The 144,179-nt window shown below is 42.7% G+C and overlaps 2 protein-coding genes across 2 annotated transcripts; one reads left to right on the forward strand and one right to left on the reverse strand.

Annotated features, from left to right (window-relative positions):
* Positions 1-18,913: 18,913 nt before the first annotated feature.
* On the reverse strand, positions 18,914-29,879 carry supt4h1 (SPT4 homolog, DSIF elongation factor subunit). Its single transcript, XM_078225954.1, has 5 exons — positions 29,726-29,879; positions 26,766-26,872; positions 24,191-24,246; positions 22,363-22,416; positions 18,914-19,309 (listed from the first exon to the last, which is right to left on the reverse strand). The coding sequence occupies exons 1-5, from the start codon at positions 29,795-29,797 to the stop codon at positions 19,242-19,244; spliced, it is 357 nt and encodes a 118-aa protein (XP_078082080.1). The 5' UTR covers positions 29,798-29,879; the 3' UTR covers positions 18,914-19,241.
* A 3,176-nt stretch (positions 29,880-33,055) lies between these two features.
* Positions 33,056-113,224, forward strand: hsf5 (heat shock transcription factor family member 5). Its single transcript, XM_078225924.1, has 7 exons — positions 33,056-33,581; positions 63,601-63,786; positions 64,826-65,239; positions 74,871-74,968; positions 102,433-102,975; positions 110,116-110,308; positions 113,055-113,224. Exons 1-7 carry the CDS (start codon positions 33,056-33,058, stop codon positions 113,222-113,224), a joined length of 2,130 nt encoding a protein of 709 aa, XP_078082050.1.
* Positions 113,225-144,179: the final 30,955 nt, after the last annotated feature.

The following is a 144,179-nucleotide window of genomic DNA, read 5'->3' on the forward strand; positions in this document are numbered from 1 at the left end:
TTACTCTTGCAGAAAAGAGAAGGTCATTCACCCATTTTTGACATTACAGCCAGGTCCTCCAGATGACTCCATGGCTACTGATCTTCTCTGCCACCTTCATCCAGGCTTACCTCATGGTCTGATAGGGATGTCTCCTCTTCCTATCCTGTGGCATGAGAAACTCCTGCCTTTCAGTCACAGCCTGCAGGAGGAAATGGAGGAAGTCATCATCAACAGGGGGGGGGGGGGGGGAATGTGACATTTCAGCCCCTCCATTTCCACTGGGATCACTCTGATCAATGGGGAGGTGCCGTGGAGGAGCGATTGTTACCCACATTTTTATTATCTAGGGGTGGCAGCTGCCACAGGAGGTGACAAACCAAAGCCAGATATAAAGCCCAATAAATTGAGGCTCCCCCTTCCCTCTCTCCCTGCAACATTGCCTTTTCTCTGAACTGACATGCAACCAAAAGGCAGGGGTAACCCCACAATGCTGTGTATCGCTGGAACCCCCTAGTTCGAAGCTTAGCTTAGGCCATAAATTTGCCAGCACTCCCACCAGTCAGCCACTAATTGGCCAGCCAGTGCTCAATGGCGGTGGGAACACAGAGATTGGCAGGAGCAGGCCACACACTTCTGGTATCATTGCTATAAACCCTTGCAATCTGTAAAGTTCAGCCCAATAGATTTGTTGAGGCATAGAAGGAAGTCATTTGCTCCATTGAACCCACATTGGCTTCTCATGTCTGTCCCATTCCCCTTCTCGATCCCTGTAGCTTTACAAGTTTATTACCCTCAAATGCCCATCCAATTCCCTTTTGAAATCATTGATTCTTTCTGCTTCCAGCACCCTCATAGGAAGTGAGGTCCAGGTCATTATCACCTGCTGTGTAAAAATATTCTTCCTCACATCCTTCCTGCATCTCTGCCCAAAACCTTACATTTATGTACATTGTTCCTTATACCATTCGCTAAGTGGCGCAGCCTATCTTTGACTACCTTATCTAAACCTGTCATAATCCTGGACACCTCCATTAAATCTCTCCTCAATGTCTTTTGCTCCAAGGAGAACAACACCAGCTTCTCCATTATAATCTAATGGCTAGAATCCTTCATCCTTGTCTGAACCCACTCAAGGACCTTTACATCCTTCCTAAAGTGTGTTAACCAGAAGTGGACCCAATTATAAAGATTCAGCATAATTATCCTGCTCTTGTACCACATAGCTCTATTTATGAAGCCTGAGTTTCCATCTGCTTTGCTAACTATACTCTCTGAATATGTCCCACCGCCTTTAAGGATCTATGCACATGTACTCCCAGGTCCCACTAAGTAGGGATGCATCTGAGAAACAGGGGTCAGCCTTCCCTTATTCTCTCTGACGAGTACCCAGATATCTCTCATAACACTTGTAGAATTCTTCCATTCCAACCCTGGCAGAGTCCCTTTAAATGGTGAAGCTTGAACAGTCAGGTGGAGTTTGTCTGCATTAGTCGGTCTGAGAACTAGGAAGTAAGATACTAACACTGTGGTTCAGTTAAGAAGTCACTTAAAAACCCTCTGCTCAAACTTCTGAGTTCTTGACACACTGCCAGTTTCACCCACTGCGAATGGGTTGCAAAGTTACAATTCATCCTATAGGTCTCCTGTTAGGTTCTTCTGCCATTGAATAGTTTTCTTTTAAATATATTTTATTTATAAAATTTGTTAAAGTATATTGCATAACAGTTCAAATCTAACAGTGTATAAAGTGAAATACAGATTAGTTTATTTCAATATAATACAAAGTGCCTCACTACATTTACCATTCAATGTACATTCACAACATGTCAAACATTCTCCGGTGCACACAGCCCGAGGCGTTTGAAATGGTTTCCAGCTCCTCGGTATATTATGACAGGAGGACCTTAGACCATGGCCATTCCTCGATGAATCTTTCCAGCACCTGCCCAAACTATGTGTCCCATAGAACATAGTCCTGGTCCTCGGAATGTACAAGTCTGCAACACTCGGTCATCAATAACTCTTTGCAGTTTTGGGCAAAGATCATCTTTCACTGAGTTGATGCTCCTCAAGCAGCGGTTGATGTTTATCTCAGTGTGCATCCCTGAGAAAAGGTGATAGAGCCCAGATTCTTGCATTACAGAGCTGCTCAACAATCTCAGAACTTTAAGAAAAGCCTCTGCATCACTTTCCAGACCTGCTTTGCAAATGCACATTCCAAAAGGAAATCAATGGTAATCTTATCCCCACTCCTCCTACCTCGAAGGCAGCATTTGGAATCAATGAGGAAGTTGACAGGAAGGCCTCTTCTTATCATCAGCCAAGCTATCTTGGTGCTTGTTTGCATTGAGACCCTTGCGAGCACTGCACTAAGCTGTGTCACTCACCTCCGAGTTCCCTTCAAAGTTCAGGTTGCCATGTGCACACCTTTCAAATATAAATCATGTTGGTGTGGGACTTAAATTTGACATGGGGGGATGATTTTAGCATATGGTCACAAAAATGAGTTGCAAATTTATTAAAATAAAGTTCCCGATGTTCAAAGGCAGGAAATGCAGCCAGCCATTGATGGGAGAGGGGACAATTGCTTCCTGGATTTACATAATCAGGAAACACACCTAGGACCTTCTCATGAGATTTCCAATCTCGCCACTGAACATGCCCACTCCGATTAGGCGTGGCAACTCCCAGCCACAAACTCCAACATTCTTACCTTGATAAAGAAAGGGAGACTTGCATTTATATAGCACCTTACACAACCACCGGAAGTCTCAAAGCACTTTATGGCCAATGAAGTACTGTTAAAGTGTAATGATTGTTGTAATGTAGGAATGGCAGTCAGTTTGCACACAGCAAACTCCCACAAACAGCAATGTGATAACGATCAGGTAATCCTTCTTGGTGGTGTTGATTGAGGGATAGATATTAGCCAGAACACTGCAGATCCCCTGCTCTTCTTCAAAATAGTGACATAGGATCTTTTATAACCACACAACCAAATGGAATCTTGGTTTATCAGTCATCTAAAAGACACCTCCTCCAACAGTCCATCTGTCAGCCTTGGTTTTTGTGCTTAAGCTTTGGAGTGAAGTTCATGCCTAAAATCTTGTGACTCTGAGCCAAGATGCTGCCAAATGAACCACAGCTGACTCACTGAGGTACTTACTGATTCCACTCTTTGGGAGTGTGACGGCTGCAAACTGAATGAGTTTTGTCTATTTGCCTTTCTGTTACTACATAGTTCCATACTCTGTCAGGCGAGCGCTCACAAATAAGCAGAATCTGTTGGTGCTGACTCCTCTAATAATCGTGGTTATGCTTTTGCCATAATATGCTGTGCTGTTTATTCTTGAACTTCTGTAAAGAGCAATTCAGAAAGGATCATCCATCTTCATAAGCACACCAGGCATAAAATTACTTTAACTTACTGACAGGGAACGAATGCATCAAATAACTACTGCATTCTACATTGTTTATAGAATTTCAGCACTGGAGAAAACCATGATTCAGGATAGAATTAGTAGTAACATGGAAAAATGGAGAGAGGAAAAGGCTAAAACGAGATTTGACAGAGATGTTCAAAATCATGAGGGGGCTGGACAGTGTAGATAGAGAGAAACTGTTCCCATTCATAAAAAAGATCGAGAATGAGAGGGCACAAACTTAAAGTGATTTGCAATAGAAGAAAACGTGATGTGGGAAAAAAAAATTCACACAAGTGGCTTGGATCTGGAATGCACTGTTTAGCAGTGTGGTGAAGGTAGCTTCAGTTAAGTCATTCAAGAGGGCATTCCATATTATTTGAATAGAAACAACATGCAAGACAGGGAAAAGACAGGAGAATGGCGCTGTCATAATGCTTATTTGGAGGGCTGGTACAGAGACAATGGGCTGAATGGCCTCCTTCTGTGCTGTAACAATTCTGTGATTTGACCCATTGTGCCTGTCTTTATACTAGTCCCGTATTGCAGTTAACTACTTTAATTTCATTTATTTGCCCTTTCTTCATGACATTTCAATATTTTTTCTCAAGTGCTTATTTAACTTTTTCTTAAATGTTGTGCTTATCTGTGGTAATGGATCTCATTTTCTTGTGTGTGAAAATATTTCTGCTAGCCTTTGCTTCTGCTATTAATCCCTTTATTACCAATGCACTGCTGGCCAATGGGAGTCATAATTGGCTACTTAGCCTGCTAAACACTACCACAATTTTAAAATTTTAAATACTTCTCATAGAATCATAGAACCCCTACAAGTGCAGAAGAGGTCTTCGGCCCAGAGTTTGCACCGATTCTCTGACAGAGTATCTTACCCAAGCCCTCTGACATCCCCCCCACCCCCCCACCCCAGTCCTTCTTTGGACATTAAAGGGCAATTTAGCCCTTCTGTTAGATCTTTCTTAGTCTTTTCTGTTCTAGTGAATACTACCTAGTTTTTCCCCATTATCACTCTCATGAACCCAAGTTTTATGCGATTCTAATGCTCTTCTTTAATATAGTGTTCGAAACTGTACACTGTACTAAACTGTGGTTTAACCAATATCTTAGAAAGATTCATTAGAGTAGGTTTCCATGTTACTATGTACTACCAGCTCTGGAAAGTTTGGTTTTGTCATATATTGTACAGGAGGTAGATCGAAAGAAACCTAGTCTTAGTTGGAGATTCTACAACTTTTGCTGGTTGAAGAAATATGCACTCTCATTTTAGGTTCTGAGAAATATTTCTGCATCCAGATCGTTCATTTGCTGCTCTTCTTTTGTGGTATTTGGAAGCAATGCATACTCCAGATTGTACTCTTGCGTACACCTTCCAATGCCCGACAGCTCCTTCTCAGGTATCCTCTTTTTATGAGAATTTTGTTGAATCTCACATTCTGTGCATGACTATTGCTTCCCACTGCAGGTCTACAGTTTGCAAATTTGAATTTGATTACATTGGTTTTCCTCCACTCATCGCTGGCATTGCTCTTCTGGAGTGGCCCCATTTAGGAGCTGAGACAGGCCTTGTCTTCCTGCAACTTAGTACTTAAGAGTGACTATTATTGATGCTCAGGGATTAGATAGCTTAATTTATTGCTCTAAGTATAAAACTGTGCTGTAACCGGTGCTCAATATTCACTGAACATGCTGACCCTCCAGTTATTGCCTGATAAGCCTAAATGCTATGCATAGTTGTTGCCATCTGTTTTATTTGAATTAAATGTGTTTCTTAATAGTAATTAGGCAGTGATGTATTATCCTGGCTGCTCAGTATAGTGTTTACTGTACATTTGCAAGATGAGAATGTTCATATAGGACCAGAACTCAATCCCCACTGAGGAACTGGAGGAACACACCTCCCTCCACACTGCACACTGACTGACTGTATCTTGTCTATGTCTGAGCCCTCCCCTCATTTTGTCATCAGCATCATTCAATACAGTCACCAACAAATCTTGTAGCCATGGAAAACAGGAAGGAACAGACAATCTGAGCAGAGAAACACTGAAACAGGGGTAGATCAGCTAACAACAAGGATAGATAAATAGGGCAGGTATATAGGCTAACAGCAGGAAAAATTTAACCCCATGTAGATAGGTGGAAAGAAAGGTAAGTATGGCGAACAGACAAGCTGAGAGAGAGGTAGTTAAAAATAATCAACATAGCAACAGGTAGACAATTAGACAAGCAAAGATGTGTACACAAAACATTAACCTGACTTTTCTCTGAACAGATGATTACTGACTTGCTAGGTGTTTCAGAATGTTCTGAATTTACAGCAGAGAAACAGACAGTGGGGTTTGTAAAGATAACTAACAAGCAGACAAATGGACAATCAGAGCAATAGGCAAGCAGTGCAGTATATACACCAGATACAGAGGCAGATTGCAGAAAGAGAAAAATTGTTATTTTTATACTGATCAAAGTGAGGAGTGTCAGTGTTGGGGAATGGGATACTGGTACCTGGTGTTAGTACCAAATATTCCAGGCCAGGTTTAGCAGAAGCTCTTTGTAATCTGACCCAACAATGTACCTCATCCCAACCTTCTGAGAAACAAACCCTAATTCAGCAACATAACATTTTCAACATCTCCCACTCTATGATCTTATTGAAATTATCAATCACTATCAAATCAGGGACAGGTTGTGTTATGGGCCAGTACGCACTATGAACTGGATTGAATAAGTGTATAGCCAGTAGCCGGAGGAGACTTTCATATCACCAGTCTGCATTGAATTGGAAGCCAGGTCTCAGAGGTAAAAGGTTAGTAAAAAGTTCCCCAGTGGAAAATATTTAAATGAAATAAAGAAATAAAAACATGCACAGTCTCAGAATCCTATCGAAGTTAGTTGAAAATTACTTACAAGTGTTTGAAAAGAGATGGGAGCTCTGTAGAAAATTGGAATGTTGATGGAACAAGAAGAGCTAACAGATCATTCTCAGCGATATATATGTGGAAAGTGGTGATTTTAGGGACCAGGTATGTCTTTAATAGAGGGCAAATGTACCTGAAAATGTTCATCAAGGTGATAAATTTGAATAATTTCCAATTATGCCACATTACAAGAATCAGTTTTAAGAAGCAGTGATTTTTTTTCTTTTGAGTACAGAATAGTACAAAGAAAGCTTTTCCAATAGTCTAGGTTAACCCTGTTCAACGCTCTCCCAGCTGGAATCCCATCCCATAAATTCAACTTATCCAAAGCTTAATTACGCATATCCAATCCCTACAACAAGTCATGTTCACCCTTCACACGTGTCCTTGCTGACCTCTATTGGCTTTCAAACCCCAATGCCTCATATTTGGTTCTGGTGTTAAATCCTTCCATAACCTCATCCCTAAGTAACTCTGTAGCCTTCTGTGGCCCTACAGGTCACCCCGCCCCCACCACCACATCACTGCCACCAGCACCCCCCTCCATAACTCTTCCTCCCCCAGCTCCCACGACCCCCGTACCACCACCCGACTTATCTCCTTTGGTTTATTATCTATTTCTCTTCTTCCCACTGTGAAGCTTCTAGGGATTATTGTGTTAAAGGTGCTATAATCATGCAAGTTGTTGTTTCTGGAAATTTAATACTGTTATCTTTGAGAGTCAAGCCTCTTTCTTTACACCCAAAGAGAAAATGCTGGAAAATCTCAGCAGGTCTGGCAGCATCTGTAAGGAGAAAAGACTGATGTTTTGAGTACAGATGACCCTTAAAAAGGTCTTTAAAAGGATCATCTGGACTTGAAACGTCAGCTTTTTTCTCTCCTTACAGATGTGGCCAGGCCTGCTGAGATTTTCCAGCATTTTCTCTTTTTGTTTCAGATTCCAGCACCCACAGTAATTTGCTTTTATCCTCCTTCTTTACATTTCTTCAAACAGCCATCTTACATTTTAAAATGTTATGCCACAGGCTCAGAATGAGCTTTTTAGAATAATGGTGTCCTGCAGTGGATGGAAAGTAAATAAACTACAGCCCCTTTTACAACAGAAATCCCAAATCTAAACAGCAATTCTAACTGGCCATGGAGCCAACCCAGTCTTAAAATTCTGCTTTTTCTTATTTAAATGGTTTGACGACAGTTTCTGTAAATGGAACTGAAACTTTTGTCGTTATGCTTTGCTACGTTTGAGTTCACACATCACAGGTTTAGTAATTAACCTTAATTACATTAAATTGTTGACTGAAAAAGATGAAAAATACGCACTACGTATCAATCTGAGCAGAGGAATATGTTATTCTTTAAGCAGATTTAATTATTTTAGGTTAATTTACAAACAAAATATTACAGAATCAAAAGCAATTAGGCCAAATGTTAAGCAGCACAAGACAACTGTAATCAAGCCAAAATGTGTTTGTATATCCTTGATAGACACTGTGTTTTTGCACCTTCTCAGAATGGAGCAATTCCTTTAGATGAATCACTCTACCTTTCTCTTTCTACTCTGCATTTTGAAATATATCTTTTTTGTGAAAATCCACATGATATTGAAGAATGGCTGAAGGCATTGGCTGCAGCAAAGGCTATGGTCCTGACTACATCTTGGCTGTAATACAAAAGACTTGCGCTCCAGAAATAGCCGCACACCTAGCCAAGTTATTCCAGTGCAGCTACAACACTGGCATTTACAATGTGGGAAATTACCCAGGGATGTCCTGCCTACAAAAGCAAAACAAATCCAATGCAACCAATTACCACCTCAACTCTCCACTCTCAATCTTCAACAAAGTGATAGAAGGTTTTGATGATAATGCTATTAAGCTGCACTTACTCAGCAACAATCTGCTCACCAATGCTCAGGGTCACTCACTCCAGAACTTACCACAGTCTTGGTCAAAACCTAATTAAAAGAGCCAAATTCTAGCGGTGAATTGAGGCTAGCTGCCCTTGACATTAAGATAGCATTTGAATGTGGCATCAAGGGAACCTAGCAAAATTGAAGTCAATTGGAATCAAGTAGAAAACTCTCCACTGGGTTATGGTTGTTGGAGACCAACCATCTCAGATGTGTGTGATTGATGGCTCTATTACTCCCCCTAGAGCCTAACCATAGATTGCTCACTTGTTGTCATCAAGTTCTGTTCTTGAACATGATCAGAGCTTTACCAATCTGCCAACAACATTAAGATAATTAAAATCCGAATTTACTTTGAAGTCTCATAACTCAATTAGTTACTCCACCTTCCGTGGAGTTGCAGAATCAGAGTCCCACACTGCTCCCAGTTTCTTAACTCAACATATTTTTTGATCCCTTCTAGCCCAACCTTCTAACTCAGGCCAGGCAAGAACTGTGTACCACAGCGCACTCCTGAGGCCTTCTGATGAGGGCAACAGAGTCAGATGCAAGGAGATCACGCCCCTTTTTAATGGCACCAGCTGCAATGAATGAAGCAAGTTAAAAGGCCCAGCCACTTTCAAGCCAGGGAGAAAGTACATTTGTTAAGGTAAGCGAGTAGGATTTTTAGTGGTCGGGAGTGGAGGGGAGAGGTTTGAGCATTCCGGGGATAATGCAGTTGGTAGGAGGTGAGCTGTATAGTTGTTGGGGAGGTAGGGGGGGAGAAGAATTAGGCACTCAGGGAAGAGTGACCAGTGAGGTGCAGTTGGGTACAGATTGTGGAGATGGTGATGTAGGGTAACGAGGAGACCTGTGGGGTGTCAGGGGAGGTCAGTACAATAATTACCCAGAAGCTGGAAGTGGTTTTAATTCTTCTAAAGTTTTCTGGATAACTATTGCTGTATGACAATTGGAATAATCTGAAGTTTAATTTGCATTTTTGATTTGATTTTTTTGTCACAAGTATTGGGATAGTGAAATGCGTCGTTTCTTACACACTATTCAGACAAAACATACTGTTAATAGAGTACATTGGGGAGAAGGAAAGGAGAGTGTAGAATATATTGGTGCAGTTACAGATAGGGTGAAGAGAAAGGTTAACTTAATATATGATAGGACCATTCAAAAGTCTGATGGCAGCAGGGAAGAGCTATTCTTGAGTCAGTTGGTATGTGAACTCAGACTTTTGTATCTTTTCCCCGACGGAAGAAAAAGAGTATGTCCAGGGTGGCATGAGGTCCTTGATTATGCTGGCTGCTTTTCCGAGACAATGGGAAGTGAAGACAGAGTCAATGGTTGGGAGGCTGGTTTGTGTGATGGACTGGGCTATATTCACAACCCTTTGTAGTTTCTTGCGGTCTTGGTCAGAGCAGAAGCCATACCAAGCTGCGATACACCCAGAAAGAATGCTTTCTATGGTGCATGTGTAAAAATTGGTCAGTCATTCCAGACATGCCGAATTTCCTTAGCCTTCTGAGGAAGAAGGATGGTTCCCAGTGAGGAAGTTCGAGGTCCCGGGCAGTTTTTGTGCAATCCTTACCTGGGGCAAGGGGTTGTTCCCAATGCACCTTTGTCCTGGAGCTTATGGTTTAATGTTTTCTTTTCGCTTGTCCACAGAATAGGAGCAATACTCTCACCTCGAGCTTGAAGATTGAGAGTTCATTACCCGTTCCAATAACCTGAGCACTGACATTCTAGTCTTAGTCGTCGGAGATTGTTTCGGTGCAGGAGTTACCTACGTTTGGATTGAAGTTAAGACAAAGTTCTTCTTGGTCTCTTAAATAGATGTAAAAAAATTCTGTGACACTATTTTGAAGAATTGGTAAGTTTTCCACAACAACTGATCGGTATTCATCTCTCGACCATCATTATTAGAACAGACTTTCTGGTCATTATCCCAATATTGCTAGTGGGTCTTTGCTGTATGTAAAATAACTGCCCCATTTCCAGTATTCTAACAGTCACTGCAGCTCAAAGGTACATTGGCTTTGAGGATGTGAGGCACTTTTAAAATATTTATAATTCAAACCATTAATTAATCAAAGGCTTGAATCTAGTGGATTACTTTTGTCTTCGGGACCAAAAAAAATTTCAATTTCAATCTCTGCCCCCACTTTGTTGCATTTTCGTTGCCGGTTTGTTTATTTCCCCCCTCTCGCTCCTCTTTTTCTTCCTTTTCTTTAGTAGCTGTTCAAGACTTCCTCTAGACAAGTCTTCTATTTTTATTTGTCCTGTTACCACTCTACTGATCTTGCATTATGAAACCTTTTGTGATTTCATTACTCCTGACCTCCTCGCTGTCACAGACCTTCCCTTTTGTTCTTTTTGCCATCCTATCCCCTTTCAATTGCTCAAAACCTTTCACATCTAACTTTTCCCAGTTCTGATGAAACGTCACAAAGAAGTTAACTGGGTTTACACACGTAGTGCCAGTCCTGAGTATCTTCAGAATTTTCCAGGTTTTATTTCAGTGTTACATTCCGATTGACGCCCCAATCTTTCTTCCTCTGCACACTTGTGGTGCACAATCCGGCATTCCCAATAAGCACCTGTCCAAAAATGAGCTCAGTAAGAAGTCTCACAACACCAGGTTAAAGTCCAATAGGTTTATTTGGCAGCACAAGCTTTCAGAGTCTCACTCTTTCATCAGGTGAGGGACGAGATTCCGAAAGCTTGTGCTGCCAAATAAACGTGTTGGACTTTAACCTGGTGTTGTGAGACTTCTTGCTGTGCTTATCCCAGTCCAACGCCAGCATCTCCAAATCAAAATTGAGCTGCGCAGAGCAGTTATCGAATTGGGCCCCAAAGGCACCCATCACATTGAAAATACAGGTGCTATCCAAATTCAATTGAATTGAGGCCTGTATAAAACACTGATGCCACTCTATGCATTGGCATGATTCTGCTAGGAATGCAAGCATATCAATCCAAATTTTAAAAAAACACTTCAGCTATGATACCTCATGATCCTCTTGATCTTAAAAAAGGAAATCAACAAATTAAGGCAAGTAATATGAAGTGGAAGGTATATTGTCAAAGAAGGAGCCAGAAAATTATTGAGAGATACATTGCTTCTATGAACAGTTCCTTAATCCTTACTGTTTCCTACTTTTGTTGCATTCTTTCCCTTGATCCCTAAATGAATAAATCTTACCTTTTCTCATACAATCAACAGGTTTTTAAAACCCTAACTTGATGTCACTTAATCACTCATCTAGTCTTTTGCTCTGCACTTTTTCAGCCTTGATGTTGCGCACCCTTTACCCAAGATTATCAACTTTATAAAAGTTTGCATATTTTTGTATTGAAGTTGCTGAGGGCAGTGAACCAAAATCCATTTATCTATCAGTTGTGGTAGAGGTCTAGAGCAATATCTACTGTTCAGAAATCACTCTAGAAGAGCAAAAGAAACTTGCAACCCAAGCTATGTAGAGTGAACATAGTGGCCCAAGCAAGCCAGGAAACTTCAAGTCTACAAGGAACAGCACGACATGAAGAATCCTGTGAAGTCTGTATGGGCCTCCTTACGGAACTACTCACCTGTTCTCAACACTGACAAGGAATCTCTACTGGTGGACAGGACATCTCTCCTGACAGACAGGCCAGTCATCAAAGAACACTGGGCTGAACACATTAGGGGCATGCTTAACCATCGAGCCACCTCAATGAGGCAGATATAGACAAGCTTCCAGACTGGTTCAAATGTGAAAACTGAAATAGCAAATCATTTGTTGTAGATGTTAACAGATCTCAGGAAAAATTTATAAATCTGGGACCCCAGCTAGCCATCAAACTCACATAATTACATTGCAGAATGTGGAATCAACAAACTATTCCTTAGGAATTTGAGGATGCCACAGTTGTTCACTTGTACAATGGGAAAGGATAAAAATTTGTGAGAGACAACCAGAGGAATCTTGCTGCGTGTGATAGCTGGTAAGATTCCAGCAAAAGTTCTACTCAACCAACTAGTAAATTACATAGCAGGACATGCACTTTCAGAAAGTAAAAGCAAGTTCAGGAAAGGCAGAGGCACTTGTGACATGATCTTCACCTTTCAGCAAATGCAAGAGAAAGATAGAACATAGAACATAACAGCTCAGTACAGGCCCTTCGGCCCTCAATGTTGCGCCGACCAGTGGTACCAATCTAAAGCCCCTCTAATCTACACTATTCCAATATCATCCATATGTTTATCCAATAACCACTTGAACGCTCTCAACGTTGACGAGTCCACCACTGTTGCAGGCAGGGCATTCCACGCCCTTACTACTCTCTGAGTAAAGAACCTACCTCTAACATCTGTCCTATATCTCTCACCCCTCAATTTAAAGCTATGTCCCCTCGTGCTAGCCAACACCATCCGAGGAAAAAGGCTCTCACTATCCACGCTATCTAATCCTCTGATCATCTTGTATGCCTCTATTAAGTCACCTCTTAACCTTCTTCTCTCTAACGAAAACAACCTCAAGCCCCTCAGCCTTTCCTCATACGATTTTCCCACCATACCAGGCAACATCCTGGTAAATCTCCTCTGCACCCTTTCCAACACTTCCACATCTTTCCTATAATACGGCGACCAGAACTGTACGCAATACTCCAAATGCGGCCGCACCAGAGTTTTGTACAGTTGCAGCATGACCTCCTGGCTCCGAAACTCAATCCCTCTACCAATAAAAGCTAACACACTGTACGCCTTCTTAACAACCCTATCAACCTGGGTGCCAACTTTCAGGGATCTATGCACATGGACACCCAGATCCCTCTGTTCATCCACACTACCAAGTATCTTACCATTAGCCCAGTACTCTGTATTCCTGTTACTCCTTCCAAAGTGAATCACCTCGCACTTTTCCGCATTAAACTCCATTTGCCACCTCTCAGCCCAGCTCTGCAGCTTATCTATGTCCCTCTGTAACCTGCCACTTCCCTCCGCACTGTCTACAACTCCACCGACTTTAGTGTCATCCGCAAATTTACTAATCCATCCTTCCACGCCCTCATCCAGGTCATTAATAAAAATGACAAACAGCAGTGGCCCCAAAACAGATCCTTGCGGTACACCACTAGTAACTGAACTCCAGGATGAATATTTCCCATCAACCACCACCCTTTGTTTTCTTACAGCTAGCCAATTCCTGATCCAAACCACTAAATCACCCTCAATCCCATGTGTCCGTATTTTCTGCAAAAGCTTACCATGGGGAACCTTATCAAACGCTTTGCTGAAATCCATATACACCACATCAACTGCTTTACCCTCATCCACCTCTTTGGTCACCTTCTCAAAGAACTCAATAAGGTTTGTGAGGCACGACCTACCCTTCACAAAACCGTGCTGACTATCCCTAATCAAATTATTCCTTTCTAGGTGATTATAAATCCTATCTCTTATAATCCTTTCCAATACTTTGCCCACAACAGAAGTAAGGCTCACCGGTCTATGATTACCAGGGTTGTCCCTACTCCCCTTCTTGAACAAGGGGACAACATTTGCTATCCTCCAGTCTTCTGGCACTGTTCCTGTAGACAATGACGACATAAAGATCAAAGCCAAAGGCTCTCTAGCCTCCCAGAGAATCCTAGGATAAATCCCATCCGGCCCAGGGGACTTATCTACTTTTACCCTTTCCAGAATTGCTAACACCTCCTCCTTATGAACATCAATCCCATCCAGTCCAACAGCCTGCATCTCAATACTCCCCTCAACAACACTGTCCCTCTCCAGTGTGAATACCGACGAAAAATATTCATTTAGTGCCTCTCCTATCTCTTCAGACTCCACGCACAACTTCCCACTCCTGTCCTTGACTGGCCCTAATCTTACCCTAGTCATTCTTTTACTCCTGACATACCGATAGAAAGCTTTAGGGTTTTCCTTGATCCTACCTGCCAAAGACTTCTCATGTCCCCTCCTGGCTCTTCTTAACTCTTTCTTTAGGTCCTTCCTGGCTAACTTGTAACTCTCAAGCGCCCTAACTGAGCCTTCATGTCTCATCTTAACATAAGTCTCCTTCTTCCTCTTCACAAGAGATTCAACCTCCTTAGTAAACCACGGTTCCCTCACACGTCTGCTTCCTCCCTGTCTGACAGGTACATATTTATCAAGGACGGCACGGTAGCACAGTGGTTAGCACTGCTGCTTCACAGCTCCAGGGTCCCGGGTTCGATTCCCGGCTTGGGTCACTGTCTGTGTGGAGTTTGCACATTCTCCTCGTGTCTGCGTGGGTTTCCTCCGGGTGCTCCGGTTTCCTCCCACAGTCCAAAGATGTGCGGGTTAAGTTGATTGGCCAGGTTAAAAAAATTGCCCCTTAGAGTCCTGGGATGCGTAGGTTAGAGGGATTAGCGGGTAAATTATGTGGGGGTAGGGCCTGGATGGGATTGTGGTCGGTGCAGACTCGATGGGCCGAATGGCCTCCTTCTGCACTGTAGGGTTTCTATGATTCTATGACGCGTAGTAGCTGTTCCTCGAACAAGTTCCACATTACAATTGTGCCCATCCCCTGCAGTTTCCTTCCCCAACCTATGCCAGCTAAAGCTCGCCTAATCGCATCATAATTTCCTTTCCCCCAGCTATATCTCTTGCCCTTTGGTATATACCAATCCTTTTCCATTGCTAAAGTAAACGTAATCGAATTGTGGTCACTGTCACCAAAGTGCTCACCTACCTCCAAATCTAACACCTGGCCTGGTTCATTACCCAGTACCAAATCCAATGTGGCCTCGCCTCTTGTTGGTCTATCTACATACTGCGTCAGAAAGCCTTCCTGCACACACTGGACAAAAACCGACCCCTCTAAAGTACTCGAACTATAGCTTTTCCAGTCAATATTTGTAAAGTTAAAGTCCCCCAGTACAACTACCCTGTTACTTTCGCTCCTATCCAGAATCATCTTTGCAATCTTTTCCTCTACATCTCTGGAACTTTTCGGAGGTCTATAAAAAACTCCCAACAGGGTGACCTCTCCTTTCCTGTTTCTAACCTCAGTCCAAACTACCTCAGTAGACGAGTCCTCATCAAATGTCCTTTCTGCCACCGTAATACTGTCCTTGACTAACAATGCCACACCTCCCCCTCTTTTGCCACCTTCCCTGCACTTACTGAAACATCTAAACCCCGGAACCTGCAACAACCATTCCTGTCCCTGCTCTATCCATGTCTCCGAGATGGCCACAACATCGAAATCCCAGGTACCAACCTATGCTGCAAGCTCACCCACCTTATTCCGGATGCTCCTGGCGTTGAAGCATACACAATTCAAACCGCCTTCCTGCCTGCCAGTATACTCCTGCGACTCTGAAACCTCATCCATGACCTCACTACTCTCAACCTCCTGTAGACCGGAGCTACAATTCAGGTACCCACCCCCCTGCTGAATTAGTTTAAACCCTCCCAAAGAGCATTAGCAAATTTTCCCCCAAGAGATTGGTACCCCTCTGGTTCAAGTGCAGACCATCCTGTTTGTAGAGGTCCCACCTACCCCAGAAAGAGCCCCAATTGTCCAGGTATCTGAATCCCTCCCTCCTGCATCATCCCTGTAACCACGTGTTCAACTGCTCTCTCTCCTCACTATCACGTGGCACGGGTAACAAACCAGAGATAACAACTTTGTTTGTTCTAGCCCTAAGCTTCCACCCTAACTCCCTGAATTTCTGCCTTACATCCCCATCCCTTTTCCTACCTATGTCTTGAGTGCCTATGTGAACGACAACTTGGGGCTGGTCCCCCTCCCCCTTAAGGATATCGAAAACACGATCTGAGACATCGCGGACTCTGGCTCCTGGGAGGCAACACACCAACCGCGAGTCTCTCTCGTTCCCGCAAAATCTCCTATCCGTCCCTTTAACTATGGAGTCCCCAATGACTAATCCTCTACTCCTCTCCCCCCTTCCCTTCTGAGCCACAAGGACAGACTCTGAGCCAGTGACCTGTACACCATGGCTTACCCCTGCTAAGTTCCCCCCCCAACAGCATCCAAAAGTGTACTATCCCCAATTTCTACGACATTTTTTGTTTCTCCCCCCACTTGGATAGCCCCCTGTACCATGGTGCGGTGGTCAGTTTGCTCATCCTCCCTTTCCCTCCCCTTCTGAGCTGCCGGGCCGGACTCTGCGCCGGAGGCACGGCCACTGTTGCTTCCCCCAGGTAGGCTGCTCCCCCCAACAGTACTTAAACAGGAGTACTTATTTTTAAGGGGCACAGCCACTGGCGTACTCTCTAGTACCTGACCTTTCCCCTTCCCCTTCCTAACCGTGACCCACTTGTCTGTCTCCTGTGGCCCCGGTGTGACCACCTGCCTGTAACTCCTATCTATCACCTCCTCATTCTCCCTAACCAGACGAAGGTCATTGAGCTGCAGTTCCAGTTCCCCAACGCGGTCCCTTAAGAGCTGCAGCTCGACGCACCTGGCGCAGATATGGACGTCCAGGAGGCTAGCTGACTCCAGGACCTCCCACATCAGACACTGAGAACAACAAACTGGCCTCACAATCATAATTCCCCCTTTCTTCCAATGACACAGAAAAAAAAACTGTCTAAACCTACCCCACCTCTGCCTCAAATAACAGATGGGACTCTACTGTATGTTTGTTGACCAGATGAAGACCTTTGACAGAGTAAATAGAAAGGCCTTGTGCAAAGTCGTAGCTAAGTAGGAAATCCTGATAAGAGTTATAAATCTGATGCAGTAGTTTCACGATGTAATGAGGACCAGTTGCTGACTGGGGTGAATACAATGACTCCTTTGATGTAATAAATGGTGTGAAGCAGGGGTGTGCATCATGGCCCCTGTGCTCCTTAGCATATTCTGACTGCAATGCTTTCTGGGGCATTTGGTGGAAATATTGGTGGAATATACATCTAATTCAGAGCAGATGATAACTGCTTCAACGTGGGACAACTGAAATCCTCAACAAAGATATCAGAAATTATGATTTGGAAATTGCTGATGACTATGCTCCCATGTCATACTGAGAGTTTGACCTATGGGCTAGCCATCATCTTAAGGAAAACAGAGATACTCCACTAATCACCACCAAATTCTGACTATACCGCAGCTTCGGTAACTATCATAAGAACATAAGAAATAGGAGGAGTAGGCCATCTAGCCCCTCGAGCGTGCCCCGCCATTCAATATCTTGGCTGATCTGAAGTGGATCAGTTCCACTTACCCGCCTGATCCCTATAACCCCTAATTCCCTCACCGATCAGGAATCCATCTATCCGTGATTTAAACATATTCAACGAGGTAGCCTCCACCACTTCAGTGGGCAGAGAATTCCAGAGATTCACCACCCTCAGAGAAGAAGTTCCTCCTCAACTCTGTCCTAAACTGACCCCCCTTTATTTTGAGGCTGTGCCCTCTAGTTCTAGTTTCCTTTCTAAGTGGAAAGAATCTCTCCATCTCTACCCTATCCAGCCCCTTCATTATCTTATAGGTCTCTATAAGATACCCCCTCAGCCTTCTAAATTCCAATGATATTTCAATGATACAACCCTGAAGGCAATCGATAGCTTCACCTATCTCAGAAGCTGAATCTCCAAAAACGTCTGCATCGACACAGGGGTCGCAAATAGAATTGCCAGGGCAAGCTCAGCATTTACCCAAGAGACTGTGGAGGAAACAAGGTGTCAAACTTGCAAATTGCTGTGTACCTCCTATATGCCTGTGAAACATGGACTACATACGCCAGACATATTAAGACAGGTTCCACATTTTTGGAAAACCAAAAGGAAAAAAAATATCCAAGGCTGAGATATTTCAACGGGTAGAAATGTGTGGAATTGAAGCCCTCAACAGAGCCCAGCTCAGATGGAGTGGACAGTTACTATAGATGACTTACAATAAAATCCCCGAGGCAGTTACGTACTCACAGTTTAGACATTACCTAAGAGACCGGCCAAGATTAAGATTAAAGTACTCCTTTGCCACAGACTTGGGAAAAATGGGAATGAAAAACTACCTGGGGAACGATCTCAAGTAATGGTGCTTTTTTTTTCCAAATAGCAAAGAATATAAGTAGCTAAGAACAAGAGACAAACTAGAAAGACCAAGCACTCCCAACAAAATCAGACAATTTATCTTTGCCTACGCTGTTGAAAGTCTACAATCAGTCACCACAGACACATTACAACACACAACAGATGACTATGCATACAAGAAGCAAGCGTCTCCAACGTTGTATGGAAACCAACTACAGCGCATGGCAGGGGTCTAGAGTAGGGAAAAGATTGATCTGACTGGAAACCTGGAATGCTGCAATCCACAGAATTCAACAACTCTTAAAATCCCTGTATTTCCACGTCAAGGAAAGGGCATTGAGAATCTGCGCAAAAAAAAAAATCAATTTAGCTATAGTTTGGCAAGGTTTTATTCCATGACTGAAGTGAAAAGGGACTTAAATCATTCTCTTATATTTAATAAATTGGTTAACTTTAATTAGAAGGTGCAGTCTTTTCCAGACTGGCAAAAGGTTTCTTTAAAGTTTTCTCTAGTTCAAGTATCCAAAAGTGCACGGAAAGCAACTACAACAACTTCATTTGGGGCCCTTTATGTTCAGATCAGATTTTAAGCCAAGGTGGATGTCAGTAATCCCAAGGAAATATTCAATCAATACGGTGCTGATACTACATTTGTAAACAACAGAACTTTTATTGTCATTGACATTAAACAGTCACACAAACTCTTCCTCATTTCTTAAACAATAATTGGCTTTACCATTTGGTAAACAAGCATTTCTTCCAGTCTGGGGGGTAAAGTAAGTTTGCAGAATAAAGTATAATGTACTGGACTCTCCACTTATTTTTTTGGAAGAATACACAACACTTCACTGATATTAGATGCAACTTCTGGATGCTTCATTACACAAATACATATGTGTATCTTACAAATAGGAGAAGGTGAATCCTAGTTGAAAAGAATCATTAGTAATAATTTTGGTGATAAGATGGAGCCATTAAGATTTGATAGCAGTGTCTCTGGATTTGTAGATCACACCTCGACTCTTCAGTTCCCTTACAATACCTGGAAAACAAACAGATGAGACTAAATTGCAAACAACAAACAGTCAGCACAAACAGTCAACAAACAGCACAAGTCAGGTCACCAGAAAGAGCTAGGCTTACTCTGATATATTGCACCAGATGATGGTGTCTTCAAGCAGATTCAGATCTACTCCAGATAGAGTTATCAAAATACAGCTTCAAAGGCACTAACAGATTCAAGCATACTGGGAAAATGGTGGCATAGTGGTAATGTCACTTGTCTAATAATTCAAAGGTCCAGACTAATGTTCTGAGGAGATGGGTTCAAGTTCCACCATGACATCTGGAGGAAGTTAAATTCAATGAATCAATAAATTCAATAATGGAATTGAAAGCTAGTCTCAGAAATGGATGAGTGGGTGTGAGTGCCAGACGGCCTAATATTGATCACTGCAGAAAGGACAAAGTCCCAGAAAACTGAGGCAGGTTGTTCTTCAGGCCCGCCTCAACATTCAGCAGCCTCTATATCCACCCAGAGCTGTTTCTGGGGATAGTGGACCCAACTGCATACCATAGCCATCTCCCCACAACAAAGGTCCTACAATTTGTGGCACTTATTCTCCTGAGGTGGGTGCATTGAGCCACAATATTGGCATAACTCAGAGCCTGCTCTTTCTCCTATATTCTCTCTTTAAACTCTGGTCAGAGCATCAGGAATTACATTATTTTTCCCATAATCTTTTCACAGGCAACCAAATGTATTCAAGGTACACGGAAGCTTTCTTTACAAGCATCTTAACCAGCTTATATTCCTGTTTTGTGCCATGGTTTTTTAGCCTCTATGACGGAAATACAAACCAATACTTTGGCAGCCTCCCACTCTTCACACATGGATGCATATTAGTCACACCATATGATATAAATGGCTTTTGCGTAGGTTTCCCAACATTAATACAGAAAAGCACGAGGGTTTTCTTACACTTCTCCTCTGTTGATGGAAACATGCCTTTTAGCTTGTTAAAGAAAACGTGCATCTCTGATTGACAACCAGCTTCAAAATAATCTTCCTCAATCGCTTCATTCCAGAACAAATCTTGCCATTTTATGTTTGGTCAACACCAGACGAGTAAATCTGCGAGGAAATTTTGCTCCCTTTATTCATCATTTGTTTAACTGAAAGATGTGCCATTGCATTCAGTGCATGTTTATATCCTAGCTGCTGAAGCTTCAAAAAGTAGAACCATCATCTCTTAACAATTTCATTCAAATATGTTTACTTTCTTATTTTCCAATTCTTTCCTGACTTTACAACCTTTTAATTCAGGGCAGAAACTGATTCATTCTGGTTAAGTTCAGTTGACTTTGTTTCGGTGTCATCAACAGAACCCTTATACAAGTTTGACAACTTCACATGAGCATTTGTTCATTTTGGAATTTTTCTTCCATGGTTGTTGACTGCTCCTTAGACGCTCAATTTACTCATTATATCCTCAATCAGTTTCTTAAGTTTTTTGTTAGCTGCTTTTAAATTCTGGATCTGCTCCTCCATCCCACACATCTCATTCTTTTTGCTCACCAGATTGCATTTGAGTTCAAGAATTTCATTGTTCCTTTCATGGCGAAGTTCCAATAGTCAGTCACTCTTGGTTAATTCTGCATTCAACCAATTGTTCTGATGTATTAGCAATGCCTTCCCCAGTCAAGGCATTTTTCATGATACTTAGAAACTTCTGATACTTGAAGTTTATCAAGTTCTAATTGAAGATCTAACTTCATTGAATTGGTTTCTACAAGTTTATTATTTAGACTTCAAATCTTCATTCAAGTGTTTACTTCCTGTGACTGACACTCAAACAGTTCTTGCTTTTCATCATCTAACTCATCTTTTATGCCTGAAAGTTTGTTCTGTACACTGATCGGTTTTTCCTTTAGTTGCTCTTTATTGACAATAAGCTTCTTGAGTTTGACCATAATAATTTTGGGGAGCTTGGCAAGTTCCGCATGATAGAATAACTGGTGCAATACAGTCTTCACTTTGTTTCAGTCTTCCCTGCCTAAATCATTACCCAGTATAAAAACCACCTCTTCCACAGGTAACTAGGAATAATTCCTACAGTATCAATTCTGTTTACTAAGTCGCTTCATAAATTAACTTTGCACAAGGGAACACATTCATAAATCTCATGAGTACCTCCATTAATACACTTTCTTTCATTCAACCATCTGGAACACAAATTGTATCAGCAGCATAATTACCCCAGCATCTCTCTAAATATTAATTTGTTTACCTGGTTTGAAGGACTTAAAGAATACATCTCCATTAGATAGAAAACCTCTATAACCTGACATATCAGCATCTAGGGAAGAATCTACTTGAACATCCCGAGACATATCCTGAGGGATCACATGTCAATTCACACCATCACACAGGCCCTAACCCTGTTCAAAAGAACACCATAAACTGAGCGTGCACAGCCTGTCTCTCGTATCAGTCAGCCCTCATCTTCATGGCAATGCACCACGGAAGCGTTGACAATAGGAGACTTTGTTGGTCCCATTCCACTCTGTGCATGAGCTAGAGTCCTGAGAATACAGATTTCCACCCAATACCCAAACATACAACCATGTGCCATGCAGTGAAGAGCACATTTCCTCCTGCCATCTCCTAGTTGAATGTCTTCTGAAAATGCTGGAATTAGTTAGTAAGTTACTAACGTCCCAAATTGTTATGGATAACTGCTAAAGTTAATTTAGCTACTTATATTTAATTATGCAATTGCTACATTTTAGTTATAATCTGTGAGAATTCAAACAATTCTTATTTGAAAAGAAGAGCTCACTTTAAAAATAATTCACATGGAATTGTATAGCTTTTACAGCACAGAAACAGACCATTGAAAAAACTAGGAGGAAACAAACTGCACACTGATGTTAATGCCTGGCCCTCAGAACACAAATCAAAATGTGCCCACAGAATTATGATGCGGCTATAGGCTGTACCCATCTTTTATTTCCCAACTTGCATTTTGTAGATTTGATATTATTGTTTGTGACTATCCAAAGCATGGAAGAGAAAGCTGTCTAAGCTCTTACCTGGAGGTAACCGTCCTGTCACTGATACTGCATAGATGCCTGGCTTGAAGTTACCTGAAAAACAGGACATAATATTAAGTATAAGATGCAGGCCATCATATACCAATTCAGGCAAACATAGATCATAAAGGACTGACTTGTGTGAAAGAATTATCAGACTTTGTGAATATTATACATGAAGAATCTTTATTGCCGAAGCATTGCCATTAAGTTAGATTGTAATCACTAATCTGACGTGTAATATTTTAGTCTAAGAACATAATCATTACATTTAAAAATCAATGAATTTCTACTACTACATGCCCTAGTGCAAACCAACTCACACTTCAAACGAACAGTACTTTGAAAGCCATGTGTTAGGGCTTCAGCTCAGAATGGGGCTCAGATCTAAGCCAGGCTATTCAGCAAATGTGATGAGCAGAGACATGGTACTTGTCACAGGGAAGGAAATCTGAAGCCAGTAGCTCCTATATTGATAAACTTCAATTGTCAGTTCGCTTGTCCCTTGTGCATTATGAGGCTATACATCATGCCAGCTATTGCAACGATTCTCCATCCACCAAATCATACCTGTGTATGACTGCAGCAGTTCAATAAGGCAGCTTACCACCACCTTCTCAAGAGCAATTAGGGATGGGCAATAAATGCTGGCCTAGCCAGTGACATCCAAATGAATAAAAAAATACATGTACACGTATACCCCACATGAATAATGGTTACTTCAGCAGGCTACTACATGCCAGTAGGATGTCAACGCTTTAGCAGAGAGGAGAGGATAGGAGAGAATTGGTGAGAAAAGACAGACACTCCTTTTGAAGACTGGTATTGTTCTCCTTGCACGTCATTACTGCCATCTAAAGCGTGAAACAGGTATTTATCAACGAGGGTGCAAAAACTTGGAAGAATAAGGATAAAAGAAGCTCAGTCTCACCGGGACCTAAAGTTTGTGGGATTTGAACTTTTTAAAAAATAATTACGGAACACTTACTAATGTAGGTAATTATTTGTTCAGTCATTTCCTACAAAGGTCTTGGACCTGAAACAGTAACTCTGTTTCTCTCTCCACAGATACTGCCTGAGCTGCTGGGCATTTCCAGCATTGTCTGCTTTTATTTCAGATTTCCAGAATTCACACGATTCTGTTTTTAAATCATTTATTCAAATTATACATATTCTGCAATACTGAAAGTAAGTTTCTGAGGACTTTTTTAAAAAAAGATGCGTGTGGAGCAACTACATCAAAACATGCACTATGTTCAACTGATAAGTCAAGGCTGCTTAATAAAAACATACTTACAATCATCCGATTGAAACAGGCATTATTAATACACTTTCACTGCACAAAATGATGATATAGAAACATAGAAAAACTACAGCACAATACAGGCCCTTCTGCCCTCAAAGTTGTGCCAAACATGTCCTTACCTTAGCGATTACTAGGCTTACCTATAACCCTCTATCTTACTAAGTACCATGTACTTATCTAAAAGTCTCTTAAAAGACCCTATCGAATCCGCCTCCACCACCGTTGCTGGCAGCCCATTCCACGCGCCCACCACCCTCTGAGTGAAAAACTTACCCCTGACATCTCCTCTGTACCTATTCCCCAGCACCTTAAACCTGTGCCCTCTTGTGGCAACCATTTCAGCCCTGGGAAAAAGCCTCTGACTATCCACTCGATCAATACCTCTCAACATCTCATATTATATGATATATTAAGGGAACTGTGCACAATCTGCTACACAGATAATTCTCCTTCCTCTGTCCAAAGTAATGCCTAAATATATACTTGAAAGAGAGAAATATTGCAAAGTCATTCTAAACTTACTTATCCGTTGCCACTTGGAGACCCAACTGTCTTCAGGACTCATCATTGCAATAATCCTGAAATAAAAATAGTAACTATTTGAGCAGCTACATCCTGCATAACATCTACAAACAAATTTCTCCACTGCATCAAGAGTTAAAAACTATCAGAAAAAAAGGTATGCTTTAGATTCACAGCACCATGACATGCAAACAGCAAAGAGCTGAAAAAGCAGGAATGCACCATTGGATAATTAGCATATTTTGAGCTGGCTTTTCTGGTCTGCTTTCTAAGTGTGGGTAGCATTCTGCAGGTATGGAGTTGGGTGACTGGTGGGCAGGGTGGGGGAAGAAAAGGAGGGAAATGCAATATTACTTGTGAAGAAAATCTTTACAAAATCATATTTGGTAGCATTGCATTACAGAGATCAAATGGCACCAAGCTCATTTCTAGTCTTCACTTAGCTGATCTCAATCAGGGATAGTACTTAGAGCACTACCACCTACCTGCATCAGGATTCTCTGTTGAGGGAAAGGGGGAAATATCAGCCAAGGTTACAACTTTTATCTCACTACCTGTTTCAATGGCCAGAAACAAGACACACATTACCTTACATCATATCATTTCTGGGAAGTAAAAAGGGCACCCGGTTTATTCAACTGGGGGAATAAAAAAAGAGGCATGCTGATTTATAATGAAATACCAATCAGTAATACAACGTATCCTTAGGCAAAAAAACCCTCCTTTTAGGAGGAATTTATTTTCAGTTACAGGTAAAGGGTAAAGTATATGCACCCATGATACCGTAGTGACGTCAGTTGCAGAGATCTTCCATAGAATCTCTACAGTGCAGAAGGAGGCCATTCGGCCCAATGAGTCTGCACCAGCCAGAACCTCACCCAGGCCCTAATCCGTAACCCTACATATTTACCGTGCTAATCCCCCTGACACTAGGGTCAATTTAGCATGGCCAATAAACCTAACCTGCACATCTTTGGACTGTGGGAGGAAACAGGAGCACCCGGAGGAAATCCACGCAGAACCGAAGAGAATGTGCAAACTCCACACAGACAGTGACCGAGACCAGAATTGAACCCAGGTGCCTGGCACTGTGAGGCAGCAGTGTGCTTTAGTTGTTTAAAAACCACTGTGCCACCATGCCGCCCAGTAGCAAATCAATTGCAAACAACTGAGAAGGGACTACAAATCTCAATTTCAGATTGCAGTGTGCTTTAGTTGTTTAAAAACAGTCAGTAGCTCCAGAGCAGTTCAGGAAGGATGAAAGTTACATCCTTGCTTTTTTCTAAGGGAACATTTACTACATTCTAATTCCTTCACCCACCTCCAGGACTCAACTGGATCATAAAATAGTGCATTGCACTCACCCCCTCAGCCCTGTACCAATGCTCTCGCTAAAACGTAGCTGTTGTACACAGCCTGTTCCTTTAAATTTTGCACCATATTTATCCCTGACGAGGGACTGCGCAATAACTTTCAGGATGCTGTACAGCCATGCACAGCTTAGCAGGATCATTCGTCCACACTATCATTTTCAAGAGCAATCCCGTTAATCCCATTTCCCAACTATTCCCCAATATCCGCATTCTTTTTTTCTTCAGGGATTCATCCAAATTCCATTTGAAAGCTACCTTTGAATCTGTATACAGAACCCATTAGGCAATGCATTACAAATCCTAACCACTTGTTGCATCAAAAATTCCTACCTCATGTCACCTCTGGTTCTTTTAGCAATTAACTTAAATCCGTGCCCGGAGGTTTCGACACATTGGAAACTTTCTTTTTATTTACTCTATCTAAACCCTTCATGATTTTAAACACCTCTAACAAATCTCCTAGCCTTTTCTGCTCTAAAGAGCAACTTAAAAGTTCTCAAGTATCTTCCACTAACGGCAATTCCTCATCCCTGGAACAATTCTAGTAAATCTCTTAAGAATATTTCTTTTTTAAAAATGTCATTTGACCCTTTGGGCAAGTTCTGTCTGCCATTCAATCACGGCTGATCGCCCATCTTAACTTCACCTTCCCACACTATCCCGACAAATGTTAATTTCCAAACATTTAGCAATTTCTGTCTGAATACTCTAAATAACTGAGCATTCACAGCCCTCTGGAGCACAGAACACAAATATCCATAATGTTTGAGTGTAGAAGTTTCTCCTCATTTCAGTCCTAAATGTCTGACTACATATTCTGAGACTGTGAGCCCTAATTCTAGACTCTCCAGCCAGGGAAAACATTCTGTAGCCCTGCCAAAGCCTTCATATTCTTTGTAAATTGCACTGCTCAGAATGTGTGCGCAATTCTCCAGCTGGGGCCAAACTAATATTTTTTATAGGTTTAACATAACTGTCTGGCATGTGTATTTTGAGCTTCTATCTATAAAGCCCAGGATTCCATGTGCTTTAACTGTGTTATTAATGTGTCCTACCACCTTCAGAAATTTAGAATATCCCATTAATTAATGCAAGCAGAAGAGCTGATTAGAAAAAAGGCACCTCAAATATATTAAATAAAAGAAACTCACAGCACTATGAACCATTGTTTTGTTCTGACATATAATTATAAATTAACTCACCCATCAAAAGAAGAACTGGTGCAGTCATATACCATCTCTCGATTCCCCTTCATTTGCAGATAGGAGTCACAGTTATCACAACCATCATACTCAAACTGATCTATAGTCTACAAAGGGGAGTAAAAAGACAAACAGTATCTCAGTCAGGCTTTGAAATTGAAAATTGTTTTGTTAAAGGCTTGTGACTGTTTTTCAAAGTAAAATTAAAACATATTTATCAGGATCATAGTTTCAGATGCCAATGTGTGTCCTCCCCACATCCCAATTATTTTCAGCTGTAAAACAGCTAATTTCAAGGCCACCATTGCAAATGGAGGCTGTAAAAAATGGACATTGGCACTAAAGTGAACAGTTGGCAACTGGGAATAAAATTGGAGAGTTGGAAATAACTGCAGCTGAAGTCAAGACAAGCTCACATCCATTGCAATTACTTTTCAAATCATAGAACTTTGACAGTGTAGCCGGAAGCCCCATTCGACCCATTGAACATGCACCGACAACAATCCCATCCAGGCCCTATCCCCATAACCCCACATATTTACCCCGCTAGTCCCCCTGACACTAAGGGGCAATTTAGCATGGCCAATCAACCTAGCCTACACATTTTTGCATTGTGGGAGGAGACCAGAGCACCCAGAGGAAACCCACACAGACAGCTGGAGAACCTGCAAACTCTACCCAAGGTCTGAATTAAATGTAGTTTATACGAGGCCAGTGGCTATACGTTTTCAGAGTATCACCCTGAGTTTCAAAATTTGATTGCAAACATTAAGTGAATAAACATTACCTTGAAGCAATGGACTTAGTTATGATTTTATTCAAGATCATTTTTCATTTGCACATTGTTATTAGAGCTAAATGGTTGGTTAGTTGCATCAAACAACCCTAGAGAGTTGTTTTTCAAACTGGAGGCCTATAACCAGCGGTGTGCCTCGGGGATCAGTGTTGGGTCCACTGTTATTTGTCATTTATATTAATGATTTGGTTGAGAATTAAGGAGGCATGGTTAGTAAGTTTGCAGATGACACCAAGATTGGTGGCATAGTGGACAGTGAAGAAGGTTGTCTCAGATTGCAACAGGATCTTGATCAATTGGGCCAGTGGGCTGATGAATGGCAGATGGAGTTTAATTTAGATAAATGCGAGGTGATGCATTTTGGTAGATCGAAACAGGGCAGGACTTACTCAGTTAATGGTATGGCATTGGGGAGAGTTATAGAACAAAAAGATCTAGAAGTACATGTTATAGCTAATTGAAAATGGAGACACGGGTGGACAGAGTGGTGAAGAAGGCATTCGGCATGCTTGGTTTCATTGTTCAGAACATCGAATACAGGAGTTGGGACGTCTTGTTGGAAGTTGTACAAGACATTGGTAAGGCCACACTTGGAATACTGTGTACAGGCCTGGTCACTCTATTATAGAAAGGATATTATTAAACTAGAATGAGTGCAGAAAAAATTTACTAGGATGCTAGCAGGACTTGATGGTTTGAGTTATAAGGAGAGGCTGGATAAACTAGGACTTTTTTCTCTAGAGCTTAGAAGGCTTAGGAGTGATCTCAAAGAAGTCTATAAAATAATGAGGGGCATAGATCAGCTCGATAGTCAATATCTTTTCCCAAAGGTACGGGAGTCTAAAACTAGAAGACATGGGTTTAACCTGAGAGGGGAAGAGATATAAAAGGGTGCAGAGGGGCAATTTTTCACACAGAGGGTGGTGAGTGTCTGGAACAAGCTGCCAGAGGTCGTAGTAGAGGCGGGTACAATTTTGTCTTTTAAAAAGCATTTAGACAGTTACATGAGTAAGATGGCTATCGAAGGATATGGGCCAAGTGCGGCAATTGGGACTAGCTTAGTCATTTTAAAAAAAGGGCAGCATAGACAAGTTGGGACAAAGGGCCTTTTGCCATGCTGTAAACTTCTATGACTCTAATTGCTTTGAAATTACAATAAAAGTGGTTGAAAAAGTTGATAATTATGGAAGAGTACAAAACTCTGGTGTGGCCGCATTTGGAGTATTGCATACAGTTCTGGTCACCGTATTATAGGAAAGATGTGGAAGTGTTGGAAAGGGTGTAGAGGAGATTTACGAGGATGTTGCCTGGCATGGTGGGAAAATCGTATGAGGAAAAGCTGAGGAGCTTGAGGTTGTTTTCATTAGAGAGAAGGTTAAGAGGTGACTTAATAGAGGCATACAAGATGATCAGAGGATTAGAGAGGGTGGATAGTGAGAGCCTTTTTCCTCGGATGGTGATGGCTAGCACGAGGGGACATAGCTTTAAATTGAGGGGTGAGAGATATAGGACAGATGTTAGAGGTAGGTTCTTTACTCAGAGAGTAGTAAGGGCGTGGAATGCCCTGCCTGCAGCAGTAGTGGACTCGTCAACATTAAGAGCATTCAAATGGTTATTGGATAAACATATGAATGAGATTGGAATAGTGTAGATTAGAGGGGCTTTAGATTGGTTCCACTGGTCGGTGCAACATCGAGGGCCGAAGGGCCTGTACTGCACTGTAATGTTCTATGTTTTATGTGTGCATTGGATAACAAAGGATGAAGAAGTGCTGCAAAAGTAGATGCTTTGGAGAAAGTCAGAAAACATAGCAACCATATATTATTGTCTTTAAGATGCTGCCGAACTCCTTCAGTGTTTGCTATTCAATTTCAACAAGTAATGTAAATATTTCAACATAGATTTAGATTAACTCGGAAATTACTACCAAGAAAATTGTGAAGTTTTAATTTACTAGAGATGTTGCCCCATATATAAATTTAAATTATCGGGTGGAGTGGACTCTTGCATTATTTCATCCATAGTGAAAGCTGAAAGGAAAAGACTTCAGATTCGGAGAGAGGTTAAACATCTTCGTCCTCACTGAACACCCAAATTCAAGCCCGAGCCAAACAGAACAGCAGCCATCACAATCTACTTGGTGACATCTCCTATCCAGGCTTACCTTGACCAAGGAGCACAGCAAACAAGCTCGCAAATGCCGTAAATCCTTTGGTACTGTCTCCAATGCTGCCATTATTGACGTAGAAATCAAGCAATTTCCTGCCTGAAGCAAAACTACCGGCTCCGCATGAAACTAGCGTCACTTCCGTCGGTTCGGTGTGAGGTGGTGTGTAATACCGGAACCGGCCACAATAGAAAGGAACGGCGCTGTTGTTAGCCGACTACGTTGACTAATCCACAATATGGTCAATGCAGCATTGCTGATCAGAAAAAATAAATACATTATAACAACCTCTTATTTATACATCCCATTTCCTCGATTCACAGTATACCATCCTTACGGTTTAAAACATGATGTATTAAATATATACTAGAAGAGACCCGCAAAATAATTGCCACGAAATGTTTGTCGTTATTGCATAAGTACCTCTTAAATCCCCATCCCATGCTATTCCATGCTGCCTATGCAATACTCACATCCCATTCCTTTCTTTCCTCCCATGTTATCCCCATCCCACTCCTTCTCCAATCTCCATACCCAATTCCATCCTTCCAATATTATCCCATCATCATCCCCATTGCAAACTTTCCATGCAGTCCTTCCTCACATATCATTCTATCAGCTTGTCGTACTCCCCAGTCTGACCTTTACTATCTCCCCAACTTTCACGCAGTTGCCACTACACATGCTGGCCCCCTCCTATGCCCTACTTTGTGCTCTGTCACCCCTCATGCCTTCCTCTGCAACCTCCCGTGCCTTCCAACCCATGTCATTCAGCCCACCTCCCTTGCAGTCCCCTTATCAGCCATTTCCAAACTGTACACTCCCTCCCATAACGCCCTACCCCCTCCCATGCTATCTGTCTCTAATTGCCCTCCTCCCATATCATTGTTGCCTCATGCTGCTCCCTGTCCCATGTCAGCCCTCACATGCTATGCCTCTCCATCCACCCGCCTTTCCCATGATGCAGACCCGTTCCCTCTCATGCCATCCTTTCCATTTCTATCAAACCCCAACGCCATCCCAGTCTTTCTTCTCCCTTGCCTCCTCCCATATTATATCCCTCTCGCAAGCCACTCCCCACCCTCCTCCCTCCAGCTAGAATAACTTTATTATTGGGCTCTGCTTACATTCTACTGTTTTTGTTCTCCATGAACATCCCACTGCCACTGCTGCCGTCACCACCAATTATTGGCAGTCACACGTGCATCACATGCTTTAGTGCTCAAAGCGAGCTGCATGCCTCTCTGTGTGCTCGACTCCTTCCGGTAAGTCAACCAATCAATCCAACAAAAAAGCGCGGAGAGATTATTATGAATTAAAAGAATAGTATAACAGCGATGCGACTATCATCATAATTTTGCTGTACAACAATAAATTAAACTTCTTGATAGCTAAGTTAATAACGTGATAGCAACTCTAATAACGGATAATCAATTGCATGCAAGTTACATACTCATGGAGTGTTTCTCCAAATTGCCTGTGATTCTAAACTGTTGTGAGTTCCTTCATCTGAAAATTCTTAAGATGATTGCTTCATCTTTTCTTGAAGAAAGTGTCAATTCATCTCACTATTTCATGAAAACATCCAATTGCCAACTACTATTTCTGGAAGGGTTTTTGTTAACAAGGAGGTAAGTCGATAGAAATGTTCCAGTGATTTGAATAGGAAGTCTCACAGATTCAACAAGAGGCTGTACCAATCAGATATCTGTCTATAATTGAAAACTGAGTGGTTGAGATCCACCTAAACTTATTGTAGAGATGACGCCATTTGCACTACTGTATCAAATGACTGGCGTTGGGAATTTCCCAATTAACCATTGTTGGTGGATGATTGGCAGAAATTCCAAATTGATCTGCCACCAGGCTGCTAATGGGGATTATAAAATATAATAACCGGAGTAGGTTTGTTCTGTTATTCAATTAATTCATGACTGATCTGTATATCAAACCTAATTTTCCACTTTTAGCCAAATCAGAGATAGATTTTGGGACACTAAAGAATCAAGTATTGTGGAGCTAGGAAGATATTCAACCACGATCTTACTAAATGAAGTTCACGGAGCAGTATGTCCTACTCCTGTGTGTCCTTGTTTGATTCTTATATGTAACAGAAGTTACGGATCTCAGTCATGAATGATTGAATTTAAACACTTCCACAGCTTTTGGGAGGGAGAAAGTCTCGGATTTATATTCAGATGTGCGTGAGGAAATGTACCCTGATTTCACTCCTGAGTGGCCAGGCTCTAATATTAAGATTGTGCCTTCCCGCTTGGGATACCCGCACTAGACAACATATAGATTTTCATCACAGACAGTACCCTCTTTATCATTTTAAACATCTCAATTAGATCTTCAAGGAATTCCTGTGCAATACTTCCAGCTATTTGGAACTTCCAGCACAAGTGAGATTTGGAGTTACAATTCTAGAGAATATTTTTCTGCTCCATAAATCAGAGGGTTGTCAGGCAAGGTATGACTCTTCAGAATCGGTTATTTCTTGTGAAGTTATTGCTACCAGCTCCCCATCTTTAAACTACCCACCAGAATAGACATTCTGTCGTCTACCTGTTGTTATTATTGACAAATATAATGACTGGGATGCTGGTGGAAGAACCTGGAGGCAGTAGGTTGGAGAGAGGCAGAGCGCCTCCTTCACCGCCTGGCGCACGCGCTCCACCGGTTACTTGGATGGTCGAGGCAGAGGAAAAGGCTCCCAGGCGCATGCGCTCTGGTGGGAGCGGAAGCTCGGGAATTCTCAGTCTCTCAATGGCGGCGCCGGCTTGCCGCCAGGCGCATGCGCTCTGGCGGGAGAGGAGGCCGGGGAACCCAGAGCCTCCCAGTGGCGGCGCCGGCTTGCCGCCAGGCGCATGCGTTCTGGCGGGAGATGAGGCCGGGGAACCCAGAGCCTCCCAGTGGCGGCGCCGGCTTGCCGCCAGGCGCATGCGTTCTGGCGGGAGATGAGGCCGGGGAACCCAGAGCCTCCCAGTGGCGGCGCCGGCTTGCCGCGAGGTGCATGCGCGCTGGGAGCGGCCGGCGTGGCGGGCCCTCCCGCGAGCGGGTGCCGCGTGCCGCGGTCAGGGGGCTGCGCGCGTGCGGCGGGCGTTTGGTGGAGGGGCGCGAGCTCGGAAAGTGATTGGCCGGATTGGAATTTAAACGGCGGTTCGGGAACGCGCACCAACGGTTCCATGGAAGAGGTCGCTCGACGGCGGAACCCGACTGAGTAAGTGGGAGTGCTCGGTTCCCGCCAGCCCCTCCCTGCTCCGATTTATGCTTCACCAGCCACTTGGATCGATCCCCCCGATGAGCCCCGTCGTGAGCCATGAAATGGAGGAGTTCCTGCTCTCCACCCCCATCAACCCCAACAACTTCCCGGCCAAGCTGTGGAGGATCGTCAACAGCCCCCGGTACCGCTCGATCCGCTGGGACCCCCGCGGCGAGGGGCTCATCGTCGACCAGCAGCTCTTCGAATCCGAGCTGCTCACCCCCATCAAGAACGTCAGCAATGGTGCCAACCCGGAGCCCGACACCGACCTGCTCTTCAAGACCACCAACTTCACCAGCTTCATCCGCCAGCTCAACCTCTACGGCTTCCGAAAGATGGGCCAGGGCAGCGGCGAGCACCCGGTGCCGGGCGAGCTGGGGGCGGGAGACGGGCTGCTCCATCACTTCCACAACCCCAGCTTCAAGCAGGATCACCCGGAGCTTCTGATCAACATGAAAAGGCTGACCAGCGCCAACAAAGCCAAGCTGGCAGCTGGGCTCCAGGTCAACACCAGACCGCCCAACCGCTTCCAGAGGTATTTCACCAACTCCATGGACTCCATTGGCCAGACTAAAGGGGACCGACATGGTAGGGGTGGAGTTACTGCTTATATATATACTCTGATGATTGAAGGAGGAGGGGTTGGGGGGATTAATATCAACAACAACAATTTGTATTTGTTTAATGTCTTCAAAAAAGGAGGGGTTGGGGTGGGGGGGGGGGGGTGGGATTAATACCAACAACAGCAATTTGTATATGTTTAATGTCTTCAAAAAATGCCCCAAGGAGCTTCACAGGGGAGTGAATAAAACAAAATGTGATGCCACGTAGAATATATTGGGTGACCAAAAAGCTAATTCAGAGAGACACGTTTTAAGGAGTGTTTTAAAGGATGAAAGCTAAATAACTAAGTGGGGAGGTTGTGGAAGGGAATTCCACTGCTTAGGTTCCAGGCAGCTGAAGGCACTGCTAGCAGTGGTGGAGTGATTAAAAAGAACACTCAACACATCAAGGTTAGAGGAGCGCAGCAATCTCAAAAATCTTTTGCCTAAAGGAGATTACAGAGGTAGAGAAGAGCAAGGTCATGAGGAATTTGAAAACTAATTTGAGGATTTTAACATGGAGCCATTGCTTAGCCAGAAGCCAGTAAGCTTTCACTAAAGGAAAGGGCAATGGACGAAGGGGTGGTGTCAAGTTCACCAAGTGTAGACCATGGGAGTTTGGTCAGGAGTGCATTAGGAGAGTCAAACTTAGAGCTATTATTGTTTCACAGCATTTGAGATGAGGTGGGAGAGGAATCAGGAGATATTATGGAGGTGCTAATAGACAGTCTTAGTGATGGCATTGATATGTGGTTGGAAGCTCATCTCAGGATCAAATATAATATAAATATACCAACAGTTTGGTTCAGCCTCAGACAGTTGTAAAGCAGAGGGATGGAGGCAATAACTAGGGGGCAGAGTTTATGGTTGGGGGGGCCAAGTACAGTCTTCAGTCTTTCCAATATTTATTTGGAGATATTTCTGTTTGCACAGTATAGATATCACATTGGCACTTAGGGATAGTGGAGGGGGTCAAAAGAGATGGTAGTGCTGTAGAGTTGGCTATTGTTCAGATGATGTTGCAGAAGTGCAGCATATAGATGAGAAATTGGAAGGGACCAAGGAATAATCATTGAGGGGCACCAGGCAGGGTTGTGCAGGAGTGGAAAGAGAAGCCATTGTAGATGATTTTTCTTTGGCTCTGCTTAGATGGATAAGAGTGGAACCAGGAGAATGCAGTACCGCCAGCTGAATGACACTAGAGAGCAGTTAAACGAGGATGATTTGATCAATCATGTCAAAGATTGCAGGCAGATCAAGAAGTCTGAGATGGGATTGTTTACCTTTGTTACAGACCAATAGGATGCCATTTGTAACTTTGATTAGTTGTGGCAGGGCAGAAAACTGATCAGAATAATTCAAAAATGAATTTTCTGGGATGATGGCACTAATGAGGACTTTGGAGAGGAAAGGGAGATTGGAGATTGGCCGTAGCTTGTAAAGATGATAGGGTCAAGAGAAGGCTCTTGAGGAAATTGATGATTACAGCATATTTGAGGGAGATAGAGACAGTATCTGAGGAGAGAGATAACGGCTGACAAGCAGGATTGGTAGACTTGTCAGACTTTTGTAGGGAATGGGGTCCAGAGAGCAAGATGTGGGACTCATGGACAACCTGAACTCAGGGAGGGCATGAAGGGACAGAGCAGAGAAACTAAAGAAAGATGCAAGTTCAGGGCCAGAGCACATGGAAATTATAAAGATGTTTAATCTGATGGACCATGGGAAGGGAAGGAAAAACCAAAGGCGGTTGATTGGCTGGTCTCAATATTAGTGGCATTTTTCTTTGACAAGTAAGTCTACCAGCTGCTCAGACATGTTGTTGGAAGAGCTGAGGCCAGAGGCTAAATGGGAGCAAAAGTACGCCATTTATGATATTTAGGGAGCGATTTTACCAAAAAAAACCTAAGTGCTGAATTTGCAGGAAAAATGGTATAAATCACGATTGATTTTTCAGTGGGAGTTCAGACTCGAATCTCCCACACTCTGTGCATTGCAGATGTCACAATCGTAAATATCATTAAAAGCTCGGGGGCGGGGCTTATTCATGCCAGGGTCTGACAGTTCCAGGCCTCTGTGCATGCGCAGTAGCCCCAAACTGTCAGCCTACAGTTTGCTGGCCAGCTCAATCGCTGGCCAGCCCGGGACCCCTGCAGTGCTGGCCCTCTAGCACCCCCCCCCCCCCCCACCTCCCCACCCCAGGCCTGATCGTAACCCAGTCGCGGCCCCCTGAAGCATTCCCAGGCCAGCCCCGATTCCACCCCCCCCCCCATCTCAGAGTGCCCCAATCTCCAGCCCCTCCCCCCCCCAGCAGTGATGGTCCTCCCTATCTCCCTGCAGCTGGGAGGCAGACCCTCCCTCACCAAAGGAGGTAGACCCTAGTGGCAGACCCCCACCCACCCAGCCCACCATGATCACTGGCTTCCCTCCAGTCCCAACTGGATCCCAAGGCAGATGGCAGCAAGACCCCTCACCCCCACCGATCGCCTCCTAGGTCCTGTCCCCATCAAGCCCCACCCCAATCGGCCCCACATCCTTGGCACTGCCCGATGCCTGATGGGCAGTGACAAGGTGCCCCTGCGCATGGGCACTTTGCTCCTTGAGAAGTGCCAGAGAGCACTGGCTGGCACTGCCAGGGTTCCCACCCCCCCCCCCCACCACCTGACCCCCATGGGGGGGCCCCATTTTCCCCCCTTCACTCCAGTGGAGTCTCCCGCAAGTTCCCCAAAAGTGGGAAGCTACTCTAAACCCCGCCAGAGTGAATAACATTTGGAAGTCTAAGTGTTTCCATTGGTAACTACTTCCGAAGACCAGTTGCAATACTAAGAAAGCATCTGAAAAGGAAATGGTTATTAAAACTGTAGCCGTGGTGCAGGTGAAACATGTTCTTTCAAAATCAATGAAAAAGGTGGATAGGTCTCAAGTTAGTTCAAATAATTATTTGAGTACTGGTGAAGGAAGTCTGGATGTTTTGTTTCAAAGGGAAAAGTTTTCCCTTACTCGTCTAACGAAATAGCTAAAATTAAAATTTTAAGAAATACAGTCGCAAATCAATCATTGATGGTAGTTGATAGGAAAAAGTATTAGTAAGAGATATTAATGGAAGGGATGAACCTGTTTCTTTTGGTAAAGTTAATTTAAGGAGTAGTTTTGTGAATGGAATTTGTATGGTGGTAATTATTCCTATTTTAACTTTTGGAGGAATGATAGGTAATGATTTGGCTTGTGAGGACAGTAATGTGATGACAACTGTATTGCAACAGGAAGTTGATCATGATTATCTTAAACTTTTGAAAACTACTGTGGAGAAAAATGAAACACTTATTGCAGATAACAAGCAATTGAAGGAAAACCTGATTAATGCAGAAAATCAATTTTCACATATGAAAGAGGGGTTTGCGAATGAAAAAAGAGAATTGATGAGAATCAGTCAGGAAACGTGGAACACTTGACTGAGGACTTAAACTGTTTAAAGGATAAACTTGAAAAAGCAAACTTGGTAAGGGATGATCTTCAGTTAAAACTTGGTGAACTTCAAGCATCAGATGTATTTTTGAAGTATTGTGGGAAATGCTTTGAACAAGTAAAGGAGGTTCAGGTCAGTCAGAATAATTGGTTGAATGCAGAATGAAAAAGCAAAACTAACAAACTGTTAGAACTACATCGTGAACTTCAAAGCACAATGGAGAAAATGAAGGAGAAGATGTATAGTATGGAGTGTCACAATTTGAAAGTTGTCCTTGTGAATAAAAACTCATTATTGAATAGTGATCGAGTTGAACAAAGTAGTGATCCAAGTAATATTACTGATATATCAAAGTAAGTAATGGACAATTAAAAAAAACTTAAGTACCTGCAAATTTGGAAATTGCAAATTGTCAACCAGAAGTGCTGACATTACAAAATTATCCTTCTGAGTCAATGACCAGAAATACTGATTTAAAAATGCTTGTCTGTGATTCTACACAAGATGTAGTAGTTGGAAGAAAGGCAAATGAACAGTTTGCCAAGACAATTCAAACTCTGAAAACTGGATGGGATAGTTCAGAAATTGTGCAAAAAGATTGAGGGGGTTCGAACAAACTATTAAACTTGAGATGGAGGAAGTGATTGAAATGGTTCAAACAGAATTGAAAACAACTCATTTGAAATGGAACTAGGAAAAACAACAAGATCACAAAAAGTTCAAAGAACAAACAAAGCAAGAGTACAATACTATTTTGAGTGATCATAAGAAGTGTCTTAACATTCTTGAAATTGCTAAAATAGATTTTGACAAGTGAAGAAAAGAGATGTTAATACATAAAAATTACATTTTGATTGAGTTAAATCAAAATACAAATTTACCACGTATATTTGGAAAGTGGACTTGAGAATGGTACTATGTCTACAAGTAATGAAAAGGATAATTGCACTCTAGACTTAAATGAAACATTTCTCTGAGTTGAAAACTGGAAATCGGAAGAAAAAGAAACACAAGACTTGAGTTATGATGTTATCAAGTATTGATTCTGATGATGCTGTTGTCTTTAGTTTGGTTAAATCATTGTAATTGTATAAAATGTAATTGTGAACTAAGAAAACTATAATTGTGTGATGCAATAAGTTCTATGTGGTTAGATATTTATCATGCTATTTGTGTCATGTGGATATAACACCCAGTATAAAGAAATGTTCATGATTATGAGGGAGAGGTGTTAGTAAAAATAAAGGTAGCTTTAAGGGATTTATATTTGTATTGGCAAACATTAGAAATAATGTATAATTTTAAATGGGTTTAATTTAATGTTTCTGTGCCTAGAAGAATAAAACCGATCGTTAGATTAATGATGGACAAAGGTGTTTGTATGTGTGGGGGTTGGTTTTAATTCCAACTATGATTCCGTTGTGCTTAGAGAGGGCTGCACTGTGAAGAGTAAATAAACCAGTGGTGGTTACTTAGCAAATGGTGCCTTGTTAAGTAGAGGAGCTTTTAAATTTTAGTTGAACTAATTTGATCATAGTTGGAGATAGGTAGTGAGTGGGAAGGCAGATCTCACAATCCTGATCGAAGCTTTAGAAGGCTGAAGAGGGAACATTTTTGTCAAACTTGCTAGAAGAAAAGCCATACTATGGAGTAATGCTTAAGAAAACAGGTGCCAGAAACAAAGTCCAGCTAACTAAGGAAATTAGAAAAATGAAGAAAAGTTTCCAAGAAGTCTGGAACAGGGAGCCAGAACAGATCAGTGTTCAGTAAAGTCACAGTGAATTGAAAAGGCATTGGATCATGAGAAACCAGAAAGATATCTGCAGCAGTGCTAAGGTTTATGAGAAATGATGACAGTTTGGGAGACATTATTTGAAATAATTGTAGAAATCGGTGACTGGACCTCAGCATTTGCCTTTAACACAAAGGAAACCCGAAGCAAGAGGTATAAAACCTAAAATCTTGATGGAAACAGCTGAGAGTAAGCATTATTTAAAAGAAAATTTGAAAGTATGACTATTGAAAGCAGAATTTGAAATCACACATGGATTTCAGTGAGACAAGCCGACTCATGATATAAGGGGGGATTTTGAGTAGAAATCCACAGATATTCACTTGGGTTCAGAAAGGAGCATGTCTTACCACAATTACCTTGTGTGCTCAAAAGGGACTTTGTGTGTTAATGAGACCAATGTAGCTTAAGATGTACTTTATAGTCTGTGTTGATCCTAAAATGTTTGTGTATTGTTAAGCTAAGGGGGGAGTAAAGGAATATTGTTTCATAATCCAATTTTTTCATATTTAATAAATGTTTTTTTTCTTGTTAAAATTAATTAATAGTCCTGTGACTCTGATCCTCCATGTTTCTTAAAAAAGGAAAAGTTATGGTCTTTTGAGCCAGGGTTTCATTCTGGGATCTTCCTGTCCAGTTATAACACCAACTGGAATTGTAACAGTGTATTTTAGAAATAAATTTACAAGAAATTGTCAACAATTTGGTGCTAGCAACATTAAGAACTTCTAATTCCACATTTCCTTCATCTGACCCATAGCACAAGCTAGAAGCAAGGAAGAAATTATGAAGAATGAGAAGAAGTTATGTTCTTTTAAGATGCTTTGATTTTCACAATGTGAAGTTTCCTCAGCAGTATTTTAGAACCATAAAAGTTTCCAGCAGTAAATGAGGCATTTACCACATGGTGTCTAGCTAGCTGTTTGCAAAAATAATCCAAAACTAACATAGAACATAGAACATAGAACATAGAACATTACAGCGCAGAACAGGCCCTTCGGCCCACGATGTTGCACCGACCAGTTAAAAAAAAAAACTGTGACCCTCCAACCTAAACCAATTTCTTTTCGTCCATGAACCTATCTACGGATCTCTTAAACGCCCCCAAACTAGGCGCATTTACTACTGATGCTGGCAGGGCATTCCAATCCCTCACCACCCTCTGGGTAAAGAACCTACCCCTGACATCGGTTCTATAACTACCCCCCCTCAATTTAAAGCCATGCCCCCTCGTGCTGGATTTCTCCATCAGAGGAAAAAGGCTATCACTATCCACCCTATCTAAACCTCTAATCATCTTATATGTTTCAATAAGATCCCCTCTTAGCCGCCGCCTTTCCAGCGAAAACAATCCCAAATCCCTCAGCCTCTCCTCATAGGATCTCCCCTCCATACCAGGCAACATCCTGGTAAACCTCCTCTGCACCCTTTCCAAAGCCTCCACATCCTTCCTGTAATGTGGGGACCAGAACTGCACACAGTACTCCAAGTGCGGCCGCACCAGAGTTGTGTACAGTTGCAACATAACGCTACGACTCCTAAATTCAATCCCCCTACCAATAAACGCCAAGACACCATATGCCTTCTTAACAACCTTATCTACTTGATTCCCAACTTTCAGGGATCTATGCACACATACACCTAGATCCCTCTGCTCCTCCACACTATTCAAAGTCCTCCCGTTAGCCCTATACTCAACACATCTGTTATTCCTACCAAAGTGAATTACCTCACACTTCTCCGCATTAAACTCCATCCGCCACCTCTCGGCCCAACTTTGCAACCTGTCTAAGTCTTCCTGCAAACTACGACACCCTTCCTCACTGTCTACCACACCACCGACTTTGGTGTCATCAGCAAATTTGCTAATCCACCCAACTATACCCTCATCCAGATCATTAATAAATATTACAAACAGCAGTGGCCCCAAAACAGATCCCTGAGGTACACCACTTGTAACCGCACTCCATGATGAATATTTACTATCAACCACCACCCTCTGTTTCCTATCCGCTAGCCAATTCCTGATCCAATTTCCTAGATCACCCCCAATCCCATACATCTGCATTTTCTGCAGAAGCCTACCATGGTGAACCTTATCAAACGCCTTACTAAAATCCATATATACCACGTCCACTGCCTTGCCCCCATCCACCTCCTTGGTCACTTTCTCAAAAAACTCAATAAGGTTAGTAAGGCACGACCTACCTGCCACAAAACCATGCTATCACCTATCAATTCATTACTCTCCAAATAACTATAAATCCTATCCCTTATAATTTTTTCCAACATCTTGCCGACAACAGAAGTGAGACTCACCGGTCTATAATTCCCGGGGAAGTCTCTGTTCCCCTTCTTAAACAATGGGACAACATTCGCTAACCTCCAATCTTCTGGTACTATACCAGAGGACAAAACCATGCTGACTATCACCTATCAATTCATTACTCTCCAAATAACTATAAATCCTATCCCTTATAATTTTTTCCAACATCTTGCCGACAACAGAAGTGAGACTCACCGGTCTATAATTCCCGGGGAAGTCTCTGTTCCCCTTCTTAAACAATGGGACAACATTCGCTAACCTCCAATCTTCTGGTACTATAACCCATAGCTCTACTGCCTCCCCATGCCTCTTTACCTTTCTATCTCACTGGACATAAGTAAGTGGCTTGCAGTTGGAATCTCCATTCCAATTGAAACACTTAATTCTTCAAAACTTCTTAAAATATCTATGGGGGAGTGTGCCCAGATACAAACAATGCATCAAATATTGTTCCACATTTATGTTGTTCACTGGTCACAAAGAATATCTCCATTGGTTTTTGTTTTAGCCACCGCTTGATTTCATTTGATATCTGTTTGACATTTACATCATTAAAGTGATTGCACTAGACCACTTTCTAGAAAGAAATTGGTACTAATGATGCACTCAGTTCTTCATGTCACTTGTCACTGAACATCAATTTAATTCTTCAGTTAAACCATTCCTACAAAATTACTTGAGATTCATTGACAAGTTATCCAAAAACCAAAAATAATGGTTATGCTGGCTAGTAGCAAGTGATCTCCATATAGGCTTGGTACAGATTAACTTCGGTCATTTATATCCTTAGAGTATTTTCAATTCCTCCTGGTACCAGGATATCATTTGAAGTATGACTATTGAAAGCAGAATTTGAAATCACACATGGATTTCAGTGAGACAAGCCGACTCATGATATAAGGGGGGATTTTGAGTAGAAATCCACAGATATTCACTTGGGTTCAGAAAGGAGCATGTCTTACCACAATTACCTTGTGTGCTCAAAAGGGACTTTGTGTGTTAATGAGACCAATGTAGCTTAAGATGTTTAAGAAAGGGAATAGAAATGACCCTGGTAATTATAGACCGGTTAGTCTTACTTCGGTGGTTGGTAAATTGATGGAAAGGGTCCTTAGGGATGGGATTTACGACCATTTAGAAAGATGCGGATTAATCCGAGATAGTCAGCACGGATTTGTGAAGGGCAAGTCGTGCCTCACAAATTTGATAGAATTTTTTGAGGAGGTAACTAAGTGTGTTGATGAAGGTAGGGCAGTTGATGTCATATACATGGATTTTAGTAAGGCGTTTGATAAGGTCCCCCATGGTCGGCTTATGATGAAAGTGAGGAGGTGTGGGATAGAGGGAAAGTTGGCCGATTGGATAGGTAACTGGCTGTCTGACCGAAGACAGAGGGTGGTGGTCGATGGAAAATTTTCGGATTGGAGGCAGGTTGCTAGCGGTGTGCCGCAGGGATCAGTGCTTGGTCCTCTGCTCTTTGTGATTTTTATTAATGACTTAGAGGAGGGGGCTGAAGGGTGGATCAGTAAATTTGCTGATGACACCAAGATTGGTGGAGTAGTGGATGAGGTGGAGGGCTGTTGTAGGCTGCAAAGAGACATAGATAGGATGCAAAGCTGGGTTGAAAAATGGCAAATGGAGTTTAACCCTGATAAATGTGAGGTGATTCATTTTGGTAGGACAAATTTAAATGTGGATTACAGGGTCAAAGGTAGGGTTCTGAAGACTGTGGAGGAACAGAGAGATCTTGGGGTCCATATCCACAGATCTCTAAAGGTTGCCAGTCAAGTGGATAGAGCTGTGAAGAAGGCCTATAGTGTGTTAGCTTTTATTAACAGGGGGTTGGAGTTTAAGAGCCGTGGGGTTATGCTGCAACTGTACAGGACCTTGGTGAGACCACATTTGGAATATTGTGTGCAGTTCTGGTCATCTCACTATAAGAAGGATGTGGAAGCGCTGGAAAGAGTGCAGAGGAGATTTACCAGGATGCTGCCTGGTTTGGAGGGTAGGTCATATGAGGAAAGGTTGAGGGAGCTAGGGCTGTTCTCTCTGGAGCGGAGGAGGCTGAGGGGAGACTTAATAGAGGTGTATAAAATGATGAAGGGGATAGATAGAGTGAACGTTCAAAGACTATTTCCTCGGGTGGATGGAGCTATTACAAGGGGGCATAACTATAGGGTTCGTGGTGGGAGATACAGGACGGATATCAGAGGTAGGTTCTTTACGCAGAGAGTGGTTGGGGTGTGGAATGGACTGCCTGCAGTGATAGTGGAGTCAGACACTTTAGAAACATTTAAGCGGTTATTGGATAGGCACATGGAGCACACCAGGATGATAGGGAGTGGGATAGCTTGATCTTGGTTTCAGATAAAGCTCGGCACAACATCGTGGGCCGAAGGGCCTGTTCTGTGCTGTACTGTTCTATGTTCTAGCTTGTATTTTCAGCAAGAGATGCCACAAGTGGCCACGAAGACAGTGATTCCTTCTTCTTGGTTACTTCAGAGCTCCCTCTTCCCCAAATGTATGCTTTGTGTGGATATTAATGCTGATAGAGATCCCAAACTTCTAATGCTGACCTACAAATAAACATACAAATAATTTGATTTCTCATCAGGTCCTGAATTGTAAGAGGCCAAAGCCAAAGAGTTCTCATCGGTCAGCAGTTTCATCCAGGATCTGTGAAGGAATATCACTCATTCTTTCAATCCTCCCCAATGATGGAACTTGAGAGATATAAATTCTAGGGATGGAGCTAACATTTCAGATCTCAAAACAGTTAATTTCCTCAGTATTTATAACTTTCATCCTTTTCTCATTCCCTTTAAACCACAGCTGAGATATTAGGCATGCTATATTTTATTAGAGTTCCTATATGCACACCATACATTGACAACAATACACAAATCATTGGACAGTGAGTCTTTCTTACCTGTACTGGATGACATCATGCAGATTGGTTCACTATAGCAACAATATGCAGTTTGAGTCTTGATACACGTGGATGACATACTGCTTTATTGGAAACTTTGGTGAGATTTTTTGATAATCCAGCTCAGGATTTGCTGAAAAACCATAGAAACTGTGATTGTAGATATTCTGTCAGTGGAATCAACTCTCAGTGAACTTGCCATGCAGTTCAGTTATGGCTGAGCAATAATACAAGTAGCTTGTTAAAGAACCCAAGTTTCCATATCAAGGCTCAAACCAATAAGGGGCTATGAAAGTTTTCCTTATCTGGTGGATCCATTCAAATACCCAGTTGTGATCCCTCCCCTCAGAGTACACAGGCTAAGCAGGGAGATTCCAAGATTTGCAGCCAGGTTGGAAGTGACCTCCAGAGTGTTTTCATTTTCATCACAATTCAGAGTATAACAGAGTGTTCTTAGGTTTTAATTTTCTAGGAAAAGAAACTAATAGGGCATTTGCTCTATCCTCAATGTTAGAATAGCCAGAAAAATGTCAGAGGAAGAGGAATACATCACTTAGCACTCCATGCCTGTTCCATTATTCAAAACTCATGCTGATCAGGGACCTAACTGCCTGTGTTTCTCTGAGTCTTACTCAGAGAAACAGCAGGCAGCGTGGGATTGCTAATCAGAGAGTGTCTGGTGGACTGAAGTGCATTTGTTTCAATGCGTGAAGTGTAACAGGTAAGGCAGATGAACTTAGAGCTTAGATTAGTACTGGGAACTACGATGTTGTTGTCATTACAGAGACTTGGTTAAGGGAAGGACAGGATTGGCAGCTTAACATTCCAGGATACAGATATTTCAGGCGGGATAGAGGGGGATGTAAAAGGGGTGGGGGAATTGCACTACTGGTTAAGGAGAATATCACAGCTGTACTCCGGGAGGACACCATGGAAGGCTCATACAGCGAGGCAACATGGGTAGAGCTCAGGAATAGGAAAGGTGTAGTCACAGTGTTGGAGGTTTACTATAGGCCACCCAACTGCCAGCGGGAGATTGAGGAACAGATATGTAGGCAGATTTTGGCAAGGTGTAAAAGTAACAGGGTTGTTGTGGTGGGAGATTTTAATTTACCCTATATTGACTGGGACTCGCTTAGTGCTAGGGGCGTGGATGGGGCAGAGTTTGTAAGGAGCATCCAGGAGGGCTTCCTGAAACAGTATGTAGATAGTCCAACTAGGGAAGGGGCCATACTGGACCTGGTATTGGGGAATGAGCCCGGCCAGGTGGCCGATGTTTCAGTAGGGGAGCAGTTCGGGAACAGTGACCACAATTCAGTAAGCTTTAAGATACTGATGGATAAGGATGTGTAGTCCTCAAGTTAAGGTGCTAAATTGGGGGAAGGCTAATTACAACAATATTAGGCAGGAACTGAAGAATGTAGATTGGGGGCAGATGTTTGAGGGCAAATCAACATCTGGCATGTGGGAGGCTTTCAAGTGTAACTTGATAGGGATTCAGGACTGGCACATTCCTGTAAAGATGAAGGATAAGTATGGCAAGTTTTGGGAACCTTGGAAACGAGAGATATTGTGAGCCTAGTCAAAGAGAAAAAGGAAGCATTTGTCAAAGCTAGGAGGCCGGGAACACACGAAGCAAGTATGGAATACAAGGAAAGTAGAAAGAAACTTAAGCAAGGAGTAAGAAGGGCTAAAAGCGGTCATGAAAAAGTATTGGCTAGCAGGATTAAGGAAAATCCCAAGGCTTTTTATACATATATAAAGAGCAAGAGGATAGCCAGGGAGAGGGTTGGCCCACTCAAGGACAAGGGAGGAAATCTATGCGTGGAGCCAGAGGAAATGGGTGAGGTATTAAATGAGTACTTTGCGTCAATATTCACCAAAGAGGACTTGGTGGATGATGAGTCTGGGAAAGGATGTGTAGATAGTTTGAGTCATCTTGAGATCAAAAAGGAGGAGGTATTGGGATTCTTGAGAAACATTAAGGTAGACAAGTCCCCAGGACCTGATGGGATATACCCCAGAATACTGGGAGAGGGAAGGGAGGAAATTGCTGGGGCCTTGAGAGAAATCTTTGTATTCTCACTAGCTACAGGGGAGGTCCCAGAAGATTGAAGAATAGCCAATGTTGTTCCTCTGTTTAAGAAGGGTCGTAAGAATAATCCAGGTAATTACAGGCCGGGTGAGCCTTACTTCAGTGTTAGGGAAATTATTGGAGAGGATTCTTCGAGACAGGATTTATTCCCACTTGGAAATAAGTGGATGTATTAGTGAGAGGCAACATGGTTTTGTGAAGGGGAGTTGTGTCTCAGGAACTTGATCGAGTTTTTCGAGGAAATGATGAAGATGATTGATGAGGGTAGGGCAGTGGATGTTGTCTACATGGACTTCAGTAAGGCCTTTGACAAGGTCCCTCATGGCAGACTGGTGCAGAAGGTGAAGTCACATGGGATCAGAGGTGAGCTGGCAAGGTGGATACAAAACTGGCTCAGGCAAAGAAAGCAGAGGGTAGCAGTGGAAGGGTGCGTTTCTGATTGGAGGGTGTGACAAGTGGTGTTCCTCAGGGATCAGGGTTTAATCTCAGTTGTTTGGGTTTAATATCAGGTGTTTAGGTTTAATCTCAGTTGTTTTGGGTTTAATCTCAGTTGTTTGGGTTTAATATCAGTTGTTCTGGGTTCATTCTCAGTTGTTCTGGGTTTAATATCAGTTGTTTAGGTTTAATCTCAGTTGTTTGGGTTTAATCTCAGTTGTTTGGATTTAATCTCAGTTGTTTGGGTTTAATATCAGTTGTTTGGGTTTAATATCAGTTGTTCTGGGTTTAATCTCAGTTGTTTGGGTTTAATATCAGTTGTTTAGGTTTAATCTCAGTTGTTTTGGGTTTAATCTCAGTTGTTTGGGTTTAATATCAGTTGTTCTGGGTTTAATCTCAGTTGTTCTGGGTTTAATATCAGTTGTTTGGGTTTAATCTCAGTTGTTTGGGTTTAATCTCAGTTGTTTGGGTTTAATATCAGTTGTTAATATCAGGGATTTGTTCCCAGGAGCAGGCTGAGGGTAAGAGAGTGGGTTTTCTGACTTTAATTAATTATTTATTTTTTCAGTTAATTTTGGGTTTAAAATCGGAGGTTTTTTTCAAAACCGGAAGTCGGGCCAGGAGAGGCCTGGGGAAGTTTTTGGAGGGTTTAAAAGCGCACCAAAGTATACAGCGGGCAGCATCGTAGCGGGCAGCAGAGTGAGTGGGAAGTTGAGTGAGCTGTCAGGGCTTTGGCTCACAGGGCTTGGACGAGCAGGGGTGAGTTTTTGTTTCCTTACACTCTTATTAACTTTTCACTGTCTTACTTGACATAAAGTGTCCAGTATGAGTGTGAAACCAGTGTGTTGTTCCCAGTGTAGGATGTGGGAGGTCCTGGAGGCATCTGGCCTCCCGGACATCCACATCTGTGAGGGGTGTGTCGAGCTGCGGTTCCTGAGGGACCGTGTTAGGGAGCTGGAACTGCAGCTCGAGGATCTTAGGCTGATGAGGGAGAATGAGGAGGTGATAGACAAGAGCTATCATCAGGTGGTCACACCAGGGCAACGGGAGGAGGCCAAGTGGGTGATGGCCAGGAAGGGTAAGGCTAGGGTGGTTGAGAGCACCCCAGTGGATTTGCCCCTGCACAACAAGCACTCCTGCTTGAGTACTGCTGGGGGGGACAGCCCGCCTGGGGGAAGCAGCAGTGGCCGTGTCTCCGCAGTGGAGTCCAGCCCTGTAACTCAGAGGGCTAAGGAAAAGAGGAGGAAGGCGGTATTAATCGGGGACTCGATGGTGAAGGGGACAGACAGGCGTTTCTGCGGAGGTAGGCGGGATTCTCGCATGGTGGTCTGCCTCCCTGGGGCCGGGATCCAGGATGTCGCTAGTCGCGTCCCGGAAATCCTGAGGTGGGAGGGAGAGGAGCCTGAGGTAGCGGTACATATTGGTACCGCTGATGTGTGTAGGAAGGGAGAAGGGGTCATGAAAAGGGAGTACAGGGAATTAGGGAGACAGCTGAGAAAGAGGAAAGCAAAGGTAGTAATCTCAGGATTACTGCCTGTGCCACGGGAAGGTGAGGGCAGGAATGGAGTGAGGTGGAAGATGAATGTGTGGCTGAGGGACTGGTGCAGGGGGCAGGGATTCAGGTTCCTGGACCATTGGGACCTCTTTAGGGGCAGGGGTGATCTGTATACAAAAAACGGGTGGAACTTGAATCACACGGGGACCAATATCCTGGCCGGTAGGTTGGCTAAGGTTACTGGGGAGAATTTAAACTAGATAGGTTGGGGGGAGGGGAGCTAGAAGAGTTGACTAGGATCAAGGAACTAATTGATGGGGTGGAGGATGCAGGGGTAAGGGGAATTACAAAATTAATGGTAGAGGAGAGGGTGCAAGTGAATGAAGGCGGTAATTTAGATAAGGGAGTAGAGGGAGAGGGTGTTCGCGACTCATCAAAGCGGGTCCAGATAAAAGCTGGAATAAGGACACTTTGCCTGAATGCACGAAGCATTCGGAACAAGGTAAATGAGTTGATGGTGCAAATCAGCACGAGTGGGTACGATCTAGTGGCCATTACAGAAACGTGGCTGAAAGGTGACCAGGACTGGGAGATGAATATCCGGGGGTATCAGGCGTTTAGGAAGAATAGACAGGAAGGAAAAGGTGGTGGGGTCGCGCTATTAATAAGAGATAATATCAGGGTAGTACTGAGGGATGACATAGGCTCTGAGGAACAAAACGTGGAATCATTATGGGTAGAGATGAGGAATAGTAGAGGGAGAAAGACACTAGTAGGTGTGGTATATAGGCCCCCAAATAATAATGTTGAGGTAGGGAGGGCTATAAACAAGCAGATAAGGGATGCGTGTAAAAACGGAACGGCAATAATCATGGGGGACTTCAACATGCACATTGACTGGCAGACTCAAGTCGGTAAGGGTGGAATGGAGGAAGAGTTCTTAGAATGCTGTCGGGATAGTTTCCTTGAACAGCATGTTACGGAACCGACGAGGGAACGAGCTATTTTGGATCTGGTATTGTGTAACGAGGTAGGTAGAATTAAGGATCTTATTGTGAAGGACCCTCTTGGGTCTAGTGACCACAATATGGTTGAATTTCTGATTCAGATGGAAGAGGAGAAAGTTTGGTCCCAAACCAGTGTCCTCTGTTTGAACAGAGGGAAATATGATAGGATGAGGGATGAATTGGCTAAGGTAGACTGGGAGAGCAGGCTGGCAGGTAGGATAGCTGAGGAACAGTGGAGGATTTTTAAGGAGATCCTTTTCAGTTCTCAGCAAAAATATATTCCAGCAAAAAACAAGGATTGTAAGAAAAGGGAGAACCAGCCGTGAATAACGAAGGAAATAAAGGAGAGTATTAAAATAAAAACAGCTGCGTACAGAGTGGCCAAAAATAGTGGAGAAACAAGTGATTGGGAAAAATTTAAGAAACAACAAAGAGAGACTAAGAAAGCGATAAAGAAAGGAAGGATAGACTATGAAGCTAGGCTAGCAATTAATATAAAAAATGATAGTAAAAGTTTTTATAAATATATAAAAAGGAATAGAGTGGCTAGAGTGAATGTTGGACCCTTGGAGGACGAGAGGGGGGAGTTAATAGTGGGAAATGAGGATATGGCTGAGTCTTTAAATAAGTTTTTTGTGTCGGTCTTCACGGTGGAGGACACAAATAGTTTGCCAAATATTAACGATAGAGGGTTGGCAGCAGGAGAAATACTTAATACAATTAATGTTACCAGAGAGGCAGTGCTGGGTAGACTAATGGGACTGAAGGTGGATAAGTCCCCGGGTCCGGATGGAATGCATCCCAGGGTATTGAAAGAAATGTCAGAGGTAATAGTGGATGCGTTAGTGATTATTTATCAAAACTCGTTGCATTCTGGGGTAGTGCCGGTTGATTGGAAAACGGCTAATGTTACGCCGCTGTTTAAAAAAGGAAGGAGACAAAAGGCGGGTAACTATAGGCCGGTCAGCTTAACGTCTGTAGTAGGGAAAATGCTGGAATCCATTATTAAAGAGGAGATAGCAGGGCATCTGGATAGAAATGGTTCGATCAATCAGACGCAGCATGGATTCATGAGGGGAAAGTCGTGCTTGACGAACATGTTGGATTTTTATGAAGATGTGACTAGGGCGGTTGATGGAGGAGAACCGGTGGATGCGGTGTTTTTGGATTTCCAAAAGGCGTTTGATAAGGTGCCCCATAAAAGGCTACTGAAGAAGATTAGGGCACACGGAGTTGGGGGTAGTGTGTTAAAGTGGATTGGGGACTGGCTATCCGACAGGAAGCAAAGAGTCGGAATAAATGGGTGTTTTTCCGGTTGGAGGAAGGTAACTAGTGGCGTGCCGCAGGGATCGGTACTCGGGCCGCAACTGTTTACCATTTATATAGATGATCTGGAGGAGGGGACGGAGTGTAGGGTAACGAAGTTTGCAGACGACACAAAGATAAGTGGAAAAGTGAATCGTGTGGAGGACGGAGAAGATCTGCAGAGAGATTTGGACAGGCTGAGTGAGTGGGCGAGGATATGGCAAATGGAGTATAACGTTGAGAAATGCGAGGTTATACACTTTGGAGGAAATAATAACAAATGGGATTACTATCTCAATGGAAACAAATTAAAACATGCTACCGTGCAAAGGGACCTGGGGGTCCTTGTGCATGAGACGCAAAAGCCCAGTCTGCAGGTACAACAGGTGATCAAGAAGGCAAATGGGATGTTGGCCTATATTGCGAAGGGGATAGAATATAAAAGCAGGGATGTCTTGATGCACCTGTACAGGGCATTGGTGAGGCCGCAGCTGGAATACTGTGTGCAGTATTGGTCCCCTTATATGAGGAAGGATATATTGGCATTGGAGGGAGTGCAGAGAAGGTTCACCAGGTTGATACCGGAGATGAGGGGTTTGGATTATGAGGAGAGGCTGAGGAGATTGGGTTTGTACTCGTTGGAGTTTAGAAGGATGAGGGGGGATCTTATGGAGACTTATAAGATAATGCGGGGGCTGGATAGGGTGGAGGCGGAGAGATTCTTTCCACTTAGTAAGGAAGTTAAAACTAGAAGACACAGCCTCAAAATAAAGGGGGGTCGGTTTAAGACAGAGTTGAGGAGGAACTTCTTCTCCCAGAGGGTGGTGAATCTCTGGAATTCTCTGCCCACTGAGGTGGTGGAGGCTACCTCGCTGAATATGTTTAAAGCGCGGATGGATGGATTCCTGATCGGTAAGGGAATTAAGGGTTATGGGGATCAGGCGGGTAAGTGGTACTGATCCACGTCAGATCAGCCATGATCTTATTGAATGGCGGGGCAGGCTCGAGGGGCTAGATGGCCTACTCCTGCTCCTATTTCTTATGTTCTTATCAGTGCTGGGACCTTTGCTGTTTGTAATATATATAAATGATTTGGAGGAAAATGTAACTGGATTGATTAGTAAGTTTGCGGACGACACAAAGGTTGGTGGATTTGCAGATAGCGATGAGGACCATCAGAGGATACAGCAGGATATAGATCAGTTGGAGACTTGGGCGGAGAGATGGCAGATGGAGTTTAATCCGGACAAATGTGAGGTAATGCATTTTGGAAGGTCTAATACAGATAGGAAATATATAGTAAATGGCAGAACCCTTCAGAGTATTGATAGGCAAAGGGCTCTGGGTGTACACGTACACAGGTCACTGAAAGTGGCAACGCAGGTGGAGAAGGTAGTCAAGAAGGCATATGGCATGCTGCCTTCATCAGCCGGGGTATTGAGTTTAAAAATTGGCAAGTCATGTTGCAGCTTTATAGAACCTTAGTTAGGCCACACTTGGAATATAGTGTTCAATTCTGGTCGCCATACTACCAGAAGGATGTGGAGGCTTTGGGAGAGGGTACAGAAAAGATTGACCAGGATGTTGCCTGGTATGGAGGGCATTAGCTATGAGGAGAGGTTGGAGAAACTTGGTTTGTTCTCACTGGAGCGATGGAGGTTGAGGGGAGACCTGATAGAAGTCTACAAGATTATGAGAGGCATGGACTAAGTGGATAGTCAGAAGCTTTTTCCCAGGGCGGAAGAATCAATTACCAGGGGGTATAGGTTTAAGGTGCGAGGGGCAAGGTATGAGGCAGATTTTTTACACAGAGATTAGTGGGTGCCTGGAACACCTTGCCGGGGGAGGTAGTGGAAGCGGATACAGTAGTGACTTTTAAGGGGCATCTTGACAAGTACATGAATAGGATAGGGATAGAGGGCTATGGTCCCCGGAAGGATAGGGGGTTTTAGTTAAGTTGGGCAGCATGGTCGGTGCAGACTTGGAGGGCCGAAGGGCCTGTTCCTGTGCTGTAATTTTCTTTGTTCTTTGTTCTAACTTCACATACCTACATGTTGCCCGTTGTTGCTTTGATATATTTTATTAACAGAAATATCTCAATCTTAGATTTAAAACTAACATTAATTGCCCTTCATATGTGGAAGTGTTCCCTACTTTCACTTTTGAAAGGCCTGACTCAAATCTTTAGATTATGTCCCCATTTCTTGACTTCACAAACATCGGAAATAATTTATCCCAATCTGCCCTATCTGTTCCCTTAATATTTTAAAAATAGCAATCAAATTACCTCTTAACTTTCTATGTTCCAAGATATAGAACTGTAGTTTCTGTACTCCTTAAAATGTAATTCTGGCAATCCAGCTTTCATTTTGATAAATCTACAATAGGGGGAGGTGGTGACATAGTGGTAATGTCACTGAGCTAGATTAGGAGGCCTGTGGCACATGATAATTCCTGCACCTCTGGATCAGACATTCCAAGTTCAAGTCTTATGCCAAGATTTGTTGGCTATAGAAGGAGTGTTCATGCACTAACAATCACTGTGCATGTAAAACTGCATAGACCATGTGGCATTACTGGAAATGATAAAGGCACACCAACTCTGTCGACTCAGACCTCAGGCCTTCTCCTGAGGTCCTTACTAACATCCAGGGGTTTGTGCCAAAATTGGGAGTACTGTCCCAGAGATGAGTCAAACAACAGTCTGACATGGCCATACTCAACAAATCAAACCTTACAGTCTATGTTCCAGCCACCTCCTTGTATGTCCTATCCCACTGGCAGCCCAGACCCACCAGAGGTGTTGTTGGCACAATGGTATTCAATTGGAGGAGGGCTGCCCTGGGTGTGCTCAACAGTAACTCAGGACTCAAAGTCTCATGGCATCAGGTCAAAGATGGGCAAGAAAACCTACTGCTGATTACCACCCAACACTCTTCCTGTCTCCTTCCCTCATTCTGCTAAATAATCAGCACCCTTCATGTTGAACACTGAGGATGGCAAGGTACAGAATGTACTCTGAGTGAGGGACTTCAATGTCCATCACCAAAAATGGCTTTGTAGTACCGCTAGTGACTGAGCTAACCAAGTACTGAAGGAAATAGCATGTAGTAGGTGGTGATGGAACAGACAAGAGGGAAAAACATACTTGACTTTATATTCATCAGTCTACCTGGCACAGATCCTTCTGTCCATGACAGTATTCGTAGGAATGCCCAGTGCCTGGTCCTTGTGCAGATTTCAAATTGAGAATGCCCTCCATTATGTTGTGTAACATTAATCCACTATACTAAATAGGCAAGATTTAGTATCTATCTAGCAATCCTAAATTGTGCATCCATGAGACACTGTGGGCCATCGGCAGCAGAGGAATAGTATTCGACCAATTGTAATCACATGGCCTGGTCTATCCCTCTATCATTACCATCAGGCCAGTGGGTGGGGGTTAACCTTGGTTCAATGGAGAGTGTAAAAAAGCATGCCAGCAGCAGCACATTTAAACACAGGATGTCAAACAGTGGACATAGCATGCAATAGATAAGACTAAATGGTTGCACAACCAACGAAGAGGTTCACAGCTTTGCAGCCCTGACATATACAGTTGTTGATGGTTGTGGACAGTTAAAAAACTAACTGGAGGAGGAGGCTCCACAAAACGCCTCAACCTCAATGATGGAGCCTAAAACATCAGTGCAAAAGACAAGACAACAAAGATGAAGAAACTTTTGTAACGGTCTTCAGCTAGAAGCGCCGAGTGGAAACATCGCGGCTTCTTCCTGAGGTCCTCACCATCATAGACGCCAGTCTTCAGCCAATTCGATTCACTCCACATGACTTCAAGAAATGGCTGAAGGCAGTGGATATTGCAAAGACTATGGGCCCTGATAACTTTCCAGCAGTAGTACTGAAGACTTGTGCTCCAGAACTAACCATTCCTCTAGCTAAACAGTTTCAGTACAACTACAAAATTGGAAAATTGCCCAGGTATGTCCTGTCCACAAAAAGAGAGATAAATCCAACCTGGCAATTACTACCCTTAGTCTACTGTTGATCATCAGCAAACTATTGGATTGGCAGTGTTATCAAAAGCATATACACAGTAATAACATGCTCACTGATGCTCAGTTTGGATTCCGCCAGGATGTCTCAGCTCCTGACTTCATTACAGCCTTAGTTCAAACATGGAGAGAGGTGACATGAGAGTGACTGTCCCTGATGTCAAGGAAGCATTTAACTGGAGTGTGTCATCAAGGAGTGCTAACAAAACTGACATCAGTGGGAATCAGAGGAAAGACTCTCCATGATTGGAGTCATAACCAGCACAAAGGAAGATGGTTGTGGTTGTTGGAAGTCAGCTATCTAAGTCTCAGGACACACTGCAGGAGCTCTTATGATGTCCCACATAAAACACGCTGCTTCATCAATGACCTTCCCTCCATCAAAAAGTCAGAAGTGGAACTGCTCAAATACTGAAGCAGACGGCATCCATATGAAGCAAGACCTGGACAACATATAGGCTTGAGCTGATAAGTGGCAAGTCATAATCATGCCACACAAGTGCCAGGAAATGACTATCTCCAACAAGAGAGAATCTAAGCATCCCCCCATGACATTCATTGGCATTACCATCACTGAATTCAACATCCTGGAAACTAGCACTGACCAAAACCTTAACTGAGCCAGTGAAATAAATACTGTGGCTACAAAAGCAGGTCAGAGACTGGGAAAACAGCAGTGAGTAATTCACCTCCTGACTCCCCAAAGCATGCCCACCATCTACAAGACACAAGTCAGAAATCTGATGGAATATGCTCGAGATGTGCAGGAATGTACCCATGGGCTGGAACAATCCAAGACAAGGTCTTGTAACAAAACAGCTTTAAATGGCTGTAAATATTATCTCCATTGACGTGTGAAGCATTAAATTTCAACCTTGGATTACGTTGTCAAGGTCAAAGCTTGCCATCGATTCCTGCAGTAGTTTGAAATATTACACCTCAACTCCACAGATAATGTTCACAATTGTAGTCCTGTTCCCCCAGCCTTACTTTCTGCTGTGGGAAGGCAACTTCACCATCTCCAAAGTTAGGGAGGTGATGGTCACATCATAGCAAACAAAATATACAAAAATGCCCTGCTCTGGGTAATAACTGTGTACTTGTTGGCCCAAAACAGCTGGCAGCTCGCTTTGTTGCTGGCAACATCCAGGCAGATCATTCTAGCCAGTGACTTCAGCTGCATTATTGATGCAGCTGCATGATCAGGCACAGTCAACAGCAAACTGGACCAGAACCTTGATGAAATGGCTAAAATTGTCAAGCTGGACGACATCTTTAACAACCAGGCAGATGGAATGACACACAGATATACCTGGTCGAGGCCATTCTAGTCTGTCCATTCCAGGATAGACTTCCTGTTTGTGTCCTGAACATCCAGAATCAGATCCACAGATGTCAAGCCAGTGTCCTTCTTTGACAATGCCTCCTATGTGGACTGTCGCTTAAAGGAAAACCATAGGCCTGGAAGAATGACATGGAGTTGAACGTAAAATCGTTGACCCAGAAAACAGCGAGGAACTTAAAGGCTTTTATCAAGGCAGACATCAAAGGGTTCTTCATCTTCAAAGGTGTCCAAAAGTCAAGAGAGGAAGACAGAGGGAAATGTCCCAAATCCAGAAAAGCATGCAGAATCTGCTCCTACTGCAGTCGAGGGGGTCAATGTCAAGGAGAATTTCTAAGAGGTGAAGGCTTAATTCTCTGTTCCGGAGACCTCAAATATCATTTTCTGGTCTAGAGTCCATTTGCTGGAGCAGGATGAAACATGCTTGCTTTTCTTTTTCCAAAAGATTCATAGGGAGAACTCTGTGATCAGCAGCCTGAGGGAAGAAGAGGGCACGGTAATGTCATCACAGCCCTAAAATACTTCAACAAATCCTTTCATATCAGACATGAAGCCCAAAGACAGCATGGTCTCTCAGATCTCACTGCCCTCTATCATGCAGGTCTGAAATGACAGTATGTGGAAGAGTTGGGACAAACTGGCTGATGTTGCGTTTTTTAATTCATTCATGGGTGTGGGCAGTACAGGCTAGACCAATATTTACTGCCATCTCTCATCACTATTGAGAAGGTGATGCTGGGCTGCCCTCTTGAACTGCTGCAGTCCATGTGGCCCAGATGATATAGGTACGTCCATGGTGCTGTTAGGGAGTTCCACAATTTTAACCCAGCAACAATGAAGGAACGGCGATATATTTCGAAGTCAGGATGCTGAGTGGTTTGGAGGGGAACATCCAGGTGGTGGTGTTCCCATATAGCTGCTGTCCTAATGTCACTATGTGATAAGGATCTATCTATTGTTGGTGTTACGAAGGGATGGATCTGACCCTGGAACGCTCCATTCACTTGGACTATGCTGACCACATATCCCTCATGAAAATGCTTATGCAGAAAAATACCCTTGATCACAAGTCTGTCAGGTAGTGGTCCACATATAACATCCTTGAGACCCTACAAGAAAAGAAGATGATGGATCCTGTTGAATGTTTCCCTGAGCAGACCATCAAAGTAATTTAACAGGATGCTTCATCACTAGAACTTTCAAACAAGTACCAAAATGTGACTGAGCTTGTGGTGGCAAATCCTTCTTATGCTCTTAGAGTCTCACCACCAACCCCCCCCCCCCCCCCCCCCCCCTTCCCATACATGTCATCTTGGGGAAGTCTGTGGTGGGAGGAGACCATTGTCCACCTCCTTCTGTAATGTGCTTTTGCAGAGAACATCAGGAAAAAGATGGAGTGGTTTCTGTTGAGGTTTAACCCGAGCAGTTCTGTGATGCAGGACTCTGCTCTACTGGATATTCCCAAGGATGTGCACCAAGAAACATATCTACAGCAACTGGAAGACCATCAGCTCGGTGGCACAGTGCCACAGTGCTGCCTCACAGCACCAGGGACCCGGGTTCAATTCCGGCCTTGGGGCACTGTGTGTGTGGAGTCTGCATATTCTCCCCATATCTGCGTGGGTTTCCTCCAGGTGCTCCGGTTTCCTCCCACAGTCTAAAGATGTGCAGGTTAGGTTGATTGGTTGTGCTAAATTGACCCTGGTGTCAGGGGGATTAGCAGGGTAAATATGAGGGGTTATGGGAATAGAGCCTGGGTGGGATTGTGGTCGGTGCAGACCCGATGGGCCGAATGGCCTCCTTCTGCACTGTAGGAATTCTATGGGATTCTATGAAAGACACTCTTTGGTCTGGCCAAAATGTGCTGCTCTTCCAGTGCAAAGTAATGTCCATGACCAAGTGTTGCAGAATGGCACATTGCAAGGTCCAGACTATGTATCGAGGGACTCACTAAAGCTTGGTGCAGCCACCACAGAGGTGCAATGGGTAAGGCCATTTTTCTAAGGTCTTTCAGACATAGCGGTACACATAGGGTCTGGAAATTGGGTAAAATTCCCTCGGCCTGTATGTTTGACATGTAATGAATATTGTAAATATTATCTGTAGTTGTAAATGTAGTGAGTCATATACAGTTTTGGAAGAAACAGATTTGTTTTACACCTTTTGCAATGTCAAATTTGAACAATTATGTAAGGTATTTTTATATATTTTATGGAAAATGTATATTTTTGGCGAAAAAAGCAACAAGCAGTGCATTATTGCTATGCCTGTTTGCTTGGCAGTAATCATGATGCTTCTATCCTGCACTAGCTTCTGTTCAGGACTGTGTGGAGACAAGTGAAATACTTCTTCCTGTCAATGGAAGATTAAGCCTCCTGCTGAAACATAAAAGGCATCATTGGAGATTGCCCAGAAGCAGAAGTGTGGTACCACACTCATGAATCATCTTAGCTCCTGACTTTGCCTTCTCACACCTACTCCCAACACAGTACTCTTCAAACCCCAGTTGCCTTGGAGCTTTATTTCTACTTCCTCGCAGCTCCATTTATAGAACATAGAACATAGAAAAACTACAGCACAAACAGGCCCTTCGGCCCACAAGTTGTGCCGAACACATCAACCCCACCAACCTTCGTGTCGTCGGCAAACTTACCAACCCATCCCTCCGCTTCCTCATCCAGGTCATTTATGAAAATGACAAACAGCAAGGGTCCCAGAACAGATCCCTGGGGCACACCACTGGTGACCGACCTCCATTTAGAAAAAGACCCATCTATACCCACTCTCTGCCTCCTTTGGGCAAGCCAGTTCTGGATCCATTCACTACACCCATTTACCTCACTCTGCAATCATCATGCAATGTCATATCTTTCCCTCATCCTTACCATATGCATCTTTGTATGAATACATGTGGTTACATTTACTCATGCATCTCCTTCATTCCTTGCAGAAGAGAGCACAGAACACTAGATAGAAGGAGATAACTGGAGGGACCTCAATAGATCATGCAACTGACAACTACAGAGAAGGAGCCATTGAAGATCAAAGGACTTTTGGGTGCCTGTCTATCAGAGATGAGAAGCTCTCAGTTACTTGATGACACAATTAAATAAAAGCCACTCACATCTCATATGGCGTTCAACCATACTGACTTGGTTGCAATAGCAAGTGGAATATATGATAATATTTATCTTAATAACTTGTAACACTCCTACCATGCCATGGCTAATTCATGTCTTTTTATTTTCCAAACGGCCTTTGCACATGCAACTGGGGTTGGTGGATGTAATGGGCAATGAGATTTCAGAGCCTGAGCACATCTGAAGGTGCACTAATACAGAATTCAAGCAAACTATGTACCAGTTCAAACATACACACTTTGGTGAAACCAATAACTCAGATAGTTAGGTTTTCACATTTTACAAGTGAGTAGGAGCAATGAAGACAATGAAGATCCACACTGGCAGGGTCAACTCGATACAGATTCTGTACCTTGGGGGCTATCAATGAAGTATAGCAGCATCATTGAGCATCAACAATGTGTGGTGTACCTCAAAACAGGTTTGACTCTGACAATACTTTAGGCAGCAGACCAGTGTAACCCTCAGGAACATAGCAGACAGCTGGTTATATCTGGTTATACCATGCTGCGTTGTTTCAGGAACATCCTCAAAAACATGCAAGAGATGGGAGCAAAAGTGGATAGTCCCCAAAAGTAGACACCAGGATCATGATGTGCGATTAACACACACTATTCCTTCTGTTGCAGGCTCCTTCATGCTGCTTGCTTGTTTACATAATGTCTGTACTCATCCCATTGCTAACAATGCCATTGAATAACCGCAAGCCTCAGCAAGAGATCCAAGTTCATTTGATACTCACACGATTTAAAGTTAGACTGCATTACTTAAAGCCAATCTGCAACTCTTAAAGAGAGATCCACTCTGACATAAGCAGCTGCTGAAAATGGCTGAGGATGATATTCAAAGCAGGGAGAAGAGTGACTCATGGTGCAAGAAGGAAGAGAATATGCTCCAAGGTTCTCAGATGCAGCACTGTGGGTGGAATTTTACCGGCTTGCTCCACCCATCGATGGGCGGAGCAAGCCGGTAAAATCGTGCAAGAGCCAAGAAATGAAGATCACGCCTGATTTCTCAGCTCTCGCGATTTTACGAGAGCCGGATTTCGGGCAAGGTCAGCCTCTCAGCAGAAGTGGGCAAGAGGCTGAGTCATTTATTCAAATGTACTTAAATGAGGATTTACATGTGTTTAATGAGACCGGCACTCAATTTCCAGGAGCATTTGCCTTTATGGCCTCGCCAGGAGAGGTTCTCTCCGGTGAGGAAAACATCTGTTCCCCACGAAAGGGAAACAGTCCTATTGGCCTTGCCGGTGGAACCAGAGGCCATTATGGCCCCTTCGGGAGGCCAGGGCAAGGGGAGCGCCCCTTGGGCAGTGCCAGCTTGGCAGTGCTAGCCTGGCACCTGGGCACTGCCCACCAAACATTTCAATTCAGCCTCTACTTTGGCATGTAGGGCATAGGGGACCGGTTGTGCTTTGAAGTATTTATAAGTCAGGCCGCTAGTCTTCCCAAAGCCTCCTTGGAACACTTTGGGATACTTCAAATGACATTGTATTGATTGCCAGTACCCATTTTAAAGATCTGTCACCAATTCAGGTGGATTTTCTGTAGCTAGTCCCTTCCCAAAAGGCTACACTACATGATCGATGAACAGCCTGGTAAAGTCCAGATGAAGGAATTAGCACGTAGTTATTTTTTGTGGCTGGGTCTGAATGCTCAGATTGAAGAAAATGTGGGACTATGTCAATCCTGTGCACAAATAACAAATACACTATACACCCTTTGGAGTGGCCTAAAATACCATGGCAATGATTACATGCAAGTTTTGCTGTACATTTGAGAGTTACATGGTCTTAGTCATAATTGATGCATACTCAAAGTGGCCAAAAGTTATGAGATCTACCACATCTGAACAAACCATTGAAAACCTAATGAAATGTTTGCAAGATTTGATAAACCGAACAGATTTTTAGCGATAATGGATCACAATTTGCTTCACAAGTGTTTGTGGATTATCTCAAAGTAAATAATATTCAGCAAATTAAAATCACAACTTATCCATCAACCAATAGATTAGCTGAAAGATTTGTACAATCCTTGAAACAGTATTTAGAAGTTTTGAAAGAACAAGGTTTGTTATCATGTCCGAAGAATAGCTTTTTGGCTTCTTCCAGAAACACTACTCATGCACCTATCCAAAGTTCACCTGCATTACTAGTCTTAAAAGAGAAAGCTGAGAATTTTGTTTGATTTGTTATTGCCTCCAGAAACTTCAGAGATAGTATAGCATCAACAACAATCGCAAGTTATGAGATGTGATGGCAAAACAACACTCGTTTTAACAAGGACTTTGAGTGTTAGCATGTAATTTTTCCTCGGGTGAGAAATGGGTACCAGCCATAGTTTTAGGAAAAACAGATCCAATTTCTTAAAGGTTCAAACCAAAGATGAACTAGTTTGGCAATGCCATGCTGTCCAATTGTTGTCATTTTGAAATCATTTCTTAAAATTGTCTTCAGAAGTACCAACTTCTTTAGTCCTTCGTGTTGTGAATACTACAATGGAAGACTTAGTTGAATCTGAGTTCCCTGATGATTGTGTCTTTGCTACTATACCGAGTGAGAATGATTAAGAATTTGTTCCAAGAGAAGCAGTGTCCACTGAATTTCCAAATCATACTTCGAGGGTCGAGGACAGCAGAACTCCAGAACATCGTATATAATGAGAGACAATTGGATATCATCCTGAACAACTTTTTTATTGACTGTATATAATAATTAATTACGCATACTGCTGTGTCCGGAGTATTATTTATCCTATGTATAACATCATAGCAATTTGTTGTCAGGATCACAGAAGTAGAGAGGGAGGAATATTTAAGTGGTTGCAGTTCGCTTTAAGAGCTGATCACATGATTAGATGGTGGTGTCATTAGGGTTGTTGTACCTGTTAATTCTCAGATACTTTCAACCAGTTTACTTACTCCAAGGTTTTACCCCGGTGTCCTTATTTGCAAGATGGACAAAGGGCAAACACAAATAAAGGTTCAACAAGTTTATTAATAATAACACTATTAACCCTTAAATTACCCACATAAAACAAGAGGATATCCCAGCAGATTCAAGTATACTACCCGTAAAGATGGTTTGGTTGAACTGCACGCCCGATTCTCTGAGTCCCTCTGGTCTGTCTTCACGAAGGTGAGTCTCGATGGCAGCTTCTTCCTTCCTTTCTTCTCTGGTCAGTCTTCCGAATGGTCACGGCCGTCTCCCCTGTCGAGTCTTCGCTCCTGTGTGACTCGAAGTGTGTCCCTTTATCCCCCAGCCTGCTTGCCTTTCCAGAAACTTCTCTGGCTTCCGGCCAATGAGGTCCCAGGAGGGGGTTTCAATACCCAGTGGGTTTCTTGATGTCTGCCTGACAGGACACCAGGGTCCGCCCCCCAGGTGCCCATCTCCATGTTGTTGAACTTGTTATCAGATAAGGTATCTACAGGAACTCTTGGTGACAGAAAGTCTGGCTCGATCTGTGCTTCTAACAATAGGCCAATGCATTTCAATGAGGTGCCATGATCTCCTGCTAAGTCTCAAGTAGAGTGTAACGACCTTTGATGGGTGGTTGATGGGTCAGGCCCAGGCACGTTTGTGTATTGTACAATTGGCCTGCCTGAGGTTTGACTGTGTTTGATTTCAATATGCCCAATTCTTTAATTTAGGATATCCAATTTTATCAGCCTTAGGGTGTTGCGGAGTTTTACTTTCAGTTTGCCCTCTAAACCCAGGCAAATATTCCTAGAATAAATCACATTAGTTTGATTCAACATGTGCGAACCACATAAGAATGGCTTACGCCAAACTTAGGACAACTGCTGTGAGCAAGTTCCTTCAAAGTTGTGCTTTATCTCATCGCCACTGGAATAACTCCTCCGAGGCCGGTGTCGCTTCACCAAATTCAGATTTATTTACATAAGAACACTCAGACAAGTACTTCCTCATACAGAGTATAAACCCGGAGTGCCAGTAACCCTGACACTTCACATTATATACAAATGTAGAGCTCCCTGATTGGACAAGCCATTTCTGCCTTAATCAGGGATCTCATATTCTAAGAAGTCCACATCATGAGCCTCGTTAAAGTCATTACACTATGCAACCAAATTTTACAGCCAGGAGTTTAAGCCACCCTTTAAAAGGCAAATAACAGGCATGTAGCAATGCTGATTGGACTCCCAAAGTTTGAAATTCTAATTGCCTTTCCTTAGCTGGGCATCTGTATCATAGTGACAGCCAGTGCGCCAAGTGTCAGTTTATTGGCCTCTGCCAGGACATATTTGGGCAGCATGACTGGAATCCAGGCCAGCTAAGTGATATGGGCCCCTTGTTATGAAACTCAACTTGGTGTTGAGCTGAGAGGTTGGGAACTCCAAGTCCAAAGATGTGAGGGTTAGGTGGATTGGCCATGCTAAATTGCTCCTTAGTGTCCCAAGATTTGTAGGTTAAATGGATTTCCCATGGTAAATGTGTGGGGTTGCAGGGATAGGGTGGGGTAGAGGGCCTGGGTAAGATATTCTATCAAAGAGTTGGTGCAGACTCGATGGGCCAAATGGCCACTTCTGCACTGTATGGATTCTATTATTCTAAGTCCCATCAGTCTTCAGACCCCCTGTACATATGCAGGCCAGAAGCGGGCTGCATATGCAGAGTTTTGCATCTTTACATTCTTCGGGCCTGCGCATGAAGGAAAAAGGAAGTGCAAAAATCTGGGTCAGGTGACCAGGTGCAGAATGCCAGAGCCAGCAAATGTCCCAAAGCCAGCAAATGTCCCAGAGAGGTGGACAAGGAAGAAGGGACATGGTGTCCCAGGTAAGTGACAAGGGAGAGGGGGCAGGGAGAGGTCCAACAAGAAGGGTCCATCAAGAAGGGGACAGAAACAGGTCCCTGTTCAGTTCAGGAAGTTGCAGAGAAGCAAACATTAACAATGAGAGAAAAGAGTTGTGAGGGGCAGACTTTAAGCGAAGTGGGAGAAGCCTTGGTAATGCAAGAAGGCTCAGAAGAAGCTCTGAAGATCCAAGAACATGGCCGAAGTGGAGATGGTTTTGATAATGCTTCCAAAGTGCTTCTTGCCCATTTACCTGAAGTGAGTGAGGTACCCCCAAGAGATGCTCCAACCAAGTAGGTGCTGGACCATAAAAATGTTAGGGCCATGATATCCAAAGAGAGTGATTGGTCATTAACTTTTCTGATGCAGAGTACATAGGAATATAGAAATTAAGAACCATTAATGCACTATATCTACAATTAGGGCAGGAATTATTGTCAATATGTGACATCATGTAGTTGTGACAATAATAACAGAAAATCCCATGAACCTGTCAGCATTTAGTGAACATAGAATGAGATACCAGAATCTCTCAGATTGTTGAACAGTGACAAAATTGTACTCTCTAATCAAAGGCTATCAATTCCATTTTGTAATGCATAAACTCGTCAATTTTTGTTTTGCTCTTAGTTTTGCTCGAAAGCTAAAAGCTATCAAATGTAATTACAGCTCCCATGGTTCAGGAATCTGCTTACACATGACCCACCTCAGTGGATTGAAATGGTAGTCATTTCGCTGATACAAAGTAGTTAACAAAGTTTTGAAATATAATCTATAAATTAATGTTGACACACTAGCTGATGGATGCTTAATGCATTTGTATTCTGTTGTCAGTTATTTCAATACAGGCATTAATCAATTGATGCTTCCATTAAAATAGTGAAGGAGAAATATTATATGGCAGTATTTAGTATTTATATCAACATTAATTTTAAGCTTTTTATTATTCAACAATGCGTTCATATTTGTATATGAGCATTGACCCACCAGATAATGTTATCCCTTTTGTTATGTTTTATTCAGGACCTGTGACAGTTGGACAACTTCAGCGAACATTTCGCAGGGATAGCTTGTCTCCATACCCATTTATGTCACCTTCCCACAATCAAAGTCCTTTACATACAGTATCCATTAAAAGTTTATCAAGTTCCAATACTGGAGGCCTAGATCGAACCCCTATTCCACCACGTACATGGCATAGCTCTATTGGACTAGTGGCTGGACAAATGGACACAACATCATCATCTCCATTTTCTGATAAAGCAATTCCATTTTCTGTCATACAAAGATTTCCAACTGAAGTCACCTATACACTGCAACCAAATCCTAATAATGTGCATGTTCAGCAAGGATCTCAAGAGATTGGAGCTACAGGTCAGAAATATACTGGTTACCTTACTTCTCCACCACAGTATCACCAGGCTTTCTATCCAACAGGTATGGTGTTTAAATTCCTTAATTATTTTATTTTTATTTCAATTTTCATTCCATTTTGATTGTTGTAAATGTGTTCTTCGCATTTTCGCAGCAACATCCACTATTCTGTCAGAAAATGATTAGTGACCTTTTCAAGAACTATACCAAGCAAGCCTTGACTCAGAAAGGAGTTTTAGACAAAACTAATTATTTTGGTATATATGTGAATATTTGATAGAAGCCTTAGAGTAAAATCAACCCAAGCCAATATATATTGATGCGTGGTATTTAGCTCAGAGTACTAAAAAAGGATTGCAGTAAGAAGTCTCACAACACCAGGTTAAGGTCCAACAGGTTTATTTGGTATCATTAGCTTTCGGAGCGCTACTCCTTCATCAGGTGACTCACCTGATGAACCAATTAAGTGGGTTGGTTTGTCCTGGATGGCCTTGAGTTTCTTGAGTGTTATTGGAGCTGCACTTATCCAGGCAGCTGGAGAATATTCCACCATATTCCTGACTTCTTGTGGATAGGCATAGGAGAGCTAGGGGGCGAGTTACTCTGCAGAATTCCTAGCCTCTGACCTACTCTTGTTACCACCGCATTTATATAGGTGGTCCAGTTGCATTTCTGGTCAACCCCTCAGAATGTTGATAGTGATGAATTCAGTGATGATAATGTCATTCAACTTGTATGGTGCGAAGGTTACTTGTTATCAGTTCACTGGCTATATTGTGCTGTCATATAATTTACTGGTGTTATGATCCCAGTTGGTGTTACCATTGGACGAGTAGGTCCCAGAATGGAAATTGGCTCAAAAGAATGTAACCTTTTGTTTTTGTAGAAAACTTGGTTAAACAGGACTGCCAGTTAACTTTTGACAACAGAAAAATTAGGGGGAAAACCCCTAATTGGTTGGAGACATACCTGACAGGAAGGAAGATGGTTGTGCTGGTAGGAGGTCAATCATCTCAGCTCCGGGAGATCACTGCAGGAGTTCCTCAGGGTAGTGTCCAAGACCCAACGATCTTCAGCTGCTTCATCAATTACCTTACTTCCATCATAAGGTCATAAGTGGGGATGTTCGCTGATGACTGCAGAATGTCCAGTACCATTACGATTCCTCAGATACTGAAGCAGTCCATATCCAAATGCAGCAAGACCTGAACAATATCCAGGCTTTGGCTGACAAGTGGCAAGTAACATTCACACCAGATAAGTGCCAGGCAATGACCATCTCCAACAAGATCTAACCTTCGCCCTTGAAATTCAATGGCATCACCATTGCTGAATCCCTCACTATCAACATCCTGCGGGTTACCATTGAGCAGGTACTGAACTATACCAGCCATATATATACTGTAGCTACCAGATCAGGTCAAAAGCCAGGAATCCTGCGCTGAGTAATTCACCTCTGGACTCCTCAAAGACTGTCCACTATCTACAATGAAATGAAACCAAAAACACCATACATTCAAACACCTTTGTTTAACGTGAATCAAATTAGAGATTTGCCCTTTCTTACACAGAGACACTAAATTAAACACTTAAATCTATATCTTATTTCTAATATCCAGCTATATAAGCATAGATTACTTAAAACTACAAGTGCTTCCTGAAACTGGGGCTTCCCAAATTTGGGCAGAGCCTGGGATGAAATCACTTGAGACACTTGCCTGTCCGAAATAAAAGTTCTCATTATTGCTATACTATTCCAATCTGACTTATCACTCCTTTTGCTAATATCACATTCTGTTCACCATCAATCATTGACTGCCCTTCCTAGCTATCCTCCTGTTATGCCTTCAGCTCCTTACTGTCACCCAATTCCATCACTTATCACACTTCTTTTATATCTTCCTGTTTCCCCAGTGCCTTTGGATTTCAGATCATTGGCGGAGGTAGCAACCCTTGGGGCTTAAGGTTTTGGAGGGAGGAAAAGGGATACCCAAACATTATGAATATTATCTCTACTATTATTATTTCCTACTATACCCACAACAAACATTGCCTTGTACCCCCTTCCAACAACCTCATAATCTTCTGTATCCTATGTGCCCTTTATTTCTAGGCTGTGCTCCTCCTTGTTACCCTTGTTTCTTTTCCTCTTCTCCATTGCTTCCTGTGCCATATTAGTTTCCCATACTGGCCATCGCTTCCCTCCTTCGTGTTTCCCATTCACCTCAAGACTACCATTGCTTGACAGCTGGATGGGAAACAGAAAGGGAATTCAGTTAGGAGAGAATGAGTGAAAATAGTAATCAAAATTGGAAGGCAGTGGAAACAAAGGGCAGCATCAAAATGCATTAAAACATCAAAAAGGCAAAATTAAAGGCACTCTATCTAAATGAATGCAGTATTCACAACAAGATAGATAAATTAATGGCACAAATAGAGGTAAACAGGTCAGATTAATTATCATTACACAAATATTTTAACAAGGTGACCAAGGCCAAGAACTGAATATTCCTGGATATTCAACATTTAGGAAGAATCAGCAAAAATGAAAAAGAGGTGGGGTAATGCTGTTAATAAAGGATGAGATCACTGCAAAAGTGAGAGAGGGTATTTAATCAAAAGATCAAGATGTTGAATCAGTTTGGATGGAGCTAAGAAACAGCAAGAAACAGTAACAAACATTGATGGAAGTTATTTATAAGCCACCAAATAGCAGTGGTAATGTAGGGCCCGGTATAAATCAGAAAATTAGAGGTAATTTTAACAGGGGTAATACAGTAATAATGGGAAACTTCAATCTACATATAGGCTGGGTAAAGCAAATTACTGTGGAAGATGAATTCCTGGAATATGTACAAGATGGTTTTCGAGAACAATTTGTCGAGGAAACAACTGGGGAATGGACTATTCTAGATCTAATATTTTGCAGTGAGAAAGGGCTAATTCATTTGTTGTAAAGGAGTCTTTGGGGAAGAATGACCTTTATATGGTCAAATTTTACATCATATTTGATAATGATATAGTTCAATTCAAATCCCCCGTAGTGCCAGTTGAGCTTCAGCTCATAAGCATTTTTGAATAGTTACTTTATTAATCTTGCACACCAGACAGTCTCTAAGCATCTTGTTAAGGGTTAAACAAAATTCACATTCTTCCATTAGTCATCTTAACCTAGTTAGGAAACCCATAACAGATTCCCCTGGCTTTCGGATTGCCAAGTAAAAGTGATAACATCTCAGAATTAGAGGTGTAAGGTTATAGTATTCTCTAACTAGTTCAGTCAATTCTTGAGAGGCTTTAGTATCTGGTGCCTCAGGGAAAGTTAAACTCTGAATGACAGCAAACGCTGAAGCGCCACAGGCAGTCAGGAGAATTACCCATTGTTTTTCATCTGACATAGTGCCATTTGCCCTAAAAAAGTAATGCATGCATTCTACATATTGGATCCAGTTATCAATGGCGGGGTTAAACAACTCTAGTCTTCCAAGCAAAGACATGATGCATTAGAATGGCCAACTGTTGCAAGTCAGTTCCTTCAGAATGATGCTTTATCTCATCACCTCTGAAATAACTCCTCCGAAGCTGGTATCCCTTCACCAAATTTAGATTTATTTACATATAAGAAACGCTCAGACAGGTACTCCCTCGTACAGAGTATAAACCCTGAGTACAAGTAACCCTGACAATCTACATTATGTACACATGCAGGTCTCCCTGACTGGACAAGCCATTACTGCCTTAATCAAGGAGCTCGTACTCTAAGAGGTCCACATCATGGGCCTTGTTAAAGTCATTACAATAAGTAGGTGTTTCTTCACTCAGCAGGTGGTAACTCTTTGGAATTCTCTACCCCGAAGGGCTGTGAGGGCTCAGTAATTGAGTATGTTCAAGACAGAGATTGGAAGAGTGCTGGATAGTAAAGACATCAAGGGATACAGGGTTAGTGCGGCAAATGACATTGAGGTGGAAGATCAGCCATGATCCAATTGAAAGGCGAAGCAGGCTCAAGCAGCCAAATGGCTTATTGCTATTCCTATTTCCTATGTTTTTATTGCTATGGTCCTATTCTTATCAGGCTCTATCCATCCCATTAAATTCTTCCTGCCATTGCCTTCCTTTTTGCATGAGTAGCTCACTTATGCTTTCCTCCCAATCTCATCTGTTTATTTTTGCAACACATGTCCTCCCACCTCACGATTCCCACAATTCCCCCATATCATGATCCACACTCCCAGGAATTGTCACCATGCGCATTACACCTCTCACTAATTTTACCTCTCTCAATGGTATTCTGTCACATTTGTCTATCTGATCTCTTAAATCTAAGCAAGCTGACACCAAAGGCTTTTAATGAACAAATCTGTTATTTGCTCCATTATGTTCCCTTGAATTGGTTGTCAATCCCTGTTATCATTAACCCCCTCACTCACATGATCGTTGCATACCTTTCCATGGGCACAGCAGCTTTGAAATTCATGCCATGGGTGGGAGAAGGAATTTCACCAGGAGCTTCAGTTAAGTTTTGTCTGGCGGAGGAGAGAGTTCCAGCCAAGCACAAGGTCTCCCCACTACTCCTCCATGGACATTTAAATATTGGGGGCGATTCTCCAAGCCCACTGCACTGCTTTTGACAGTGTCATTATAATTTATTCAAATACTCATTTTAAGCTATTTTAAATATTATTAGCAGGCCTGGGTCTGAAGTCTCCAGGCCCGCTAGAGTCTCCCCCCCCACTAGGAGTGGTTCACTCCAGCAGGGCTTACTATAGCTCCCCACTAATGGGGAGCTTGCGGCCCGACCCTGCTGAAGTGAAGGGGAGAGATCGAGGCCCCCGACAAGGTCGGGGGTAAAGGGGATTGCCCCTTGGGCATTGCCGCCTTGGCAGTGCCAGCCTGGCTCCCAGGCACTGCCCAAGGGGCAAAGTGGCAATGCCTAAGTGCATCTTGGCACTTCCCACCAGGCATCGGGCAGTGCCAAGGGTGTGAGGCCTAATGGGAGCAGAGTCTAAAGGGGGCAGGGCCTCTGGGGCTGCAATTGGTGGGTTGGGGGGATCCAACTGTCACTATGCATAGGGATCGCGAGCAGAGGAGGGAGACCAGCGATAAGGGCTGGGCAATGGGGTCGGGGGCATGGTCGGCCTGCTGGGGGGCTCGGGACTGTGGGGTGGGGGGGAGTCGGGGCTGACGGTGGGGGGAAAATGGGTGGGCCGGGCTCAGGGGGATGTCGAGGGTGGCCCAGACATGCTCCACAGGGCCAGTGATCGGGCCATGGGGGGGCTCGGAGGGGCAGCAATGGGGGTTGTGGGGCTGGACCATGACTGAGCTGGCCAGCCATCGGGAGGCCAGCAGTGCGGGGCTAATACGCATGCGCCAATCTGAGCGCTGACAGATCGGTGTATGCGCAGTGGCCTGCTCAGCGTTATGCTGCTGGTCTCTCTAGCAGGAATAGGACTCTCCCACTAATTTTCCATGTGATTCACGCTAGTGCAGGGTGTGAGAAATTCATTTTGAAACTCCCCTGAAAAAACCAGAGGGATTTACTTCAGTTTTTACGCGAATTTGACACTTAGAATTTTTTTGGGAGAATCTTCCCCATTGTCTTTCAATCCTGCCACTAATGTTGTCTTACACCCCTGAATCCTGTAAATGTCCACTGTTTCCTCCTTGTGGCTCCTCTGATTCGCTGTATTCCATATAATACCCTTCCGTCACTCTCCTCTTCCCATCTTTGTTTTTTAGTTACTCCTCACTCCTGTTGCTTTCACTACTTCTACTCATTCACACCATGATCTCTGCATCCTGCTAGTATCTCACATCCATTGCCTCCTCTTTCTACTGCTGGCTAACCATCCTAATTTACCATGTATAGCAGTTCTCACTACCTTAGCTGTGTTACTTGAAGCACTTAAAAACAGAAGACCAAAAGTACATTTTACTTTCCTTTAAAGTGCTCACAATTGGATACTATACCCTTATGTATGCATGATGTAACCATAATTAATAACTATGATTGGATAGAGATAACTCCTATATTTCTATTGGTATATGCTAATTCTTTGTAATTGGAATTGAAACTATAATTGTTGATGCATTTCTGAATTTTTCACTCTGAATGGTCTGAATGACTTCATCCAGAGTCCTATAGCTGTAGTCAAAGAACAAAGAGCAGTACAGCACAGGAACAGGCCCTTCAGCCCACCAAGTCTGTGCTGACACAGATTCCTCTCTAATCTAACATTTTCTTGCCTCTATGTGGTGCATATCCCTCTATTCCCTGCCTATTCATGTATCTATCCAGATGCCTCTTGAACATTTTTATAGAATCTGCTTCCACCACCTCCTCCAGCAGCGCTTTCCAGGCATTCGCCACCCTCTTTGTGAAAAACTTGCTCCTTAGATCTCTTTTAAATTTTTCCCCTCTCACATTCAACCTGTGCCCCTGAGTAATTGACCCTTCGATCCTGGGGAAAAGACTCTGACTATCGTTTCTATCCAAGCCTATCATAATTTTGTAAACCTCTATCAGGTCCCCCCTCCAGTGAAAACAATCCAGGTATGTTTAACCTTTGTTCAAAGTCCATGTCCTCCAAACTAGGCAACATCCTGGTAAATCTCTTCTGCACCTTTCCAATGCATCAACATCTTTCTGGTAGTGTGGTGACCAGTATTGTACAAAATACTCCAAATGCGGCCTAACCAAAGTATTATACAGCAGCAAAATGATTTTCCAATTCTTATACTCAATGCCCCAACCGACGAAGGTTAGCATGCCATACACCTTCTTGACCACCATCTTGATGGTGATGCCATCTGCCATATTTTGGCCCAGGTCTCCGGACAATTTATATCCTGCTGTATCCTCTGACAATCCTCCTCACTCTACACTACTCCCCCAATTTTTGTATCATCTGCAAATTTACTATTCAGACCAGCTACATTTTCCTCCAAATTATTTATATATATTACAAACAACAGAGGCCCCAGCGCTGATCCTTGTGGAACACCGCTTGTGACAGGCCTCCAGCTAGAAAAGTACCCTGCTACTGCTACTCTCTGCTTTCTATGTCCAAGCCAGTTTTGTATCCATCTTATCAGCTCACCTCGGATCCCAGATGACATCACCTCTGAATCAGCCTGCCATGAGGAACCTTATCAGAGGCTTTACTAAAGTCCATGTATACAGTATCCACTGCCCTGCCCTTGTCAATTTTTCTTGTCACTTCCTCAAAGAACTCAATCAAGTTTGTGAGGCATGACCTCCCCTTCACAAAACCATGCTGCCTATCTCTAATAAGCATTTTCTGTTCCAGATGTGAGTACATCCTGGCCCTAAGAATCTTCTCCAATAATTCCCCCATCACTGATGTAAGGCTCACAGGCCTGTAATTTCCCTTCTTAAACAGAGGAACAATGTTAGCTACTCTCCAATCCTCTGGTTACTCGCCTGTGGCTAAGGAGAAGACAAAGGTTTTGGCCAAGGCCTCAGCAATTTCTTCCCTCGCCTCTCTCAGTATTCTGGGATAGACCATATCTGTCCTTGGAGACTTGTCCACCTTAATGTTTTTCAAAACCTCCAATACCTCCTCCCTTTTTATCTCAACATGTCCTAAAATGTCAACATCCTCCTTTCTATATTCACCATTCACCGCATCCTTCTCCTTTGTGAATACCGATGCAAAGTACTCGTTAAGGACCTCACCCACCTCATCTGGCTCCACGCACAAATTCCCTCCATTGTTCTTGAGTTACCATAGAATTCCTAAAGTGCAGAAAGAGGCCATTCGGCCCATCGAAACTGCACTGACTCTCCAAAAGGGCATCCCACCCAGGCCTTCCCCTGCACCTTATCACCATAACCCTGCACATTTACCATGATTAATCCATCTAACCTACATATTTTTTGGACACTGAGGGACAATTCAGCATGGTCAATCCACCTAACCTGGGAGGAAACCGGAGCACCCGGAGGAAACCCACGCAGACACAGGGAGAATGTGAAAACTCCACACATACAGTGACCCAACGCCAGAATTGAACCCATGACGCTGTGAGGCAGCAGTGCTAACCATTATGCCACCAGACCTACCCTTCCCTTAGCTACCCTCTTCATCCTTATATACATATAAAAAGCCTTGGGATTCTCCTTAATCCTGCCTGCCAAGGACATTTCATGGCCCATTTTTGCCCTCCTAAGTCCCTGTTTAAGCTCTTTCCTGCTACCTTTGTATTCCTCAGGAGCCTTATCCATTTTCAGTTTCCTGAAATTTATGTATGCCTCCTTCTTCTTTCTCACTGTGATCACAATCTCTCTTGTCATCCAGGGTTCCCAAATCTTGCCATCTTTATCCTTCATTTTTACACTCATATTTACACTTATATTTACACATACTTGTCCTGAATTGTTAACAACTGACCCCCAATGTCGGATATGGATTTACCCTCAAACAGCCAGTCTACATTCACTAGCTCCTGCCTAACACAGTTGTAGTTAGCCTTCCCTCAGTTTAGTACTTTCACTCTGAGACTACTTCTATCCTTTTCAACAAGTATCGTGAAACTTATAGAATTGTGATCACTGTTCCCAAAATGGTCCCCTACTGAGACATCAATCACCTGTCTGGGCTTGTTTCCCAGAACCAAGGAAGATAGCCCCTTCCTGAGTTGGACTATCTACATATTGCCTCAAGAAGCATTCTTGGACACACTGCACAAACTCTGCCCCACCCAAGCCTTTGGCACTAAAGGAATCCCAGTCTATGTTGGGAAAGTTAAAAGCGCCCATCACAACAACCATGTTTTACATCTTCCCATAATCGGCTGACATATCTGTTCCTCCACTTCACGCTGGCTGTTGGGAGGTCTGTAATAAAACCCCAACAGTGTGGTTGCACCGCTCCTGATCCTGGGTTCTACCCATATGGCCTCACTGCATGATCCCTCCAAGATGTCCTCCCTCTGTATAGCTGTGACATTCTCCCTAATAAGTAAAGCAACACACCTACCTCTTTTGTTACCCTCTCTATCTCACCTGAAGCATCTAAATCCTGGAATGCTAAGCTGCTAGTCCTGCTCTTCTTTCATCCAAGTCTCCGTAATTGTCACAACATAATAGTTCCATGTAGTAATCCAAGCTTTAAATTCATCTGCTTTTTAATAGTCTTTTAATAATATTTTAAAATAAATTCATCTTGAAACCACACCGCGACTTTGGCTACATGAGGGAATGATAGTTTTAAATGCAACAAGAAAACCATCGTAACAGTCCCATAACACAATATACCAGCTGCTTCTAAGTTCCAATGATGTACAGCACCGTATAATGCTCTTGTATAGTGACTATGTTGCTGTTATCATATACCTGTTATAACTTGTTTGTAACCTCCTATCTGGATGTCAATTTCTAATTCTTTGTTGCCACAGAAAAGTTCTTCAGGTATTTTCCTAATGTTCTGATCCAGTTTTTATTCCAGATGTATTCAATTTGAGGAATTCCCTATATGTACCTGTGAATATGAATGTGTTGATGCAATGTTTTTCTTTTAATATCATTTAAATTGTTTGCCAGCTTCCTTGCAAACCCATACTTGATTTTTTGCTATAGACTGTAGAAATAATCTAAACTTTTTATGTTTCACCTGAAAGCTGTTACATTATTCTTTACAGCATTTTACTGATCAGGGTTTTGTTTTTCTAGCTGTCTTGCAATGCTGCCCTCCTAACTCCCACTTGGATCCAATGACAGGTTGCCCAAACACAAACACTTCTTCTTATCCTAACTACAACTATTATCAGGTGCGTTTACTGAGTAAAAATTCTGTAATTTACAATTAGCTCAGAAATGTCTGTAAGTGATACAAATGATTAATGTACTTTTCTCATTCTGCTATTTTAACAGTGATTAACCTATTTCCTTTAAATTGATTAATACATCAGTTCAGTTGGTGGGGAGAGGGATTTTGATTCATGTTAAACGTTAAAGTATTTATGGAGTTATGGATCTACTGATTTATGGAATTCTCCAATCTTGTCAAGACACAATTTCACAATGTAACATATTGTTATAATTTTCCTAGCTAAAACTTGGACTGACTTTCCTGTCGAGTATAAAATGGGATTAGACAGTTACTTTGAACGGTAGATTGCTGATTATGCATACATAATCATTTACAATATAACTCCCTTGTTTCCATTTGTGTAATTTTAATTAGTGGCCAGTAGTTAAGCTTGTTTAGCTGCCACTTTAGCCATATTTTATTTGTCTCTGTTTCGTTGCACTATTTTGTCAATATGAATAAGATCATTAATTAGTCACAGCAAATTATCACTGCTTCTGTTTTGTTAGATATGCTTACTGATTTACAATTGAATGTTGAAATTAATCTGGCCCAGGGCTTTCAGATTTATTCCCTGTCAGGATGTGCTTTTCTGGCACTTGATTCCTCCATCTGATACCAGTTGCAAGATAAAGACTCCATTATCCACCTCCAGCACAAAAGTCTTCTGCGTCTTCTTAGGCAATCCCTCGGAGTTGAGAATGACTTGCTTCCACTTCGATTCTGAGATGGCTGATAAGTCCAATGCATAAGCTGCAGACTCTGCCACTTGCAAGCAAGTGCTGCTTGAATCTGTTCTTTTACAGTCACCTAAAAGAACTGATGAGGCCTTGGTCAGAGATTTTATCTGAAATATTATGGTTAATCCAGTAGTAGAGAATAACTGACACTGACTTCTGCTACCACAGAGATGTCTTCTGTTTGCACACAGTTGTACTTGAAGTTGACATTGGAAACCACTGATTTCTCTCTGAGGTGAATAGGTTGCTTTACTAGAGCTAATTAAACCGGTTCTGTCATTTTGTTATAGAATTCTTTATCATAATATACATTTGAACTCAGCAGCACAGGATATAAGACACTAAAGAGAGATGAAGCTCTTCTATAGAACAACAAAGGAAAAATAATTGGAGGTGTCATGCTATATCACGGAAGGCAGATGGGAAAGGAGTTGAGACAAGGGTGGATGAGGATAGAGAAGGGAGCATGGAAGATGAAAAAAGGGGGATGAAAAATTGAGGTGAGGAGCTCCTGTTAATTCAAAGTGGAGTTAGGGGGAAGCTGAAAAAGAAACATTGACCAGTCAATGAGCAGGGGGAAGGATTCTTTTGGTACTTTATATGGCAAATTCTATTCAGTGAAGCAGTCTAGGTCCTTCTTGCTACTCAACGGACAAAGGTATCATGACAAGTTTTAGTGCACTGTAGGAAACTGAGCAAGTAATATTTTATTGATAGGAAGTGCAGCAGACAGAAGATTATTAATAGTTCTATCCTTTGCTTCTCTGAAGCATCGCAAAAGAAGAGTCAACATCTGGTGCCATCTAAAAGGAAGGTGCGGTTGATAATTGGACCATGGTGCATACACAATACAGGCACCATTTTAAGCAATTCAATCCATCATTATTATTTCTTTAGATCTTAAGAACATGAGGGAACAGGAGTAGACCATACAACTTACCAACCCTACTTGACCATTCAAAATGATCATGACTGAATTTCAGCTTCAACTCCACTTTCCCATTCACTCCCCATATCCTTCGATTCCCTGAGAGAACAAAAACCTGTCCATTGTGGTCCTGAATATAATAAACAATAGAGCATCCACTAGCCCATCCACAAGCCTAGCCAATGATGTCCACATCCCATAAGTGAAGAGTACTATTACTCTGTTTTCTAGGTTTCACCAGAGAGAACAACCTATCAGTATCGAGGCTGTCAAGTCCTACAAGATCTTGTACATGTCTATAAGATCACCTCTCATTTTTCTAAACTCCAGAGAGCATAGATCCAATTTACTTGGCTTCTCATCATCTCAGGGATCAATCAGGTGAACCTTTCCCAACTCCAATGCAATTATATCTAACCATTCTAACCACCACCCGTTGACATTCAATGGTGTAACCATCACTGAATTCCCCACAGTCAACATCCTTGAGATTACCATTGACCAGAAACTCAACTGGACTCACCACACAAACACAATGACTACAAGAGCAGGTCAGAGGCTAGGAATACTGCGGCAAGTAACTCACCTCCTGACTCCCTAAAGCCTATCCATCATCTACAAACATTCAATCCCTCCACCACCAACACTCAGTAGCAGCAATGTGTACTATCTACAAGATGCACTGCAGCAATTCACCAAAGGTCCTTAGGCTACACCTTCCAAACCCATGACCACTTCCATCTAGAAGGACAAGGGCAGCAGATACATGGGAACACCACCACCTGCAAGTTCCCCTCCAAGCCACTCACCATCCTGACTTGGAAATATATTGCCGTTCCTTCGCAGTCACTGGATTAAAATCCTGGAATTCCCTCCCTAACGGCATTGTGGGTCAACCCACAGAACATGGACTGCAGCGATTCAAGAAGGCAGCTCACCACCACCTTCTCAAGGGCAACTAGGGATGGGCAATAAATGCTGGCCAGCCAATGATGCCCATGTCCCACGAATGAATAAAAAAAATATAGCCTTCCTTAAATATAGAGACCTAACAGCACACAGTACTTCATGCATGGTCTTATCAAAGTTCTTTACAAATGTAGCAAGACTTCTTTATCTTGGTACTCCAACCTCCTTGCAATAAAGACCAATGTACCATTTGCCTCCCTAATTGCTTGCTGTACCTGCATGCTGACCTTATGTTCCTTGTACAAGTATACCCAAGACACTCTGAACTTAAAATTTACAAGTTTAACATCTTTTCTGTTCTTAGTATCAGAATGAATAATCTCACACTTACCCACATCAGATTCCATCTGCCACCATGTTGCCCACTCACTTAATCTGCCAATGGCCAAAGCTTCCATAAACCGTAGAATTCCTACAGTGCAGAAGGAAGCCATTTGGCCCATTGAGTCTGCACTAACTCTCCAAAAGAGCATCTTTCCCAGGCCCACTACCCCCCCTCCCCCACTCTACCCCGCAACCCCACTAATTTTACCATGGCTAATCCATGTAATCTACACATCATTTAACTGTGGGTAGAAATCAGAGCACCCGGAGGAAACCCATGCTGAGAACGTGCAAACTCCACACAGTCACCCAAGACCAGAATCGAACCCAGGTCCCTGGCGCAGTGAGGCAGCAGTGCTAGCATTGGACTCACTTCGTCTGATGCTGATCAGCCTGAAAATTATCCACTTCGCTGGACATGTTTAAAAAGGCCAGACTTCTGATCCAGAATGCAGAAGAACTCTCACAAGACAGAAACCCACACAAAGCAACAAAGAAAATCAGTGCAGAAACCACATCCCCTTTTAATGCCATTAGCTGCTAGAAGGTAAGTTTAAATGTTGACCATAAATGTTGGTGAATGGGTAAGTGGGTAGGTATGGGTGGGTGTGTGAGGTAAGTGGTCAAGGTAACAGGTTGGTGAAATGGTAGGTGGGTAAGGTGTCAGATGGATGAAATGCCAAGGTTTGTCCTTTTAGAAATTGTCAGGTCGGGAGCTAGTCAGGACAGGCCGGGGAACTATCCAAGTGCTGGGGATAGTCAGGTCAGTGATTAGTCAGCGGCATAGTCAGGTGATCAAAGAGTGAGTCAGGGTCAGTGTGAGCTATTTGGGAGTCGGTTGTATAGTTACCCAGGAATTAGACAACATTTTTCTGTCTGACATTTCATGGGTAACTTTCCAGGTAAATACATCGGAACTGTCTAAAGCCTCTGATGCTTCAGGGAAATTAACAGGTTTTCTTCTGAAGGCTTTTGAGGAAGAGTCATATTTGACTCGAAACGTTAACTCTGTTTATTTCTCCACAGGTGCTGTCAGACCTGTTGAGTATTTTTAGCACTTTTTATTTTTAATCCATATTTTGAACATCCACAGTGTTTTGCTTTTGTTTTAACCAATGCAGCCTTTACAACCCTGTGCTATTTCCTGATTGCCATTATGATTTACCTGCTAATACATTTTGGAAAGTGGTATTAGGCATGCGTTGACCTCGCATGGTGTGATCCTTCCTATCACACCCTTTGAAGGAGCTGGGATACTGCTAAATGCCCACAAGAAATGGAAAAAATTCACCTGCCTTATAACATTGTATATTTATCAATGGGCGGAATTTTCTAATTTTTAGGCAGAGTTGTGCTGCAGGTTGGAAAAATGGCTCTTGGGGCTTCCTCCATCATATTTTTATGGTATTAGTAAAATAAAAGTTATGGGGCAAGTCCCACAACATCACACTGATGGAGTGGGCTCGGATTGAGCTTGCCCTACCAGCAACGGTTTGAAAAAGATTGGAGAGCCCTTTTTAAAGCGCACTCGGATTTAACAAAATGAAAATAGAACCTTCGCCCTAAATCCCATGGAAACCCACTCTCCTCATGGAACACCCACCCATTGTGTTTTGGGACTCCTGTGGAATTTCGTCGATCCCACCCCCTGAAAGTGGGAGTGAAAAATCCCCCCAATGATTGCAAGGTAGTATGCATTAACAAAAAATAAACTTGTGAACTCCCAAGTACAGCTGGGTGCTCTTCTTAAATCTCTTACTGGTGCAATCACTGTGCAACCACTGTGCAGTCAGCTGGGGTGGAGGCAAGCCACTGACATTGGTTCCACATTCCTTTCAATAAGATTGTTGGTTGCCTTCTGGTTGCCTGAAGTCTGGAGGATCCAAGCATTTTGTGGGCCTTTTGTTCAAGTGCAGGAGCCACATCTGTATCATGAGGACTAGGTGTCACTGATAGAAGGGCTGAGGAGCTGCTGTCCATGCCAGGGGCACCCTGAAAGGAGCCCCAGATGCATCAGGCAGTCATTCCTCTACCCTTTCATGGCACACTAGTTCTTTCCTACTCACTGAGGAGTCCAAGGACCTTGTGGTGCCAGAGACTGGTGGCCTTTGTGGCCTGGATGGATTCCTGCATTGTCTGCATTTGGTTGCACATAGCCTGTGGAAGTTCCACCACATGTTCCTGCATACTACACAAATAGATGATACCAAAGGCATGTCATCAGCCTGAAGGACAACATCATTCTGCACTCCCACAGTTCTCAAAGTATAAGAAACCTTGGCCGTCACAGCCTCCAACAGCTGCTCAGGCTCACCTGCGATGTGATTACCAGGCTATGATCTCAAATCTATCCACGAATGGATACTCACTGACATGAAAAATGTGTGAAAATGAAAAGTGTGATTAGGGCATAATGTGCATTCCACCACATCTTTCACAGCACCTAATAGTGTAGAGTTCATGTGGGGCAGCATAATGGCACAGTGGTTAGCACTGCTGCCTCACAGCGCCAGGGACCCAGGTTCAATTCCAGCCCTGGATAACTGTCTGGAGTTTGCACATCCTCCTCGCATCTGTGTTGGTTTCCTCCAGGTGGCTACAGTTTCCTCCCACAGTCCAAAGTTGTGTAGGTTAGGTGGGGTTATGTGGATAGGGCAAGTGGTTGGGTTTGGGCAAGATGTTCTTCCGGACAGTCGGGGCAGACTCAATGGGCTGAATGGCCTCCTTTTGCGCTGGGCATTCTATGGTCTATGGTGATCAGTAGTGAACACCTGAGTACTATGTCTTGCGTCTGCCAGAGGCTCTTGTGTCCATCCGTTAGGTCCTCCAAGTTCCAGAGCCTCTTCCATTGGCAACAGGATGGCTAGGTAAGGGCAAGGTAAGCCCAGCTTGGCCCTTTCTTTAATGATATGTGTTTTCTTCTCCTTCAAGCACAAAAATGTCCCTTGTTAGTCATCCACCAAAGACATGTGCAGCGCCTAAGCTGGCCGCCTGACTGCCTCCCACATGTGCACTTAGAAACAATGTAAGAGTACTCAATTCCAACAAACCGGGGCCCTTCATAGAAATACTGACATGCCTTTGACAGGCAATGCTAATCTAGCCATTGCTAGTGATTGGGTGGGCATTGCCCTTTCTCCCAATGTCACATTAATGCCTAGTCACATATAAGGCTATAAGTTAAGCAATGTGTGATACACTAACCTAGAGGGAGTGCATGAAGTCATTAATCCATTTGCTGCATGGAAGCCAGATTTGAGGGATGACTCTCTTCACAATCACCATCCAGGCTTCCTTCATTATCCCAGCCAATCTCCTCTTACCATCCTAGAGACAAAAATACCCCTCTCCTTGCCAGTGTAGCCTTCAGGAAAGCTTGCAAGGAGACATCAAATAACCTTAGGGCCACCCTGGATTATTCTTTAGCCATTTCTTGTGCTACCTTGTTCTTCAGGCCCTCAATATATGCTGCCTTTGTGGGTATATTGAATTGACAGAGCGTTGCAGCCCTTGAAATATAGGCAGCTCCTCTGCCTCTTGACAGCTAATTAGCTGGCTGCCACTGAATTGCAGATTTTGCAGGCCACCCTACAAAGCCAATGGCTCCCACTTCAGCAGCAGCAGCAGGAGCTTGCACCTCTCCAGAAAATTTGCCGCCACATGTACAGTTCAATGGAAGATCAACTTGTAATAAGATAAAATTCTGTTATATTTTAAGAATGATACACCATTTCTGCTCAAGATACATCAAAGTTTGGTCGGAGTTTGCCAATGAGAAATCCCATTTTAAATGTCAGATCCATCTGCAGTACCTATTATGGCTTTAAATGGTACAGTGGTTTACATTCAGTGTTCAGAGCTTGTTACAGTAATGGTGGTTGCACTGTCAATCTGATACTTGTTTTGTCATGAATAAACATGTAATTCCAAGACAAAGGCATTGGGTGGCAGCACAGGAATGTCTTAGGCTATAATTAAGAGCCTTGCAGTGAAGGCAAAAATGTTTTAGAGTCGTGGAGTTTTACAGTACAGAAAGAAGCTCTTCGACCCATCATGTCTGCACTGGCCACCAAGAGCCTGTCTATTCTAATCCCATTTTCCAGCACTTGGTCTGTATCCTTCTATGTTGTGGCATTTCAAATGCTTATCGAAATGTTTCTTAAATGTTGTCAGGCAGAGAATTCCAGATTCCCACCACCCTCTGGGTGAAAAAGATTTTTTTCTTCAATTCTACAAATTTTGCAACTATCTATTTTTGTTCACAGCTTTTATATTAAATTTATATTCACTTTTCCTTTAAAATACAATCAAAAGTAGCTATTTTGCAAACCAACATGACATTTCCATCCATCTGTACAGAATGTCTGAACCTGTCGTAGTATCTTGCCCAGCAGTAATTCCTTACGACATGTTCCACGAGTTCATATCACCCATATTTCTGAGATGTTCCCCCAATCCAGCAGCTGTGATTCTCACCCCACACCACCACTCTTAAAAACAAAACAAAATCTAACAGATTGAAGCTATTAAATGAAATCATAACCAGAGCAACGGAATGAGGTGTGAGAGGTGAAGGACAAATACCCTGTAAATCTCTGTTCTGAAGATACCACCAAAGCAATCTTCTGCTCAAGGTAATGCAGCTGATGGAATTTTCTCAACCCTGACCCTACATTGAATACCAAACCAATTCACTCAGGAAACATCAGGAGAAATAAGAAATGAAAGGTTATCCCTTCTGGAGCAAATAAGATCTCTCTCATACTTTAAAGCCTTCCACCCATCTCACTCTCATCCCCATCCACCTCTATTCCCTCATCTGTTATACACCCTCCACCTTGTTTTCTCCTCTCCCCATGATTTTGGACAGTAAAAAATCAAGCTGGGAGAGAGAGAAAAGTCCAGAGTGAAAACACATAAAGAAAAATTGGAGATAGAGAAATCAAGCCTAATGAAAGACTGGGGAATTTATAAATATTGCAGCACCCTATTACCAAACCTGGAAGAGTGACAATTTCAGTGCAATGGAAAGGGATCTAGCCAAGATAAAATGAAACTGGAGTATAATAACCTCGCCAAGACCAATCCTCTGGTACAATACTGCTTTGTTAAAATAAAGGGAAGGCTGCATTTGCAGCTTACAACAAATCAAGGACTGTGCTCTGGGCCTACATAACCTGTGGTCCAGGCTGTGAGTGCAGGTTTTAAAATCCTTTCACTCGCCACTCATTGAGCAAGCTCCCGCTCAATCAAAAGGGGAACTCATATTCCGTAGGCTCACGAGGAGATCTATTAATAATGCTCCCTGTCCTTCGTGGCCATTATAGCATCCCAACCTCCCCAGGTCCACATCTCCCCTAGCACCCATGCTGGGAAGGAGTTCTTTTTGCCACTTGGCAGCCGGTTTATAGGAGGTGGCGCAGATCTGGAGGTGATAACCTAATCGGGGACTTTCATTTTTGGAGGGAATGCTGAAGGGTTGCTGATGCTGGTTCCCCTTCAGGGGTTTGTTTCGCTCTGGGTGCCTGCTTCCTCAGCTTCCATTTTGGAGTCTGTTTCTGTGTTATCTGGAAGAATAGGTTCCAAGTTAGCCTCGGGCTGTTGTGCTGGACTGGTAGTGGCTGTCTCTATTGTTGGAAGTAAAGCCTGCTCCAAAGATGATCTAGGTATTTTTTCACAACCTTGTCCTGGATCTTCATCTTGTAGGACACTAGCCTTGTCTTTTCTAATATGATCCCTGAAACCCAGCCGGGACCACCCCTGAAGTTTCTCTTGTAGACTTGATCACTTATTCAAACAATTACGTAAACACTACAATGAAGTTACTGTGAAACTCCCCTAGGGATGAGGAGAGGGATGAGGAGAGGCAATATAGAGACTTAGTGGCACAATTTCAAAAAGTGTTTAGGAACTGAGACCAAGGGGCTCATGTGCATTGCTCTTTGAAAGTGGTAGGACATATTGAGAGATTGATTAGCAAAGCATAAGGGATCTTGGGCCTCATGAATAGAGACATTAAGTAAAAAGCAGGGAACTTATGCTGGACCTTTATAAAGCTCTAGCTAGGCATCAACTGGAGTACTGTGCACTTTTCTGGTCACCACCCTTTAGAAAAGATATGAAGGCCTTTGAGAGTATACAGTGGAGATTTACCACAGTGGTACCAGACATGGGGGGAGGCTTTAGCTTGGAAAGGCTGGGGCTGTTCTCTTTGGACCACAGGACATTGAGGGGAGATTTGATAGAATTGTACTAGGTTATAGCAGGCTTAGATATGGTAAAAAAAAAGGAAAGCTGCTTCCCATTAGTTGATTGTACAAGGTCTAAGGGCACAGATTTAAGAGATGTAGGGGGAATGTGAGGAAGAACGTTGTTTTACACAGTGAATGCTAATGACCTGGAATCTACTGTCCACAGGTGGTGGAGGAGGAAACAAACAATCATTTCAAAAGGAAATTGATTGGATACTTGAGAGAAATAAACTTGCAGGGCTATAGGGATCCAGCAGGAAATGTGACTGATTGCAATACTCTACGAGGCGCCAACCTGGACTTGATGGACCAAATGACTTGCTTCCCTGCTGGGCTGGTTTTAATGAATGCAACTGGGCTTTCGCCCACAAGCTGGAGACCTGGTGGTAACCCACGTCACCTCATTTAGGGAAGGCCTGCCAAATGAAGTCCCATTTAGACATTCAACTGGATAGTAGTGGGCCTTCTCCAGCATCAAGGACACCAGGAGTGGCAATCCCATCCACAGAGAGCTGCTGTCAATTGGAAACTGGCAGCTCCATTGAATGAGAGTGGCACCAGGGAGGCAATGGGTGCTGTTGGTTCTTCACTTATTGAAGGCATAGATTGTCACTGGTCCCAGGCCACAGATGAAGGAAGGGTGGAAGGGGTTCATGAGGGAGGGGTCATCGGCAAGGACAGGGCGGGAAGGTTCTGTGTGCCCACTTATTTGAATGAGAGAATCCACCCTCTCATTTCAATTGGTAGTGGGGCAGGATGGCTACCCACAAACCTTCCTTCCACAGACAGTAGTTCCACCACAGGCCTAATAGGGGTAAAGTAGGTCTGCCACTTTCTCACCTAATTCAATGCACATCCTCCCCTTTCCACCAGTCTCACCATGAGGAAAGGCAAAGAAATCCACTCTATGACATAATGACCTGGAACCCAAATGCAGCAGGCTTAGAGTGAAAGCCAGACTGCTACAGAGAACATCATAGAACACATCATCAGTGATCTCATGAAATGCTTCCACTGCCTGGACTATTCTGGATGAGCCCTGCAATACTCAGCTGAGTGGATATCAAGATTTGTAGGATGCCACATGCTGCACAGCCTGACCATTATGAGGGCACAGGCTTTGCCACCACCTATCAGGCAAAAAGCAAAGGAGCAACAGCATGAGGAAGAGTTTGAGAAGTACAAAAAGAAAGAGTACATCACAAAGATGAAGTAAGGCTCATTCTACTTTGTGATCATATTATTCATGAATGATACCAGTAACCACGACCACGCCTCCTCAGTTACCAAAAATCCCTCAATCCTTACCTTTGATCCAATGTTCTGATATCCATGTCACAAACCCAGCTGATGTTATCTGCAAGGGTGTCCCAGCCTGGGACACCAGTTTGAGGTAGTATATAGTTTTGTTTACAGGAGTGGTGTGAGGAGCCTCATGTGAGACCCACTGAGAACGGTAACCAGTCCAGTCGTAGCATAACACTTAATAAAGACTATTTATTACAATAAAGAAAAGGTACATATACATGAACAGGACTATAATGACCTAAGACAATTATGCATACGAATAACTAAATGCACCCATACAGTTTAAGTTGAAATTACCCTTTTTGATTCCAAGTACATTTATGAGATCTGAACTCTTTCAGGACTTCACTCTTCCCAAACAACATCCAATTCAACAGATCTATAAGTAAAGGCAAGTTTATTGTTACCACATTGTATACGATTGAGTAGTTATTCTGGGGAATGTCTCTTCTTGATTCAGTGAAAATCCACAAAGGTTTCTACATTCTTGCTTCTGCTTTGCTCGCTAGAACTGGCTTACAGGCTGCTAGGTGGAATCTGCCCCTCAGGCTGCTAGAAGGATACTGTCTCCCTACTTCCACGAAAAGGTTGCCAATCATACATTTGTTTCCCTTCTATGGGTCTCTCTGTGTAATTGCTGTCTGTCCCCTTAGCTTCTATAGTTCTAAAAGATTAACAAATGTATGCCTCCCCTGAATAGGGCAATTGTCTACCCAAAGTATTTCCTATTAGCAGGACAATGTATTCTTCTGCTAATCTCATTATTGGTATTCACATCTTGTGAAATAGCTTTTGAAATGCTGGTAGCTTTTAATCTGCTGGCACATTCATCACATCAATCATGATAAAACGAGGAGAAAAATAAACTAATCATCCTTGTACATTTCATTAGTGGCTGTCTTATGTGTACCATGTGCTACAATTGTAACACTTTTACAAGGTGCTTCCAGAATGGCAGTAGCGTGGGTGTTGGAAGTTTAATTCACTTCACCTGGTGAAGTGCTCCAAAAGCTTGTGATTTCAAATAAACCTGTTGGACTATAACTAGTCTCGCATGACCTCTCATCTTGTCCACCCCAGTCCAGCACCAGCAATCTTTAACTGAGGAGACTAGATGGACTTGAAGGGTGACCTTACTCTGGAATTAAAAGTCTAATGATAACCACGAAACTATTGTCGATTGCCATAATAATCCATCCAGTTCACTAAGCGAGGAAAACTGTCATCCTTACATGCTCTGGCCTATATCTACAGCAATGTGGTTGTCTCTTAAATGCCATCTGAAATGGCCTAGCAAGCCATTTGGTTAAAGAGCAATAAATGCTAGCCCATACAGTGACACTCGCATCCCATGAATGAATTGAGAAAAATCTGCTCTGGGCCTTGAAGGTCTGGCTTCAGATTACATCAACTTGATCTTGACTTAAGTAGTCTGGGTTGGCTGACTGACAATCAACAAGATTGGTACTTGGCAGAGGTGAGAGTAGGGATTCTGTCATCCTGAGTGAGGATAGCAGGTTTATGTTACATCGACTTTCATGGGACAGTACCTCAGCACTCATAATGATCTGTTAGAGAACAGCTTGATGGAATGCTCTGATGCTCTGAAAGCTCCCTTGAATAGTGATAACCAGAGCCATGAAGGGAGCAATCTGAATTTCCCTCACAGCACTCTGATCTTTGAAGAAAGTGGTGACATAGACCATCAGAGATATTAGGTGTCACAGGTATGCTAATAAAAGTAACCAACCATACCATGTTTGAAAGGATGGGCTTCAAGATCTATGCAAAGACCTGTGTCATACCTACAGTATGCAGAATGGGTTTGAGGGGTGGGGTGGTGGTGGTGGTAGAGCATGTAAGGTTTGATATTAAATCTCAGAGGAGCCAAACTAGTAAATCTTTCTGATTAGAGTGGAAACTGCCTACAGTGATAGTGTTTGGGTAGTGGGAGTGGCCTTTATCAGTGGCATCCTCTTTAAGGGAGGGAGACTCCAGCCCCAGTGGCCCTCATGGATTGCTACAAGGAGGCCAACACCATCAAAGTGGGTGGCCATTTGTAGAGGGAGAGTGGAAAAATGGGGGTCTTGGATAGGCATAGACTGCCTGCCTCCTTGAGTGGCAAACATCTCTTGTGGTGGCAACAGTTTGGGAAAATTTTGCCTGTTGTGTTGAAACAAACTTTCTATACTTTGGAGACTTTGAAACTGAAGATCTGGATGGGAGGCATTGAATGCATCTCATAGCACATTAGGAGAGGAAAGTTACCGCTGTTCATGGCAGTGACGACATGCTGGGGATCAGCAAGTGCACAGGATAATGTTGAGGTTACGTGAAGCACTTACCCATGACATGTGGTTTACAGACAGACAGTCAGGCCCTGATTTTACCGGCATGGTCGCCTGAGGCTCATAAGATCGTGCTCAAGGCCAACGGGGAATGCCATTCTACGAGCCTCGGCCACCACGATTTTGGGGCAGCCGTGCCGGTAAAATCAGGGCCACAGCTTCTTTGACCTCTCAGAAGAACAATGCTTCCACAGGATGAGATTGTGGCAGAGTCCTAGAAGTTAAACTGCAACATACTGGTTGAACATTGACAGTAGCTGTAAAAGTCACCATTACCCTCAATATTTTACCCCCAATTCTTTCCAGGGAGCTACGCAGATTGCTTCAAATGTCTCACAGTTCGCTATTAAGTTTGAAATTAAATTTCAGAGGAGTCAAGATGGTAAATCTTCCTGATTAGAGTAGAAATCCCATCCAGTGATAAAGTTTGGGTCATGCCTTTGAGGGAGAAAGACTCCAGCCCCAAAGGCCCCCTTGGATTGCTACATTGAAACTACCTTCACAGAAGTGGGTGGCCATTTTGCTGCAGAAAAACGCATAAAACGGGTGACAGATAATTTATTTGCCAAGTCTGAAAGTTAAGCTTCCTCGTGATGATAATAGCCAGAATGAGGGCCACTTGCACTCATCTCTCTGGTGGGATTTCCAGATATACAGGATGCCATTGACTGCATTTGTGTTATATATTTAAAAGTTGCAAGTTGCTTTAAGAGTTGATCACATGATTTGATGATGATGCCATTAGGATGTGTGCTCAGGCTGCTGTTTTACTTTCAGTTTTATACTTGCTGCAATACAGAGTGCAGCTCTTCATAAAAACCTGTTGTTTGAATCTACGTGTGCAGACCAAGTCTTTTCTTTTTCTGTTTAAAACTACAACCCCTAATCTAGTTAGGACATTACAATTTGCATGGCAACCATGAATTTTTATGAACTGCAAGAGGCTGGATTTCCATCATGCACAGCTGGTAGTAACTGCCCTTCAGGACAAAAGGACATGAAGATGTAGCACATGGGGTTTGTTGCAGACAACAATGTAGGTTTGTTGATTGGTGTTAACTGTACAAAGGCTTGATTTACACTGAGGCAAAGCCTGCAATGCCACTGATGACATCACAAACTATAATATGATTGGACTCTTAAAGTGACACTGCAACTCCACAACAAGAATCCCAAATATATAACAGTAACCATAATAATTGCTTCATGTAGGAGTATACCAGACTCCCTGGAATCCCTCCCCCTTTACCTCTAAGGTCCCATAACAACAAATGACCACTATACCTTTACCAAGTCATAAAACCATAAATACAAGGGCAGGCAATGGATCATTACACAGTAATAATACAGTTAATAGGAAAAACGATCTGGTGGGCATCTAATCTGCACTGGTTACCTGCACACTTCAGGGTTTTGGTTGTTCTTGACCTTAGAGGTACTCTCCGGGTCATCTGAAGGATGTCTCTACCCTGGAAGGCATAACAGTCTCTTTTGCAGATGGAAGATAAGTAGTAGCAAGGGATTCTTTGGCCATCTCGGTTTCTGCTGATTGATCAGAAGTCGCAATCATGCTATCTGGTAATATGGATGACAGTTCATCCTGAGGTAGTTCTGGCATATATGGCACTGGCACATTGATGCATGTAGCTAACAACAGAGCTATGTGTCATGTCTACACTAATTCATCTTCAATTTGTACTGTATAGGAGATAGGGCCAGTTTGAGCCAATACAGTTGCAGGAGCCCACTTTTTGCTAGTGGTATAGCTGCATGCCATAACTTGCTCTCCTTGTCGAAACAGGCATCTTTTGGAATTGCTTTCTCTTAAGATTTATGACTGCTGATTGTGTTTTACTACCTTGGACGTCTCCTGCAGTCAGAGTGGATCTAATGTAGTTCTCAGTTGGGCAACAACTCTGAGTATCGCATGTGTGGTGTTGCGATACATAGCCAAGAAACTGTTTAAATGGAGATTAATGAACCTTTATCCTTGGAGGCTTTCAATGAATGCATCAAGGACTGGACAAACCTTTCAGCTGATCCATTCGTAGGTGGGTAGCATGGTGCTGATTTTATATGTTGGATACCACTCATCTTTAGATAATCTTCAAACTCCTGAACCATGAATTGCGGTCCATTATCATCCACAATTTGTTCTGGTTTCCCAAATCTGGCAAAATTGAGCTTTTCGATGCCGTTTGTTCCTCAATTGTTAGGACAACTTCCAGCCATTTAGAGTGCACATCTATGTCAACCATGAATATGTACCCCTCATATGGACCTGCAAATGCAATGTGTCGACATTGCCAAGGCATTTTAGGCCATACAATGGGGACAGTGGCGGTGCATTCCTTACCTGCACACATGACTGGCGCAGTCCTACGTTTTCCTTGATCTGGGCATCTGGTCCAAGAAGTAGTTCCTCACAAGTTCCTTCATTTGAACTATACTAGATGTCCTTCATGTGATTGTTCCAATACTCTGTCACAAGTTTCATCCCTCACAACAGGCATCCACCCGGTCATGTAAACTTGGATTTTCTGCCAATATATATATTTAATTCAGGAGGCACTCCCACCGTCCTCCCTTTTAACACCATTTCCAGTACCTTTCCCATCACAGAACCTTTGTTGGAACTGAGCAGTTACTGGGGTGTGTTTTATTTGTGAAAAATAGAAGATATTGGAAACACTACTGGATGGTACTTGACCAGCAGGTAAAAGCAGGCATGGCAATGCATCAACATTGGCATGGCTCTCCGGTGGTACTTGATCTCGTATGTATTTGCTGATAATATTAAAGACCATCATCGAGGTCTGCTTGCAGGAAGCCCAAAAATACTATCCAAAAATAGTTGTCAAGGAACAGTGGTCCATTAACAATGTGAAGTGTAAACCATAGAGGCATTGATGAAATTTCCACACTCCAAAAATAATAGTGCCTCCTTCTCCAACTGGGTGTAATTTGATTCAGCACTTGTTAAGATCTTTTTTCCCCTGTGATGCATCACAGGCAACTTGGACTGCTAACTTTGGGTTGAAATGTACCAACATTTCTGATTTCTTCAGGGCTTTAACTAACTGATATGGTTTTTTGGATTCTGGTATCCATTGCCATGCTTGTTTTATGCACAAAAAATTATGCAACTGTTTAAGCAGTGTTGCTAGATTTGAAACAAATTTCCTGTAACAATTAATTAACCCAAGGAATGATGTTAACTGTGTGACATTTGTTAGGTGTGGGGCCTCCAGAATAGCCTCCATCTTCTTAGTTGTCTTGTGTAAACCCTTGCTCTTGCTCACATGCCCTAATATTGTATTGACGTTTGAAAGAAGTCATACTTAACTTTTCTGACACGAAGACCATGCATTTGAAGGCATTTCAATGTGGCTTCTAGGTTATGTAAATGCTCCTGTTCGTTGGTACCAGTGATCAATGTGTCATCAAGATTAGGTCAAGATCTGGTCCATGTATCCTTAGAATTAAACGGGTGCTGATATTATCCCAAAAGGTAATCTCTTAAAGCAGAATAGGCTTTATGTATTATGATGGTGAGCAGGTGTTGAGATTCAGTTGCAACATACATTTGCAGGTGGGCCTGTGTCAATTTTGTGAACCTCTGTCCTCCTGCTACGCTGACAAGTAAATCCTCAATCAAAGGTAGTAGGTATTGATCGAAGCACAGAACTGGATTAATTGTTGTTTTGAAATCTCCGCAAATGCGTCTAGCCCTGTCCTGCTTCATTACAGGCACAATTGGGGTTGCCCAGTCACTAGTGGTGATGGGTTCTATGACTCCCTGTATCCACAATCTCATTAGTTCAGAATCTACCTTTGGATGCTTGGTGTAGGGTGCTGTCTTGGCCATGAGACTCTTAGGCTGACTTCATTGTTTGATCTTAAGTGCCACCTGTCATCCTTTCATGGACCCCAGTGTGTCCTCAAATACACTATTGTCTTTCTCTAGGATGTTCTGCAGAACTGTTTTAGAGTCAACTCACCTATTCACAACTCTCCAATTCAACTTTATATTCTCTAGCCAAGAGCGGCCAAAGAGTTGGAAAACTTCCTCAGATAATAACATGAAGTGGCAGCTCTGCAACTTTCCCACTTAACTATAATGTATTCTTCTATAGGCAGTATTTCCTCTGTGTAAGTCCTCAGGATGACATCTGTTGGCTTTAATTGTAGGTGATTAAGTTTTTGCTTCTAGGTGGTCTCGAGAATTATGGAGGTGGCAGCCCCTATGCCTCCATTCTGATAGGCTGTCCATTTAATTTTGGAACTACCCAGAACTGATGTGATTCACCCTGAACTGAAAGTACATTTAATTTCAATTCCTTGTCAGATTTATGTGCTGTGTCCTCATTGTTCTTATTGCTGTTTCTTCCAAACTTCTTTTAGTGGAATTCTTTTTGTTTTTCCCTTTAATTGTGTCCTGTTTCTTTCTTTGGACATTCCTTTCTGGAGAAACTTGTTTTCTCCAGCAAGCTCGTGCTGTGTGGCTAGTTTTGCTATAGTTTTTACATTTTGCCATAGTTTTTACATTACTCGTTCAATCCGAGACTGGAAATCCCGCCCGAAGTCAATGGATATTTCCATTGTCCGCCCCTTGCCCACTCCAATTCCGTGGTGGGGGGGAGGTAGAATTCCGTCGGCTAACTTTGCTTCAGCTCTCAGCCAGTTTTTGCACAGCGATGACACTCCTGTTGCTTCTTATAGATTTTATGGATCCTCATGCCTGCTCTGAACTCAGAAGCCTCCTTCGCAATAAGCACCATTGAAACGACTATTTCTAAGGCTGTTTTAAGACATAAATTTTGTTCAGTTAGCAATCTCCACTGTATAGCCTCATTCCTCAGCTCAAAAACCAGAAGGTCTCTAATCGTATCGTCCTGAGAGTCACCAAATTCACAATGCTCCATGAGGCACTTTGCAGTCACAACAAATTGTGCTTTATTTCTTCTTGTAGTTGATTTCTTCTATGGAACCTAGAATGCATTGAAATAACAAATGATTTGGGTGAATAATAGTCCTGAAGTATCTTAGTTGATTCTTGATATGCTTTGCTACCACATTTCTCAGGTTGGACCAAACTTCGGAGTAGATTAACAGTTTTACTGCTAATGGTGCTAAGAAAAGCTACCATATCATCAGCAATCTTGTTAGCCAGCGTATAGTACTGAAATCTTTCTGCATAGGACTTCCAATTCCTAAATTCTTCCTTTAATGAGTCAATAGCACTAAACAGTCCCACCATTTTACAATGATTACAGGATCTGCTCAGTGACTTTCCTTCAGGAACTTCCTTTAATATAAATAGTTTAGTTTATGTTGTAATATAAGCCGATTATAGCAGCTTGTCCTGGTTAATGCATTGCAAAATCCTCTCTGTCTCACTCTACCTCTGTGCCTTAATCTAACTGTGCACATGAAGAGCTCTGCACCCTGAGCTCTTTAGGGTGCTGGTTTTAATTTTAAGTATGGACCTTTCTGTTGTTCTGCCCAACAACCTAACTGGTCTGATGCCAGGTTCAATCGGCTGACCTGCTGTTGATTCTGCCCCAACACAGAAAGTTTTGAAATTTTCAGTTGATTTTCTTTACTTGCCTCAAAAGAATTTAATCCCATCCTTGTTGCCAGTATTCTTTTTATCCTGTTATGTAGTGGACTCTCAGGACAAAAGAATGTGAAGTGGGGTTGGATGCAAACAGCAATGCAGGATATTGAATAGCTGTTAACTCTACAAAGGCTTGATCTATGCTGAGGCAAAGCCCACAAAGCAGCCAATGAAGTTACAAACTATACACATGACTTAAAATGATAGTGCAACAATGCCAAATATAGAACAGTAACCATAAGAATTGGTTCATGTAGGTTTATGCCAGATTCCATGGGAGCTTTCATGATGTGTTCACATGCAGGTAGTACAATATTCTAGACCTATTTGTTTCAGGAAGCAAACTTAATCTTTGAAGAGAAGGGATACAAGGATCTAGATTGTAACTTGGATCCTGACACCTATGAGGAACCCTACCAATGATCAGCCATATGACTAGCAAGTAGGTCATATAGCAAGTCATTAAAACTGCCTTAGATGCCTGGTTAAGTCAGTAAGCACCCTTTAAGTGTGTCTGTAATGCTAGTTTGAATCCTGTACAACGCTGCACAGCAGTGAGGACTGCAGTTGGAAGAGGATGAAGGAGTTTATCACTAATCATCAGTTGAGGAGAACAGAAGAGAAGCAGGAAGAAGAATGAGGTACTCATCAGCAGACCAGCCACATACGTTGCTACCCGGAATGCTATGGATGCTCTAGTATTTGCACAGTGAAACATTAGGGCCCTTTGCTTTGGATGCAATCAGTGGTCCTCCACAATTTATGCCAAAAATTGCACTTTTTCCCTCAAGTTTCCACCAAATCTATTTGCATAACACCATGCTTAATATCTGCCATGAGCCACTGGTATAAACAGGTCATTTTAGAATGCAATTTAGAAAGATATCCATTTAAATATATCAAAAATATTTTAGATTGATGACTCAGTGCAGTTTGATTTTAGAAAATAACTTTTTTAATTAGAATGTCTGGCCCACCACCTGTTAGTAACTTGATTTTAAATAACTAAAATTGATTTTTAAGAGTCATACAGAAACATTTGCTACATCACTATAGTGTGATGATTCTTGAGGAGACCAATAAATCTTAAAAAGAACTATGAGTTTCCCAGTGATCCATCCAAAGAATCCCACAACAAAATTTCCTATTTTAAAATTTTTTCTCTAACAAACCAAAATTCCAGACTCCGCAACATGACTCTGGAAAAGTGCCTGAAAAGTTCAATGGGCGAAGGGGTTGGAATTTGTTGGCAGCCAAAGGGCTGTTGGATGAGGAGATAAACTGTGTGAAAGGCCCACCTCAGTGATCCTGAACTTTAGCCCAGCTTAAAAAAAAGACCTCACCACCTCCCCTACACACTTCACATGCCCTATCCATGCCAACCCTTGCCATCTTATGCCCCCAACTACCCCTAGACCAACCTATGTCCTTCAATATGCCATTTAAAGCCTCATGACTGCCCATGCCCACCATCCTTTGCCCTTATATTCTACATTCCAACTCACCCAACATCCAAAATGAATAGACCTCAAGACTCATGCTAAGATTAAATTAAATAAAGTTGTGTCTATTATAGACTTTATTTAAAGAAAACTCATTATGTAATCCCTTATAAAAGCAAACATTTCATTCAGGTGCTTAATTCTTTATAAACACAAGCATTTGTATCCATATCTCACTTCAAAGGCTTTATATTCACTTGAACTGGCAGTTACCCCACTGTGATAATGATAGGTTGTGAAATCATTCATGCAGCACTCATTTTATAATGAGAACCCTCAGGCTTATGCCAACAAGCAGATCAAAATAATAAGGACTTTTATTTAATTGTGGCATGTTCCTTTCAATTTAAGGGGCAGGAGATTTAAATGCTGTGACATCTTCACAGTTTCCTTCAGTTTGACAGTTACGATGAACTTATTCACTTTTTACATATATTCAAGTCTAATTTTAACAATCCCAAAGAGCACTTGGTTCTGCCCAAAGTACATTTGACCTCTCCAAAGGGCACTTGACATCTTCCAAAGGTCTTCCTCGCCCTATCGAAAAAACTACTCTGCATTCCTGAAAGGTTTAAGCCCTCAATTCATGTTTTGAACATCAGCAATTACATTTGTTTGAAGGAAGCTGCACATGTACTACTCTCTGAACCACTGGACATGTAGGCTACAACCCACCTCCATTCCCCTCTTGGATAGCGGGTTCTGGAACAGGACTCCTGAAATCAGGTCTCCAACACCATTTTGACTAAGCTGAAGACTCCTTTCACCTTTACAGAAATTCTAGCCTGAGAGTCTTTGGGCAGAATTTTCTGGCCGCGCTCGTCCCAAGGTCAGATAATCCCACCCAATGTCAATGGACCTTTGCATGGTCCGTGTCCTGCCCGCTACAATTCTGTGGTGGGCGGGACGATAAAATTCTCCCCTTTAAGGCTGCACAGATGTACGTCAGCTCCTTCTTTTGTGGGTCCAGATGTTAAAAGTACATATGACTTTCTATAGGGTTTGACCTGGACTGCCATCCCCCAGCAATACAGTTACATAGGCTTGTCACTGGGCAGAATGAGGTACAACTTCAAGCAAGAATTGGGACCACCCTCCATTCCCTCAAGTTGCACTAAACAGTCTCCAACAACTCATCTACCCATTGCACATCTACCAAAGTATCCCATTATGTATTGACATTCATCAGAAAATAACTGTAAGGATGAGTTGGCACTTAAGATACAACAATGGGTAAGAAATGGAAATAGTGGTAATCAAAAAGATTTTATGGCATTATAAAAAGAACTTAATATCACATTTTTAAAAATACTCATGAAAGACCCTAACCGTGAAATACTATGGGTGCAATTTTACTAGCTTACTGCACCAGGCACAAATCGGATTGCTATCTTTCCAGCTCCATTTTACTGGTGAATATAGCTTCGTGCCCAGAAAGGACATAAGATTAACATGTCTGACACTGCTGCTTCCCCCCCCCCCCCTCCCAGATGCTTTCCCCCTGCCTTGCCGGCAAGACATCATGCTGGCGAGAATCATTACTGCTCTGCAGTAGCGGAGAGCAGATGCCATGGCCACGCCAGGTGGATCAGAGATCATTGAAGCCCCTGGGTAGTTGGGCGCATGGCCAGGCAATGCCCATTGGGCAGTGCTTGCCTGGCATCCTGACCGTGGCTGGTTGGGCACTGTAGTCATGATGTGGAGATGCCGGCGTTGGACTGGGGTAAGCACAGTAAGAAGTCTCACAACACCAGGTTATCCACTCCATCTGACGAAGGAGCAGTGCTCCGAAAGCTTATGGTATTTGATACCAAATAAACCTGTTGGACTTTAACCTGGTGTTGTGAGACTTCTTACTGGGCACTGTAAGCAGCTTAAGTAGGGGTGGGCTCTGAGTGGGGGGGGCTACGCAAAGTGGGGGATCTATGCACAGAAAGGGGCTATGCACAGTGACAGGGTCTACATACGTTGGGGCTATGACAATGAAGGGGGGCTATGCACAATGACTAAGGGCTCTGCAGTGGGGGAGGGCCATGTGGGGTGGGTGGGGGCCTATGCAGGGGTGGTCATGCAGGGGGGCAGTTGTGCAGGGGTGGGCCACAGAGGGGGCCATGATGGGGGGGGGGGGATGGTGTTCACATCAGGGGCCTGCCCAGGGACAATCGAGGGGTTCCTGATGCCCCAATGCTTGCAACCTATGTCGATGTGGGGGGTACCAATTCCGTCAATGAAGTTTGGGGGTCTAACATCCTTCATGGTGGTGTGGGTGGGAGGAGGTCGCCCTGCAAAATGGTGCCTGAGTGCTCTGGAGCTCCACCCTCCCCACCCACACTCCCCTGCCATCCCCAGTACCAGCACAAAGCAAAGAAATTTTCAGAGTGCCAGAGGATTTCAATACCAACTAAACTATTGGCATGTAGGATTCCCTAATTGCCTTGAGAACGTGGGGGTAACCTGCCATCTTGAACTGCTGCAGTCCTTGTGATGTGGGTACACTCACAGTCAAGTTAGGTAGGGAGTTCTGGGATTTTGACACAGCCACGGTGAAGAAACGGCGCTATTGTTTGAATTCAGGATGTTGAGTGATTTGGAAGAGAATTTGAAGGTGGTGGTGTTTCTATGAGCCTGCTCCCTTTGACTAATAAATGGTAGAGGTCGCAGTTTTGTGCATTTCTGTCATAAAGCCTTGACAAGTTGCTGCAACGCATCCTGTAGATATTACACACTGCTGCCACTGTGTACTAGGGTGGAGAAAATGAATATTTAACCTAGTGAATGGGGTGTCTATTAAGCAGTTCTGCTTTGTCCAAGATCATGTCAATATTGGTGGTATTGTTGGAGCTGCATTCATCCAGGAAAGTGGGGAGTATTCCATTACACTCCACACTTGTGACCTGTAGATGGTGGACAGGCTTTGGGAATCAGAAGGTGAGTTACTTGGTGCAGAATTCCCAACTGACTCACACTTGTAGTCATGGCATTTATATGGTTGGTTGAGTTAACTTACTGGTCAATGATAGATGTTGTTAGATGTTCCTAGATGTTATTGGTGGAGGAATTTAATGATGGTAATATGATTGACCAGCAGGGGGAGATTTTCTCTTTTTGGATTGTCTGAAACATGAGTGGCGTAAATGTTACCTACAACCTATCATGTGTTGTCCATGACTTGTTGCATGCTGGCACTGGCTGCTTCATTGCCTGGGGAGTTGCAAATGGTACTGAACACTGAAACCATCAGCAAATATCCTCACTTCTGACCATATGTTGGAGGGATGATCATTGACAAAACAGCTGTTGATGGTTAGGTCTTAGGCAGTACCCTGAGGATCTTCTGCAGCGATGTCCTTAGAATGAGATGAATAGCCTCCAACAAGGACAATCATTTTCCTTTGTGCTAGATATCCCACCAACCAGTGGAGAGTTTTTTCCTAGACTCCAATTGACTTAAATTTTGTTAGGGCTCCTTGATGTCACACTCTTGTTCAAATGCTGCCCTGATATCAAGGACAGTCTCACTCATCTCACTTATGAAAGTCAGATCTTCTATCCATGTTTGGCCCATGACTGCAATGTGATCTGGAGCCAAGTGGCCCTGGCAGAACACAACCTGAGCATTGGTGAGCAGGTTGTTGCTGTACAAGTGCCAATTGATAGTGCTGTCGCTGACACCTATCATCACAAACTGATGGGGCAATAATTGTTTGGGTTGGATTTGCCCAACTCTTTGTGGAAAGGACATGCCTCGGCAATTTTCTGCATTGCCAGGCAGATGCCTACATTGTAGCTGTACTTGAGCAACTAGCACAACTGTTCAGTACTACAGCTGGGATCATGTCAAGGGCCATAGTCTTTGCAGTACCTCGCGTCTTCAACCATTTCTTGATATTGGGTGAAGTGAATCTAATTGGCTGAAGATTTGCATTTGTGATGATGAAAGGTTGGTGTGTGCCACCATGATACACGACCACCCGCCCAACACCGCCGCCACCACCACTCCCTTCCAGGCTGGAAAAACCAGTAATATTGCCTTGTAGAGCTGCAAAGCTCAGCCTGTCATCTTACATCAGCCAAGCAGCAGCTTAGAAAAAGGGCTATGCCCAGGTTTGAAAATCTGGCTCCATCGTACTGTTTCTACTGGAACTCCTGTATCATTGCCTACAAGACGAATTTGTCTCTGCATGCCCATCTCATTGTGGAAGTCATCTCTACCAGAAAAGTGGATCATGCAGTATCAATTTCAGCCTACTGACCTCTGAAGGAATACACCTTTGGATTTTCGATTCGGAACTCTGGACCCACATGAAACAATAATTCTTGTTTTCCCTGTGTCTTTGCTCTGTCATGATGTGGAGATGCCGGCGTTGGACTGGGGTAAGCACAGTAAGAAGTCTCACAACACCAGGTTAAAGTCCAACAGGTTTATTTGGTAGCAAATACCATAAGCTTTCAGAGCACAGCTCCTTCGTCAGATGGAGTGGATATCTGTTCTCAAACAGTGCAAACAGACACAGAAATCAAATTACAGAATACTGATTAGAATGCAAATCTCTACAGCCAGCCAGGTCTTAAATGTACAGACAATGTGGGTGGAGGGAGCATTCAACACAGGTTAAAGAGATGTGTATTGTCTCCAGACAGCACCTGCTGACGAAGGAGCTGTGCTCCGAAAGCTTATGGTATTTGCTACCAAATAAACCTGTTGGACTTTAACCTGGTGTTGTGAGACTTCTTACTGTCTTTGCTCTGTACCACTTTTCTTCATCCCTCTTTAGCTCTATGAATACAAAAAGGGGGAGATTTTGCAAACCCTCTTCCTGTGTTTTGCGTGTATGTAAAATAAACTCACCATCTAAATTTATATAATCTTGAGTTTGCTGTGGAGTTATTAATAGAAAATTGGATCATATCAAAATCAAAGAGTTGAGCTGCTTACAAAGAGGAAAATCGAAAATCAAAATACCTTTGTGTTTACGGATGTAAGTTGAGAGGAAAAATTAGGACTGTTTTAAGTTAAACCCTACCATGGAATTCTTTACCCAGAAAGCTATGAAAGGCTGAGCCCTTAAACATCTTCAAGGCTGAGATTGATAGATTTTTAATCAGTAGGGGAATTAAGGGTTATTGAGAGAAGGCAGAAAAGTGGACTTAGTGAGGGTTAGATCAGCCATGAACTTATTATTAGCAGGCTCAAAGGGCTGAAAGGCCTACTCCTCTTGCTATTTCTTATTTCTTGATATTTCTTATGGTCTTATGGTGTCCTCCTGTGAATAACAGTAGTGAATACTTTGTAATTACTTTCAGTATGCTTCATGGTGTTGTACAAAATCTGCACACAATTCAGTGATCAAAACCCATTTTCGATGAGATAGTTGAGGAATTTTCATGATGGAACACAAAGCAATGTGGCATCATCAATTGCATCCTAGATTTTGGAAAGATATCAGTGTCATAAAATTGATGCTATATCTCCCCTTTGCTGTGATTCCAATGGTGAGCATTTCTGTAAAGTATGTCAGTCATCTGACAATATTATTCCTTTAGTACACCCTGACTGATATTAGAGATTCCCCATAGCTGCCTGAAGTGAGCTTGCTGGTGAAACATGAGTATGTTTGTCAGCTTCATAGTCAAAGAGAGAGAGAACGAGCGATAGGCAAATAGATATTACTGCAAGTCCCCATGAAGTAGGTGGCAGAACTGCTCTGTTATCTCTTTGGTGAATCACACTTTTCTTATACTTCATGCCTTACTAAGATGTTTGTATAACATGTGTTGCTTTTGTGGTCTAATGAGGGTGATATCTGGTGGAGTCCATCTGCCATAAATGCTGCAGACCATTCTTTTTCCATCTTATACTGTTCCTCTTCCTCCTCCAAAGACATGTCTGCTTCTGAAAAGCCTTACTGCGGGTGAAGTTAGGCATGATAATTCTCTACTGTTTTTGCTGTCAAAAGCAGTGGGCAGCAAGTCCACATCTGTGTAAAAGTGTTGCTAAAATTGTCACTGCAAAACTTTGTTCCCACTGCAGAAATCATTATTAAATTTCTCCATGTTCTTCAGACGCAAGAACTACATGCAGCTCTCTCAGCTGATCCTGGCAATAGCAGCAGTTTAACTTTCAGCTGAATTGACCCAAATTCATTGCATGGGTGAAAGTGGGAAACTTAGAACTTTGGCATCACCGGCCACATAATGATAAATTTAAGGGAGTGCACTTGACACTCAGTGGCAGATTACAGTAAGAACCACAAAATGAAAGGATATTTTGGGAAACTTGAGGGTTTCTTTATAGAATTCCTACAGTGCACAAGGAGGCCTTTCGGCCCATCGAGTCTGCACCAAGTCTCCATAAGAGCTTTTTATCCAGGCCCTCCGCCCAATCCCCCTAACCCTGCTCATTTACCATGGGTAATCCACCTAACCTACACATCTTCAGACAGTAAGGGGCAATTTAGTATGGCCAATCCACCTAATCTGCACATCTTTGGACCTGGGAGGAAACCAGAGCACCCGAACAAAACCCACACAGACATGGGGAGAACACGGGAAGAGGATTGGGGTGATGGTGGGATCAAATCAGGAGGGGAAACCACTTCCATGCCTTTTGTTGCTGAAACAATCATTTTGCTGACTAGGTGTGAGCATTATGCTAAAAACGTGGGGAAATTTAAGTCATTTTGTTCAACATGAAACACACACCATTCATTTATCCGATTAAAAATGTGAATGTTGTCCTTCTGCTCTTCAAATATTTTTTGTGAATATTTAGCGGAACTGCTTGAAAAAAGAGAAAAATATTCCATCAATTCAAATGGATGAATGGTGTTGATAAACCAAGGGAAATTAAGTACATTGCATGTGCTTCAACTGCAAAAGCCAAAAGCAGCTCATAGATTCATAGCATTGACAAAAATATCAAATCTTGTTTTTTGGGAAATGGTAAGACCTTGAGACAAAAACATTAATGAAGGCATTAAAAGACTAAACATATTTCAATTATGCACTCAACCATGTTATTGTAAATATGTTTATTTTATTTTGTTTAAATCCTTATTTTGACATGGGGATAAAGAAAAGGAAAGAAATTTAGAACACATTTTTGGGATTTGTAGGAACTAAGTGGTCATATTGCTCAGTCACAATGTGACAAACTTACATGGTCAAAAACTACTTTAAATGAGAAAATAAAAAATTCTAATGTAAACATTTTGATATAAGGCTTGACAAAAGAGTAATAACAGGAAGTCAAGTTGTTCAGATAGGAAATGCGCACATATATAATTTTTAATAACATTCACTTATTGAGAGAAATATATACAAACCTAGTTGGTGAGAAACTTCTTCATTTTTTAAAGAAATATGGAAACAGTATTTTCATGCCAAATTTATTTGCATACAGACTTAGAAATTTCAACTTTCTTACTCTTCAGAATGCTGCCATGCAGTCTTCATACCCTGTTGATGTTCTACACAGCAATGCAGCAGCCTGGCACTGCACTGCTACAGATGAATCCAAAAAGTCTGAAGTTAACTTGGAAACTGTCTTTCAGATAGTGGATGAATTAAGGGCATCTCCAAAGCTTCAGCTGGTGAAAATGGATGCCATAGAGAACACAACACAAATGCAACAATCGCAGGGCACCCATCAGGCCCCCAGCACTCCAACATATACTGACCATGCTTCAGCCAACGTTCAGTCTATGGAAATTGAATCTCTCACTTCTACAGTCTCAGAGATTAAGTCATTTGTGGTAGCAGCAGACCAGCCACTTACCTGCTCACTGACAGCTGCTGACAGTGTGCACTCAGCTACCACACAGCCATTTGAGAGTACAACCACTGTAAGCATTGTACCAGAATCAATACCTTCTGAGCAGTGCCCATCAGAGAGAGAGATGCATAAGCTGTGTCACAATACATCTCTCCATCCTATTGTGTTTATTGAGGATGGACCAGAATCCAACTCTGAAAGAGTAAGTTATACTATAAACATGTTTATATCTGATAGATTTAATAAGTCATATATTGTATGAAAATAATGAGCAGATTTAATAATGTTTAACAGCAGTTAATAATCTCATTGATAACACCTTTATAATGGTAAACTGTGTGAAGATATCATGAAAAAAACTATAGAACCAGTAGTGTTTCACACTTGTCTTTTCTTTTGAAAAGCAATGCATATTCTGCATGTAGCAATCTAAAAAAGATTTCATTTAATATTTCACTAGAAGCTCATAATTGGCATGCTATTAAAGCCTGAAAGGATGAGATTAAGTGTATATGCATCTGTCAGAGTGAAATAATAGGAGATAATAGCCTTGACTCCTCACATAGATCAATGAAATTCAAATACAAGATTTTAGATGAACATTAAAACAAAATCATCATTTGGGTTCCCATTTCACTTTCTGATCAAAATTAATATTTTCTTTGTAAATCTGATTTATAGTTATTAGGGCTACAGTAATTGAGCAGGAAAGAACATTCAATGGAGTTGCTCATTTTAGAGAATAGCATAATTAGGATAAAAATTACATACAGCAATAGTGGATGAACAATTAATGTGTTCATATGACATTTTCACTGCACTATTTGATGATGGTATTAACTTATTCAAAATAAATTGGTTATGTTGAGGTGAGAGTAACTTCTCACTAACTTGATGACCAACTTAGTGACTAACTTGATGTCAAAGCAGCGTTTGACTGAGTTCAGCATCAAGGAGCCCTAGCAATATTGAATAATCAGTAGGGAAAACCCTCCACTAGCTGGAGTCATACTAAGCACAGAGGAAGATGGTTGTGGTTGTTGGAGGCCAAACATTTCAATCCCAGGACATCACTGCAGGAGCTCCTCAATGTAGTATCCTAGGTCGAACCAATCTTAGCTACTTCATCAATGACCTTCATAGCATTATAAGACCAGAAGCAGGGATGTTCACTGATGATTGCACAATATTCAATACCATTTGCAAATCCGCAGATAATGAAGCAGTCTGGAAGTGCATGCAGCTAGACCTGGACAACATTCAGGCTTGGGATGATAAGTGGTAAGTAAAATTCATGCCACACAAGTGCCAGGGAATGACCATCAACGAGAAAATTTAACCATATCCCTTTGACATTTAACAGCATTATCATTGCTGAATCCCCCACCATCAGCATCTTTGGGGGGAGGGTGGGGGTTGCCATTGACCAGAAACTTAACTGAATCAGCTATACTGTAGCTACTAAAGCACAGTGGACTAAACATTCTGCAGGGAATAACTCACCTCAAAAGCCTTTCCATCACCTACAAGACACAAGTCAAGAGTGTAACAGAATACTCTCCAATTGCCTGGATTTGTGCTGCTCCAACTCAAGAAGTTCAGCACCATCGAGGACAAAGCAATTCATCTGACCAACACACCATCCATCCCCTTGGGCATTCACTCACGCACACATTGACATTAGTATGTACCATCTCCAAGATACACTCCAACAACTCACCAAGCATACACCAATAGCACCTTCCAAACCTGCAGTATCTACCCCCTAGAAGGGCAAGAGCAGCCGGAACATGAAAACTCCAGTAACTGCAAATTCCCCTCCAAGGCACACAGCATTCTGACTTGGAACTATATCATCATTCCTTCGCTGTCACTGGTCAAAACCCTGGAACTCTCTTCCATTATATATTTAAAAGGATTGCTTTAAGAGCTGATCACATGATTTTATGGTGCTGTTATTAGGGTGCTCCCAGAGCCTGCTATTTAACTTTCAGTTTGTACTATATGTAGAGAACATCTCCTAGCATGAATCCGTTGTTGTTACTTTGAATCCACTTCTGCAAACCTCGTTCTTGCTATTTTGTTAAAACCCACAGCAACTAACATATAGAGAACAAAAGTTGGTAGCAAGTCAGGATTTTGTTTCATCAAGAACATTGAGAAAAGATCCTAAGTAGAAGAACAAAATTGTGGATCATCACACTTCAGACATGAGAAGGCTAGGGAGAAAAAACAACAGGATTAATGATTGAAGTTCCAGTGCAGGAAGACAAGGAAGAAAAAGCTCTCTGTGTTGTTTTAAAGAAGTTTTTTTTCCCACTCAGAGAAGCATGAGATTCCAGGCAGTTATCTGGCGTATTTGAAAAGAAGGAATGCTTTGCTGTATGGCTGGGGCTATTTGAAAAAAAGAGTATATCAAGTCAATGGTCTCCAGGGTAAAAAGGGAAGTACTGGGAAGAGAGTAAAAAAAAGAAAAATAAACAGAGCAATCTCAAGATGCTAGTGCCTGCAAGAGAAATGACAGGTCAATTGGGATCCATGGGCCCTTACAATGAAAAAATGTAAAGCATTTTCAATACTTTGTACAAGTGAATAAAATTGCAAACGAGTTTTTCTCGGTGCAATAGGAAGCAAAACCTATAATTTGCTCTGGAACTTGGTTCATCCAGCATTGCCAGGGATCAAAATTTACAATGACTTGACAAAGATCTTTGAAGAGCATTGCTATCCATCACGTGAGTATCACATAATTAGAAGGTACTCTTCAAGATAATCCAATTTGTGGTCACCAAAATGAAGCTATCGAAAGAAGATTGATCACTGAACATTCCTTCAAAGACAGCACAGTGTCCAGAGGCTTCACAATTTGGTGCAGGAATGAAGACCCACAAGTTGGAAACTGCCCATAAGAAGTCAAAATAGCAACATGCATGTCATAGATGTGCCAAACTGGGCCATTCAGCAAGTGAATGCTGGAGCATGGATAGTCAATGCAAGAAATGTGGCAAAATGGGTCACATTGCAAAAGCTTGTTGGACTAGACCAGCGACCCCTGAGAAGTATGTTCAGAAAAAGAATCAGGGTATCTTCAAGAAGAACAAGTTGAATTCTACAAAATGTATTACTACATGGAAGAAAAGATTTACAACTGTGAAGAAGATAATGTCCAGAGACATGAGAAAGAGTTCCAACTGAACGTTTTATCCATACAGGGTGAATCACACAGGTTCTAGGTATTCCGAAGTTAAGTGGACAACCAATTAAGATGGAGGTTGATACCAGGTCTGCATACCAACAAAAGCTGAAGCATCTTCCTTTAAAACCAGCTGATGTAATTTTAAGGACATACACAGAAGAGATTGTGCTCTTAAAAGATACATCGTGGTCGATGTAGAGTTGAGTTGACAAACAGCGAAGATGCCTCTCCATGTGATCCACGGTAATTTTCCAGCTCTACTTGGGAAATCGTGGTTAGGGAAGATAAAACTTTGCTAATTTTCTCATGCAAAGGGTGGGAGAATCGCGCGGCTGGGTATGAGTGGGATTTGCGCATCCATTCCCATTGCAAGCGCATTGCCCAGCGCCAGATTTCTGGCACTGTCAGATCTGCACTGGAAACCGGCGGGAAGACCAGGTAAGTGATTTTAATATAATTTAAATGTAATTAGCGGGCCCAGGGCTGAATTCTCCCACCCTGCCAGAGTTTTTCACTCTAGTGGGGTTTACAGTAGCTCCCTACTTTTGGGGAACTATCGGGACAACCCCACTGGAGTGAAGGGGGGGCCAATCGGGAACCCCATCCAAGGAGGTCGGATGGCAGGGAGATGGTGCCCCTGGGCATGGGCACCTGGGCAGTGCCAGCCTGTGCCCCTGGCACTGCCCAAGTGCCCATGCCCAGGGGGCACCTTGGCACTACCCACCAGGCATGGGGCAGTGACAAGGGGGTGAGGCCAATGGCGTGGGCCCAGGGGCAATTGGTGGAGGTGGGGATTCCTGCTGCACTTTGCATAAGGATTGGTTGGGCAGGAGGGAGGCCAGTGATCGGGGCGGGCTGAACGTCTGGTCTGCCTGTTGAGGGGTTGGCACTGCCTGGGGTGAGGGGGAGGGTGGGCTGGAGAATTCCAGCCAAACTCGCAATTGATAATCTGTCTCTCCTAAGTAGGTTGCATGCACAAATACACAAACAGACACACTCAGAACATAGAACATAGAACAGTACAGCACAGAACAGGCCCTTCGGCCCATGATGTTGTGCCGAGCTTTATCTGAAACCAAGATCAAGCTGTCCCACTCCCTATCATCCTGGTGTGCTCCATGTGCCTATCCAATAACCGCTTAAATGTTCCTAAAGTGTCTGACTCCACTATCACTGCAGGCAGTCCATTCCACACCCCAACCACTCTCTGCGTAAAGAACCTACCTCTGATATCCTTCCTATATCTCGCACCACGAACCCTATAGTTATGCCCCCTTGTAATAGCTCCATCCACCCGAGGAAATAGTCTTTGAACGCTCACTCTATCTATCCCCTTCATCATTTTATAAACCTCTATTAAGTCTCCCCTCAGCCTCCTCCGCTCCAGAGAGAACAGCCCTAGCTCCCTCAACCTTTCCTCATAAGACCTACCCTCCAAACCAGGCAGCATCCTGGTAAATCTCCTCTGCACTCTTTCCAGTGCTTCCACATCCTTCTTATAGTGAGGTGACCAGAACTGCACACAATATTCCAAATGTGGTCTCACCAAGGTCCTGTACAGTTGCAGCATAACCCCACAGCTCTTAAACACCAACCCCCTGTTAATAAAAGGTAACACACTATAGGCCTTCTTCACAGCTCTATCCGCTTGAGTGGCAACCTTTAGAGATCTGTGGATATGGACCCCAAGATCTCTCTGTTCCTCCACAGTCTTCAGACCCTACCTTTGACCCTGTAATCCACATTTAAATTAGTCCTACCAAAATGAATCACCTCACATTTATCAGGGTTAAACTCCATTTGCCATTTTTCAGCCCAGCTTTGCATCCTATCTATGTCTCTTTGCAGCCTACAACAGCCCTCCACCTCATCCACTACTCCACCAATCTTGGTGTCATCAGCAAATTTACTGATCCACCCTTCAGCCCCCTCCTCTAAGTCATTTATAAAAATCACAAAGAGCAGAGGACCAAGCACTGATCCCTGTGGCACTCCGCTAGCAACCTGCCTCCAATCCGAAAATTTTCCATCCACCACCACCCTCTGTCTTCGATCAGAAACATAGAAACATAGAAACCCTACAGTGCAGAAGGAGGCCATTCGGCCCATCGAGTCTGCACCGACCACAATCCCACCCCCCACATATTTTACCCGCTAATCCCTCTAACCTACGCATCCCAGGACTCTAAGGGACAATTTTTAACCTGGCCAATCAACCTAACCCGCACATCTTTGGACTGTGGGAGGAAACCGGAGCACCCGGAGGAAACCCACGCAGACACGAGGAGAATGTGCAAACTCCACACAGACAGTGACCCGAGCCGGGAATCGAACCCGGGATCCTGGAGCTGTGAAGCAGCAGTGCTAACCACTGTGCTACCGTGCCGTTGGAGGATTGAAGCCAGCTTCCACATGCACCTGGAACTTTTCCTGATTTAACCCGCCACAGGCATCCCATCCCACAAGCTCACAAAAGGCGGACACTAAAATAACTCTGATGTGTTGTGTCCTGCAGCAACTTTTTTCTTCTCTTCATTTGTTCATAGAATTTGAGCTTCATTTGCAAGACCAGTGCTTACTACCTATCCCTAATTGTGCTCAAGAAGGTGGTGGTAAGGCACCACCTTAAAGCATTGCAAATCATTTAGTGTAGGTACATCCACAGTGTTCTTAGGGAGGGAGTTCAGGATTTTTGCCAATAATAGTGAAGGACCAGTGATATAGTTCCAGGTCAGGATGGTGTGAGATTTGGAAGAGAATATTCTAGGTGATGATATTCCAATGCTCAGTAGAATAGATTCAGAAGCTAGCGAGAATATTTTTCCCCCTCTCTTATCCTATCCACATGCTTCACCTGGTGTCCTTTCCTCAAATTAGCTAATACGTTGCACTGATGTGCTAGTAGCTAAGAATATGAGTAAGTACTTGCTAAAATGCTCTATAATTTGCAAGATTCTTGAGGCATAGTGTCCTGGAATTTCATTTGGGACAAACCCATAAAAAGACAAAAGAGCAGCCTGTAAACATCTTTCAAAGTAATATATGAACCATCGACATTTCTCCATAATACTTCAGCAAACGTAGCCACAGGAAAGGAGAAAGACAAAGGAATATGAGAAAGACAAAGGAATATGAGAAAGATCTCAAAAATGAGATTAGTTCCTTGGTACTAGCAACCTGCCTCCAAATTAAGCCATTTCAATATCTTTTACTGTTTCACAATGAAAGGACAAGAATCATTGCCTTGTGTGCTCTGATGGTGCTTGAAACTGGTAAGGTCACACATGACTTGGTACTCTCCCAGTGGCTAAGTAGTATTGGTGTGCAAACAGAGCACCATTGTAGGAGTATTAATCATTGGAACTGAAAAAGCACTCCAAACAGTATAGCTATAACTGTAATAACCCTACTCTAGAACATACACTTTTCCAAGAGGATTGCTTAACTAGTCATTATGGTGACAATACTCAGTTGGAGCAGAACTAAGTGTCCTGATTCTGTTAAAGGAAACATTTTATCCTCATCCTGTAACTCAGAAGAGAAACAAACTTTGTGCACTATGCATTCCATGAGCAAAGAAGGCAGTATTTACATAAAAGCTGCCTGAAAATTACTTGCACATTTGCCTGCTTCCACTTTGATTGCTGTAAGTTTTGATATGATGTAATACAGTGCAATACAATACTTTTTCTTCTATGAAAAAGTAGAAACTATGGGAATCCTCTTGAAAAGAGCATGAAATAGTATATCCAAATCTACCCTAAAGTGCTGTGGACTAGGAACTTCCTAATGTGAAAATATCCATGGACAACACAATTCCTAGGTCTTTTACATTACATGTGTTACGTTAAGCCCTTAGATATTACTGTACTGTTTATTTACAAAGTGGGTGACCGCTATTGTATATTGACAGCCTCAAATGTGTACAGTATCCAAAGCTGCATTTAAGTTTTCAGTTGGACTTTTGAATCTCCTGCTGGTTCTTTAATATTAATGTGAATTGGAGTATTTCAAAACTAATTATATAGACTGTAGTATAAAATAATCAATTAACACTTATACAGTGATGATCACTTGGGAAAGTGGGTTACTGTTATATGTTGTAATTATGTGATGCTTTCTAAATTAACATCTTAATTCTTGCAGACAGTACAGAGTACTGACTATCAGACTGGCTCTTTGAACTCTATCCAGACCACTGATCGATCAAGAACCATTATTTCAGCACTACTTTCTGACTTTGATATACCTAAAGACACAATTGCAGCTAATAGTACTTCCTCTACCCCTATCAAATCAAGACAACGGCAAAGCAGTGGCCAGCAAACCAAGTCTCCAGGTAAGGAATTTTGATAGTAGAAGCTGTGCATGAATATGCCATGTCTCTGAATTTTCTCTGAAACTTTTAACTAAGGAGATAAAGCAACAAATGCTTTGTAACAGTTTTCATGAAGTTCTTGTTATGTTAGTTTCAGGATTAAATATAGGAAGAGGAAATCATCAGATATTTTATAAGGTTATAAAAGTTATTGACATGGTTGCAACACAATGCTGTTTTTCTTTTTGATTAAGGCCTAGGTACTGCATCACTGGCCTGCACGACTTAATCATTCTATATGCAAGGTTTTCTTATGATCTATACTCAAGTTAATTTTCTTTTCCTTCGCACAGTTGTGATTTTATCCAAAAAAAGTACAAAATGTTGTCACATTGTCAGAGAGGAAATTCAGTGTGCCTTTGATATGGCAGGTTTAAGTTGTATTACACAATTAATGATTTTGCATGTACCACCAGATTTCTACAGGATGAATACAAAATTACTTCAAATGTCTCAACAGATTCCTGTACATCCAAAATAGCTACAGCTACACAGTGAAAGTCATAAAGCATTGGAAGCCGAAGGATTTGACTACCTATTTAGTGTCCTCTGTTAATGACATGTTATCTCTGGAATCAGGAAAAATGTTGGGCATAAAATGGATGGGATTTTTATGGCCTCGCTCATCCCGAAACCGTAAATTTCCACCAGAATTCAACGGACCTTTCCATGCTCCACCCTTTGCCTGCTCCAATTGCAGTGCTGGGCTGGATGGTAAAATTCCAGCCAATATATCATATTTGCCTAATAAGCAGGCTTGAGTTGTAAGCCGAATGGTTCATTCATTCATTCATTCATCTTGATCAATTGATCCAGTGGGCTGATGAATGGCTGGTGGAGTTTAATTTAGATAAATGCAAGGTGATGCATTTTGGTAGATTGAACCAGTGCAGGACTTACGCAGTTAATGGTAGGGCATTGGGGAGAGTTGTAGAACAGAGATCTAGGGGTACAGGTTCATAGCTCTTTGGAAGTGAAGTCACAGGTGGACAGGGTGATGAAGAAGACATTCGGCATGCTTGGTTTCATTGGTCAGAACATTGAATACAGGAATTGGGTCATCTTGTTAAAGTTGGACAAGACATTGGTAAGGCCACACTTGGAATACTGTGTATAGTTCTGGTTACCCTATTATAAAAAGGATATTATTAAACCAGAAAGAGCGCAGAAAAGATTTACTAGGATACTACTGGGACTTGATGGTTTAAGTTATAAGGAGAGGCTGGATAGACTAGGACTTCTTTCCTTGGAGCATAGGAGACTTGGGGTGATCTTATAGAGGTTTATAAAATAATGAGGGGCATCGATAAGGTAGATAGTTAACATGTTTTCCCAACGGTAGGAGAGTCTAAAACTAGAAGGCATAGGTTTAAGATGAGAGGGGAGAGATACAAAAGGGTCCAGAGGGGCAATTTTTTCACAGAGGGTTGTGAGTGTCTGGAATGAGCTGCCAGAAGTAGTAGAGGCAGGTACAATTTTGTCTTTTAAAAAGCATTTAGACAGTTACATGGGTAAGATTGGTATAGAGGGATATGGGCCAAGCGCGAGCAATTGGGACCAGCTTAATGTTAAAAACTGGGCTGCATGGACAAGTTAGTCCAAAGGGCCTGTTTCTATGCTGTATACCTCTATGACTCTATATGTGAAGCACTTCAAAGAAAATATTCAAGCAAAGTTAAAACACCCTACTAATGAACTATGATTGACTATGCCAAGTGAGGGGGAAGAACCATAGCTAGAGTTGCTCTTTGGTACCATGTAGTATAAGAATAGCACTGAAGCAAGTTAAATAGGTTAGAACAAGTCAGCTGAACGACTTATGAGTAGTAACAATAAAATGGTCCAAGCCATCATTAAATAAGTTAAAAGGTAAATATGTGTCTTTAATTAAAAGTTGATCCATAATACCAATTTCACATTTAGGGAACAAGTTGAACACCCACACTTCCCCCACCCCGCCAGAATGGCACGAAGTCATGCCCAATTCTGCATTTAGAGCCTCATTAAGTATGCATAAGCAAGTATCTCTCCAAGTCATCTAACAGGTCAAGAGCTGATTTGTCCGCCTATCATCAGCTGGTGAGTTTGAAAATTCAGGTGCCATATTTCAACACCAATGCAATATACTCATATCACTCTTTCCAGCCCACTTGGCTTCACGAGACGCTGCAGGATGTCAGCAACCCAGAGGCAAAGGCTAGCTGCCTAAAGAAGAAGGTCATATCCCTTTACAACCATGCCCTCAAGGTTTTGATTCAAGGAGTTGAGTTGTGGAGACATGTCCTCTACCCCAGGGATGGCTCAAGGAAGCACAGCACTTTTTGAGCCTGGGAGGCCATTGCCAGGAGGTCAGTGTTGCTGGCAACCACATCAGAAGTGCGATCCAGTGCAGGAAGCAGATGAATGATCTCATCTGCGCCAGCAGGGTAGGTCCTCTTTCAACTTCCCCCAACATCAAACTCTCAGAATGGCATCATGTACTCAAACAGTACTCTTTTCAAGGATCACACACATCCATTTGTGGGAGAAACGTATCAACACTCATGCTTTCACAAACACTTTCACAACACCACCATCCCATCTGTCATGTTGCTCAAACTCCATCCTCCAATCCTTCTGTGGAGGGTTTACCACACACAGTGAACATGCATTTAACTCTCCTCTGCTCCATCCTCTGTTCACATGCCTTTCTTTTGTCTTCATACAGGGCAAGCTGGCACACAAAGATCTGAGCAAGCCCAGATCAGGGCAGGGACGGCAGAGATTATTGCCCTCACAGAATTCGAGGAGGCAGCAGTCAAACTTGCTGTGAAGGACAAGGATCACTTCTGTGATGATGGGGAGAGATCACAGCTCCATCACTTCATAAAATCCTGACAATGCAGTGAGTCAGATGTAGTCTGAAATAGTTTTAGTTCATCCACTAGAACTATCATTTATTTCTTGTAGGCACAAGCAGATCGAGGCCATTAATGCAGCTGAGCAGATGTGGGGGATCATGACAAACCATCACAGAACTCACCCGGACCCTCCATGTAGAAACATGCACCTCGGTGGGGCATAGCTGCAGATTAGAGTTGGAGTCACTTTCTGATCAACATTTCACAGACACATCCCCACAGCAGTCAGAGGCAGGGACAGCCCAGGTCTCCAGCACTTAAAGGGCTGCTGGAGACCAGCCACCTGCTTAGTCCCAGTCAGATGATGAGTCCCTGGAAGTGGCTGCCAGACCACTTGTAGTGAAGCAACAGCAGATAGCAGAACATTAGCAGAGATTTGACGGTCGCTCAACAGACTAGAGCAAATGATGGAGAAATCCATCCACATTCCATCTGATGTCTTGGCTCTGACATGCGAGTTCCTCGAGGCCACCATGGGAAGATTGACGACTATCGTGGAGACATTGGTCTGGCAGGTCTTGCTGGATTTGCTCTAGGTCCTGCACTCCATGGCCACATACCCTGATGTGCATCATCAGGATGTAGGCAACATGAGGACAAGGCACTTTGACCTCCCTCCAGGCGCCTCATCTCCTGCAGAGGTCAGACCAGGGCCCTTCTGGAACCCAAAGGGAGGATGAGAATCAGCCGGGCCCACTGGGGGCTTCCACTGACAACACTCCAATGTGCAACTGCTCAGAGTCCCCTCTGCTTCTGCCCATACCCAATGCAGCAATGCAAGCCTCTGAAGGTACTTCTGCCCCTGAGCAGGAGACCCTTATGAGGCCGTGGCCCCCCAGGGCTCGGACCACCAGAGGATTTTGCCAAGGTCACAGGCATCAGAACACAGCAGTCAACAGGCTGTCTCCACCTCTGCTGAAAATGTTAGGGCTGCACGAAGATATAGCTGTGAGGTTAGCAAGATTAAAAAATATTGATGTTCATGGGTGTGCTATCACTGTAAATAAATTGCACCTATTGAATTTGTTGGATGGGTATGTAAATGTTCTGGCCATCTGAAAGTGTTTTCATTTTGTTTTTTTAAATCTTCTTATTCAGCCATCCTCAAACTCAGTCAGAATGCTCCATTTTAAGATTAACATTCATGTGATGTCAACGTCAGTGCTCCTCCTGCTGGAACAGTAAGCTATTAATAAATATGATGCACATGTCTCCCATATCTGCTTCCTCCATGGCATCAGCATGCTCAAACTGTTCCTCAGAAGCCTCCTGGGCTTCCTCCACCTCCTCACCTTCATCTTCCAATTAACTCTTATCTTCTTCTCATTCAGCCTCTGGCAAGGCCTCGCCTCTTTTCATAGCCAGATTGTGAAGTACACAGGAAACTGCAATCATACAGGAAGCCCTCTCTATAGAACCATAGAAAAATTACAAAACAGGAGGCCACTCAGCCCACCTTGTCTATGCCAGCCCAAGGACACCCAGATGCACTTTCTAATCCCACCTTCTTACATCTGGCCCATAGCTTTGTAGCTTACAGCAGATGCAGATTCAGGTATTTTTAAGAAGAGCTTAGGGTCTCTGTCTCCACCACCAATTCAGACAATGAATTCCAGACATCCACTACCCACTGCATTAAAAAAATCTTTTTTATGTCCCCATTACACCTACTGCCACTCACCATGAATCTATGTCCCCTGGTTCTGGAATTCTCCACTAAGGGAAACAATTTTATCCTGTCCACTCTATTTCTTCCCCTCATAATTTTGTACATCTTTATCAAGCCACCTCTCAGCCTCCTTTGTTCCAAAGAAAATAACCCCAACCTACCCAATCTCTACTCGCAGCCACACTTTTTAGCCCTGGCAACATTCTTGTAAACCTTCTCTGTACTCCCTCCAGAGCAATTACATCCTTCCTGTAATATGGTGACTAGAACTGCACTTAATGCTCCATTTGTGGCTTCACCAGTGTTTTATACAATTCCAACATTATATCCTTACTTTTATATTCTATAACACTGCCAATGAAGGAGAGCATTCCATATGCCTTTTTTACAACCTTATTTACTTGACCTGCTGCCTTTAGGGACCTATGTACTTGTACACCAAGATCTCTCACTTCATCTACCCTTCTTAGTATATTCCCATTTATTCTGTATTCCCTATAACTTGTTAAGACCCAGTGCAAAGACTCCAAAGTGTTTTGTGAAGTTAGCCTAGACCCTAAGTTTTACATTTGATTTTGGCATTGGTGAGCTTAAGGCGTTTCACTCCAGGTATGATTCAAGTGACTCACTAGAAAGCTTTTATCAAACAAAGTTTATTTAAGAACATAGTTAATATACAACAAAAAGAATTAGCAAAACTTTAACCAATTACAAGACTTAAACATGACACAGTATAACTCCCAATAGCTAGCCATCTCTGTTGTTCCAAGTCAAACACCCCACAGACATACACCCTTCTTCAGATTCAGTACAAAAACAAGTATGCTCACATGATGCTGGATTTTCAGCTTTGTAACACCAATGGACAGAAATCTAGGCCAGCTGTTTGCAGAGAAGGATATATTCTCAAAACAGCCAAACTTCAGAGAAGTAAATCCAGTCTCTAGCAGCATCCAACACAACACTTAAAAAACAAAACCTTCAACTCCAGAGAGAGAAAAAAACCGCTGTTGCTTCTCTCAGCTTCAAGCTGCTTTTGAAAATGAAACTAAAACTGAAATGCTCTGTGAAAAATAGCTATCCCTCTATCACATGACATGACCTGTCAATCACTGTCAAATCAAGCTCCACTCAGCAATCTCAAGGGACCATTAAAACCACAAACACTGCATTAGTTTAGATTAAAATCAACATGATACCAATTATGCTGCCTTAGTAACAATAAAGGATGCCGGCTATAGACAACACAGTGCTGACAAAACATCCTGCAGGAAAACATGATTAAAATGCACTTCTTTAAGGCACAGTATCATCACAAACTGTTTGATCTCCCTTAATGCATTACCTCACACTTCTCTATGTTAAAATCCACCTGCCACTTTACCGCATACTCACCAACCCATCAACATCATTTTGTAGATTACACAATTTTGTAGATTTTGTAGACATTATATCCTCTACCAACCACTACTCGGCCAATTTTTATGTTGTCTGCAAATTTTCCAATCGTGCCTCCCACGTTCATATCCAAATCATTAATTGATAATATATAACACAAATAGATATGGCTTCTGAAATAAAGGAGCTTTGGTGTTATGGTGGGACAGGCGAGACAGAGGCTGCTCCACCAGCAAGAGGACATGAAACCTGACGGTAAAACCCATGATGAATGAATGATGAGAAAAGCTAGGAGTATACAAAATGGTGGAAACAGCCGCCATTACCATCAGCGGGTCAAATGCCATTTTTTGCGCCCGCTAATAGACTTTGCCAATTTCTTTCTGTCTTATGTGTTTCATTAACTGAGCTAATTTTAGTCAGGGACATCGAAGTCCTCCACCCAGGGTACATTTTAGGTCATTGCTCCCTCAAATTGATGTTCAAAATGATGGGGTAGCAATTCTTCAATTGAAGGATGCAACAGATTTTCTTGATCATATTTGACCTATTACAGCTGCAGAATAGTAGAGCATTCAATGCAGTTCTTCTGTAAAATCATCATATTTTGAGTTATCATGGGTGCGATTTTCCTGCCATGCCCTCCAGCGGGAACTTCTGGTTCTGCTGAAGGGGACCTATGCGATGGATTCCCCAGCGGCGCAGCCAGCAAGCCACACAAAATGCCATAGGCATTGGTGGGACTGGAAGATTCTGCTGGTGGCTAATGATGAGCCACCTCTGCCACCAGAAAACATGCCACAGGGAGAAGGGCCAAAAAATCTTACCCCATGGAATAAATTTTCAACCTACAGCTTGGGAATAAGACTGGCATTATAAATTGACTGTGCATTATGGAAATCACTCAATTTTAATTTCCACTGATTTCAATAGTAATGAAAATCAGTTGATGCTTATAACAAGTACAATGTTATTTTAACATATGGGTGAAAAGTTGAAAATCTACATCAATATTTCTGTTTCACAAACATGTAGCTAGCAGATATTTTTAAGAAGTCCAGGAATACATAGTAATCAAAGTACATAAAGGGATCAGAATCCCTTTATCTGCTAAGATGCAAACTTTTAGCATGAATATATCTGTCATAGATGTAGTATAAACTGGTCAAATGAAAATGACACATTTGGTCGCAGCCTGTCCAGCATTTTCCTGCATGAAAGGTGGAAGTCAGTCTACAATATTTGATTTTACATTTTCAACAGGTGTTATTTGTGAAGACTTGTAACCTGTCAACTAGATCTATCTTATTTTAATGCCTTCATTTGGCTTTTGTGGTGCCTGAGAGTGTAGAGGTGGATATGGTGTATGGTGCAGAAATATTTCTGCATTTTATTTCAAGTTGAAGAAGTGCATCAAAGAGATCTGGTTAATATTTGAGTCGCTGGAATTTGAGTAAGTTTTTTTTCAAATTTTATTGGTTTTTATGAGCAAGCACAGGCAAAGAAAAAGTTAGAAGAAACGGGGTGAAAAAAGAGACAAAGGAAAAAAAGAAGAGAAATAGACAATTATTTAATTCATAGAGGAAAAAGAAAGTTTATCAAAATAACAGAAGATTGCCAGACTGAATCAAATTTTTTAATTGATTCACATAGGGCATATTTAATCTTTTCAAGTTTAAGAAACATCATCATCTCCTTTACCCACTGCAGGTGAGAGGGTGGAACTACAAACTTCCAATTGAATAAGATAAATCAATGTGCAAGCAATGAAGCAAAGGCCAAAACATCTGACTGGTGATGATTAAAAGGTTAAGGACACAGAGAACAAGAAAGTAGCCAGCCTTCGACATGACCAAAGCATATGAAACAGTGTCGCAGGAGCCACATGACATCTCACATGGGCAGGATCCAGTCCAGAGTATATCCTAGCAAGTCTAGCTCGAGAGAGATCGAGCCAATGAAGAACAATATATTGTAATAGACCATGTCTAATACACAGCACTGAAGAATGCATTCTGAAAAGGCTCGACTGCCATAGACTACCAGAAGACTCAGTATTTAAGTCCTGCTCCCATGATGCCTTATTGTTAGCTAAAGATGGACCAAAGAGTTTTGAGCAATTTTATAAATGAATAAAACAGAGCCCTTTAAAATGGAATTAACACTTCAACAAAGATCACTGGGACCATCAGGAGATAGAAAAGGAAAGGAAACAAAATGTTTACTGGCAAACCTGTAGGTACCTAAAAAATGAGATTTGGGAACACCATGCATCCTTATTCGGTAATCAAAGGAAACAAACATACCCTCAAAAAAAAAGTAGTTAAAAATTTTTGAAACAAACCCTAGGCCAAAGGTGGAAAGCTGAATCAATTGGATGACATGGAAAAATGGATTATAATGGATAGGAATAGAGGGGAGAATAGATTTAAATCCTAAGTAATTTCAGAATTGGAACCAAATTTTAAGGAGCTCAATACAGTTCTGCTTGGTGTACAGCAATTCATGCAAGTCCTTAACTGTGAACGTAATAAGGAAAAAGTAGAGAAGGGGAGGCAAGAGTGATGTTCCACAGTTATCCAAACAGGTCTGTCATTCCTAAAAATAAGTGGGCCCAATAGTTAAGTTTATGTATATTGGCAGACTAATAATAATACAAATAATTTGGCAAAGCAGGACCTCCTTGAAGTTTTGGTCTTTCCAAATGCTCTGGTGTTTTTTATTTGAAATAAAAGAGGAAACCAATTGGTCAAGAGATATTAAAAAAGATTTTTAACAAAAATAGGAATAGCCTGAAATAAATATAACATTTAGGTAAAATCAGAATTGATACAACCAGCAAATGATAAGGACAGTGCTGACTAACGAGCAAAGAGTTGCTTTGTGCATTCTAACAAAGCCCTGGTGTTGTACTTAAAAAATTGTTGAAATCATGTGTCATAGATATTCCCAAATTAAGTAGAAAGAAGTCAAAAGTTAAGCCTAATGCAGAAGAAATAATCGGAAAAAGTTAATTTGTAGCCTGAAAACTTACCAAACTGGATTAGGGTATCAGGAACATTGGGTTTTTGACACAAAATGGTAAGATACATACAACAAAAGATCTTTGGCATAAAGAGAGACCTCATGACATAAACCACCCCTATTAATTGCAAAGACATCCTTATGAGATCGAAGGGACGCAGCAAGTGGTTCAAGCCTGAAGAGAAATGGAAATAAACACAGATGACTTCTTCTTCTTTGTGCCATTTTCCTGGTGCGTCAATACTTAAAGTTTATATAGAGCTCTCCCTTGTTAAAGGAGCCCAGCTGCAGTCAGTTTGGGCCAGTCACACACTCATTAAGTCAATTTGAGAGAGAATAATGTAGAGGCTGCTTGGTTTCTATAGAGGGGGACACAACATCTATTCTGTAGGGGTGTTGATGATGTTAACTCTGCAAGGGACAATGTCTAGGAGGGAAGGGGCAACAATGATGGGCTTTACTTTGCAAGGGGGAATGCTCGAGGGGAGGGGATTGCCTGAGAGGCCAGCGATCTCCTGAAAGGCTGAGGTCTGGAAGGCCAGCGATGTCTGAGGGGGGAGGGCTGGGGGCTGAGAGGCCAGCAATGTCCAGGGAGCAGCATTCCTGTGCAGTGGGAGGCCATGTCCATGGGGGGGAAGATGTAAACCGATTTCCTGGAATACTGGGAGATCGGCGCATGCGCAATGGCCACTTGAGCACTCTGCTACTGGCCACTCTGACGAGTTTAGGCTTTGCCCACCCCCCATCCCCATATTGGCATGAAACTTCTGATTCTCCTCCATTGCATAGAGTGCCGTAAATTAATTAAACTCAGCTCGCTAAAAAAACAGACAGGAAAACCTCCCATTTTCTCACCCATTTAATCCTTAGGATTATTTTGGGAAAATCGCCCCTATTAAAATTCATTAAAATCAGGTTCATGCTCAAAAAGATATAAACCTGATCACATCACCGGCAAAGGGTGGGGAAGATCACAAGACAAGATCTCACCAGCTCAAATCCTGTGATGGCCCACTCGTGAGATTTAGCAACCATAACAGGTTTTGCGAGCGCAGTGAACAGGCCCACTAACTTCCACCCACTGTCTGGCTTTGTGTTGGAACCAAGTTTAGTCGTGGCTTTCAAAAGGGAATTTGATAGCTTTCTGAAGAGAAAAAATTTACAGGGCTATGGGGAAGGGATGGAACTATCTGAGTTGCTCTTGCAGAGAGCTGACACAGACAACAGTAGAAAGGCGTCTGGTGCTGTAACCATTCGAAGATCATCTTATTACTGTTTGTGGAGCTGGGCAGTGTGCAAATTGGTTGACTCATTTACTACATTCCAACAGTAACTATACAAGTCTGTAAAGTACTTTTAGACATTCTGAGTTCCTGAAAGATGTTACATAAATGCAAGTTCCTTCTTTCTTATTACAGGCTAACTTTCATCTTTGTTTTTCCTCTTGGTTCTTTTGATGTCACATCTTCAACCATGCAGATGGAAAGCAGGCACCACCCTCTCAAAAATGTGCCATTATCATTTAAACCTTCTTAAGCAACATCACAGAGATTACCACTTCAGCTAGTATAGAAAGTGAGTTAAAGATATCTGTATATGACGATTCACTCAGCACAAATGAGCAGGGGCTGGTGCAAGTGGAAAAGACAGTTCAGAAACAGTTCACTAGAAGACAAAATCCAGTTTCCTAACTTACTTGAAGAGGCAAGAGATTCATACTTTGCGTCCAGCCTTCAAAAGCCTTCTGCAAACCAGCAATTGTTCAATGTTTTGGATAGCCTAAGGAGCTACTGTCACATGTTCAACTTTGAGGCATCATGCAGTTAACTACAGAGCATGTAATCAGCTTAACAGATGCCTTACTGAGTCCTACTTGCTGGAGATTATAATATCTGTAGTAGCATTTTCAATAATGCTGTTACTAGTGCCGTGCAGTCTCTGAGTCTCCATCAGAAAGTTAGTTATCTCAGACTGCCTCTAACTTTCAAAATGCTGCAAGCCCTTTGATCCTTCTCAAGCTCAAACTGTTAGAGATCACGAGACGCATGCAACTCAAAAGACCTTAGTTGAGGTCCAGCAGCCTTCAATCTCCAATGTAGAAGCAGGTAAAAGAGCAATTAGGAAAGGCATTATGGGCTTGTACCTGTGCAATAACTAGTTTATAGTCATTTGCATAAACCAATAAAGTTATAAGTTCCTGTAGTAGTTGTTGCCTCTGAAATAGCAGGTGACATGTTAACAATACTGCTCCTCTGTAGCCTTCCTGGAGATAGCGACTCACTGGATTCCTTCTATCATTTGCTACTGTCTCTTTGTCTTATTCCTTTGGCCAGAATGAATTCACAAAAGTATATCCATATTCAGAAATAAAACTTTGCCAGTACACCCTTAAGCTTCCATAAGAAAACCAATTCTATTGTTAAAAACAACAATGAACTGGGAGCAAATCATTGACAAGTTTAGGAATTCCGGTGGCAGAATTTTATCAGTTGCAAACAGTACTTAGGCTCTGAATATGTCATAGGATCTTCATTTTAATGTATAACTAAGATCTCGTTGGTTTTGGAAAGGAGTCCTGACTACATCCAGCAGTAAATCTGTGGGATTTTAAGCAATACTCACATCTGCTGCCTATTCGCATTGAAACGTGAATCGATTGTAAGATGAAACTTGATGCCAAGAGCTGTGAACTATGCTCTTGCAAAATGTGTCCTTGAAACATTCTGTTGGTGGTCCTAACTGTCCTTGTAGCAAGAAGGGATTTCTAACTTTCAGTTTCTCAACTTAAAAGAGATAGCTAACCTCAGCTACTCCATTCACAGCAAGGCGCTCCTTTTGTAATTTTCAAGTGGGTCTGTAAATGAGCAAACGACATATACTTGTTTCAGACAGGAAATTGTGTAAATATGCAAATCAAAGTCCTACAGTATTTGTATCAAGTAACTTATCCGATGGTCATTAAAGGAACTGCTCAAGGCCATTCAAAAAACAAAAAAAATGTTTAGTTTTTATCCTTGTGTGCCCAAAAAGCCAGCACACCACTGACTATTGCTCTGGGCAAGCCCCCTCCCAAGATTTTGGTACCATAGCCAAAGGAAGCCCAAAATGAAAATAGTTCAGAGTTCACAATGTCAGCTTTGACCAGCCATTGTGGTCTCTCCACTGACATGATTGATGTTTTGAGTTGAAGTCCAAGACTGCCACAATTATATGGTTAAAATGTGACTGGCTGCTTCTGCCTCCATCTTTATTTGTCTGTCTCTGCTTTTATGTTTCTTTTTTTTCATAGCCAGAAGGGAAAGCCTGCCATACTCACAATAGTGAGCAGTCCAGACCAGAGGCTCACAATAAGTGTGAGGTGTTATTAGTTACTGGTACAAATAATGAATTTCTTATTGTTTGCAATCCTTGTGGAAAAACTTGATCAGCAAGGTAAAATTGGATCAAATGTCTACTGCTTTTCAAAACAAAATCCTGAAAAAGTGGTCATATCCAGAAGTCTTGATGGCGCAAATGTGACATTCTGTGATATTGCAAAGCATTGAGGACTGAATGATTGCGGCATTTTGAGATCAATCAGATACCAAACACAGGCATCAGGAAAACAGAAGAATTACAGATGGAAGGAATGAGGATGAAGGCATTTTTAGCACATTTAGCAGATGACAGGATTTGAGTAACACTAATAGACAAATTAACCTCAGCAATGAATTTCCAGGGAAATTAACAGGTGCTACTGATGTGTATCAAAATGTCACTATGCAATGAACTACCCAAAGTGAAACAGTCAAGTTTTCCAAGCAACACATGACACAGAACTCAGAAGTTGATGATAATGATAATAATCAGTCTGAGGGGAGTGTGCTAGTCACAGCTAGCTTTAGTCCAGCAATGAGCATATTAGTCACATTTAATTTAATTATGCCATCTTAAATAGTGGTTGCACCTCAACAGTGTGTGGAACAGATTTCTTAAAATGTTAATTAGCTTCAAAAGGACAGAGGATTGAAAGCAAGGTCAAGGAGTATGAAAATTATACTTGTTTCAGGTTCAAGGATGACAGCGCATTGAGGACACTGATGAGAATTGTGATTCCATGTAAAATAGCTGGAGTAAGCCACTTTGTGCTGGCAGGAATTCCAACTGAATGAGTTATAGGGGCTAAAATTGGATTCTCAAAGAGCATCAAACCCATCAACATTCACCTGAATCAGGTTCCCGCCCAGACTGAGTGGGAAACTGTTGATTATGCAGAACTGCCAATTTGAATTAGTGGGTTTCAAGCCCAATTCAAAACTCCTGCACCATTCACCCAACTCCCTAGAGGGATCTGTACCAGACTAGCTTTGATGCTGGTCATAAGCATCATGGACCTGACATGGTGGACTCCAAGGAGGTAAGCGCAGTGCTCATTTGCTCCTCTACCACTGTCATGCTGAGGAGGGAGGGTGCCCAAAGGCTCCTGAGGGTTGGGTGGGCTCAGGCTGGGGCTACGGGTTGATCACTCTCCTCTGAAATGGGGGTCTTATGGCTTGACTGCCCCTTCTCGTCCTGAGAAACCTGAAGATCACTCTTGGCATGGTGATTTCATGCATCTCTCTGTTCAAAGTCTCCATTCTGGTCTGTATTCTATTTAAAGTGGGCTGCTCACTTTAATCTCCATGCCTGTGGACACTTGGCAGGCTTCCAAATCATAGCAGCACTCCATTTTGCAGAAGGGATTCTCTCTCTCTGAAGCTACATGTGTGGGAACATGTCTTTCAAGTTCTCTGACTGAGAAGTCACTTTCACTAGAGGGATGGGGGGTATCCCTTCTCCACAACTCCTTACTCAGCTCCATTTAACACTGCATTTATTCGTAGCCCCTGAGTCTTCCTATAAAGCACAAATCCTTGGAAATCCTTTGAAGTCATAGATGTCTACAGCACAGAAAATTGCCCTTCGGCCTATCGTGTCTGCACTGATCAAAGACAAACCATACAACTTTCTTTTCCTTTGAAAACCTCTGCTTTTATTCAATTTCATCATGCAGTCTAACAAGCATTTGATTGACAGCCTAATGGTTTTTGCACTGCGTGCAGTGGTTATCATTGCATGCATTACCCTCCATTGTTCCTAACCACAGTGTTTATACAAATGAGGACTCAGGAACACTTGGCTGCTTTGAAGTTGCTTGCAGCTGTTCTGGCTCACAACCTGCCAGGTTTCCACGGGGCATGGAGGTTAAAGTACCAGCCCACTTCAAAGTTTTCACAGTGCACAGACCAGAATGAAGATTTTGATCAGAGAGATGCCTGAAATCGTCATGTCAAGAGTGATATTCAGGTTTCCCAGGGCTAGAAGAGGCAGTCTAGCCACAGGACCCCCATCCAGGGGGAGAGTGCCAGTTCAACCCCTTGCCCTCAGCCTTAGATCACCCAATCCTCAGGACCCTGGTGGGACGCTCCCTCTTCACCCTGGAAGTGGCAGAGGGGCACATTGGCACTGCACTTACCTTGTTGACCCTCCTTGGAGCACAAGGCCAGATCAGGGCATCACTGCCAGGGTGCCATGGGCCAGTTCAAGGTTGGCTTGGGTGGTCCTGAAGGGTGGCAGGAGGAAGTCCATCTGGGAATGTCTCTCTTGTTATTCATCATAACTCACCCAAAATTAGCAGACCACCACAAGCAATCCCAATTTTAAATGGAAATTGTATTCAATGCAAATCAAAGTTTTATTGTTTTTGCACAAATATGGACAAGCTCCATGACCATTGGTTGGTAAATTCTGATAATTGCACTTGTTTGCATGCCTTTGAGGAAGTTATAATAATTTAATTGTGTTTTTGGACAGAGGGCATTAATAAATATATTTTTTAATGTTTTGATAGTATATTTTTAATTCGCTAAGTAACCAGCAACTGTACCCCAATGTAACTAGAAGATAGTTTTGTACATTTTTTAAGTCATTTTCAGTCATTCAAAATTGGCTTAGTCATAGAAGATATCAATCTGAATAATGCCAAATTCTGAGCAAGGCAGAAAAAAAGGACTTTTGCCATCCTGCTTCTCCAGGACCATGCTGCCTGAATCTGAAGCATGAACATTATTGCAGTAGTGCATAAGGTTGTGCCAAGAAATTTATTACCAGTGTATAACCACGTAAATGCAATGAAAGCAAAATGAACATCACCAACGTAAAATTCTGCAAACTTTATGCAAATAAAATAGTATGAGCATCAGTATGACTTAACATTTTAACACTTCTGTACAGTTTAATACCTAGGATTTTTTTTTCTAGATCTTCATCTTCTAGTAGATGTGGCATGTAACCAGGATCACTTTCAAAAGGAGGAGGACATGTGTGTTTGGGAGACTGAAACCAACCATTCTCCCCAACTCTCACCTTAGCTATTTTGCTCTTCAGCCACTTCAAATAGTCTGAAAGTTACCTTACATTAAAATACGAGCGTTTAATATCTGCTTTATGATTTACAATTTTGTTTCTTGCATTATTTCAGAAACTTTATAAGTTATATTTTGAGCTAATATTTGAAAGAACTGTTAAATAGTGCAGAAATTATACTTATTTAAACTCTTCAAACACCACATTTTAATATTACATTAATTCAATGATTCTTTGTAGTTTAAGTTGAAAAGCAACATCTAACTTCTGTAATGTCCAGCTTTCTCAAATCTAGCATTCTAGTCAAGTGCACCCAAAAATTGAACAGAGAATTTGACTAGTGCGCAATATTTTGTTATCAATGTAAAATGGCATAGTTTTCTATGTCCATCAGTTTAAATAGCTTTGCACACAGAATTAAAAATGTGTAAATAAATATGAATTGATGCCATTTCACAGCAGTTTTTAGTATGCATTAAACTAACCTCAACGAGAGTACTTATTGAGTAATATCCCTCAGGCCATAACAGAATGAGCAATGAAAATACAACACTGAGTCAAAAATACCTGCTCTTCTCTTCTGGATATATTGTCAGGGCAATGTGTGCTGTATTTGAGTTATGTTAGAAGTGCACTGAAAGTATTTATGTATCTTGCATTCTCAGAAGTTTGTTATAAAATGTAATTACATAATCATTAGGGAGAGTCAAACTCTATATCACTTATGAAACTGCCAGTAGAATACTATTGGCAGAACCTGTGTGCAAAGCAGTTCTCACCTTAAAGTGAATTTAAAATTTGCTGGACCTTATATGGATTAAATTATATAAAATGGAAAGTAGAGAAAAAAATAAAAATGTATTAATTGAAAATTTTATCGTTAAGTAAATTTTACTTTTTCCAGAAATATGTTATAAAAATATATTTAATTTGCAAATTAGTGAGTTTATCCTGCCTGACAGTTTTATTATAAAGTAAGGTTTTGTCATTATAAATAATTTTAATAATATAAATATTTAAAATTATATAAACTAATATTTGGACGAGTCAAGGAAGTACAGCTTTCACATACTACTATTTTTAGCTGTGAGTTTTGAAAGATTGAAATAGTCCTGAGTTAAATGATTTTACACTATTACACCACTGGATGCTTTCTCAGCAGCAACACCATTATCATGTAATGACATTTCATATACAAGAGTTTCTGGTTTGCATTGAGAAGTTTGGAATTAAGAAGCAATGAGTTGCTCACAAACTTAACCACAGCCCGAAGCTGCGTCAGACAAAAACACAGCTGGTTACATGAAAATTTCCCCTCTCGACCATAGATATTTGGTTAGATTTTTCATTCATTTATAACCGGTGGGTTGGAAATCTAGCTTGTGCCTTTCTTTTTTCCTGCTAACTGCCTTTTGTGAGCAAATTTATTTCTAATGATTATTGGGAGCAAAGAATTAAATGGTTTGCTTTCCAACATTGTCTTCTCTCACTTCTACCAGGCAGTGCACATGCATGAAAAATATTAATGCAAAAACAGGATAACTGCGTTTTCTATGAACCATGAATAGTAATGATGAAATACAGAACCATCTGGGTTGGGCATTACTTTTTCAATTCCTGCTTTAAAAATTGTATTGTTTTTATGTGATGGTCTCTTTTATTTTCATGTTCTATTTAATATAAAAATTATATGTCCAATGTATGTCAATTCTAGAATGCAATTTCCCAATATATTGTACAGTATTTAATCTACTATGTAATTAACAGCATATTAAAAAAAATAATGTTTTACTGGTTCACTTCGTACCTTTTCTGCTTTTCATTAAATCATCTGATAATTCATTCTGACAGGTTATATAATACATAGGATATTTTTTGAATGTTAAATTATAATGGTGATTTTCCCTAAATATTTTAAGTACAAAAGAGGTAGAGAAAAGGTGGAGGTCTTAAAATTAAATGTTGGTTTAGCCAACATTTAGTGTGAGGTACCATCTTGGCATTGGCAAAGGAGTTTAGCCAGCATTAGAAATGGCCAACCTGAAGCTTGTTAAACAGTTGATTTTCACTTTTCATTTCAAATGGCTGCTCGCATTCAGTAAAAAGACTGCACACATTTTATGACTAGCATGTCATTTAACACCTGCTCCCAACAGACACCAGCTATTTGGGAGCAAATGTGTTGTTTTCAATTTCAAGCATTCCTTAAAAAGATACTCACCACTTAAAGAGATATTCACCATTTCATGCTCATTCCTACTGGAATTGTACATAGAACCTCTGAAACACATTGGGACACTTCTTGGGACTGTCAAAATTTCACCAATTTCAAGCAACATTTGTTCCAGAATTTCTCGAATTAATTCATTGAAAAAGAGTTAATGCTGTGTTACCTTACCTTATTGAACATCTTGTGGGTCCACCAGGACCTCAGGTGCAGCAGTTAAGAACCTGAGCACGCTTCCCCTTAGACCCTGAGCCATCCTGCAACATTCTGTTAAATATGAGCCAACCCACTCCATACCTTAAGGGGAACTGGGTGGTAGGAGCCTGCTTTAAATAAATTGTGTCTAATCAATATTTGAATGCTAAACTTGCAAATTTCTGTTGAACACTTCCAGGTCAGTTCAAATTATGGTATTCAGCAATTAGGACCAAAATGTATTAAATCCCTATAGTACAGAAGGAGGTCATTCAGCCCATCAAGTCTGTACTGACCACAATCCCACCCAGACCCCATTCCCATAATCCCACATATTTACCCTCTATTCCCCCGACACTAAGGGTCAATTTTGCACAGCCAATCAATTTAACCAGCACATCTTTGGACTGTGCAAGGAAACCAGAGCACCCGGAGGAAACCCACACAGACAATGTGCAAACTCCACACAAACAGTAACCCAAGGCTGGAATTGAACCTGGGACCCTCTCACTGTAAAGCAGCAGTGCTAACCATTGTGCCACCGTGCCACCCTGATCCAGACTTTCAAATAGGCTGGTCTTATTAGCACTGCATTCATTGACCATCTGTTTTGGAGTCTATTGCTTAGTTGGTTAAAACACCTGTCTGATGAATAAAAAGATCCTGGGTAAATCCAGCTGAGCCTTAAATCAGTTGAGAATGGTGGACTTACTGTGACATTAAGTAAATCATTCATACAGTACAGGTAATAAGTATTATGATAAGTATTTCAGAGCACCTGTTTAAACTTGTCCCTCATTGTGCAATCAGTTGAGCTCCTGTTTTCTCCATTGACCAAAACCATCCCAATATGTTTAACATAGTTTATTTTGTTAAATGTTATGCTGAGGAGGATATTCCATATAGAAAATCAAACTTGCTATTTGGACTAATAGAATCACAAAATAAAAATAGCACAGAAGGCCAATTGGCTCATCAAGTCTGAAAGAGCTGTTTCAAAGAGCAATCCAATTCCATTCCCCAGCTCTTTCCTATATCCCTGCAATTATTTCTCCTCCAAGTATTTCTCCGATTTTTTCTTTGAAAGCTACTTTTACATCTGCTTCCAAAATATTAGACAGTGCATTCCAATTCCTAACTACTCATTGCTTTAAAACATATTTCCTCATGTTGTCTCCGGTTCTTTTGCCAATCACCTCAAATTTTATTATCGACTCTCAACCACTGGAGACTGGGCGGGATTGTCAGGACATTTTTGCCTGAGGTCAATGGGCATTTAAAATGATCTGCCAAATTATCTGTTCTGCCCGCTATGATCCCACGGTGGGTGGGACTGGAAAATTTACCTCCTGTCTCTTTATTTATTTAAATCCTGGGTTTCCTCCAGGTGCTCCGGTTTCCTCCCACAGCCCAAAGATGTGCGGGTTAGGTTGATTGGCCGTGCTAAAATTGCCCCTTAGTGTCCTGGGATGCGTAGATTAGAGGGATTAGTGGGTAAAATATGTAGGGATATGGGGGTAAGGCCTGGGTGGGATTGTGGTCGGTGCAGACTCGATGGGCCGAATGGCCTCTTTCTGTACTGTAGGGTTTCTATGATTTCTATGATTTCTATGATTAGGGTCCAGATCAGAAATTCCAAGGTATTTATGATGTTAGCCCAGACCCCAACTATTTTTGATTTTGGTATTTGTGTGAGCATAAGCTGTTTCGCTCCAGGTGTGATTTTGTTAACCTATTGGGAAGCTTTTATTAAAACAAGCTTTGTTTTAACAGCACAGTTTAAATATAACAAAAATTAGCATAACATTTACCAATTGAAATACTTAAGCGTGACAAAGTATAATTCTTAACAGCTAGCTATCTCTATAGTTCCAATTTAAGCAGACATAAAACCCTCTTCAGAATCAGGAGCACTAAAAATATAGGCTCACATGGATGCTAGAATTCCAGCCTTTTAACCCCCCTGGATAGAGATACAGAAAGACTCCTGTCTTTGGACTCCCATCCAACAACCTCCAGAGAAAGATCTATATTCAAACAACAGAACTGGCAGGTCCCAGTCTCCAATCTCCATAGAGAAAGAACAGAGAACTACTTCTCTCAAGCAGCAACTGAGCTTGTGTCTTTGTGAGCCTAGCCCCTCCTAGTCACATGACTTTCCTATCAATCAACCTAATCAAATCCTACTCTGAAAAACCCCAGGAGAAAAACAAAAATAATGACACTGTATTAACACAGATTAAATCAAACATTCCAGCAATTAGGGTCAATTTTGCTTCTGCAGCATCAACATGTCGGCTGCTGATTATAGGCAAAGTGGCAGTGGTAAATAGAACTGACTTCTCAAAAATCTTGCACAAGAAACATGACACAAATACATTTTTAAAGACACAGTATTGTCACACTACCAAATCTTCCCTTTGCCTTCTCTGCTCTAAGGAGAATAGCACAAGTTTCTCCAGTCTATCCACTTAGCTGTAACCCCTCAATCCTGAAACCATTTGAGTAATTTCCTATGTACATTCTCCAAAGACTTCATATGCTTCCTGAAGAGTGGTGCCCAAAATTGGGCACAATACTCCAGTTGAATCAAGTGTTGAAACTAGTGTTTTACATAGGTTTATGAATGCTACCATTCATAGAGCTAAGGATCCCACGTGCTTTATTAACTATATTGTTAACACGTCCTGCCATTTTCAAACATTTATGCACAAATGCCTGAGGTCATTGTGGCACCCTGTTTAAATTTGTACTATTTGATTTGTCTTTGTCTTTCCTCATTCTTCCTACCAAAATATATCACCCCACACTTATCTGTGCTGAAATTAATCTGCCATAGCCGGAAATTCTCTGATGCTGTATATCCCACCAGCATTGCCAGTGAGAACGGAAAGTTTGGTGCTCAGTCAAATCTCCATTCACTGCCCTGAGACCGGAGAATCCCAGCCACGGGCGAGGTCAGGGAATTCTGGCCCATGCATCTGTCCTTTCCACCAACTTGTCTATGTCCTTTTGAAGTTAATTACTATCTTCCTCAGTGTTTGCTACATTTCCAAGATTCCTGTCAGCCCATAAAGTGCGCAAAGCCGACTAACATATTTAAATAGCATTTAAATATGCATAGCCCATTGGAAACCCAGCACACAGAATCTTCAAACCTTTGGTGTGGTGTCAGAATGACAAGAGTCAGTACAGGTCTCTGCTCACGCAGACCTGCCCCGATTGTCATGTCAATGGGCTTGGAGGCCAGTGAAGCCCCCCAGATGGTCAGGGGCATGGCTGGGCAGTGGCCATTGGGAAGTGCCTACCTGGCAGTGCCCACCAGGCAGTGCCAACCAGGCACGCCAGCAGTGCCCACCAGGCAGCCCAGTGGCTCCAGGTGGGCACTGCCAGAGGGCCAGTTGAGCACTGCCATTGTTTCAGTAGCAGTACCGGGGGTGTGACTGAGTGGCAGGCATGATGGGGGGACTATGCAAGGGGGGTCATGTAGGAGTGGATTGTGGAGTGGGTCATGATGGGGGCATGTCAGGGACCCAGCAGGGACACACATTGGGAGGGTCCCTGGTGCCCGATGCGGGTGACCTGTGTCAGGGGAAAGCATGCCACCAATGAGGGTGGGTCCAGATGCCTGTGCGAGATGGGAGGAGTCTCCCAGTGCACTCTGAGGTCGAGCGGCCTTGCGAAACGACACCTGAGTTCTTTGCAGCTTGCTCTCTGGCATGTTTAGGCCCTGCACCCACTAAGCACCCTCAGTACCAGTGCACAACTCACCACTCTCTAAAAAAGTGACTGAGTTCAGCTACCACTTGGTCTCATGAAGCGGCCTGAGTGACAGCGAGCACCCCGAGGGAGGAAGAAGCGCTGGAGCACAATGCAGTGCTTTCTACCAGGGATACAGGGGCAGTCTCCCGTCCTTCTGAACCCCCCTGATACCAACACATCTACTGGGATGCAGGAAAAACAGAGTGATACGGTGACACTTGTGACGCCAGAAAGTCGTCGGGTGCCCTCAAGGCCCAGACCCTCCAGAGGACGCCCACCAAGAGCATCACAGGCCAGAGGACATGGAAAGCGGCAGTCTGTCTCCACCTCCGATGTGCAGTCTGGGCACAGCTGGAAGGAACGGGAGACCTCAAAAAGTTAAGAAGTTGCACAAGCACTGAGTTGGAATGGATGAAGTTTCACAGTGTTAGGGAGAAGGAGCACCAAATGTTCTATTTCACTATTAAAACCTGCTTCGTTCTTCAGCCAAATAACTTTGTGTGGTCAGCCTCATCAGTGAGTGATGGGGCAATGGGGTGGCCGGCTCTCTTGTCTCCAGCTCCGACCTCATCGGAAAGGTCTGAGGAGAAGGAGGTGGTGGGAATTGAGCTGCCAGATATGATTCTCTCTGGAGGCTATGAGGGCCTCCTTAATTCTCCAGCCCTGTAGCACCCTGGCTGCCATGAGTGCAGCATCCTCTGAGTCCTCTTCGCTCTCCTCCTCTGCATCTTACCAGTCCTCCTCCTCATCGTCCGCTGCTGGGCAAGTTGTGCAGCACACAGCAAACAACAATGATCTCCTCTGGAGCTGTATTGAAAAGACCTGCCGGAGTGACCCAAACAGCAGAACCACATCTTCAGAAGGCCAATACACCGCTGTACAGTGGGAGAATTGGCCTCATTGTAACTGTTCTCTGCCACAGTCTGGAGCCCCTGTACAGGTGTCATTAACCCCAATTTCAATGGATAACCCTTGTCCCCCACTAGCCAGCCTCTCAGCCGAGAGTGACCCTGAAAAGTGCTGAGTACTTCCGGGTTTACCAGGATGTAGGTATCGTGCGCACTCCCAGATAGCGCTCACTGACGTGCATGATATTCAATTGATGGTCGCACAGCAGCTGTATGTTTGGGGACTGGAACCCCTTCTTGTTGATGGCATTCCATCACAAGTTGGTGTTTTAAGGGTGGCATGTGGCATTGATCGCTCCCTGGACCTGGGGCAACCTGACGATGGCACTGAATCCTGCAGCCCGGGCATGCAAATTGGCCTGGTCCAGGTTGAATGAAATGTATTGCACTGCTGGGCATTCAGGCCATCCGTGACCTGGCAGATGTACCTGTGCACAGATGACTGCGAGATCCCACACAGGTCCCTGCTCAAGCTCTGGAAAAAAACCAGTGGCAAAAAAATTGAGAGCAGTTGTGACCTTTACAGCCACCGGGAGTGGGTGTCCTCCTCCTCCTCTCAGTGCTAGAATGTGGCATAGGTGCCGCACTGTCCCCTTTTCAATGGTACTCTTCTGCAACACATGTAGTCCAGCAGTACCTCAATATGCCAGCGCCACCTGTAGATCTGGGGTCTACAGTCTCGCTGTCTTCTTTCTTCCTCCTCACTTGATGGACGGCTGGCATCTGAGCCTCTGTCCACCTCCCCCATGCCTCGGCACTAGTCAGCAACAATAAGGCAACTTGGCCTGACTCCAAACCAAAATCCATCTTCTATCTGTAACGGTATGGAAAAGGGAGAGAGAAAGACAGTCAGCAATGTTATCCATCTTTTTACAGTAGCATCCTCCCTCATCCCTGTCTGGTGCAGCGGCTGAAGGCTGAGCATTCCCCCATACAGCAGCTATTGTCCACACCAGCCAGTTTGCATGGTAAGGCTGATGCCCCATGTTCCCTCATCCTTGTTTCAAAGCCTCATGTCCCCATCATCCCTCTCTTCACAATATCTATGGGATGCTTCATGATCTGGTGAAAGTGATGGACATTTGGTTGCTCCATGCCTGTTAGCCTTATGGGCCTGCCTGTGACTGCATCTAGCCCTGACCCTTGGCCTGCTGTTGTTCCTGAGGGATTGCGGTCTCTTCAATGACAACGGATAGGTGCCGGGAGGATGAGTGATAGGATGAATGACAGAGGGCACATCTTGGTCTCAGAGGAGAGGAAGGACGCCTGCTAAAACCTCTTGAGTGCGCATCACTCCATCTTACCTGAGGCACTCTGGTTAGTTGCAAGGGAATGGCAACCAACTCTATGATGCAGACATTAATGTTCCATTGGCAGCACGTTGTTCCTTAACCCACCCCCCTCCCTCACCCCTTCTTTACTGAAGAGGATAACAATAAACTATGAGAACACATCAGTAAAGTTCCAAAATGGGGCAAAGCATTGGCAAGTTAAGTTCAAAACAGATAAATGTGAAGTGGCACATTTTGGTAGGAAGTATAAGGTGATCACTATTACTTGGAGGGTGAAAATCTAGTGGGGAGAGGAATAAAAGGATCTCAGAGTACAAATACATCAATATCTAAATGTGACACCAGAGATTAGCAAGGTCATAAAAATGTTAGAGGGATAGAACTGAAAGTAGGGTAATTATGTTAAACCTATGTGAACGACACTTAATACTGCATAATGTACATTATGTAAAGGATATAGAGGCACTGAAGAGGGTTCAGAGATCATTTACAAGGATGATATCAAAAAGGATATGATATACATATCGGAAAATGATTGACAGGCTGTGTGTCTTTTTTCAAAAAAGTTCGCTCAGTGGTGACCAAATAGAAATGTTTAAAATAATGAGAGGTTTTGATACAGGGAGAAGTGTGGATACAGGGAAAATGTTTTCTCTTCTGGGGAAGAACATAACTAGAGGCCAGCAATGGAAGAGAGTCACAAAGAAACCCAATAGGGAATTCAGAACAAACAAAAAGAATGGAAAGAATACCTACCACAGGTTGAAGCAAATAGTATAGATGCATTTAAGGGGAAAATAGGCAAGCAAATGAGAGAGAAGGGAGATAATAATAATATAATATAATTATAATAATATAATATAATCACACTGGGAGATTTCAATGGGAAAAGATGGGAGGAGGATGTTTTAAAATACATTCATGAGATGTGGATGTCACTGGTTAGGCCAGCATTCATTGCCCATCCCTAATTGCCCTCAAGAAGGCAGTGGTGAGCTGCCTTCTTGAATCGCTGCAGTCCTTGAAGTGTAGGTACACCCACAGTACAGTTAGGGAGGAAGTTCCAGGATTTTGACTCAGCGACAGTGAAGGAACAGCAATATAATTCCAAGTCAGGATGGTGAGCGGCTTGGAGGGGAACCTCCAGTTGATGGTGTTCCCAGGTATCTGCTGCCCTTGTCTTTCTAGATGGTAATGGTTGTGGGTTTGGAAGAAACTGCCTAACGAACCTTGATGAGTTTCTGCAGTGCATCTTGTAGATGGTACACACTGCTGCCACTGTGCATCAGTAGTGGAGGGATTATATGTTTGTGTATGGGGTGCCAATCAAACAGGTTGTTTTGTTCAGGATGATGTCAAGCTTCTTTGGAGCTGCATTCATCCAGGCGAGTGGAGAGTGTCCCATTACACTCTTCACTTGTGTCTTGTAGATGGTAGATGGGCTTTATGGAATCAGGAGGTGAGTTACTCACCACAGAATTCTTAACCTCTGACCTACTCTTGAAGCCACAGTATTTATATGGATAATATAGTTCAGTTTTTAGTCAGTGTTAACACCCAGGATGTTCAATGATGTTAATGATATTTAGGACAGCATTTTCCCATTCCGCCCACCACAGGAATCGTAGCAGGCGGGACACCGACCATACAAAGGTCCATTGACGTTGGGTGGGATTTTCCGGTCTTGTGGCGAGCGGGGCCAGAAAATCCCACCCTTAATGTCAAGACGTGATGGTTAGATTCTCTCTTATTGGAGATGGTCATTGTCTGCCATTTGTGTTGCGTGAATATTACTTTCCACTTGTCAGCCCAAACCTGGTATTGTCCAAGTCTTGATGCATTTGAACTTGGGCTACTTCAGTATCTGAGGAGTCATGAATGGTGCTGAACATTATGTAGTCATCAATGAACATCCCCACTTCTGACCTTATGATGAAGCAGCTGAAGATGGTTGGACATAGAATGGATTGGTGCATAAACACAGACATGGACTGGCTTGGCCAAATGGTCTGTTTCTGCTTAATCTTGTTTAGTATATCTCCATGTTGAACACCACATGGAAGAAGCACTGAGGGTAGCAAGGTACCATATTTTCTCTGGGTGGGTGACTTCATTGTCCATCGCCAAGAGTGACTCGGTGGAATGACGACTGACCAAGCTGCCTGAGTCCTGAAGGACAAAGCTAGACAGGATTTGTAACAAGCGATGAAAGAACCAACACAAGAGAAAAGCTGCTTGAACTCGATCTCACCAATCTACTTCTTGCAGATGCATTACTTTATGGCAATGCTGCTCGGGATGAACATTGTAGTACATAGCTTTCACCTGCGCCCCATGTCAGACCATGCATGACACAGGAATATATATTCATTTACTATTACCTAATGTGCAGTACATTAATCACCACTGCATGTTAAAAGATCTCAGTGGTGTTTATTCTGTGTATGAAAGTGGAGCAAGAAGGACTTTTCCTCCTCCTGACACCACACTAAAGTATTTTTAAAGTAAAAGTTATCTAGCTGTTGGCAGCTTCCAGAGGTCCCTCAAAAACCATTGGGAAGGTGACAGAAGGACCTCTGAAACACTGAACAGATATTCCCTGTTGTACATGTATACTTCCTTTCTACCCAATTTTGGTGACAAGTATTTACCACGGACAGATATTAGCCTGTGCAGGAGGTCTAACACTTCATAATTGGACATGAACCCCATTACCCAATTTTGTAGCTGAGAAATATGAGAAACAAGCTTCAATTCTTTCCTGCATAGTGTGAGCTTCATGTTGCTTTCCCATAGTATTGCAATTCTAACCATCTGCACATGGAACTAAGCTTTTCTGGATTTCATGTGCTCAGGTGCCTTAGAGGCAGATGCCTCCAACTCCATTAACCACATGACATGTACATATCCACAACATGTTCCCACCAACTCCATCATAGCATCTCACCCACTGCAGCATTGCTGGTAAGGCCACAATTTATTACCCAACATTAATTACCTTTGAAAAAGTTATTAGGCACCTTCTTGAACTGCTGCAGTCTAATCATGCAGGTACATCCACAGTGCTGTTAGGGAGGGCATTCCAAGATTTTGGTCCACAGCCAGTGAAAGAATAGCAATATAGTTCCAAGTCAGAATGGTTTATGATTTGAAGGGAAACTTGCAAAAGGTGGTGTTCCCATGCATCTACTGCACCTTGTCTTGTATTACCTCTCCATCTTCTTCATACCAAAATGCATTACCTCACACTTCTCCACATTGAACTTCATCCGCCACCTATCTGCCCACACCACCATCTTGTCCCTCTGAAGTTCTACAGTGTCCTCTTCACAGTTTAGAATTGTGATTTTAGTGTACTCTTAAGAAATGTTTTTTTTTTAAATCATGCTCTCTGCAGTAAAACAGCTTTATTGTTGCCGGGCTGTCTGCTTCAATCACTTAACTTGGGTTTTGTTTACTTTTACTCTGGGCCTCAGGTATTTTCTGGGATTTGTTTTATGACCCGACATTGTTAGGGAGAAGACTGGTCATATGTTTTGGACAATGTTTTTTCTTCATAGTGAATTCAAGGTTCCATTTTCAGTTTGGCTGCTGCTAGCTGCTGTTTTAGTCAGAAGCTGCCCTGGTTGTCATGTGGAAAGCAGTGTTTCTCTCTCTCCCTTGCTTTGCAAATTCTGCTGGCTAGCTGGAAGCAGGTCTCCTGGCCTTCCCAGTGTGAAAATTCTGCTGTTGATGGTTTTGCTAGCTAGTACCTTGAGTCTCTCTCTCTCTCTCTCTCTCCCTGGTGTTTTGGGAAGCTGTTCGGACTTCAAGCTTGCATGTGTGTGTGTGTGCCTCAAGAGAACTGCAGCATTCAACCAAAGGACTAAGTTCCGCATCGCATGAGCATTCGTATTTGCTGTGTTAAATCTGTGGCAAGTGTTTTGTTTATGCAGAAGTTTGTTTGGCTGGAACAGTATTTAGCTGTTTAGGCTTATACAATATCATGGGTTTTTTTCCCCCTTGTTTGTAATTGGTAAAACTTATTGCTAATTTTCTTTCTATACATGTTAACTGTATTCTTAAATAAACTTTGCTTGATAAAAGCTCCCAAGTGGGTCAGTTGAATCATACCTGAAGTGAAACATCTCATGCTCACCCTAACTAAATTCAAATTGCAAAACTTACAATCCAGGTGGACTTCATTAACGCTTTGGAGTTTCTGACCTGAATTATAACAAGAATACTTTCAAGTTTTATATCATGCACAAATTTTGAATTTGGCTCCAGGATACCAAGATGTAGATCACTAATATATATCAGAAAAGCAAGGGTCCCAATACCGACCCCTGGCGAACACCACTACAAACATTCCTCCAGCCCGATAAATAGCACAGAATACTACAGTGCAAAAGAGGCCATTCAGCCCATCGAGTCTGCACCGACGCATGAAATGCCCTGACCTGCCCACCTAATCCCACTTGCCAGCACTTGGCCCATAGCTTTGAATGTTATGGCATGTCAAGTACTCATCCAGGTACTTTTTAAAGGATGTGAGGCATCCTGCCTCAACCACTCTCCTGGGCAGTGCGTTCCTGACCGTCACCACCCTCTGAGTAAAAAGGTTTTTCCTCAAATTCCCCCTAAACATCCCACCCCTCACTTTTAATTTGTGTCCCCTCGTAATTGACCCTTCAACTAAGGGGAACAGCTGTTCCCTTTCTGCCCTGTCCATGCCCCTCATAATCTTGAACATCTCAATCAGTCTTCTCTGCTCCAATGAAAACAACCCAAGCCTATCCAAACTCTCTTCATAACTTAAATGTTCCATCCCAGGCAGCATTCTGGTGAATCTCCTCTGCACCCACTCCAGTGTGTTCATGTCCTCCCTATAATGTGGCGATAGGAACTGCACACATTACTCCAGCTGTGGCCTCACCAAAGTTCTATACAACTCCATCATGACCTCTCTGCTTTTGTAATCTATACCCCGATTGATAAAGGCGAGTGTGCCATGTGCCTTTTCCACCACCCTATTTACCTGCCTTTGTGCCTTCAGAGATCAAACAAGCCAAGGACTCTTTGTTCTTTGGAACTTCCCGGTGTCAGACCTTTCATAGTATACTTCCTTGTCAAATTACTTCTTCCAAAGTGTATCACCTTCACACTTTTCAGGGTTAAATTCCATCTGCCACTTATCCACCCATTTGACCATCTCATCTATAACTGGAAAACAACTAATGTGGTCCCACTATTTAAGAAAGGTTGTAGAGACAAACCAGGGAACTACAGACCAGTGAGTCTCACATCCGTGTGTGCGGAACTTGGCTATCAGTTTCTGCTCAGCGACTCTGCGCCGTCGTGTGTCGCGAAGGCCGCCTTGGAGAACGCTTACCCAAGGCGGCCTTCGCGACACACGACGGCGCAGAGTCGCTGAGCAGAAACTGATAGCCAAGTTCCGCACACACGAGGACGGCCTCAACCGGGATATTGGGTTCATGGCACACTATTTGTAACCCCCACAGAGTTTCACTGGCTGTCTTGTCTGGAGACAATACACATCTTTTTAGCCTGTCTTGATGCTCTCTCCACTCACATTGTTTTGTTTCTTAAAGACTTGATTAGTTGTAAGTATTCGCATTCCAACCATTATTCATGTAAATTGAGTTTGTGTCTTTATATGCTCTGTTTGTGAACAGAATCCCCACTCACCTGAAGAAGGGGCTTGCAGCTCCGAAAGCTTGTGTGGCTTTTGCTACCAAATAAACCTGTTGGACTTTAACCTGGTGTTGTTAAACTTCTTACTGTGTTTACCCCAGTCCAACGCCGGCATCTCCACATCATGACCTCCCTGGTGGCCAGGAAGGAATTAAAAATTTGGGTCAGAGCCCCTGCAATTTCCTCCCTTGCCTCCCACAACAGCCTGGGATGCAATACATCTGGAACTGGAGATTTGTCCACTTTTAAGCCCACCAATACCTCCAATACCTTGTCACACCCTGTGATAATTTTCTCGAGAGCCTCACAGTCTCTCTCCCCAGGTTCCATAACTACCTTCTCATTCTCATGGGGGAAGACAGATGTGAACTATTAGTTTAACACCCTACCAATATCCTCTGCCTCCATCCACAGATCTCCTCTTTGGTCCCTAATGGGCCCTACTCTTTGCCTGGTTATCCTCTTCCCGTTGATATATTTATAGAATATCTTAGGATTTTCCCTGCTTTTACCAGCCAGAGCTTTCTCATATCTCCCCTTTGCTCTCCTAATTGATTTCTTAAGCTCCATCCTGCACTTTCTGTACTCCATTAATGCCTCCGCAGACTTATTCCCTTTACACTTGTTAAAAGCCTCTCTTTTCCTTCTCATTGTATCCTGAATGTCCCTGGTCATCCATGGTTCTCTGGGTGTGTTACACCTTCCTATTACCCTAGAGGGAACATGTTGGGCCTGTACCCTCCCCATATCATCTTTGAACACCACCGACCCCCCCCCCCCCCCTCCAGCCCCCCCCCCCCCCCCCCCCCACCCCACTTCTCTTCTGTAGATTTCCCCACAAGTAACACGTTCCAGTCTACCTTGGCCAGATCCTACCTAATTTTATTAAAATCTACACTCCCCCAATCCAAAACTTTTTTCTGCAACTTGTCAATTTCTTTGTCCATAGCAAATTTGAATTGAACCATGTTGTGGTCACTATCACCAAAATGCTCCCCCACCAACACATCAACCACTTGTCCGGCTTCATTCCCCAGACTTAGGTCCAGCACAGCTCCTTCCCTTGTTAGATTCTCTACATATTGACCTAAGAAGTTTTCCTGTATACATTTTAAGAACTCTATTCCATCTAAGCCCTTAATATGATGGCTATCCCAAGTAATGTTGGGAAAGTTGAAATCACCAAATATAATTACTCTCTTATTTTTACACCCCTCTGCGAATTGCGCACATATTTGCTCTTCAATTTCCCGCTGACTATCTGGGGGTCGATAATAAACACCTAGCAATGTAGCTGTCCCTTTTTTATTCTTAAGCTCTACCCACAAAGCTACATTTGATGCCCCCTCCAAGATATCATCTCTCCTTACTGCAGTTAATGTCTCCTTAACTAATAATACAATGCCTCTTCCTCTTTCACCCCCTCCTCTGTCTTGTCGGAAGATTCTATATCCTGGGACAGTGAGCTGCCAATCCTGTCTCTCACTCAACTCCATTGACCATTACTCCCTGTTTCCTATTATTGAGCCAATTGTGTATTCAATTTGTCATTTTTATTCCAGCTGTCAGAGAAAGAAACAAGGACATTTATGGTGAGAGTTGTGGCCTGGCAGCGCCAATGAAAACTGCAAGGAAGAAGCTAAACTGCTGACTGAAGAGGAATTCAACAGTAAAGAGAATTGGACTAGGTCCAGTTAAATATGGAGGAAAGCTGGGAGAAAGGGTGACATGAGACTGGGATGTTTTTTAGATTGGAGCGGTGCAGGCCCAAGAGAGGGAGAAGGGAATAAGGGCAGAAAATGGAGGCACAAACGGCCCTGATGCATTATGTAGAGATGTCCAACTTTGGTGGTGGACGAGGCAGTAAACTTGGCAATCTGGTTATGAAGCACAAGCAATTCAGTTATATTTTCACCTTTATTCCTTCCTCATTGGTTTGCCCTGTTTGAATTTTATGGAACTAATGGATTCAACAGTTTTATTTGGAATTTGCTGTTCATGGACCTTCACGCATTCTAACAAAGCCCTGGTGTTGTACTTAAAAAATTGTTGAAATCATGTGTCATAGATATTCCCAAATTAAGTAGAAAGAAGTCAAAAGTTAAGCCTAATGCAGAAGAAATAATCGGAAAAAGTTAATTTGTAGCCTGAAAACTTACCAAACTGGATTAGGGTATCAGGAACATTGGGTTTTTGACACAAAATGGTAAGATACATACAACAAAAGATCTTTGGCATAAAGAGAGACCTCATGACATAAACCACCCCTATTAATTGCAAAGACATCCTTATGAGATCGAAGGGACGCAGCAAGGGGCTTGGTTATGAGGAGAGATTGGGGAAACTGGGGTTGATCTCCTTGGAAAGACGGAGGATGAGGGGAGACTTAATAGAGGTGTATAAAATTATGAAAGGCATAGATAGGGTGAACGGTGGGAAGCTTTTCCCCGGGTCGGTGGTGACATTCACGAGGGGTCATAGGTTCAAGGTGAAGGGGGGGAGGTTTAACACAGATATCAGAAGGACATATTTCACACAGAGGGTCGTGGGGGCCTGGAATGTGTTGCCGGGCAAGGTGGTGGAGGCGGACACACTGGGAACGTTTAAGACTTATCTAGACAGCTATATGAACGGAGTGGGAATGGAGGGATACAAAAGAGTGGTCTAGTTTGGACCAGGGAGCGGCGCGGGCTAATTGTTCCTTGTTTCTCGTTTCAAGGCTTCATTCTATGATCATCTTGCTGGTGCCAGTACAGAGCGAGACTGCGGATAGTTGGGAACCTGTCTCGGGGGCAGGGAATTCATATGGTGTTCGTGGAAGTGGAAATGACGGGTTGGGAAGCATTTTCCGATCAGGGCCATTGTGATCTCCTGGACTCGTTTCGATCGCCTCAGGGGGTCGGAGAGGAATTTCCCAGATTTTTTTTTTCCCCATATTGGCCCTGGGGTTTTTCACTCTGGGTTTTCGCCTCTCCCTGGAGATCACATGGTCTGGAATGGGGGGGTGGGGGTGAGTTAATAGGTTGTAATGAACAAAGCATCGTAGCTGTGAGGGACAGCTCAGTGGATAGGATATTGGTATGTAGATAGGCTGGAAAATTGGGCGGGGATCCTGGATTCAGGATTCAATCCTGGACCGGGGAGCGGCGCGGGCTTGGAGGGCCGAAGGGCCTGTTCCTGTGCTGTATTGTTCTTTGTTCTTTGTTGTTCTTTTGGCTGTCTGGACGAGAGGCCGAGTGAGTGGGGCAGACAAGGCTTGGCTTTGTGTTGTAGAACATTGCAGGGGAATGCTGGAACACACTGAAGGTTCCATTCCGGGGGGTCCTTACAGTGTGGCCAGGCCCACATGTAAGCAGCTACTGTACCCACTACACAGCTACAGCATACCACACGTGTTTGCACTCGGGAAGTCTGCCCGTGTTCAGTAATTGGAATGTTTTGTAAACAGGTAAAATGCTGATGTTAAGTATCAGTATTAAAAAATAACCTGGAAAACTTTGACGTGGTTAGGGAATTAAACCACACAACCAGTAAAAACGCATAAGGCCCTACACATATATCCTCTGCAGTCTTACTTGTTTTCTGGTTGTGAGAGTTTCTTTATTCAATGTCTTTTACAGATGCTGTGTTCTGTATGTTCCTTGAACCCTGTTACTTTTCACTTCCCACACTCCCCCACATGATGTCAATGTTACTATGTGAATTTAATGTACTGATGAACATTTTACCGACATGTGCATCGGTTTATTCAGTTAGAAAATGCTGTAAGTACTCAGATCAGGCAGCACTTGTGGTGAGAGAAACAGTGAACAGGTGGTATTTAATGGAGGCAACAGGAGTCTTGTCCACTGGGGGAAATCCAGTGAGAGTTCTGTGTTGCCTCTTTTTAAGAGGCCTGAGTTCCACATTTGCTCATCTCGCATCGCAATATTTACCATCATTCAGACAAGAGATACGTTTAGATTTCAACAAGACAGTTATTCAAACAGGCACGTTGTTTCACATCAAGAAGCACTGATCAATTTATGTATTTTCTTGGTTTGACGTTTGGGCCCGGGGAGGGGTGGGGGGTCCCTAAAATGAAGATGAGCACAGGGCCCCACTAGCTGTAAATCTGCCATCGCCATGTCTGCTCAGGATAACTCTGACCATCTGATAAGTGACTTGGAGTCTTGGAGTCTGGTGCGGTCCACTGTCACATGTTGCCAACTTCAAGCATTCATGAGTAAGATAATTGATTATTGTACATAAATCATACAATCGTAAAAATGAAAGTCTTTTCTGTTGGTAAATTTGAGGTGTTGTCTGGTGAGGTCCTTTGTCACTCCAAATGTTTGTTGCAGTGAAAATCCTCCCTCTGCAGAATTAGATAGTTA

This window comes from Mustelus asterias, chromosome 12 (assembly GCF_964213995.1).
Source record: "Mustelus asterias chromosome 12, sMusAst1.hap1.1, whole genome shotgun sequence".
Taxonomy (NCBI): Eukaryota; Metazoa; Chordata; class Chondrichthyes; order Carcharhiniformes; family Triakidae; genus Mustelus; species Mustelus asterias.

Coding starts and splice junctions, on each gene's coding strand:
- supt4h1 (XM_078225954.1), bottom strand. CDS start 29,797: ATGGCAGCATTGGAGACAGTACCAAAGGATTTACGGCATTTGCGAGCT. Junction 24,247..26,765: donor ACCAGTTCTTCTTTTGATGG/GTGAGTTAATTT, acceptor TTTTTATTTCAG/GATTATTGCAATGATGAGTC. Junction 19,310..22,362: donor GACAGGACGGTTACCTCCAG/GTAAGAGCTTAG, acceptor TTTGTTTTCCAG/GTATTGTAAGGGAACTGAAG.
- hsf5 (XM_078225924.1), top strand. CDS start 33,056: ATGGAGGAGTTCCTGCTCTCCACCCCCATCAACCCCAACAACTTCCCG. Junction 33,582..63,600: donor GACTAAAGGGGACCGACATG/GTAGGGGTGGAG, acceptor GTACATATGCAG/GCCAGAAGCGGGCTGCATAT. Junction 74,969..102,432: donor CTAACTACAACTATTATCAG/GTGCGTTTACTG, acceptor CTTACTCTTCAG/AATGCTGCCATGCAGTCTTC.